This window comes from Cryptomeria japonica, chromosome 5 (assembly GCF_030272615.1).
Source record: "Cryptomeria japonica chromosome 5, Sugi_1.0, whole genome shotgun sequence".
Lineage (NCBI taxonomy): Eukaryota > Viridiplantae > Streptophyta > Pinopsida > Cupressales > Cupressaceae > Cryptomeria > Cryptomeria japonica.
This window is the reverse complement of record NC_081409.1, coordinates 647,306,145-647,450,323: the sequence shown is the minus strand read 5'-3', so window position 1 is coordinate 647,450,323 and position 144,179 is coordinate 647,306,145.

Sequence of the window (144,179 nt, the reverse complement as noted above, 5' to 3'; positions counted from 1 at the left end):
AACCTCGGATGATACACGTGGAGCTCGTATCAATCACATCTACAACAATACCATCAACCACATATCAGCTGACGATCATCACGTCAATGTCATCACCATTCGAGATCGGCATGATCATGAATCTATCAATGTAACAACCCGAACTCAGAAATATGTCTTGAAGGGACATACTGCACCTACAACTACCACACCAAAAATATAATATGACTTGGTTAGCCAACTATGCAAGACTCCAGCTCAGATATCTATACTAGAATTGTTGAAACTATCACCAAAGCACAAAGACATATTGGAACAAGCACTATTGGAAACAGATGTACCTCAAAATCTGGATACAGACAGATTTCAAGCCATGGTCGCCCATATGACAAGACCTCATAACCTCACCATCTCAGAGTATGATAATACTTCCTTGAGTCATCTACATAATACTCCTCTCCATATTGAAGTCATTGTTTGCAAACACCGAGTAAAAAGAGTCTTAATAGATGGAGGAGCTGGACTTAATATATGTACCTTAAAGCTTATCCGTGCATTAGGCTTCTCAGAAGAATCTATTGATCCCTGTAAGAAGATTACCATAAAAGCATATGATGATGAGGAAAGGTCCTCTAAAGGCACAGTGATATTACCTATTCAAGTTGGACTAGTACAAAAGGATACTATATGTCAAGTCTTAGACATAGATCTAACCTACAATATTTTGTTAGGACAACCCTGGATACATGAAATGCAAGCAGTACCTTCTACGTATCACCAATGTGTCAAGTTTCCTTATGATGGATGAAAAATCTTCATATCAGCTGATCATAATCCATTTCAACATTGCAACGCAATGGGGGCAGCCCAAGATAGTTTGGTTCCTCATAATAGAGAAAAACAACGATCCTTGACATCAAATCTACAAACAGCAAAGCCCAACTCCTTATTTGGAGACTTCAAGCAGAAGATGCAAATCAAAGACTAGGGCATGGGAGAATACTCTTTGAAGCCTTTATGTTTGGCCAAATTGCCAACATCACCTAGATCGCATGGTTTGCCTACTACATCAACACATCTGGTCACTCAGCCCATCACTAAATTTGATGGTGTCTTCATCCAATTGGGTACTCTAGCACATGAATCAAAAGACAAGGACGTTCTTAGATGGTTATACAAAGATGAGGAAGAAGATCATAGAGCAGCAGCTCTAGACATTGTTCTACCGACACACCTATATGGAAAAGGATACTTAATCATGAAGCAAATGGGATATGATAGTAAAGGATCTATTGGGAAATGCAAAGAAGGAGTCACTGAACCTATAGATCTTCTTTCACAACCTAGTAGAAACAAAGCAGGATTGGGTTCTAAACTCATGTTCCTATTGAAAAAGCTGCCCAACACAACTACAAAACCTCAATGGAAGGTAAAGAAGAAGTACAAAGAAGAATCCTTGCAGGAAGCACTCTTTGAATCAGCAGAAACAATCCGCAAGGCATGGGAACGTCAAGATCAAAAGTTACATCAAGAAAAGCTTCTAAGTCATAAGAAGGCCATATTTGCAGTGGTAGCTCATATTCAAACACCAATGTCTCAAGAACAAATCATATCATCTCCAGATACCATTCTTCCTCCCCAAGGAACCATAGTCTATGAACAACTCCAGAAAGTAAAAGACGGATCTAGCACAGAATTAACAAAAACTATCAAAATGGTATCCATCATCAAAGATTTGTTTTCACCATACAACCTACTTGTTTACAACACTGATAAAATCTGGGATGATGCCTCTGAGACAGATTCCAATGAATATGAATGGGGTACCTGCTCCAATGATACCACAGATATCCCTAATGATGGTGATTCTATATCCCTTTCTCAAGAAGAACATAACGCAGAAGATAGACCTCTTGAATTTGGACCACAAAATATCTATGATGCCAAGGAAAGCGAACAGAAACATTATGCACAAGTCTATGTAGAAGATAATACCATCGAAAACCTTGACAAAATCCTGGACTTCTTTAAAACCATGACCAATCATGATGAAAACTCTGTCCTAACACTTACAGTAGCAGAGCTTGATCCACCCAATGATTCCTTACCACTTGTCTTTCCTGACCTCATTAACTGGGATGAACCTGAAACCCATGATATTCCAATTTTCCCAGATGATGAATCTATTATCCATTACCTATGTACCATAAATCCAGACACAAGCTCTACTAGTGAACAAAATAATGATGTCTGTCAATCAGGGAGTGCCAAGTTTCTCAGCCACAAAAATAAACCAAATAAAGGATCTGATGCTGAAAACCAGTCAATGGTAGCTCTAGATAACAAAAAAGTAAAAATAAAGGACGCATTTGAAGGTGAAAACCTTTTTAAGGCACCTAATGATGGGAGACTTGACACTCTTCCTAAGCACTTTCATGAGCGATCACCCATATTGATTGAGCTGACTCAATCAATCAACATTGCTACCACAGAAGTAGCCAAAAACATACACCTTGCAAAATCTCTAACAGAGGAAGAAAGATCGACATTCATCATCTTCTTTAAAGAAAAACAAATCAATTTTGCTTGGTCATATGCTGATATGCTCAGAGTAGATCCACACTTAATCATACATCACTTGTCCATTTCTTCAGGAGTTAAGCCAGTCAAGCAAAAGCTACGAAAGATGAATCCACAGGTGGCACTCATGGTCAAAACTGAATTGAAGAAACTATTAGATGTCGGATTCATCCAACCCATTGACTATGCAGAATGGATTTCCAACATCATTCTAGTATCAAAACCAGATTGTAGTATCAGAATATGCACTGACTTCAGGGACATCAACAAAGCTTGTCCAAAAGATGACTTTCCTTTACCCAGTATCGACATAATTGTAGATCTCATAGCAGGCCATGCAATGCTCTCACTAATGGACGGTTTCTCAAGCTATAATCAAATCAAAATAGCTCCTGAAGATCAAGATAAAACAATGTTTACCTGTCCTTGGGGAACGTACTGTTGGAATGTTATGCCTTTTCGCTTAAAGAATGTAGGGGCCACTTATCAAAGAGCAATGACAACAATATTCCATGACATGATGCACACATTTATGGAAGACAATGTGGATGATTTACTAGCTAAATCCTTCACCAGAGTAGAACATCTTGACATCCTAACAAAGATTTTTGATCGATTGAAGAAATTCCAAGTCAGGCTCAACCCTAAGAAGTGTGTCTTTGGGGTTACATCAGGAAAGTTACTAGGCTACATAGTCTCAGCTAAAGGTATTGAAGTTGATCCAGCAAAGGTACAAGCCATTATGGACATGCCACCACCACAGAATATCAGTCAACTCAGATCTCTACAGGGATGACTTCAATCAATCAAGTGATTCATCACTCAACTAGCAGATAAAATTCTACCATTTAACCATTTGCTACACAAAAATGTACCATTCAGGTGGGAGACCAAATGTACGGAATCTTTTAACTAAATCAAACAGTATCTAGTGAATCCACCAGTTCTGGTACCACCAGTCGTAGGAAAGCCTCTTATACCATATATCTCAACAACAGATATATCGCTGGGGGGCACTATTGGCACAAGAAGATCAACAAGGAAAAGAATGGGCCATATATTACATCAGTAGGACATTGAATGGCTATGAACTCAACTATACATTCATTGAAAAGGCTTGCCTAATAGTGGTTTTTGCATCTCAGAAGTTCTGATATTATATGCTAGTACACACCATTAATCTAGTTGCAAAAATTGATCCTCTTAAATATCTACTCAGCAAGGTAGCTCTTACAGGCCGATTGGCTAAATGGGTCATGATTCTCAGTGAATTCGACATCCAATACATAGAAAGATGAGCCATCAAAGGACAAGCAGTTGCAGATTAGCTGGCTGAGGCACTGCTACCAGGAAAACAAACCATGGAGATTGAATTTCCAGACAGGGGTGTTCTTGCTCTTTCTCCCAAACAATGGACCCTATACTTTGATGGATCCTATACACAACATGGTTCAGGGGCCGTCATTCTATTCATCACTCTTGAAGGACACACTATGCCAAGATCATATAAGCTTATGTTCCCATGCACAAATAATGTGGCTGAATATGAGGCATTGGTTATAGGCATCAAAATGGCCGTAGAATAGAAGATCACAGAGTTAAAAGTCTATGGAGACTCAAAACTAGTCGTCAATCAAATCAAGAACAACTATCAAACAAAGGATGCCAAGCTACTACCCTACAAGCGAATGGTGGATGACTTCAAACAGTATTTTGTGCACATCACCTTTGAACAAATACCAAGATTGAACAACAAAGCAGTCGATGCAATGGCTACTATCACTTCACTACTACAAATTCCAGAGCAACACGTTACGAGTTCCTGGTAGAGCAACTGTTCTCCCCCGCCTATGACCACTCTGAATCCTAGGTTATCTATGCCTTGACTGGTTCAGATTCTCTATTATATGGACCAATATACGACTACCTCAAACACAATATCTTACCAATTGACCAATCTTGTAACCAAAAACGTAACTTTATCTGACAAGCTGCTTGTTACACCCTTATTGCTAATACTTTGTATCGTCGAGGTCTAGATGGTACTCTTTTTTGTTGCCTTGATCGTAATGATTCTGATTCTGCTTTACACGAGCTTCATGAAGGTATTTGTGGCACACATTCAAGTGGTACTACTCTTGCTAAAAAGCTTCTATGAATAGGATACTACTGGCCTACAATGGAAAAAGACTCATATCACTTCGCCAAGAAATGTCCTAAATGCCAGATCCATGGCAATCTGATACATGCACCAGCACAGGAACTGCAGTCATTTACAACATCCTGGCCCTTTTGTCAGTGGGGACTAGACTTAGTGGGAAAAATTCATCCTTCATCTTCACATGGACACAAGTTCATTATAACTGCAACAAAATACTTTACCAAATGGATCGAAGCAGTTCCCATGACCACAATGACTGGGAAACAAATTGCCTCTTTTATCCTAAATTATCTGATCTGCAGATATGGTATTTCAAGTTCAATCGTCATAGATAATGGACGGCCTTTCAAAAACCAAGATGTACAAGAACTATGTGAAAAGTTCAAAATCCAACATCGGTTTTCTACACCATATTACCCACAGGGAAATGGTCAAGCAGAAGCATCTAACAAGACCATCTTGAAAATCTTAAAGAAAATAGTGAATGATGCAGGCAAAGATTAGCACGTACAACTCAATCCAGCACTTTGGGCATACAGAACCAGCATCCGCACACCTACAGAAGCAACACCATACTCACTGCTATATGGATCAGAGGCCATTTTACCCCTAGAAGAAGAAATTCTATCTCTCAGAGTCTTTTTGAAAGGTTTAATCCCAGATGAAGAGTATCGAGTTAACCGACTGCAAGAACTTGAACTATTAGATGAAAGATGCCAACATGCTTACACTCATCTCAAAGCATATCAGCAATGCATGTGCAGGAGCTACAATCACAAGGTCATTCTCAAGAACTTCAAAGTTGGTGACCTAGTTCTCAAAGAAAATCCAAGAAATCAGTAAGATCGAGAAAAGAAAGGGAAATTTGAACCTAACTGGTTGGGTCCCTATGTCATCATATCAGTCTATGGATCAGGTGCCTATCAGCTTACAACTTCAGAAGGAGACATACTCGACGAACCAACTAACAACATCCATCTGAAGAAGTACTATACTTAGATAGCCTAGTGCACGGAAAAAGCCAAAAATAATAAAAAAAATCAAAAAATCCAGAAAAAGCAAAAACAAAGTACAATAAAAACAAATGGTGAAAACCTGGTAAACAGGCGCTCTTGTGAAAGAACGGCTCCTCTATCTATCTCCATGCTATTTTATTCATACAAACATTATCGGCCATCGCCCGACACTTAGCTTATATCCATTCAGAACATACTTAGCACAGTCACTATCCTGGGTTCTCTGTATATATCCTCTTACCACATTCCACCATGGCTTGGAAATCACTGTACATGATCATATCAAGAGACACACTCAGCTAGGGGCATTAACTTGTTCAAAAACTTGCAAATATTCAAGACATCAACACTATTGCACAAACTCAGAAGCATGACATCCAACAACCAAAACTACGCTTCATCGCAAAAACAAAACAAAACAATTCACAGAAATACCAAGGATGGATGATTTTTTGAAGTACTAAATGTTGCATTATCGCATAAAAATCTTGACTATTTTGCATTTTGCACTTTTTAAATTATTGAAATCTTTTCCTTTTCTCACTAAAATGCTTCAAAGCTAGAGATCATGGGGAACTTGCAATATTTTCTTAGTCTTCTGTCTGGGAGGCGATTACTTGTACTGTGTGAATCCTTGCCTCGAGATGTGATACGTCAAATATCACTGAAGGCCTGATTCCACTTCACACATACAAATGATTTAATCTTGTCTGTTTACGCAATACACACTCAGGTCGTCCTGGTTCAATTATACCTTGACGCTTGTGCTATCTTGCAAAATCAAATATCATGTAAATTTTTCTCAGGTCATCATGGTTCAATTATACCATTATGCTTGTATAAATTTTCAACATATCCTAAACAAATCAATGCTCAATGATGAAACCTACAAAGAAAGCAAATAACATATGGTTGTATCGGGATGGCAAAATGCAAAATGAGGATGCTCCAAAAACATTAGTTGCATATCATTTTCATATATCTCATTTTCAAGATACATCTCACAGCATATCAAATCATACATCTCATTTTTAAGATAAATCTAAAGCATACATCCTGCATCATACATTATACATTTAAGCATTGCATCATCATAAAGTAACGAAATAACCCACATAACATGCATCCATATAAACACATCACATGATCAAAGTAAATGGTGTTGTATATATATATATATATATATATATATATATCTCAAAATGATCCTAAATTATAAAATGTGTCAAACATTGTGTCCAGTACAAAGAATACAATGCTCAAAAATACAACAGAGACCATGTCTCTCAAGTATGACTATCCCCTGACAGAGATTGTCTCGCTCCAGATGTCCCTGCTCCTGGATCTCTAGGAGGGCCCTGTCTCGGTGGCCCTCTGACACCTCGGTTCTCAGATCGCGACCCAGTATCTCGAGATCAACTAGATCTCGACTGTGCAAAGCTTTGTACTCAATGATCCCTGGGTACTGCAGCGTCATAATGTTGCCGATAGTACTCTGCCTCCTGAGCTCTCAATGCCAGCTCTCTCAGGGTGTCTCTCATCGGACCACCCGCCGCTGCTCTCTGCATACGCGATACCAGATCCTCTGCTCCTCCTCTCTGCTCTATCTCAGTATCTCGCTCAGTGGTCAACTATGCAATCTGTCGCTGATATGTCAACACCTGTGCCTGTAGCTGCTGTACAGTAACCTGTAGGGTCCAAATTTGAGCATCCTCAATGTGACCTGGGACCCAAACTCGTAGTGGTACCTATGCACGGGGAACCCATCCCACTCGACCTGTCCTCGGTACTAGAGGTGGGAGTGCATTCATCCTCCTCCTCTGCACTGGTCGCCTAGCCTCCTCTGTACCACCCACTGTAGCTAACACCTCCCCCACTCTCCCCTCTCTACCGGGTCCAATAGCCAATCCACCTCTCCCCCTGTCTATCATCCCCTATCTCACCACTCTCTCCACACCTCTATCTCCTCTCCTCCCTCTATCTCCCCACCTCCCTCTGGCTCCTCTCCCTCGTCCTCCTCCTCCATCATCTCCATTGTCTCCCTCATCTCCCTCCTCCTCATCATCATTGAATGCTAGCCTCATCTCCTCAGAATCAGATATCTTAGCCACTGCCCAAGCAGCAAATAATCTGGCAAACTCATCCGTCATGCCCACATCCTGAATCTCTGGGGCATAATCCCATATCTGCCTTGCTAACCCCACAAAGTCCTCCACCACCACAACACTATCAATGGTCGGCCCCCAATCAGCTACATCTTGCCTTCACCATGCATATAGGCAAACTCCTTGTGGTATACCCTGCTGGCGCCCAAATTGCCTCAAAACTCGGGTCGCCACAAACCTCTCTATGACAAAAAGGGTCCTCCCAATCAGGTATCTAGTCATAAATACAAAGGGCATCTCCAGCCCATCCTCAGCCCACACCTCGCATCCTGTATACGGTCACCATGTGACCGTATCAATATCATCAAGTACCCTCCTCCAATGCTCTAGTTTGCCCAGCTTGCGCTGGACAACTAGACCCCCATATCCATAGGCATATGCCGCTCCTATGGGCCTGTCCCTATCTGCTAGTGGCCTCGCCACTGGAATGTGCTCCCAGCACCATACTTGTAATAATGTCACGCCAGCTGACAAACTACCCTAACTGAGGTATACCACCTCATCCAGGCCCTTGTATAGATGGGCCAGCATAGCTGACCCCCATGAAAACCTCCAGCACTGTGTGACCATCTCCTCCAACACCAGTCTTCATCCCACAGAAAATCCCTTTGACCTGCGATTAGGATAAATAAATCCACCAATGAACCCTGCTAGTATGGATGGCAGTGGTGCATAATCTAGATCTAGAAACTCCTGCCACAAGATCTCATAGTCACAAACTGTATCATCATGAAAAATATGGTGCAGTGCCTCTGTCCTGCCCTCCTCCGACTGCTCATATGGTAGTAGTGCCGCTACTACAGGAATGCGCAGGATCCTGTAACAGTCCTCTGGTGTGACTATCATCTCTTCAGTAGCAAAATGGAAGGTGTTCGTGTTGCTATGCCACCTCTCTGCAAGTGCTGTCAGTAGCCCCCGGTTCATAGTGAACCGAGGCATATCCAAGAGGGAAGTCAACCCACATCTCTCGATGATATCGAGATCGGCCTGCGACAACCGCGGTATCAATGTCCACGGTCTCAGAAATCTCTCCCGCGACTGGACCACACCCAATCCCTCCTGTCAAAAAAGAAAAACAAATCCAATATCAGTTTCCACATCAAAACAACGATCTCAAAATCAAACTCATATCAACAACATGAAACAATTTGCTCATCTACATCAAGTTCAAATCCTATCATTTCATATCAACTTGTAATACAACTCAAGTTCTCAAAAACCATATCAAAACTTGTAAAACAACTCAAGTCTCCAAAATCACATAAACTTGTAAAACAACTCAAGTTTCTCACCCATATCAGCTTGTAACACAACTCAAGTTTCCAACCCATATCAGCTTGTAATACAAATCAGGCTTCACACATTGAACTTGAAATAGAGCATGCAAATAAATCATATTTTGATCAACACAACACATTGATATCTATACATAACTTGAAATATCACAAATCAAAACAAGTTATATCAACACTCATATTGGACCAATCCATAAAATCATGACAGCACGACACAAAAATTTTACAAATCCACTCATCTTGCAAAATTTTTCTAGATGCGCTAAAACAAACTCCCAATGCGCTAAAAACCCCCCACGCACTAGGTTGTCTTTCCTACGCGCTACTCTATTTACCCTATGCGCTAGATTGACTCTACGTGCTAATCTTTCTCCCCATGCGCCACCTAACCTACTCTATGTGCTAAACTTCTCCCACGTGCTAATCTATACCCCCTAGGCACTACCTGTTTGACCCTATGCGCTAGGTTAACCCTATGTGCTAAACCCCCTTACCCATGCGAACCCCTGTGACCCCTATGCGCTAGGTCTACCCTACGCGCTAACCTGTTGACCTGACGCGCTACCCGCCTATCGCCATGCGCTATTCTACGTCTATGCACTAACCTATATTTCCTATGTGCTACCCTATTTGTTTCGGATGCGACCTTATAAATTGACTGGATGCGCTACTTAAAACTTTGTATGCGCTAATCTATGCCCTAGACGCGCTAAACCGCTAAAACTAACCTTTAAAAATCCAAAAATGACTAAAAACGATCAAATGAAAAGTCAAAAGAGGGTAAAAAATGTTGACTTACTGGTGGTCCATACATTGCCGGTCTTCGGTACCTCCGAATGCACTCGAAACGGTGTCTATGATACGGAATAGCCATTTTCTCTGTAGACCAAATTCTCTTTTTCCAAAGTCAACAAAACACAAATGAATCTAATTCAAGCCCTTTTCCCCTTTTATAGGAGAAAAATGAAATTAGGGTTAGCCAAATGGACCCATAATATGGTCGCGGTCTCCCCTATATTGTAACATTTGTAAATTATCGGGAGATGAATCAATTTACACACATTTCACATAAACGAAATCATATACATTATGCGCAACTCATCAAATTAAATCAAAAATTTTCAAAATATGGATTCATCTCCCGAGGGGGCATCATCATCAAATATCGAATCTGGGGCATTACACATCAAATATCAAATCTAGGACACAACTTGCAAATCATAAGAGCAACACAAAAATTGCATTTGATCATAAAATCACAAAAACACATCATTTTCTTCGAAATAACATGTGCACACACGTCACTTCAAAGAGGGGCAAAATGTAGACGTATAAAAATGACCATATTCCTAAATGAATATTTTATGTTCAATTCTCTATTTAATTAAATCCAATTTAATTAAATTATCCACATTCTTCTATTTTATTAAGTAAATTACTCAATTTATTTAAATAAAATTCACTATACCCATTTAATGAATAAATCATTTTATTCAATTAAAACCCCCCTATCCACTTTTAATTAAATTCAAATTTAATTAAATAGTTATCCTAAATTAAATAAATCTAATTTATTTAATTACAACCAAATTGAATTAAATTACTTTATTTCAATTAAATCCTATTATCCCTCCATCCACTTGCAAAATCCTACATCTCCCACTTGCCTTCCTAAACCTCTTTCTAATCCCTTCTAGAATCTTCTAATCGCTTCTAATTAGCCTAACCCATCATTCTAAACTTTGTCACATCCCTAAGCAAAGGGAAGTCACTTCTTAATTCCTCAAAGTCTTTGATAACCATTAAAGGGTTCAAGCCTTCAACCACTTAATTCCTCAAAGTCTTTGATAACCATTAAAGGCTTCAAACCTTGAACCACTTGATTCCCCAAAGTCTTCAATAACCATTAATGGTTAACTCAAACCCTCTTACATGGTTAAAGAATTTGTTTTAACTCAACCTTCACCCAACCCAAGGGTCTCATCAAGCCTTTAATGCTTTGACCATGATTATCTCTTAATCATTTGCACAAAGGTTTATTCTTGGATTAACTCTTAATCCATTGGGTATGCCTAACTTAAGCTTAACCCTTATCTCTAAGATAATTCTCAAGCATTTAATGCCTCCAACCCCTTCTCTCAACCCAACCCTATGTTGACACTTGTCACCATTTCATTGGTGCCAATTACAAACATGGATCTCCAACTTTCAAACTCAACCCTTGATTAAACCATTCAATCCTGACCATCCATTGCCCTATTTTTTCTATAAATAGAGCTCTCATTCCTCCATTTTGATCATCCTCCAAATTTGTAGTATCACACTTATGCTCAAATACATTCAAACTCTCATATATCATTTTTATGCTCATCATTTAGCCTCTCTTTGGAATAGAAATTAATCTAAATGTGCATGTTTAGAATACTTTCTTTATCATTTAGCTTAATCATAGACTACATATATCATGTTAGGATAGTATTCATACTAACCTTGTCATCTTATCATCTAGTTTATTGCATTTCTAGAATCATGCATAGCTTAGAATACATTTCATTTTAGAATTTATCAAAACATCCCTCGTTCTTGCATTTGCCATCCCTAAACCATTTTGCTCAGTGATCTGAGAGCAAAAACATTGGTTTGAGGGACATTGTGAGATAGAGAACCATGGGACCCACCTTGGGAAGCTGAGTAATACTTCGTTACTCCATAACTTGCACCAAGAAGTCCTGTGTGTGTGTGGACAAGTCTTTTAGCAATATTTTCACATATTGAGTTTTATCGACCCACTTTTCCCACATACAATAACAAAATACATTAAATGATTACATGCATTATTTAACGAAGGAAGCTATTGAGTTGGATATGATTAAATGATTGGTATGCCGTGAATGAAGTTTGTTAAAGAATCTATGGCAAAGGAAAATCGGCAGAAAGATCTACAACTCAGATTGAACTGCAATACCCTAGCACAAGTTCCAATAAATGTATACAAGTTCTAAGGCGGGGTAAAATATTTTTTTATCAAAGGATACATTGAACTTGGTCTAAGTTTGAAGATCTAATGGCTATGATTGATCATGGGAAATGTGATCAAGGAGATTAAGCGGTTGGTGAATTGTTTATAAATAGGGAACTCTTGATAAACAATGTATGTGGGCAAGTGTATGCACAGGGATGCTACATAGTGATTACCGAGCACAGAAGCTTGAAGACATGTTTTGAATAATAGAGTATCGAGCCCAACAGATGGACAAGATTAGTTCTATGTCTAAATTGTATTGAGCAAATAAGAATCTACTTTAGCATTTTAGATGTGAAGTTGCAGATAGATTTTTATTACTGTTATTTCGTGAAGTGACAGAAAATCTCTTAACCGAGTGGACTTAACAATCTTATTTGTAAAACCCTCTAGCAAGGTGACGTTCTGATTGAGTGTTTGAAATCCTTTAACAAGGTCACTTCTAACAAGGTGAAGATCCTAACAGATCTGAGGGAAATCCCTTAACCGGGTCACATCTAGCAATGTGTTTGTAATCTTTAACAGGATTTTCTTTTAACCGAGCATACTCTAGAAGAGTATATTTCTTAGTGGGTCCAAAATCCCACAGTGGTTTTTCCCTATTTGGGTTTCCATGTTAAATCTGGTGTTATGAGTATTATGATGTTTATAAGCTTTTGAGTTTGCATGTTTAGCAGTTTTGGTTATATTACTGGAATATATGTTACCAAGGTTGAATTTGATGTTTTTATGGAAGATTAAGTTTGTATGATTCACCCCCCCTTTCATCTTATTAGCTTGGCATTTGTACTTATCTTTAAGTATCAGAACTATCAATAACTCACACCAAGAGTCTCATTGGTGTGTGGGCCTTTTGAGTCAGACTTTTACGCAGTTACCCTCATTTCCCGTACACAGTTGTCATCAATTCACCTTGTAAAAGCTTTGTGCTCCTTCTTAATTCAAAAGTATTGTGCATTAGATATCTAATAGAAAGTTTATTAAGCACATGATTTTGTTCATGAAGCAAACTCATAGGCCCTAGAGTTATAAATCAGGCTCTGATAAGCAGCCCATGCTGGTTTAGTTTCATTTGTCATGTTACAAAGTTCAAAATACTTCTGCATCTCAATTACCTAAGATTCAACACCATCACCAATGGTCTTACCATCAAACTTAGGTGGGACTGTCCTTTCTAAATCTTTAGCTGGCTCCCCTTGAATCCTAACTCAATGATCAAGTTGTTCCTCAGCTCTAGGAAATTCATTACTAGGTTGTTCTTGCTGTGTGAGGTTGTTAGAACCTCACCAAATCTTCGAGCTTCTTGTTCAAATCCTTCCCTCCTAGCATTCTACTAATTCAAAAGATCAAGAATTTGGTCAAGTCTTTGATTCCTGTTACTTGATCCAACTCTAGTAGTTCTAGAACCTATTGCAATTTAACAATTCTTGTATCAAGGAATGTTTCTTTAGCATAATGGTCATAGGCCCTAGTGTTTCAAACCTAGTTCCTTGATACCAAAATGTGAAGACATAAATCGTTCTAATTTCAATAATAAAATGAAATACTCTTTATTCTTAAATAAACTCATAATTCCTTAATAAGCCTATTTCATTTCACTTTTCCTTCCATAGCTTCATTTGATCATTCCATTTATATCATAATAAACACAAAATTTCTATAAAAGATAAAGATTCTTCATTCAATAAATTGATATAAGTAGTATCTCAATCATACAATACTTAGGCTTTTAAAAATGCCTTAAGTTCGATAACAAAATATTATAAAGCAAAGGATGAGATGCATCCTTTGATTTGCAATCCAAGCTATCTTCAATGCAATCTTTAGAATGAAGACGAGAATAAGATTTAGATGCTTTTTCCAGCCAACTTTGAAGCTTACCCTTCCTCAAAATTCCAAGTCAATCAAGAATACCCGACCCTGCATGAATTGCTTAGCAAAAAGAATTTGATAGATAAGATGGAATCTAGTGCATGCCTAGAATGATACATGCATTTTCAATTTTCTAATTCCATTAAGAAACAAACAAGATTAGTCAAGGATGTGGTGGAGTGGATAAATAAATAAATCCATCTATATCAATGGTAAATTGGTTACTCGACCAAGTATAATGCCATGCATAGCAATAAAATGTAGTTTGGAAAAAGAAAACTCTTTCTCTATAACCCACATTCGGCACCCGTCCTGGAAGGTAACTTTCCCTACAACACAAACATATCTAGCTTTCCTAATGTTCATCATAATTAATACATAAAAGACAATCTTTCGTTAAATAGATATAGAAGAAAACAATATTTCATTTGCAAATAATTATATCTGTCAAGAAAACAATCTCTTGTGGACAAAAAATAAATCTGAAAAGAAAATAATCTTTTGCTTCTATCTTTCAAGTAAATCAAAGACAAGAATTAAATATAAGAAGGTGTAACAAATGTATGTATCTTTACATAAAAATTGAATAAAAAATGAGCACACATTCTTTAATTCAATTATTAAAACATTTAAATAGAGTAATCATTAACTTGCATTCTATTTCTTATGGTTTCGAATTTCCATGTTTATATCACCCAAATTCTCTATCATTCCATATGTTTTGGTTTGTCTACCTCTTTTCTAGAATAACATATTTAGTTTGATACTAATATGTGGTTTTTCATGATTTATGAATTCAACTAACTAATTTTACTAATTTTCCATAACAACATTTAACATGATGAAAATTCATAATGCACATACCTATATGGATTTTCAAATGAGATACCCAATAATCATCTTAACTTCTAATGCACGGATCAAATTTGAGAGTGTAACTCTTTTCTTCACGAAATTAAAATAAGCTTCAATATCTAATAATTTATTATCCTAATATTCGATCTTCTTTGTGGTTCAAATTCAAAGTTTATAAAGCACAAACTCTCTCTATTCCCTTGCACTGTTTCTAGAGGATTTTGTGATCTAATTTCTATGAGTTACACTATGTTTATCAACAAACCTTACGAAAAAATTCATTATTTTATCTTTATTTACATGAATGTATTTTAAAGTAATTTAAAATGGTTTTATATCAGGAAATTGAATATCATGATTCTAATTCCTTCTTTTAATTATTGTATAAATTTGAACAAAATAGAACATCCTTTTATCTTTTAGATCTCTACAACAAAACTTGCTAGAATAGAGCCTACCTCTAAAATATGATCCAAGTCTATTATGACCACTGATAACTTCTCCCAAAACTGTCTACAATACGTCTAGATTCCAATGCTTTTCCCCTCTACGCTATTCTATCTTATGAGCTCTCTCTTTACTTACTACTCTTTATTCTTTGAAATTCAACACTAAATATGAGATGATCATCACAAATCTTTTACGACTGGTCGTAATACTCCTAAATCTCCAATGCTTTTCTCTTCTACATTCCATTCTCTAATTCTTTGATGTATGTGTGTGTCCTCTTCCAATTCGATGGTCTATATATAGTGTTTTCATCTACCTCCTTTCCTATTTTCGGGCCCATCTCTCTTAGTGGTGACTTATTTATCTTGACACCACTGCTAGTTTGGTGTCTTACATACTCTATAACAATAGTTTCCCATGCCACCACTCAACACTTCTAACAAATATTTGGCCACGTAGGGCTGGTTCCAACGGTAATATCCACGTAATTATTCAAACACATCATGGTATTCTTTGCAAAATTCATGCTCCTCTCAAACACTTCATCGTGGTTAACATTCCTTGCATAATTCATGTTCATTTCAAACACTACAAGTTTATGTGATGCATGATAGATTTATTGTAGACTCCTTGCAAATCGGTACCAAGTTATAGTGGGACTTAAGTCTTATGCGAAGTTGACTTTACTAGTAACGACTTTCATATAACATGCAAAGTTTACTAAATTAACTTCTTATGTGACACCACATTGCACATGTCATTCAAAGATATTAATATCAGTGGGTTTATGTGGGCTGGTAACCCACAACTTTCACCATGTATTGCATTGTCCATAGCTTGGTCGACGTGGTCAAAGGAAACTAAATCTACAATGTGGTTGATAAGAAAAGTAAAAAAGGGAGGAGGAGTGGTCGGTGGTAATACCGACCCCTCCCTATAAATATGGGGAGTGGTCGATATTACTATCAACCTCCCTCATTTAACATTTAATTTTCATTAATAAACCACCACCTTGCCTATAACATAATACTTAAGATTGGCCACCATTCGGTTAATATGCCATTTAATTAAATCATTAGTTATTATTTTATATAACCAAATGAAATTTCACAAAGAAAAAATAATCAAATTTCATAAATAATCAAATATGTTTTTATATATCATAATTACATACATATATACATATATATGATCGAATCATTATTCAAACTCATAGACATACATAAACATATAATTCATATATATATATATATATATATATATATATATATATATATATACTAGTAAACTAATTAATAAATTGTTTCACCCATTCACACATATCTACATAAAAAGAACATATAAACATAGGGTCAATATTCATTTTTAAATCATTAACAAGTTACATCTCTTTAAACAATAAAGAATAATATTTCACAATCACTAATGTAATTCAAGTCTAATTCTATCACAAAATCCAATTATATATCAAATGCACACATAAGTATTCTAAACTGATGTGTGAGAGTCCATTTATTCTAGCAAAGTTCATGAGTTAAGACAACTCTACCTGAACCCTGTTCTCGCCTTCATCTGTGTTCACCTATTCCTACATTCACTTGCACTCAATTGCTCATTAGCAATGACAACCCCAAATAATAAAACTAATACCGATCATTCAATTGCACTTATAGAACATAATATAAATCATTCCTTTGCATTTGAATTTCTTTCATATTATCATCTAATTCCTCTAAAATTTTCCATTTCCATTTCAATTTCATTTCATTTGTGAAAAATAAACATTATTTTCTTAATTAAATAATTATGGATAAATAGGGTTTGTGACAATCTCTCTCTCTCTCTCTCTCTCTCTCTCTCTCTCTCTCTCTCTCTCAATACTAATACTTGTATATTTATAGTCAACTTATAAGCAAATGACTAGTTATCCATGTAATGATGGATAATTTATATGCACTTCTATGCTTATTTATTATATACTTTAACTAAAAATATATTCTAAATTTTCTTAATGTATTAACACAACTATGACATTTTTTTTATATTCAAACAATGTAGAGAAATAGTATACATAAGAGAGTGATTTTATATGAATGTAAAATCCTATTTCTTATCACTCTATGTCTTTGTAATTTGATGGACATTTGAATTGAATGTGATACATATGCCTCTCTATGACAACTCTCTCCTAAAATGAAGGCCCTTTCCCAAGTAAGCAGCTCCATTCAATAATTGTTTCAGGGGGATGTGAACAAAGATGTCTTCTTGGATGAAAGGCTTCTAAACATGTATGGTAAGTGCACGTTTTCTTTTTGGATGCATGCTCTGTGTTTAATAGTGTGTCAAATCAAAACATTTTTCTTGTGGAATCACTATCAATGGGTAAGAGTCAGTTCTGACAGTTCAAAACAACGTCATTGTGAAGACACCAAACAAACAGTAAGACGTCAAATTATAGACATGAAGACATTTGCATTTTTTTACTTTCACACTATCTCTGGCAACGAAGACCAAAAAAATTGTAAAAAAGAACGTGAATGGATATAAACTGGCAATTTGCGAAAAACGACAAAAAGAAACCGGTAGATGAAAAAGTGTGAATGGATTGATATATGAAAAATGACAAACAAAAACTGGTGAAATTATGAGCAGATTGGATTGTTTTGATCGTCTTGCTACCCTTCTCCAACATTAAATGTCGTTGGATTAAAATAATAGCTTGCCCATTTCAAATAAGATATGCCTTTGGCCTAAATTTTGGTTGTGAAATCTGATTGAACTAGTAGAGAAACCTTTGATTGATGCGCATGTTGGGATGTAAAATCAGGTCATAGATAAATTTATTTAGGCTAATTTTGAATAGGTATGAAATGGAAAGATTTTCAACAAGTTTTAGTGTTTAATTATTGGTCCATTTGTGTTGGATATAAGTTATATTTTATATATAAATGTATTTTTTTAATAACAACAAATAGTTTTTTGTGTTCAACTATTGATCCATTAATGGTCGATTTACAAGTTAGATATAACAAAGATTCATGGTTACTAATACATATTTGGTCCATCTACATTGCATATAAGTTATATTTTAAATAAAAATATGAAATTTACTAACAACAAATGTTATTTTTTTGTTCAATTATTGGGCATTTTTATATTAAATTTTAATTGAATCTTTAAAAAATTATTTTTAGGAGCACTAAGCATGTTAAATTGATGATTTTCATGATGAGTCACACCTCCAAACCTTAATTGAAGCCAGACAAGTGTTCATTTTACATTTTAAAAATAAAATGGAACTCTTACCATATTCCATGTAACGGTTACAGGCTGACGAAGTTAGCCCTCACTACTACTGGTCCCTCTTCCTTAGTCCTACTTTGCACGTGAAGAAAAGAATCCAACAACTTACAAGGTTTTGTGTTGTTTTCTACTGTTTGATAGTGCATTGTTGAGTGAAATAAGAATCTAGATATAGAAATAAGGATGCTTTGAGTTCTTTTTTGCAGTTCAAAGAGAACTATCATGATTTTCTTGTGATCAATCAATGAAAAAATCCTTCAGAGAGATTAGACCCTCATGCTCAACTTAGAACCAACTCTCACTAACTTCAGTTTGAGACCGAGCGGTGGAAAAGGCCAAAAGAGACTTGGGAAGAAAGAGTTTGCCCATTTTGCAACACCAGGAGGGTGGAAACTAAAAAACATTTTATTTTTGAGTGTGAAGCACTTAAAGACAATAGAGCTAAGGTTGTCAATATCTTAACTGATAGCACATCATATAATTTATTTAGCGAGGAGCATATTGAGAAGCTGGGAGTACTCATCATCAACTTGCATAGGCAAATATCTAATCCTCATAAGTTGGTTCAGATTGGACAAGTTATCCCATAGACTATTCATGACCTCGTAAATGTTAAAATGTGTTTCTTTCTTTCTTTCTTTCTTTCTTTATCATTTCACACTTCTTATCTTTATATTGTTATTACATTTATTACAGACTCTAATTTTCTTTCATAAGGATGGTGTATATTTGTTGTTTGTAAATTTCGTGCATGCAGGCAAAACTATACTATTTTCTCTTTTTGTTGTTGCAGACAACCCACTTGTTAAATTTAGAATACATGGAACATGATCTATGTATAGTGTACGAGAATCTATTTTGCAGTGTTGTGTTTCATGTTAAGTGTACAAAAGCTACTAAAACAAGAGCACACCAAGAGGCCGTGATTAGATTTAATGGGCATATTCTAGTATTCTCCGATTTCTGCTGTAACACAATAAGAACTCTATTTTGCAAAAAGAGGAAACGATAAAGGCCAAAAAAAGATTGTGCTATTTTTTAATCTGGGTGCATGGAGTTTTAAACTCAGAATAAAAGGTACATTATTTTATGTATTGTGTACGCAAATCTATTTTGTAGACTTGTGTTCCATATTAGGTATACAAAAGCTGTAATTAGACATATCGGGCGTATTTTGGTATTTGCCTATTTTTATTGTAAAACAATCAGAGCTTATGGAAGGCCATACCATTTTATACAGAAAGAGGGAGCATGAGAGTTGAGAACTTAAGTTTATGTACTATATACACAAATCTATTTTACAGACTTGCGTTCCATATTAGGTATACAAAAGCTGTGATTAGACATAATGACTGTATTTTGTTATTTGCCTATTTTTATTGTAAAACAATCAGAGCCCATGGAAGGCCGTACCATGTTGTACAGAAAGATGAAGGTTGAGAGTTGAATGAATGAATGAATGGGTTTTAGTGATGTCCATGAGACCCACAGGTTCAACTTATCCCAATTTCAGATTCTTTTCCATGCTGGATCTTCTCTTGTGAATCTTGATTAAGAGGTTTGTTGTTTTGTGAAGTCTTGACTCTTCAAAAAGCTCATTCAAACTATTTACTTTTAATTCATTCACAAACTGGCTACGAATGTCTTCATACACTGTACACTCCATAATGAAATGCCATTCTATTTCTACTATCCTTTTGTTGCAAAATAGGCACGCTCTTTCCTCCCACTCTTCTTTAGGCACCTTCTATCTACCAGTTTCACATCTCAAATGGTGAGATCTAGTCCTTAATTGTGCAAATAGAATTTTGGCCTTACCGTTGATCACAGATCTCAAATATTCTTTTTCCTCATGTGCCCAAGTAGGGTTGAATTCTTTAATATAGTACGCTTTTTTGCTGCCTAGCTGGTTTAACCACATGCCATTCCTAAATTTCTCTAAGACCCACTTTTCTTTATCTCTTATTTGTTGTTGGGGCAGTCATGCAAATTTATGTCCCACTTATTCATCCATTTGTTATTTTGTTTTTTCAAAGTCTTTTTCCTATGACTTAAGTTTTCATCAACAATCAAGATGGGCCAATGGTGCTTATCCATACTTTCCACCTTTTTTAAGTAGCATAACAACCGAATGACTGTTGAAGCCTCAATTGGGTACATACCCGCTTCAGCCAAAAGGATCTTATATGGTATTGTTGATTTGACTTTGAGGCTACTGGTGATAAGATGCTTTTGTATTCTCTCTATTTGTCTCCATTTGAGGTTCGACATGCTATTCCCCCAAACTTCACACCCATAAAGGATAACCAGAACCACTAGCAAACCGAAAAGTGTTTTCTTAGTCTTCCAATCCCACAACTCCGCTTTCCTACATCTATTTTGAAGAAGGTATAAATCTCTCCAACCCCCTTGTATCCTTTTTGATCTACATGTTTCCCAGCTGAGCTTATTGTGGAATTCAATTCCTAAGTATTTATATTCAACTACTACCTCCAAGGGGCTAGCCTCAAATATTAAATCTACCCGTTGTTGTCTCTTCTTCAAAGAAAATACCATGACCTTGGTCTTGCTGGTATTCACTTGCATCCCAACTTCCTGACAAAATAACTCAAGAGCCTTCAAGTGCTCTCTCAAACCTTGGATAGATTTTGCTACAAGAATAAGATCATCAGCATATAAAAGCAATTTCACCATGTAGCCTGCCAACTGGATACCTTCCCCATTTGTATTGTTTAGCCACTCTTCAAGTTTATCAATATATAAGCCAAACAAAGTGGGAGATAAAGGACACCCTTGTTTGACCCTGATGTCGCTGCTGAAACATTTAGACATTCCATCTTTAGTTTTGATTTTAGCTCTAACCTGCTCATATAGTTTGTGAACATCAGCCCTAAGTTCCTTTGGAATCCCAAGTTCTTCCATTCTACACCAAAGCTTGTCCCTAGGTATAGTATCAAAGTCTTTTTTGAAATCCATGAAGAAACAAAAGGTTGCTTCACCTTGATTATCCCACACTTTTTCAATGAAATGTCTTATGATAATGCAATGATCAATGGTGGAGTGTTTTGAGCAGAAACCAACCTGTCCTCTAGCCCTTTTTCCCTCTTTTTCTGCCCATTTACTGATCCTACATTCTATCATACTCCCAAAAAGTTTTCCAAAGAAGGGGTTGACCATAATAGTATGGTAATTAGAAGGATTAATGACATCTCCACTTTTGTGAAGAGGAATAACAACACTAGTTGTCCATTCAATTGGAAAGTTTTTTCAAATAACTCCATTAAAAATCTGCTTGATATGTGGAGCTAGGATCTCTACTCCCCATTTTAAAAATTTTGCTTGTAGACCATCAATATCATGTGCTTTACCACTTACCAGATTCTTTATACCTTGTTTGATGTCCAAAACTAAAAAAGTTCAGGTAAAGTGAATTGTGGGTGGATTTATTTTCTCATTTGTTCGTTCATACAGGAGCTTTGCATACTCCATCCATTGGGCATCTGTGATAATATTTTTTGTGTGTTTTTTCTTTTCTTGTATTTCCCTCCAAAATCCTTTGGGATTGTGTTTCCCCAAAGCAATTAGTTCCTTCCTTCTTGTGATCACAAAACTTTTTTATTTTATTTTATCAATTGTTTGTATATTAACTTGTGTTCCTTGTTTGATTTTTCCCCTTTAAGAGATTTTTTCATAGCTTTGCACTCTTCGTCATACCAAGGATTAGCTGGGAATGTATTAAAGGAATCAACCTATTGCTACTAACATACTCTTTTTCTCGCTTCTTTCCCTTGTTCTCTATGCTGTTTTTTTTGCAACTGTAAGTATTTTTCAAGAGCTACCTTGAAAGTGTCCTGGTTTTCTTGATTTATAAGGATTTTTGTTAGCCCTATATTTTTTATTGTTCCTAAAGCCTCATGATTAGCTTAAAAATAGCTATTTTTAATGTTTTAATGCTGAAGTTTTTGTGGCCAAACTCCATATCAACTCAGAGATTTTAATTCTTTAATATTCGGGTTACCTATATGTCCAAATAATTAAATCTCAAGTCTTATGTTTCATATGCCAAAATTATTTCTGGGTTATAATCTACTTGGCTCATTTATTCTACAGTTAAAATTTCACAAGAAACAAAGCTCTCATTAAAAAGTCATGCGGATTTTTCTAAGGCATCCCAAAAGAACAATTGTCATTGAACTTGAACCTTGAACCTTTTTGGTTCAAGCGTGTAGGTTCAAAAAGTTCAAAGTTTAAATTTCGGGCTTTTAAATTTTCGGTCATTGAACTTGAACCATTGAACCTTTTTGGTTCAGGTTCAAGGGTCAACGCGCAGGAAAATGGAAAGAAAAAAAAATCAATGCATTATACTATAGGTGCAGTTTGTGTTTTTGAACCATTTGCTTGAACCTTGCAGGTTCAAAGTTCAAGGTTCAAGGTTCAAAAAGTTCAAGGTTCAAGGTTCAAGGTTCAAAAGGTTCAAGTGGTTCAAAAATTTCAAAAGGTTCAAGGTTCGATTTCAGAGGTTCAAATTTAGAGTTTGGAGATTCATCAAATGCAGGTTCAAAGTGTGTGACTTCAAAATTTTAACAAATTCAAAATCCAATAATATTGGCATGTTTAATGTTTATAAATTTCAATGTAATCTGTCATGACGAATTTTTTGAGACAAATAAAATCAGTCTCGGTGCGGGGAGCATAACTATAAATTTAACTGTTGGATCACACTGAAATTTTAACATATTTTAGAAAACCTAGTTTTCTAAATTATCATTGGAGCGATCGGAAAAATATTGTCTCAGTCAAAAGTTATTTATATCTGAGTACAGGTATATAAAAATTCTGAGATAAAAGATTTGAAGATTTTAAAAAAAGTTATCATGAAGAGGATAAAAGATAAAAGAAAAAAAAAGATTAATTAATAATCTTTTCAAGATTCAGTTATGGAAGGAGATGACAATTATTTAATGAAAGTTTCTCCAGAAAAGAGGGGCTTCTTCTTCTTCTTCTTCTTTTTGGAGGAGTGGGGGTGCTATAGAGAAAGGGAGAAATTTTCAAATTTCTGACTGTAAGACGGGAAGTAGTTTTCATGAGTTATTATTTTTGTTTGTTGTAGGGGACTTGGGTCTATGTATTCTAGATTGTATTGAGAAATAAAGAAATGCAAATTTTGCCTATGTGTAAACTTGTGCATTCTTTTGATTATAGATTCTTGGTGCTTTATAATCTTCTTAATACTCGCTCCATTATGGCAAACAGATAAATTTTATTTTCAAATCTGTATGTTTGAATGTGAATAGAAAATCTCTGTTGGGATAAATATTCATTTATGTAGCATTTGGTGCTTCCTCGGTCATTTCACTTTCAGAAGTTTGTGAATTAATTTAATGAGTGGTTCTTTTGTTGATTTTGCATGGATGTTCTGATCCCCCTTGTCCTGTGAGACATGACAGAGACTTGATCAGATCTGTGTATGTGGGAAGATCAAATAGATGGTCTATGTGCTATTTATTTGTTTCTCTCTTTGTTATTTAAATTCTGAATCACATTCATGCCATGTTGATTGATGAGTGTTAACGTGCCTTCGTGTCTATTGGTTAAAGACATATTCAACATTTTAATTCATTGTAAATCTTGTAAAGAGGGAGTTGTACCTCTCAATTCAGAGGAAGATTATCAATTCAATGATAATCTATCCAACTGTTGGTGCTCTTTGTCCTTTATCTCGGGCATTTGGATTTAGTATGTGTATGTATTTGTTGAAGGACAAATCTATTCACTAACAATTTTGCCTTGTGTTCTGACCTTCTTGATAAAGTGTTGGTTCTTCTCTTCTTGTGGTCCTCTAGCATTTATGCCAAGCTTAATACAAATGGGCATATAATCAGAGTTCATCTCTATGTGATACCTTCAATGGTGAATTCAAATAACTTGGAAATATATCTTGGAGAACATATTACGTAGTCAACCACACTTTGCCTATTGTATGGTTTGCAAGTGACACTCTTGGATCTTGGCCAATTTTCCATGCCATTACATATGACGAATCCATATAAGTTGCAAAGGCCTAATAGCTCAGCACCAAAATGTGATACACTCCCATTCCCATGTTGCGAAGTCCTTTTCCAAAGATGATCCTCATTTTCTCCTAACCATAAGGGGTTGATATCCTCCTCAACATTGCTACTCAACTGGATAGATTGATTATTCGTTGTTCTAGTATTAAAGTCACCAATTAGACTGATATCACCTATAGTGTTGAAATCTGAGATATCTTTCTTTAGTGCAACACATGGGTCTTCATTATCCAAATGTCTCTTCTTGTAAAATTTTACTTTTTGGAGCAAAATAGCAAACCGCCATCCAAATCGTATCTTCATTATTTGTTATTTTCAGCCATAAAAATTATTTGTTTGGGCCCTCTTTCTCTAACTGCACCACACCACTCCATATTTCTTTTATTAAAATTGTGATCCCTCCATATCCTTTACCTATCTTAGTCTCTTCATTCCACACGTAAACTTTAATGTATCCATCAAAGTCTGGAATCCTGCACCCATCGTTCTCATGTGTTTCTATAAGGAAAATAATGTCTTTCCCTTCCGCTATGGGCCCCAATCCTAGTCCTCTTCTCCATGGATAACCTCTGCAATTCCAACTTACCACGCTTATATACTCCCATGGGGCCCCGAATCCCTATTTCTTGTGTGTCCATCACTTGGTTATCTAAGCTTTCCCATTTTTCAGCCATGCCCATTTCCCTGCATCTCTTGCTGATTTCACTTTCTCCCATTTTTTTCTTTGTGCTTCCTGTTGATCAAGAGTCAAATCATCATCAAGGAAAATATAAGTACCTCTAATCATCCCTCTATTTTTTAGGATCATAGATTTTTCCTCCATACTTCTAGAAGTAACTCTCACGTGCCTATCCTTTCCTTCTATTTTCTTTCTGATTCTATTTGTTGTTTGAATACAACCTACCCACTTCAACTTGTCTTTGAAAAAATCCTTTGCCAAGATTTTCATTCTTTCCCTCTCTCCAAAGTCCTTCAAACCCTTGATGATGATATTTACCCCCTTATCTTGTTTGTCTTTTTCTTCTTTTATTTTCCTCTTGATTTGTTTTTCTATGATCTCCTTTTGACTCATTGACGGTTCCTTTACCACTTCTGACCAAGATTTGGCTTCTGTTATTTGTTCTTTTAACTTGTTCTATCTTGCTGCCATGTCTTCTACTATTGATTGGAACTCCTCTAATTGTGTCATGATGTCTATTTTTACTAATTTTGCGTTATCTTTCTGTACTTCTTTGGTTTGTTCCATCTATTGCTTAACATTGTTTAACTCTTGCTATCCACTTTCTATGTTGTATTGCAGACTTATTACCTGCTCTTTTAACATCTTGTTCTCCTATTCTAGATTCCAACTAACCTCTGTAATTTCCCTTAATCTCTTTTCTTCTTGCTTTTCTTTTGACTCTAACATTTCAATCATTTTCTTCATGTTCATGAGGTCACTAACGTAAAGTTCAGACGACCACAACAAAGGGGAGGTCGCGGGACTATATAAATCTTTATTGCCTTGACTATCATAATGACCTTCCTCCCTTGTCTCCTTGTCGAATGCATAATTTTTCAGTTTTAGATTGTGCAATCATGTCTTCATTCTTGAAAGAGAGCAACTCCCTTTTTTTTTTATTGTTCCACTCCTGGTATATTTGATTGGCTGCTAGGTCATACATCTTAACAACTACTTTGGAGCTTCTTTTAGTTGACTTTGGTAGAATCATAATAAGTCTTTTTTTCTACAACTGCCTCCTCTTACGTATTTGCCTACATCTTAGAATCCCCAAATATTGCTTTTCATTGACAAAAAATAGATTATCACTTATAATATCCCTGTTAAATTGATGGAAATATGGTAAAATATATTTCCCTAGTCTGACAAAATCTCCCCAATCTGAGCCTAGAACTGGTTTTGGAAACCCCTGTGATGGTTTCAAGGTATTTGGCATCCATTTTACCTCACCTTGGGTTTCTAAGTCCATGTTTCCAACTGAGATATGGTTTTTAAAAGCATATTGAGCCCTTGCAACATTGATATCCTGACACGTAATATCTAAGTTTTCATTCAAATCCTTCTATTTTTTTTTCCATTTGTTCATTGATTATGGTTTTGTCAGTTTTTCAGGAGCTTTGTTTGATTCATTCACGTTTGCAGTGGAAGACAAAAGAAGCTATTAAGAAAATAAAAAGAGATGAAGAAAAGGCGTTGAGGAACATATGCCTTTATGAATTTGGTTGTTGTTTATGGGCCCTTCACGGGAGATAGGTATCTTTGTTGTGTCTTGCTTGCTTATGACGTATTCACTGTGCTTGTCTGCTCTCATCGCTTGCTTGCCTCTGGATGCCTGCTTGAATCAATGGACAAAACTTTGTTAACTACACTTAAGTTTATGTTCAAATATTGTAATGGAATTGATATTTTTGTGTGTGAATGAATTAGGTTAAATGATAGGAAAATGACTACTTTCCACGTTAAGAGTGAGATGCAGAACTAGAAATGAACATAATAGTTTATATTTGGAGGGAGTATGCAAACAAGATCTTGTCATAGCAAATTGATCCTAAAAATTGAGCACTTAAGTTTATGTTCAAATATTGTAATGGAATTGATATTTTTGTGTGTGAATGAATTAGGTTAAATGATAGGAAAATGACTACTTTCCATGTTAAGAGTGAGATGCAGAACTAGAAATGAACATAATAGTTCAGATTTGGAAGGAGTATGCAAACAAGATCTTGTCATAGAAAATTGAGCTTGAAAATGTTAGACATGGTGAGACAAGGAGTAGAGACAAATATTGATTATGCTCTTGATATGAGTACTCCATGACATAAATAACCTATCAAGTGGAACTCTATGAAGCTGGATAGTGACCCTCGTAAAGGTGTAGCTCTAAATTAAATTCCTGAATTCTCCTTTCCTCAAATCCTTGAATCATAGATATTGAATTATTGGATACCAATCCATATTGAGATCTCCACGCGTAGGGCTGCATCAAGTTCTCTCTTGACCCTCGTAAGGGTATAATTATTGATCACAATCTTGTGAACTCTCTATGAAACAATCTATATTGAGTTCAACACCAAACCCCTTATGTATCTTCAAAGATCAAACTTCAAAATGTATGCCTTCTTCAAATTTGTCAACATCCAAAAAGGGAAAAAAAGTAAACCCGAAAATGCTTCTTAGGAAAAGAACCATCTCAAAAAGATAAGCTAACTTGAAATTATGCAAATATCTCCATCCTTTGGAGCCACTAGCCTCCACATGTGAAGGCTCAATCCATAATTAGGACCAAAAGAAGAATCATTAATCAAAGCTTCATTATCTAGTGAATAATCATCCTCATTGTAAATTAAGTTACCTTCGTCTAATTGATCTTTGAGTTTTCCCTTGAGAAGATCATTGACTTGAATTCTACAAGAGAAAACTATGTGACCCTTTCTCTTACTGTAAAAACATCCATTTTCTCATTTATTTATACTTGACATTTTATTATTGATTTGTGAATATAGTAGTTTATAATGTTAAGAATCAACTTCTAAATCTTCTTTTGTTTCACTTTTATTCTTCTAAAAGGTTTTCAATCATATCTTCTAGGGTTTGCAAAGTTATTTGACTGAGTGTACAAATAAAATTATTGCATTTTGAAGGCAAGCTATTTAACAAGATAGCTTTAGCATTGTTATCATTTATTCGAGCCTTAACTTCTACTAGCTGCCTAATAAGAGACCTCAAATTACTTATGTGTTTTGGAATTGTGCTTTTGCTTAGCATTTTGAACCTAAACAATTGAAGTTATAGAAAAATATTTGTGTTAACTACTTTTGTTCCAAACAATTTATTCAAAATATCTCAAATTTTTGTTTATGATTTATCTAAATCTATATGATGTAGTTTAGAGTTAAAAAGATAAACACCAATAATAGTTTTGGCTTTATCAACTCTACCATTGAAATCTAATGCTTTATTTGTATCTATAGGTGATTTTTTCTTTCCACACAATATTCCCCATATATTTTTATTCATTAGTTGCATTTGTATTTTCATTCTCCAACTATGAAGATTCAATCTAAAATGCTTGTGTAATGGAATACCCATTTTAGGAAATAGAAACTAATATCAAACATATTACTAAATGTCTTCTTTTAGATCATGTGAGATTATTAGGAACTACAACTATTTTGTGAAATTCTTTTGGAATGTTTTACATGTTTTGGTAAACTTTGAAACTCTATTTTTTTGAAAATATACCTTAGGGAGAAAATAAAAATACTAATAACTAATACATGGATGGGTGGGTTAGATCTACAAGATCAAATTAGATAGACATGTATAGTTAAATATATCTCTTATAATTTGAAAAAATGAGGAATTTTTTTCAAAAAAATCTCCCCAAAACAAAAAATAAAATAAATGTACACTGGAGAAAGAAGGGAAGGAGGACCCAATATTGGCCCCAAAAGAATTTTTTTATTTAAGTACAATAAATATCACCTCAAAGAAAGAGAGAAGAGGAGAATATGAATCCCTTCATAAAGAAGTAGCTCTTGTGCCAATTGTGGAGTAGAAAAATGGTAAAAACACCAAAGCAATATGATATTAGGTAACCACAAACCTAAATTGCAATAAAAATAGATCCTATCACACTCAATAAAGGAATGGAAATCAAACATCAAAAGAAATTCCAAACCAAAATGAAGATGTTGCCTCCATTGACCTCCATTGTTTCTCTTTTTCCTCAAAATATGTGGGCTTCACCTACAAAATACAAGTGTGAGAAAGAAAGCAAGATTGTAAATGAGTTCGACAACATGATGATATTCAAGAAGTGGTTGAAAATGATTGATAAATGCATCCAATTTATAGAGAAATTGGAGAGAGGATGAAATTAGCATGAAAGATATGAAAGAGGCAATTTGATTCGAAAATGGGAAAATTGGATTGAAAAGAGAAGGCTATGACACCTTCTATGTCATGATTTATGACACATTTCCAATGCAAAGTGAGAGGACTAAATGCCAAGGAAAGTGTTATGACATGTTTCTATGTCAACATTTATGATGAATGAGAGAATCATGCTTCCATCTTATGACAAAGGAAGCACAAAAATAGGGGAAAATAGAGAGGGTTTGATTAGGTGGAAACTAGCTTAGAAAATTAGGAAAATAGGTGGAAAAGAGGAATTTGGAAATTAGGAAATTGGTAAAATAAAAAATGAGGAAATAGAAATTAGGTGAGATAAATTAATAAATATTCATTCATTAATTAATTCACAAAGAGGACATAATTAGCCAATTAAATGAAACATTTAATTGTTGCAAAAGAGACCTAGGATAAATGAATTTATTTAACCTAGAAGGGAAATGTCAAATAGGATTAAATGAATAAATCATAAAACCCTAAAAGAAAAATTAGAAATGCAAGAATGTCAATTAGGTCATGACACAATTGAAGAAAATGACATAAGGTCAATCTTGATTAAATGATAGAGACTTGCTGATTGATAAATCATTGATGTTGATTGACAAAGATCAATGAAAAATTGACCAATAATTGATAAAGGGAATCAAATTGATAGAGGACAATTGATAACGATCAATGATTGATCGATCCAAAATTGATGAGAAATGATGATTGATTAAGATCGATGACAAATCGATCAAATATTGATAAGAGGTCGACTTGATGAAGGTCGAATGAAAAAAGACCAATGACAAACTGATCACAAATTGCTAAGTGATTGTGAAATTGATGATTGACAAGGGATCCAAAATGATTGATAGTTGATCAAATATTATTGTTAATGGTAAAGATTGAGGATAAAAACCCTAATCCGACATCAATTCGGATTGACGATGTCCAATTGACATGGTAAGATTGATCACGACCAAAGCTTGCAAGTCACAGATGATGTTGACAAGACTTAATTGAAAGTAGTAGAAATACAATCGAAGAGGGAAGAAAAGATGAAGAATGACAAGATGTCACTAAATGATAAAGATCAAGTGCACAATGTAGAAGAAATGTTAATAGGATGTGAAAACACTAAAATAAGGTCACACAGACATGTAAAAGTACAACACAAGAAGCATTAACCATTTTTAGATGCCTACAATTTGCCCCTCTTTGAGACAATACAATTATGAGAATTATTTCAAAGAACAATAAAGAAATATGCCCCAGACAACAATTAGGATATATGTATGCCCCCTCAAGGAATTTGCCAAAATAATCTAGACAAGAGGTCAATTGATCGGCAATAACGAGACGAATCTACCAACACAAATAGAACGTAAATCGAGGATTGGATACAAAAGATAGAAGCGTTATAAAAGACATTGCAGAAATATGGTGATCACTCTAGTGGTGGACCACCTCAGGGAATGTGCATGTAGCTATAGATGAATAAACAGTGGAAGAGGATGGGGAAGGGCCTTAAAAACCCATGTTTTAATTTTGGTCAATTGCACACACTTTTATGACATTGCGGGGGGTGTTTCGAAGCAAAAATGTAACATTTGTTCTTGTGTGAGTTGGATCCGCGCTTGTGTGAGGTGGATCTATGCTTGTGTGTTATGCACAAGCGCAGGTTCATGATGCACAAGTGCGGGTTGAGGATACACAAACACAGAAGTGCCTAAAGATAGGTTTTGAGCGAGTCACGTAAGTAGAAAAACTTGTTTATGAATCCAATGGGGGTCCTAGGGAAAAGGGGACCTAAAGTGGATAAAATAAGACATGAATGCACCCAATTTACACATAAAGAAAGTAAATGCAGACAATAGGAAGAAACCCTAAAAAAATGACAAAATGATGCCCCATTGTGAAAATAGGTACACCAGACCATGGACCATGGACCATGGATAAGAGGATCTCCATCCTCAAGACAAGACAAACATGATGAGGACAAAGCAAGCACACAGTGATAGGGACATAGTCGCTCAGTATGATTTAGACATCCTTGGATTTGAACTCAACCTATGGGCCATACCAAACTCAGACAGGCTAGTTTTGTACTCTGACACTTTTGATATATATATGATATAATATACATCTATGCATTTGTGCTTCTTTCTATATGATGCTATGTATGGATGAGTTATGTACATTTCATGAAATATAATAAATGAAATGCACTCTTTTTTTTGTATTTTGATTTTATATGACATGCAAGGAAGAATGATGTTATGCAAAATGCGTTATATATTTGTTGATTTTATAATACAATAAAATGGATAATGATGAGATGCAAATGTACTAACCAATGAAAGAAGAATACAAATATTTTTGGGTGCATCAGAGTATGAGGTCAAACTAACTGCAAGGACTGATGAAAGAAATGTTAGTAAGAAGAAATTAGATGAAGAAAATTTAATGATGAAGAAAAGCTTTCTTTCACAAATGCACAATAGTAGGTGGAAACGTTTATTTTGATTGTGCAAAATGGATGCGGTGCACAATGGCAATAAAGGCCATGACAATAATGCAATCCCTTTGTGTAAAACAAACATATCACAGACAAGGAATGAATCAAAAATAACTTGAGACATTACGTGTGTCAAGGATTGAGGTATGTGTGGCGTTCACAGAGAGAACATACTTATCAAAGACACCCAAGATATACTTTGCCCAGAATGCTAGAAACACTCCACAAACATAAGACAAAAACAAAAAAGGACCATGAGCCATCCCGACCACTCTAAATCACTCAGTGACATCATCGAGCAACATAGGGACTGTTGGCATATGCACACTCCAATGAGACATTATAGGTGATTGAAGGTTTTGTCATTGATGGCAACCTTACAATCCTATGGCTCCAGCAAGGCATTACACTGACAAGATAGTTCACCGGCATCAACAGATCACACTCTACGCTGGCACTCAAACCACTGGCACTGACATAGAGAAAGGAAGCATACTAGCATAGAGGCCGACAGGATTTTTGATATATTATATTTTGTTTATTATTGTAAAAACTTTGTAAGCCGACTTGGCAAGTTGTAAAATGACTCTTATATATAAGAGAGATCATTGTAGACATCTTGTAAGTGAAAAGAAAAAGGATATTAGGCAGACCTATTATGCGAAATATAGGTTAAAGGTTTTATGTAAAGAACAGAGCAGAAACTGATACTGGATTTGGCATTATAGATGCTATTGTAAAGCAGTACAAGATATTGGAATTGTATAATCCACATTGTAAGTTAGTGAGACTTCCCATTGAGCAGTGAGCTCTAGGCAATTGGCCTTCCTGCAAGTGCAGGCCCCTCTTGTAAGTAATATTCTCTTATTGGCTAGTAAGTGAATATTGTGGGTCACAAATCCCATCGAGTTTTTTCTCACACTGGGTTTCCTTGTTAAATCCTTGTGTCATGGTGTGTTTTTCATGTGGATGCTTTTAATTCTGTTTATTTCATTATTTCTTGCATACCAGTACACTGTTATAATATGTTCTACATGTTTTAAGTTAAGAAATTCAATTCACCGGTTAGATACTGATTCACCCCCCCTCTCAATATCTGCGGGAATCCTAACAATTGGTATCAGAGCCTGGTCCTCTATTTTAAGAAGCCTAACAGCTTGAGGAAGATCTTGACACTGATAGATATGGAAAATCTGATGAAGCAACTTGAAGGAGCACTCTCAAACTGTGATACAAAAAAATTGAAAAATATCAAAATAGAAGATGATCTAAAGGCTGCTCAAGATATCATTCAAGCACTTCAAGAGAATCTTACTATTGCAAGAAATAAGAAAAGAGAACTTTGTGAAAAGATGTAAAATGAGAATGATGAAAAGGAATCACTTAATGATATGATAAGCAAGTTGAAACTGGAGAACATGACAACAAAGAATGAGATGCAAGATATGACTATGAGATTTTGTAAAGAAATTGAAGATAGGAAGAACAATGAAGAAGAATTGACCAGAAGACTAAGTGATGCAGCAAATGAATGTTGGCATTTTTGATGTTCATGTTGTGATTGTCATTGATGGACAGACACTTGCATTAAGATCCTCTTTATATGTATGAGTTAGAGCACAACCGGTATTTGTTCCAACTGGTATGTTGTAGGTATGTTGTATTATAGTCTTTAGACTATTGATGTTTTGTAGAATGTGTTTACCGGTCTGAAGCGGCATGTTGACCCCAAACGGTTCGTGGATACCAAGCGGTATGAGGGATTAAAGTGGTATAACACATTTTTACCAGTCTTCATTTTGACAAACCGGCAACCGGTATTTTGTATGAACCGGTAGTACTCTGTGATGAGTTACCAATCGACAATTTTGTGATGAGTTACCATCCACCAATTTTTTGATGGTGCCGACACTATAACAGTGCTTTTTGTGTCGTGGTACCAAGTATGTCTTGGTTTGTTGAACCTAGGAAATTGTAATGTAATCCTATTGAATCGACATGAAATTAGATTCCTTTATAAGGACATCATGTCTAGGGTTTTAGGTTGTTGATGAGGTCACAACAAAGAGTTTATGTTGTTGCTAGGCCTTAAGGTGGTTGAGGAGTTGGAAAGAATATGAATGTGTAGAAGGCTGAAGTAATGCAGGAGTGCATTAAGAACGAGCTATCAAGGATCTAACCGAGTAGTCTGTGCTATTAGATAGATAAAACACTTGTTGATTACTCACATCTTTGACAAGTCTGTAGCCCTTAACTAGGTAGGCCCAAAAGCCTTTTTGTAAATCCTCTAACAAGGTGGTTCACATCTGTGGATCTAAAATCCTCTAGCAAGGTAGTCTTTAATCGGACTTATCTCCTAACAGAGATTGAGATTCCTAACAGGATCTATTCTGGTAAATAACATTGTAAGACCTTAACCAGTCTGACCTTAACCGGTCTGGTTCATATTCTGTAGATAGTGACTTGTGAGTTCCATCTCATTGTGGTTTTTCCCATTTGGGTTTCCACGTCAAATATCTTGTGTTATGGTGTTTGTGCTTTTGTGGGTAAATGCATTATTAGTTGATGCTCTACTAAATGAACAAGGTTAGTCAATGATAAATAACACACAAGACAAGAAACCGTTAGTGTTAGTCAATCAAAAACTAATCTAAATAGGCATATCAAAAGAGACACTAAAATCATGCTAATATATCTAACTAATGAAACAAAGATAATGAGGCATCTCCAAATGCCTCTTAGCATGTTATTAGCTCCTTCTCCCTTGTTCCTCTCCTCTCCAAGTTACAAAATAGTGTAGCTCTCAGCAACTTTTTGCACTATGGATGCTTATGGAGGATTGAGATTGTAGTATTATGCTCCAAATGTAAAATGAAAAGCTAATATTAAGCTATTGATGCTAAAATGATTTATTTTAACCAAAATGACAATACATGAGTTTGCTATGCTAAATGCTCTCTAAAATGCCTATAGGTTAAGTGCATACAAGTTTTTAGGATTTGGATTATGAAGAAATAGGCTCTATTTATAGGAAAAAATAGAGCACTGGATGGTTGAGATTGAGTAATCTCAACAAGGGTCAGGATTGAATGATTTCAAATCTATATGAAGACTTTCAACCCAATCCTAGGATGACAAGTGTCAATGTGAGATAGGTTGAGAGGGGAGGGAATAAACATTAAATGCTTGATATGACCTTGGGAGTTAAAGTCAAGGTTAGTTGAATGAATAAACTCTTTATTCAAAGAATAAAGCTTTTATCCAATGGATAAACTCTTGTGCAAATTTGAAAAGGATGAATATGGTCAAAACAATAAATGTTTGGGGAGACAAGTTTGAAATAACCATAAATGGTTATGTAAGAGCCATAAATGGTCATGTAAGAGCCATTAGTGGTCTTGGAAGACTTTTGCGGGTTAATTTGTTGAACACACAAAACATTAAATGCTTTTCAAATACTTTGGAGTCTTTGAGAAGTGACTCCATTTTGCTTAGGAATGTGACAATAATTAGGGGATGGATTAGGCTAATTAGGAAGGGGTTAGAAGAATCTAGAAGGGGATTAGATTTTGCAAGTGGATTTGGTGGGTGAGGGAAAATAGGATTTTATTAAAATAAAAATTCATTTATTTCAATAAATGTGTGCAAGTTGCATTTGTAGGAAAATGCAAGTGGGGGGGATAGTGATTTAAATAAATATTTTTATTTAATTTATTTAAAAGAGGAATATGGGGATTTAATTAAATAAATAGATTTTATTTATTTAATTGATTGTGAATTTGGTTTAATGAATTAATTAAAATAAATTGAATAATTTATTTAATTAATAGGAGAATGTTTGGAGATGAATTAATTAAATATTTATTTAATTAACTAATGGCTAGTAGATTTTTAATCAAATAAATAGCAAAGATTTATTTAAGTAAGCTAGACAGATTTGTGTGACTACATTTGCCCCTCTTTGAGACGGTGCGGTTTATCGCATCGTTTCAAAGAAAGAAAAATTGATGTGAAGAAAATGCCCCATAAAATGTAAATTTAATGGGTGGTATGCCCCCTCGAGAGATGGGCCGAAAAATTTCAAAAAATAGGGCGATCTCTCGAAAAAGAATGAAAATTGGCAGGGTGTTAAAGAGAAGAAGTTAGGCATACGGGTGAAAAATAGAAGAAAATGGGAGAAAAATGGAGAAATGGGGGGCTCAGGAAGTTCACGGGGACCACGACAGTGAGCGGGGGGAAGTTACGATGATGACGAAGGGTATAAATGGGGTGAAAGGGATGAAAATAGGATCATTTGTGACCGCAACCAGTGTGAAACGAGAGCTCTGATAGTGACCTTTTGGAGGAGCGAGCAATAGTCAGGATGCTGATACCGATTGCAGAGCACAGATTTGAGTGAGTTCGATGGTTCCAGTGCCCAGACGACTACGGACCAGCAGTACGCAAATTTGAAATTTTAATTTTTATGCATTTGTGATATGTTTTTTGCTGAGTCGAAGTTGAGTCGGAGCAATAGCACTGAAACTATGGTTTTGGCACTTTTGTTCAATTAACTAGCGCTTTGATGGCACAATGGCACTATTGCCCCGTTGTTTGAGCACTTTTGCAATGTTTTAGCGCTATTGTATACATATTTAGATGCTATTGATTTATAAGCGCTATTGAGGGCTTGTTTGAGCACATTTGTTAGGGTTGTAGTGCTATTGTTGAGAAACTAGCCTTTTTGTTGGTAAAATAGTGTTTTTTCTTTAGGATAAAGAGATGCCCCAGTTTGGATGAAGAAAATCTCCCGATGCCAATGAGGGATGGAGGGCAATGTGAAGTGGGAGTTGTTTTGAACCATAGTAGCCTGATGAGACTTAGGTCATTTGTTAGGATAAATGCGCGTTAAAGTCTAGGTGGCCATGATTGCTTACCTGTTGAGACCCGAAGATACTTGATCAAAGTATCTGTTGATAGTTTAGGTTTAAACTTAAAAAAGTTTGAAAACAAAACAACTGATGATGATTGATGAATGTCCATGTGTAGGAGGAGCTAGGCGTGTTCTAGTTACTTGAGCGACATCTTGCGACACAGGGGTTGCGGGATGGATTTAAAAAAGGCAGCAAGAGATTGTATTGCCTCTATTGGATTGTATGAGGTGATGCACATGCCCGTGATTTGTACGAATCACGGATTGATCACAGCATTAGCAGAGTGGTGGCACAACGAGACGTGCACCTTCCATCTGGCACAGGGGGAGATGACAGTGACCCTAGAGGATGTATGGCGCATCCTGCGGATTTCGATTCGAGGGGAGCTGGTCACATACGACAGATCATGGGGGACTCTTGTAGTTTAGAGGATTTTTGATGAAGATGTGTTTATTGATGATGGTTCCATTGCTTGGGAGGAGATAGCAGCATTATATGAGCCTCTTCCAGCCATTCTATCAGGTATTGTGGGAGGACTTCTTTGTCCAGACAGGCGATCACATGGTTTGGCCATGGGATGGGGGCAGGTGATCGAGATGATGATGATTGAGGGGACCCAATTTGTGTGGGGGTCGTGCATGTTGGCGCACCTATACCAGGAGCTCCATGAGGTGGTTTATTGGGGGAGGGGTTCTTTAGCAGTGGGCGTGATGTTGTTGCATATTTGGGCCTGGGAGCACCTACCAGTGACTCGACTAGTGAGTCTGAGATTCTGTGCAGTAGATCAGCTGTACATGTTCATGTATAGCGGCATGATGAGTCAGCCCCACCTAGGGAAGTTAGAGTGGTGGCGGCAGGCTTTGGACGATCTGGATGCAGTTATATGGTGACCATACTTGGAGTGTGAGCCATGAGATGATGATGCAGAGGCACTGCCCTACGTTTTTATGACTCGATTCCTCATTGGGAGGACCTCATACCATATGGAGAGACAGGTGCCTGGGAGAGTGCTGATATAGTTTGGATGGTAGCAAGGACTGCCCAGTGGATTAGGAGAGTATGCTCAGGTTATTCGGGAGAGGTACACATGGGGGCCAGTGCTACCATATGATCAGGCACTGGCAAAGTTCCGGACACTGCAGGTGAGACCATGGGACATACGACCGCGGGTCATAGATGTAAGAGTGTTAGATGAGTACATGTAGTACCGGGCAGTGCACCCAATCCTATGGATATTTGATCTAGCAGAGTCGATCCCAGATTTTGAGGATGAGAGGGGATGGAGACGGAGGAGGTGGTGGGTTGGGGATGCAGAGTTAGCGGAGAGGGAGAGGTGGACTGCCTCTACAGATATCACAGGGACCATTAATATAGGGAGGAGTTCGGCTGAGTGGGAGGGGGATGGAGAGGGAGATCCCGATGGACAGAGGGGAGGGAGCTATTGGAGAGGGTGGTATAGGTGAGGCGGCTATGGATACCGGGGAGGGAGCCACTGGAGATCTTCGAGATCATATGATAGTATGTTTGTAGACCCAGATAGAGGATTTGGAGGCGGAGGTGGCGGCTAGGGATGTGCAGCTATTTGCATGGGAGTCAGTGCTAGTGGTGGTGCTATGGGATAGGGATAGTGCAATGGAGAGATTGGCAGAGCTGCAGGAGAGAGTCTGGGTTGGAGTAGGAGCACAGGGGCCTACGGGGGAGGTGATGAGGGAGATGCAATGAGCACAGGCAGAGATCGACTACTGACGGGGTTTATATGAGCAGGTGGTGCCAGTTAGTCAATGAGCTCTTAGCTATTCTCAGATGCGGCAGGCTAGATCAGCGCGATCGCAGAGGGTGCAGAGCAGTGGGGGTGTGATGGGTCCTCTGCGGAGGGAGAGATCAGGGGATTCAGGAGGGAGTGGTGGTTCGATGAGGCCTCCATGGAGAGATGGATTAGGTGGTGCAAGCACCAGTGGGAGAGCAGGTGGCGATGGTGGTGGTGGTACAACATCTAGCCAGAGTGGCATTTGAGAGAGCATTTTTGCATATATGTATTATATCATTGTTTATTTTTTGGACGGTATCTTGGATGGCTCTTGGTAGCTGATTTTGTGTAGACTTCATTGTACTCTGATATATGAGATGATATATATGAGGAGATCCCATATTGTGATGATATGCAGTTGATATGTATGGATGTTTATGCAGGATGATGAGTGATTGCTTAGATAGATATGTGTATATGTATGCATTTGATGAGATGTTTCTTATATGCATGTTTTTATATGATTTATGATGTGGGATACTCACATATGAATACAGGCTTAGATATGTATGATTTGTTTGATTTTTGATATAATGCTTTATGTATGTAATGCCATGATGATGATGTATGTGTATGATGGTTTATGAACAGGATTTTGGTGTTTCCTTTTGCAATATAATGATGAGATAATTTTATGTGATGATGTTAATGTAATGGTTGAATGAGTTTATGTATGGATATGCATCTAGATGTGTTTAGATGAATATAATATGGATAAACAAAATGTAAAGTACAAATGTTTATATGATAATGCCTAAACGAATGCATATGTATAATGGATATATATAATGGTATGAACCAATGTTTGGAAATAAATGGGTTTATGATTCTAAATGCTTAAATATGGTTTAAGAAAAATGATAATGTGATGATACTATAACTTATGGTTTTAATAATTGCACCTTAATGCAATTTAAAAAAGGATAATGAATGTAATGTGAAATGAATCGTAAAATGAGCCTAATAAGATACTTTAATAAATGGATGAATGAATGCACTTTTTCACTAGTGAATGGATGCAATAATAAATGATCAAGGATGATGAAATGATGCTGGATAATTTGACACTAAATGAATGCATAGTAAATGATTTAAAAACACAATCAAAGACAATTTGATCCCATGAATGAATCTAATTTTTGATGCAATGATGCAAATGATTAATGAAAACTAATGTCCAAAATGATGAACTATATGCAATATTAAGGTAAAAATGACATGAATGGACTTAATGCAAGATGCACCTAAATGAGATGATGATATGACCATGAGGAATGAAAGCTTTTTGAGACTTTGCATGATGCTTTGATGATGTATCAGAGTACTCGGTCGTGATTGTATCCAAGACCATCTTTAATGGTCACTTTTGCATATAAGGCCTACATATGAATGAATGAATCGATGGGTGATATGCAATGGAATGCAAGATATAAATAGATGAGATGGAAATGATGATCCATAGTGATCTATTTTTATCATTGAGCTTTTAAAATGTTGGAAGAGAATACAAGCATCTTGACATAATGATTCAAGATGACCTGAGTATTCCTTACATGGATTTTATATAGCGAATAAATACAAATGACTTGATATAAGGGTCAAGTCGACCAGAGTATTGCTTGTGGAACAGACAAGGATTATCTCCTTTCATGCATGACTTGGATCATCCTCCTTGATCTTAGGCTGATCATATCCTGAGACAAGTGCATACCGTACTAAGAAATAAAACCTTTATCCAATTTGGATGAGGAGGAACCAAAGAATGAGCATTTGTACCTACAAACAAACAGTATATACATAAAGAATAAAGAATAAGGATGCTTGGTAATTGTTCATGCTCATATGGTCGAGGTATACGCTATAGTCAGCAAGCCATAATGGTCTATGACTGCATTTTGCATAAGATCACGTAGCCTGGTGAACTTCCCATGTAGACACCATTAGTACATGCCCCAGAACTTCATTGGAAATAATGCGCAAACGATACAAAACAATGCTAAAAGATCTCGATATAGATAAATGAATGATTGTACTCACAAATTAACCAAGTATGTGATAGTTTAACATAATTTTTTTGTCAAAGAAAATGTCATCTTGTCTTTGTTTTGGTAAGGAAGGATGCATCCTTGTTGAAGACAGTTTTGAGTGTTGATGTTGATTTGTTTTGGTCGATTGATAAGTGGTCATTTTGTGGAGTATATCACAATGTTTGTTTGGTATTTGCGTGGATGAGCATGTACAAGGTGTTGCCATGTTTTTGTGTGTTTTTTGATGGTTTTTCGTTGTTTTTGGATTTTGTGAGACCTTTTTGAATGTTTTTGGATTTTGTGAGACCTTTTTCAATGTTTTTGGATTTTGCGAGACCTTTTTGAATGTTTTTGGATTTTGTGAGACCTTTTTGAATGTTTTTGCCAATGAATCACCAGTAATGTAGAATCCACTTCCACCATCTATATTTTTTAAGGGTATTGCCCCCAAGTGTAGACATGACTATGAAAAAGTGGGATGCAAGATGCATGAAGTACTATCTCTGATTACAGATCTAATAACGAGCCATGGTTAGGATGGATGGATGTGTGTGTGTGATCGCAATGAGCCTAAAAGATACTGGAGCCATTGTCTTTATGAGTGGCGCCTATTTGCCAGGTTTTCACCATCGCACTTACCCAAGGTGCCACTGGAGTGGTTGTTCACCATTTCAATGCATGATTTTTCTTTACTTTTTTTTTTTTTTTTTTGAATGTTTTTGTATTTCTTCAGGACATTTTTCTGAATGTTTTTGGTATTTTCTGGTATGCAGGGGAGCCTGATGCTCTATACAACTTAGCTATAAAACCGTTTGAGGTGCATGCTGTTGATTGGATCTGCGAGCGGTTCTCCTTCTGATGTAGGCAACTGATATGCCCCGGACCCGAATACAGTAGTGACAACATATGGGCCCAGCCAGTTTGATTCAAACTTGCCCTGATGTTCTTTGTTTGGTTGGTTGCAAGCATTCTCTCATAGAACAAGATCACCTACCTCAAACGTACGAGATCTAACTCGGTGATTGTAGCTTCTGCTCATGCACTGCTAATAGGCTTTGAGATGGTTGTACGCAGCTTGTTGCTTCTCATCTAATAACTCTAAGTCCTGAAGACGGGATACTCTATAGGCTTCATCATCTATTAGATTATGCAAGGAAACCCGTAATGATGGTATCTCCACCTCAATAGGTAAGATAGCTTCCGTACCATAGACCAATGAATAAGGAGTTGCACCTGTAGGGGTTTGAATGCTAGTTCGATATGCCCATAGCGCTGGATTTAGTTGAACATGCCAATCATGGCCAACATCATTGACTATCTTCTTTAGGATCCTCAATATGTTTTTATTGGATGCTTCGACCTGACCATTGCCTTGTGGGTAATAGGGAGTGGAAAAGCGGTGTTGGATATGAAATTTCTCATAGAGTTCATAGACATCCTGATTTTTGAAAGGAAGACTATTATCTATGATGATGCACATGGGCACACCATACCGACAGATGATGTAGTTGAGAATGAATGAGGTGATCTACTTGCCGGTGACTTGGGTAAGTGGAACAGCTTCGATCCACTTTGTGAAATATTCCGTGGCGGTAATAGTGAATTTATGACCGTTGGATGAAGATGGATGAATCTTACCCACAAGGTCAAGGACCCATTGACAAAAAGGCCATGGTGTTGTGATTGGTTGTAGTTCCTAGGTTGGTTCATGTATCAGGTCGCCATGAAATTGACATTTCTTGCATTTTCTGACAAAGTAGTAGGAATCTTTTTCCATAGATGGCCAATAGTATCCATTGCACAGGAGTTTCTTGGCTAGTGACGGACCGCTTGAGTGAGTCTCGCAAATTCCTTCATGGAATTCTTCCAAAGCCTTTGTTATCTCACCTTGTTCTAGACATCGAAGGAGAGTACCATCAAGACCACGTCGGTATAGGGTTTCGGCAATAATTTTATATCGAGCAGTTTGGTGAATAAAGGTTTTACGTTGGTTATTCGATTGGTTGGGAGGAAGGGTGTGATCACGGAGATAGGTGTAGAACTCACCATACCATGGGGATTCAGAACCGAAAAGTGACATATCATTTCAAATTTGGGGATATCATAAGCAGGAATCCAAAGCTGTTCTACCAAGAACTCATAGCGTGTTAAATTCTGTGGAAGATCTAGGAGAGATGCGATGGCAGCCATAGCGTTAGTAGCTTGATTCTAATCTCTTGATATCTGCTCAAAAGTGATAGTAGTAAATGATGTTTTTAGTGTGTCCACCATTTGCTTATATGGCATGAGTTTATCATCCTTGGTCTGATATTCATCAGTTGCTTGTCGAATGACCAGTTGTGAGTCACCATATACTTGTAGTTCTTGTAATTTCCATTGTACGATGAGCCTAAGTCCTATGATCAAGGCCTCATACTCTGCTATGTTGTTTGTGCATGGAAATGTGAGCCTATAAGACTTCAGTATGCTGTCACCTTGAGGTGTGATAAACAGAATGCTTGCCCCCAAGCCATGCCTAGTGTATGAACCATCAAATTATAATTTCCAGGGTTGTGTTGTTGTAATCATGAATATCTCTTCATCTGGAAAATTTGAAATGAGAGGATGATCGCCTATGAGAGGTGCATCGGCCAACTGATCTGCAATGACCTGCCCTTTGATAGCCTTATGGTCCACATACTTGATGTCAAATTCACTTAGAATCATCACCCATTTGGCCAAGCGACTTGTCAATGCTACTTTGCTGAGTAAATACTTGAGTGGATTGATCTTTGCAATGAGTTGTACCTTGTGTGTTAACAGATAGTGCCTCAGTTTAGTGGCTGCTAAGATTACTGCTAGGCAAGCTCGCTCAATAGGTGTGTAATTGAGTTCATAGCCCACCAGTGTGTGAGAGATGTAGTAAACAACACACTATTTTCTTTCTGTATTATGTTGCACCAGTAGTACACCCAATGTTGTACTTGTTGCTGAGATATAGAGTAACAATGGTCTACTTGGATCTGGTGGCATCAACAATGGTGGATTCATGAGATAGTCTTTAAGCGTCTGAAATGCTTGCTGGCATCTGGTATCCCACTGAAAGCAGATGTTCTTGTGTAGCAGGTGTGTGAATGGGTGACATTTATCTACCAACTGTGCAATGAATCTTCGGATGGATTGAAGCCACCCTTGTAATGTCCTTAGCTAACTGATATTCTTTGGAGGTGGCATGTCCATGATGGCCTTAACTTTTGCTAGGTCGACCTCAATACCTTTGCTTGAGACAATGTATCCTAGAAGCTTCCCGGAGGTTACTCCAAAGACACATTTCTTTGGGTTGAGTCGAACATGGTATTGTTCCAGTCTATCAAAGATTTTATCTAAGATGTGGAGAAGCCCTTCTCTGGTGAGTGATTTTGCTAGTAAGTCATCAACATAATCTTCCATCATAGTATGCATCATGTCATGGAAGATGGTGGTCATTGCTCGTTGATAGGTCGCTCCTGCATTCTTTAGACCAAAAGGCATTACATTCCAACAATATGTGCCCCATGGATAGGTGAAGGCTGTCTTATGTTGATCTTCTGGTGCGATCTTTATCTGATTATATACTGAAAAGCCATCCATGAGTGAAAGCATGGCATGTCTTGCTGTCAGATCCACTATGATGTCTATATTTGGAAGGGGGAAGTCATCCTTAGGACATGCCTTATTTAGATCTCTAAAGTCAGTACAAATGTGGATGCCCCCTTTTGGTTTGCCGATAGGCACAATATTGGAGATCCATTCTGCATAATCAATTGGTCTAATGAAACCAACATCTAGGAGTTTCTTGAGTTCTGTTTTGACTAGTACTGCAATTTGAGGATGCATCTTACGAAACTTCTGCTTGACAGGTTTGGCTCCTTCTACGACGGTGAGGTGATGCATGACTAAATCAGGATCAAGCCCTGACATGTCTGCATATGACCATACAAAGTTGATCTGACACTTCTGGAAGAACTCTATAAATTTAGGTTGTTCTTCTGGAGTGAGAAGAGATGCCAGATGTATGAGATGAAGATTTTCAGGAGTCCCCACATTGTATTCTTTGGTTTCCTTGATGAGAATCATTGATCATTCCTGTTGTGCATTAGCAGGGAGGATGTCAAACCCTTCATCCTTAGGCACCTCAGAGAGGTTTTCATCATTGGATACGCTCTTTCTTTTTACTTTTGTTGAATCAAATAGTGCCGTAGTGTGGTTTTCACTAGAAGATCCATGTTTTATTGTTATATTTTTGTAGCTGAAAGGTTTGGCATCCACCCTAAAGTATGCTGCGCTATTAAGTTCAATGGCAGATCCAGCTTTGTGATCCCCACTTGGTAGGTTATCCCTTAATTCTAAAAAGTCAATGATGGCCTCATCATTTTGGAAGAATTCAAGACATGGGGGATTTGGTTGGTTCGATTCGATGAGTTCAGGGTGAATAATGGGCATTACTTCATCAATTAGGTTAAGTGCATTAGATGTATCAGTGAGGGTTAAGATGTTATGGTGAAGGTCATTAATGGTACTCTCCTTGTCACAATCAGGCGTAGGATGAGACGTAGGGTCTGTGGAAGATGTTTCCAGTTCAAGAACCCAAGTGGTCTTTATCTGTGCTTATCCATAAATAGGGATGTCTTTGCGTGGTGGAGGTAGTGATGCATCTTCCTCATTTGAAGTGTTAAGTTGTACAGAATCAAATTCCCACTCATGTGAGTCAGTCTCTAAGTCACTTTCCAGCATCCGATTACTATACCATACTGGGATGTCCTTTGAGTTAAACACTATAGGTGTGATTGGTTGATGTACCTTTGTAGTGATCAACACTGCAGGAAGGTTTAAGGAATCTGGTATAGGGAGGATTGGTAGTGTTGACTCAGTGGCTTCTACTGGAACTGCTAGTGCCATAGATGCTGTTGTGGGTTTTGATATAGTTGCTGCTGCGAATGGTGCTGCTGATGGGATTACTGGTTCGCTTGGTGGGATGATTGACATTGGTGATAGTTGTGTTGGGGTTTTGAGCCTCGATGGGGCAGTTGTGGTGGTTTTTGAGACTGATTTGATAATAAAAGGTGTCCTTTTTGTAGTAGGCTGACATAATGGTTTGCTGGGTTTTCCTTTGAATTTGAGTTTAGGAAAGATCTCTTTTTCAAAGCCTAGGCTTGTATTACCTTTGGGCTTTAATTCTGGCAGCAGAGGTTAATGTCATCCTTGTTTGCAGCATCCCAAAGCACTCTAACCATCATACCCCATTCTTTGCATAATGAGGAGACCTTTGTCATACTGATCTATAGGCAGCTTAACTTGTGGTATATCAGTGGTGATGGGATCTTTATAGATCTAGTCCACTAAGTCCTCATCTTGGGTTTCTTCTTCTTGACTCTTTCCAAGGATGAAAGGTGTCAAAGCACATGCTGGTGTGATCAATAGTTGCTGGAGTAACTGCTGTGGTTTACCATGTGTTCTAGGAGAAGTGGGCATTTGTCCCACACAAAAGAATTGACTCAAGTTGTATTCCCTAGGACCTTCCTCTGCTATCTTCATCTTAAGCTTTTCTTGCTTTGGTATAGTGGTGTTTGAACTGGCAAGAGAGGTGGGACTTATATATGATATGGAGGAAATGGCTTCTCTATTATTAGGTACAGTAATCTCTGGTTGATGGCTGATATTATGGCAATACGCAAAGGGATTTGCATCGCCCAGGATTGTGATCTCTACACGATTATGTGGGAACTTGATACATTGATGGTAGGTAGATGGAACGACTTGCATGGCATGTATGCAGGGTCTTCCTAATAATAGATTGTATGGCAGAGGAAGGTCCAGAACTTGATAGATGATGTGTTTTACCACGGGGCCTACTCGGATTGGTAGTACCACTACTCCTTTGGAAGAATGTTCAACATCATCATAAGCTTTGATTGTGATCTTCTTACGAGGATCCACTGATTCTACCGCATAGCCCAATGCTATGACCAACTGTAGTTTACAAATGTTCAGGCCTGCTCCATTATCTATCAAGACTCATTTGATCCTATGTTGGTTGATAAAGCCTTCAATGTGTAGCGAAGCGTTATGAGGTTGCTGGAAGGAAGAGTTGTCACTTTCGAAAAAAGTGAGACAAGGTGATGACTTTAGACTTCCAACCATTGCTTGAAATTGGTCTGTATTCAGATTTGTAGGGACTGACGCCTCTTGGAGTGCTTGATCCAAGATAGTTTTATGAGATGGCGATAGATGCAAAAGCTCTAAAATGGATATAAGTGCAGGGGTTTTGTCTAATTGTTCCACAAGATTGTACTACTTTGTGATGGAGGTGGTGCCTTGTGGAGCTGCCTTTATGGTAACTTTTTCGCGACGTGTAACAACATTGAAATTTGAGTTGGGATTTTTGAAGGTTATAGTTGCAACTTGTTCACTGGCATCATACAAATGATTTACAATGTAATTATATGCAGCCTGTGTATAATCAGTGGTATCAGTGCCTCACCTGGAAGTGGAAGGACCCCTTTGATCTTGTGATGGAAGTGGATTTTTGAACATCAGATGATCATTATTGGTTGTTTTTGGATCATGTCCTTCTATTTCAATTTCTCCTCGATCAATAAGATCCTGAATGAGATCTTTCAATCAATGACAATTACTTGTCTTGTGTCTTCTCCCTTGATGGAATTCACAGTGTTCAATATCTCTCCACCATGCTGGTTTGACCTGAGGCTCATAGTTTGATAGTTTAGGTAGAGTGACCAAATTTTGAGAAATGAGTTGTCGCAATACTATTTCAATGGGTTCCCCTAAGGGAGTGTATGTGTGTTTCTATTTTTGCTGACGAGGTCTAGGTTCATCATGAGATGTGATGCTACCTTGATTAGAAGGAACATTTGTGTTGTTCCGAGGTGGAGGATTTTGTCCTACAAATCGAACCATAGGTTGTGCATTGTGTATAGTCCTGGCATCCACAACCCCATCATTGACGATATTCTTGTTTTTGTTCTAGAAGCTTGGTTTATCACTATTGAAGCGTGGGTGAGGACCATCCTTTGGTTCATTATAGATTTTGATGAGTCCTTTCTTGATAAGTGCCTGTTCACATTTCAAACCCTTGGTGATCATATCATTAAAAGAGTCTATGTCTTTGACATCCAGGTGAAATTCCATTTCTTCGTTTAAGTTGGAAATGAATATTTCCACTAGTTCTCATTTAGGTAACTGAAAAGAATGTCTACTAGACATTTGGCGCCATCGTCGCAGGAATACTAAGAATAGTTCACTTGGTTTTTGTTTAGTGTTGCACAGATCAACCATGGTGATGTCGTGTTCAATGTTATGAGAGTAATGAGCGAGGAATTTTGGGATGAGTTCCTCAAATGTTCTAATGCCACCTTGTAGTCGGGAAAACCATGATGTGGTTGTTCCTCCCAAGCTTTGGGGAAAAAGGTGCATTAGGTATGTGTCTTCATATGCCACTTCGAGGCAAGCAGAATGAAATTCTTTGACATGATCACGGGGATCTCCCTTTCCTCTATATTTTTCAAATTTGGGTGTTTCGAATCCTTGTGGAAAGGGTGGCATATAAAGATTCCTATCAAAAGGATAGGGACAGATTTCATTGAGTGAGAATTGGTTAGTCTTGACACCACTATGAAGTTGTTGGGCAAGATTCTCAACTTGTTGCCACAATATCTCCATTTCATTTGGAGGAGGAGGTGGTGGGTTATCGCAAGGAATGTTATATCTGATGGGATCTCTACCTCTTTCCTCTTCATGGTGACTTTGTCTTTTTGATACTTGTCTTAATTGGGCAGGATCAAAGTCAGAGGGGAGTTTTGCTCCTTCTTGAGTGAGTTTTAAGAAGTGAGCATCCGCATTGCTCCTGAGTATTTCGTCAAACAGTCTATTAAAGAGAGGGTTATGCTGAGCCCTTTCTATTGTTGCAGGAGTAGGAGTACTTGGGTTTTCGTCATTCGCATTTCCTCCAAGTGCTTCTTGAAATTCATTGAGATTTTCCTCTTCTTCTTCTTCCATTTCTATTTCTCGTTGCCTTGACCGTGATCGGGTTTGAGCCATTTTGCTTGTAAGCTTTTGTTGAAGTTGATTGAAGATGATGATGAGTTGTTTGATGAAATGAAAGATTGATGGTTGGTGATTTGTGTTGCATGTAGATATTTAGCACTTTTAAGGTAGATGTAATCGAAATTCCTTCTTTGAATTGCTTGCTTGTTTTGATGTGATAAGGTGTAGAGCAATCTGAGATGTGTTACAGATTGAACTACCTAGTAATGAGAGGATTCACTCATGAACTAGTTTTAACCTGTGTAGATGTGTCTCTTAGGATGAGCTTATCCTAGATGTAGAAACAATCTAAAAAGTGATGTGATGTGTTTGATTCAAGCAATATCTAAAAAGAGAACTTGGGACAAGAACCTCTTAATGTTTTGAGAGTTGGGACAGATTGATAATGAAGTGATGATGTTTGAGTAAGATAATGGATGAAATGTTTTCAACTTCAATAAAAACTTTGTGTCACAAATGGGACAAACTCTACCTCTTCCCTTTCGGGTGTTGGTGGTATTTCTCGAGCTGTGTTGTATGTGATACAGACATTTGGGAAGAAGTTGGGATTAATCTTACCTCCTTGGTTTTTGTGATAACTCAGAGCTCTATATTGCATAAAAGCTCTGTGGTTCAAAGTCTATGAATCAAATTTGTTTGTTTTGCCTTGAAGGTAGAGGCACATGTGACGCAGAAAGACTCTATGTGAGACAAAGATTTGTCTGTTCATATAGAAGAATTTCCTCCTTTTGATCAAAGCCTTTGAGCTTAATGGTCTTCTTTTCAAGTTGATATTCTGATGACGCTTCTTCTTTCGCAAGATGTGAAGAATGGTCATAAAGTTTTGATACTCTTGTTGTTTGCACTTTGTTTTTGATGTGTTTGGTTGGATGAATACTTTGTTTTTGGAAGTGATTTTCTGATTTTTTTTTTTTTGACAAGAAAACAAAGCAAGCACACAAACACAAGAATGTAGCCTCAAAGGCACAAATGAGTATGGGTCTAGATCAACCCAATCCTTGGACTCGTATATGACCCTTCTTTTAGATGTATTTTAAGGTGTATTTCCAAAGCTTGAAGTCAGCTCAATTTGCACTTGGTCTTAAAAAATGAACACACTTGAAACACTTTTTATCCCTAAGGTCAAATGGCCAGTTGTGATAAATTTAGCCCACATCTTGATATTTCTTCGACTTTGGTACTACATACCTTATGAATCCCACCGTGGCAGGTAAGGATGTGATATAATAAGTCTTGCACAAGCATAACAAATAGATGATCCCTATGATGGGGGAGTCACCACTTTTATCAAGCCACAAGTGACTTTTCAAAAAGTTATGTTTCTACTCAAGGAAATATGTATGGTGAGTATCTTGGGAGCAAAACCATCTATGCTCTTGCACCAAATTATATCGCAAATATCCTCAATCAATAGAACGGGTGGGCTACTACTTAAAGGTGTTTAGTCATGTTCGATGTTTTTGGACATAAGTTCATTCTGCAGTGACTCACTTAAGAGCCTTGTAACTGGTGGTGGGGCCCATTTGTCCTTTCAGCTAGTTACACTATAGGAATAGCTATACCCAAGGCTACAGCTTTCACTCTCACCTGATTTCTATAGTGGCTCGAAGGATTTACTGCGCGAGGTCATTCCCAAGAGTGATGTGTCTCTTGGCAGGCCTCTTGTAAAAAAAAGATAAAATTTTGAGTGTTACTAACACTTTTCTCTTGCACCTAGGACCACGAAAGCCAAGGGAGAGGATACTGTGTGTTAGAAGTGGGACCACTCGATTGACTTTTGTGCACAAGTGTGCCAAGCACGAAAAACACTTATTCTTTTTAATCCACCATTGCAATGTGATCTAACTATTTGGAGATGTTGCTCCAACAGTCATGGTGTTCGTTTTAACTTTCAATGGCAAAATGTGTTGTAATCTAGAAATGGGAAGTCCTGGTCAACTGAATTGAAAACACATCTTGCCTAAAGTAAAATTGTTTTTGAGCTTGAAGGAAAAATGGCTTGTTCTTTTTAGATTGCCCAAAACAAAGTGTTGATTGTAAATTTCTTTAAGTTGATGCAAGAAAATAAATTATTGATTTTAAGCCCCAAAAGAAGATGAGTCCTAACTTGCAATGAAAGCAAATGTTTGTTTTTGTTCAGTTTTAAAGCACCAAAGGCAAGTGACCCTAACTAGAAAGCATGGAAATTTTCTTTGTTCAAGTTTTAAAGCACCAAAAAGAAAATTTGTGGTTTTTAATGGTGAGTTTTAAACCTGCACAAAGAACAAATGGTTAGTAAAATCTATGTCCAAGGGGGGAATTCAACAAGCCTAAAATTTTCACTTTTTCGGTTACAAGGTGTTTTGTACAACGTTCTGTTACGATAGTGCTAGTCTGCATTTGAACAGAGGCGCTATTTAACACAAACGCACTAAAAGAAAGCGAAAGACAAAGAGGCAAAAAAGATGAAACAGGGTGAATAGCACCAAAACAATGTCAAATGTGCCAAAATAGTTTCAAAAGCACTGAACTTGAAACAATAGCGCTATTGTAAGAACAATAGTGCTATAACAACAAGTATCGATAGCGCTAGAACGAGTTCAATAGCGCCAAAGCACAACCTGTGTGACATTTTCAACATTCAAACATGTTAGTTTTTTAAAAAAATGATATTTTTGGTGTTTGGATTCACGTCGGGTTCACTAAATGATGCTTTGCTAAATGGACAAGGTTAGTCAATGATAAATAACACACAAGATAAGAAACCGTTAGTGTTAGTCAATCAAAAACTAATCTAAACAGGTGTGTAGGGGAAAAAGCGAGACTAGGTTAACATGCCCTAATCCTACCTTTTGACACACATTATGGAATACGAAAGAGCCTAGAGATATCGCACAATTGGCTACTTCTTTTTGTGAAAGAGAGAGCCATGGGATATCTATTAGGATTTCTATTCCTTTGTTGAAATTGGAAGATCAAATGATGCAAGTTCAATCCCTAACCCCAAAGTGCAAGTATGAACTAATAACAAGATTGCAGAATTGAACTTAAACAATGGAAAGCTGTAAATACAAGGATGAAATAAGAATGCAAATGCGTACCCGGAGTTAAAATCTGACTGAAAATGTTCGGGATGGGGGCGCGAGCGCCACTGTCCTGATTCTGCCCCTGAAACTGCTCCGGAAACTGCTGTTTTTGCACTTTGGAAAAAGCTGTCAAAAATGCTGAAAATGCTGTCGGACCAGGGCGCCCAGCGCCCCTGTCCCAAGGACCAAGGTGCCCAGTAGGGACCAGGGCGCCCAGAAGGGACCAGGGCGCCCAGCGCCCCTGTCCTGGTAGGACCAGGGTGCCCCACGCCCTTGTCCTGGTCTTTTTCTCTGAGATTTGGTGGGAAGGTCGGTCTCAGTCTGCTTCTCCCGGATCTGCAACCTACGGCGTCGTCCGAGTCCCGAAACCTGCACTTATATCTGAAAAGGTGTTTGGGCAGCTATATAGGGTTTTGCCTTAGTCAAACCCCCGCTTCAGTGATTTCCACCTCCACGAATAGCCAAGTTGTTTTGTAAAATGTATTGTGTGTGCAGACCTAGTGTGTGTGCAAGGTCCAAAATGCAAGAAAGCAAACTAGAGCAACCTAGAAAGTAAACCCTAATTGCTTGTAAATGATAATGTAAATGCTCTAAATCAAGATGCAATGTGATCTAAAGCATGAATAAATGATGTATCAAAGCTTATGCAAAGACATGAAAACAATACAAGATCATACCCAACCCTCAAGGGAGGAGTACAAGCCAATCTTTAGTCGGTAATCTCCTATTGTTCTTCAATGTCTTCCAAGCCCTAAGTGAATGAATGAATTTGATAGATGCTTGATAGAAAGATGTTGTAAGATGTTGAAGTCCTCAAAGATCTGCTCTTTCGCTGCATATGAAGTTCCTGGAAACAAAAATCCGATCCTTCCAAATGAAGAAAGAGAGCTCTTATGTATGAAACCCTAGGTCGTAAATTCGTATTTTGGCCGACCTAGAGATTGAATATCCTACCAATTTCTTGGGGTTAAGCTTTATTTTATGATTGGATCGTGCTCCCAAAATTTCGGGAAAAATGTCTGGGACCATGTTGCACGGGCGCCATGGTCCCGACAACTTTTCACCAAATTTTCAGGGCCATCAGATATGATGATTTTAGAGAGAATCCCGAAGTTACAGGTGATTTCGAGATGTTTTGACCCCTGAAATCAAGCCCCCAAGTTCAAAATAGGACCTAATTAGGGTTTTTGATTAAATGATGTATTGGAAGAATAAAATGAAAGGGGCACACTTTAATGAAAGGGCCCAACTTTATGATATGGGAGATGATAAAATAGGACCTTAGACCTAATTAATTTAATTAATTAAGTGCTAAAGGGGAAATGCAATGCAAAATGCAAAATGCGCCAAGGCGGGTGCTAAACTAGGTGTGAAATTGTACCACCCTAGCAAGTGCGTAGAATTTACGACGCTACAACAGGCATATCAAAAGAGACACTAAAATCATGCTAATATATCTAACTAATGAAACAAAGATAATGAGGCATCTCCAAATGCCTCTTAGCATGTTCTTAGCTCCTTCTCCCTTGTTCCTCTCCTCTCCAAGTTCCAAAATAGTATAGCTCTCAGTAGCTTTTTGCACTATGGATGCTTATGGAGGATTGAGATTGTAGTATTGTGCTCCAAATGTAAAATGAAAAGCTAATATTAAGCTATTGATGCTAAAATGATTTATTTTAACCAAAATGACAATACATGAGTTTGCTATGCTAAATGCTCTCTAAAATGCCTATAGGTTAAATGCATACAAGTTTTCAGGATCTCGATTATGAAGAAATGGGCTCTATTTATAAGAAAAAATAGAGCAATGGATGGTTGAGATCGAGTAATCTCAACAAGGGTCAGGATTAAATGATTTCAAATCCATGTGAGGACTTTCAACCCAATCCTAGGATGACAAGTGTCAGTGTGAGATAGGTTGAGAGGGGAGGGAATAAGCATTAAATGCTTGATATGACCTTGGGAGTTAAAGTCAAGGTTAGTTGAATGAATAAACTCTTTATTCAAAGAATAAAGCTTTTATCCAATGGATAAACTCTTGTGCAAATGTGAAAAGGATGAATATGGTCAAAACAATAAATGTTTGGGGAGACAAGTTTGAAATAACCATAAATGGTTATGTAAGAGCCATAAATGGTCATGTAAGAGCCATTAGTGGTCTTGGAAGACTTTTGGGGGTTAATTTGTTGAACACACAAAACATTAAATGCTTTTCAAAGACTTTGGAGTCTTTGAGAAGTGACTTCATTTTGCTTAGGAATGTGACAATAATTAGGGGATGGATTAGGCTAATTAGGAAGGGGTTAGAAGAATCTAGAAGGGGATTAGATTTTGCAAGTGGATTTGGTGGGTGAGGGAAAATAGGATTTTATTAAAATAAAAATTCATTTATTTCAATAAATGTGTGCAAGTTGCATTTGTAGGAAAATGCAAGTGGGGGGGATAATGATTTAAATAAATGTTTTTATTTAATTTATTTAAAAGAGGAATAGGGGGATTTAATTAAATAAATAGATTTTATTTATTTAATTGATTGTGAATTTGGTTTAATGAATTAATTAAAATAAATTGAATAATTTATTTAATTAATAGGAGAATGTTTGGAGATGAATTAATTAAATATTTATTTAATTAACTAATGGCTAGTGGATTTTAAATCAAATAAATAGCGAATATTTATTTCATTAAGCTGGACAGATTTGTGTGACTACATTAGTTATTTGGTTTGCATGTTTGTTAACTGGTTCATCTGTTAAACTGTTTTACCGATTTACTGCTAGTCTTGTAAAGTGTTTTAGTGCGAATATTTTTGTCATACTAATTCACCCCCCCCTCTTAGTATTCATCAATTGAAAGGAGAGAACATGCAAAAAATCTGATGGAGTTGTCTGAAAATAGTTCTACAGATGAAGCAGAAATGGAAGCCCTAATTGCTGAAGTAAATAAGCTGAATGAATCAAGCTCCAACCTGAGAAAGGAGTTGGAAGGACTGACTATTCAGATGTGTCAAGAGCTTGAGAACCGGAGAAAAGCTGAAGACCTAGTGAAAGAAAGAGATTTTGAGATCTCCAAGTTGAAAAAAGAGATGAGTGCCCTAAATGCTCAACTCCATGCAAGCAAGGTGGAAAAGGAAGACATGCAAGGAGAACTGAACACTGCCATCTCTGAGAATGAAAACTTGTTGGAAACAAATGCTGCTATTTCCAAAGAACTCTTTGAGTCAAAGGAAATACTTGCTAAGTTCAGCAAGAGTACTGTCAAGCTAGAGCAAAAGCTTGAATCTGCTAAACTAGTCAAGAATACCAATGGACTTGGTTATTCTGGTCATGAGGAAGGAGAGACCTCTGGTACAAATGCGAGAGCATCAAAGAAAAAACTGGCATCAAAGGATAAAGGTAAGCAAAAGTTTAAACCTATTTGTTTCAACTGTCTTAAAGAAGGACATACTACTAATATGTGTAGGAGTAAGGCTTACAACAATTTTTCTTATTTCCTAAATGATAAGCCTAGACCCTATAGATTTGATGGTAACTATTATGCATGCAACAAGTATGGGCATAGAGCATTTGAGTGCAGGTCTGTTATGAGTAACACTGGAAGATATCCTCAAAGGACCCAAGAGTTGGTCCTGAAGCTTTTGTGAACTAGAATTACAACCAGTTTAATACCTTCAATTATCAACCAAGAAGCGGTGGTTATCAAGCAGAAACCAGATGGAGAGAAAATTGTATGATCTGTCATGGTCATGGTCATACTGCTGCAACATGCAGAAGGAAGAATGGAAACATGAACAATGGACCTTGGAGAGCACTTGGATTGGTCTGCTATCACTACAACAAATTGGGTCACATTGCTAGATTCTGTAGATCAAGAAAGAGCATATTTGATGATATACCGGTCACTCTAGAAGGAAAAATTGATGTTGACACTGTTCAAGTGGATATGAACAAAATCTGGAAGGAGAAACCAATAGTGTTACAAGAGGAACCGGTTTCTGCAGCTAGTGTGGAAATCATGGAACCGACAAACTAAGCTTCAAAAAAGCTTAGGGGGAGCAAATGGCAAAATGTTTCGAACCCCCAGTTTTCACTGGTAAAAGACCTTAACCGGTATGTTATACCCGTCATTTGACAGAAGACTGGAAATGGTAAAAAGGCAAAATTAGGGTTTATGCCCTAATGGAGGAGCATTAATGACGGTAGGTGAGGACTATGTTTAAAATAATTTTTGAAATCATTTCTCACTATCAGTTTTCGAGTGAAGAAATTTTTTTCAAAGAGCAGAGCGACGAAAAGGAGATTTGAGTAGAGATTTGGAGAAATTGAGAAACCACGAAGGAGATTCAAATTCAAACTGGAAACGGTCAAGTGGGGAACACAAAGCGGTGATTCAACAACCGATGGAGTGTGAAGTAAAGGAGAATCTACAAGCCCTAATTTCATGTGTTTCAAAAGGGATTTCTAGAGGTCTTAAGGTTTCTATCATGGCTTTCACATCTCATACCAATTCTAGTGCATCTGTTGAGTCTACAAATTTTATTCAATGGAAGTCCAAGTATAATGTCCTATCACAAGTTTTGGTTGGTGTGATAGTAGAAAAGGGAATCTCTGACTACATAGACTGCAAAATAGAAGACCTAGGGTCTCTAGCTATCCACTCCTAGTTAGATTTGTTTTGTGGCAAGGATAAGAAAATCAAACCGAAGTATAATATCTTGGAGAAGAAGAAACTCCACAATGCTATCTACTTCCTAGAAGATTTTACAGAAGATCACATAAGGATCATTTTGAGTAGAGTCCACGGTGACAAGATGTACTTGGAGAGGATGCATGATATCATGCCACAGGAAATTCATGCAGTCACTAGTTTCTGCAATATAGGGGATGTGCCAGCCCTAAGGATGGTTAGCAAAACTGAAATGTCAAAGCTCACCAGTTTAGTGAGTGACTCTTGTGGCATGATAGTCAATTCAATCAAGGATGATTTGGTGAAGTATGCATGTATGGTGATTGGTTACTGGATGTTCTCAGCCAGCAGAATTAACTCTGTATCTACTGCAGCGGTAAATGTCGCTTACTGGATGATAAAGAAGGATGCATCATTTGACCTATGCAATGGTATGCAGACGCAACTCCTATCAAACCTAAAATCAATCAAACAAGATAATGCACTGAGGTTCAAGTTTGGACAACTATTGGTTGGGTTGTTTTTTTACTTTCAAGGATACTTCCCAAGAGTGGGAGACATTCAGTGGTCTGTGGACCAACCGGTTACCAAACAGATAAAGGAAAGTTTGCAAGCAGTGGGAACCGGTTATCCTGAAGTTCTAAACAAGTATTTTGATGAGTTCAGATGAAAAATGAGCCAAAGGATGAGGATCTTAGGTGATATTGTCAAGAAATATGAAGATGACATTTGTTTCACCATCAAGGTGGATCAATGCATAATGGAGGCTGTTGAGCCCAGACAGGAAGAAGTTGAGCCAATGGGCTATGAGGTGATGTATGACATGCTGGAAGGGTATGCCTCTACCCTTATTGCCTCACCTCTTGATCCTAAGGCAAAGAGGACTGGAACCTATTTGGAAAGAGTTACACCGATCGAGGAACCCTTTGCGAAGAAAGGAAAAGAACCTGCAGTAAAGAAGGCAAAGACAGTGCTTGCAACATCAACACCGGTTACTACTGCAACTCCAAAAGTGACCAAGCGGTCACCAGCCAAAAAGAAACTGGAAGCAGCACTGGCTAAAGTCTTCGAGAGGAAAAGGAAGACAAAAAGAAACTCTTGAGACTCAAAAGAAACTTTGTCTGAGGAGCAGCCCAAGAAGGTGAGATAGACAAGAAAGAAGACAAAGAATGAACCGACATCATCTGCACCAGTAAATATTGATATCTCCTCCTAAAAACCTTTGACACATTGTCAAAGAACTACCAAAAACATTAGGAGAAAAGTATTGAATGATTTAATTGATTATTTTGATGACTTTAATGATGATGAAAAGGAGGCAGTGGAAAAAGAAATAATTCAATATTTATGTTTTAATGACCGGTCCCCTTCAGAAATTAGATCTGAAACACCGGATTATTTGTATAAGTCCTTAGACAATAAATGGCGCATTGCCATAGAGCAGGAACAGGAAATAAGAGCAAAGTTTTTTCTGAACATTTTCCTGATGTATCAAATTTAGAACTGTTCGATGTAATGAACAAATACAGAGGTCTTTTCTTCATGAGAAGAAGAAGACTCCTGTTACTAGAAGGAAAAGGTAAGGAAGTGCTCAAGGATACACACACTCATGCTCTAGATGCTCTAAAGATGCATCGAGTGGCTGAAGCCAACCAGCAAGATAAGAAAGAACCGGTTATATCCAAACTGGGTGAAGAACTTGATGATGAAGGAAATCCGGTGGATGAACCGGTTGACACTATTGATGTTGATGCCCTGGATGAAGAAGATGTTACTCAGGAAATACCATCTGAGGCAACAAGACAAGAGAAATAGGCTGAACATGAGAAGAAATCCGAGGATAGATAGGAAGTGACAAAAGAAGAGGTAGAGCAAAGGAAAAAGGATGAAGAAGAGAAGCAGAAGAAGAAGGAAGAAGAGAAAAAGAAGAAAGATGAAGAGGAAAAGAAGAAGAAAGATGAAGAAGAGAAAAAGAAGAAAGATGAAGAGGAGAAAAATAAAAAAGATGAAGAGGAGAAAAAGAAGAAGGAAGAGGAGGAGAAGAAGAAAAATGAAGAGGAGAAGTAGAAGAAGGATGAAGAGGAGAAAAAGAAGCAAGAAGATGAAAAGAAAAAGAAAGAAGAGGAGGACAAGGAATAGGAGAAAAAGAAGGAAGCAGAGATGAAGAAGAAGGAAAAAGAAGATAAGGAACAGGAGAAGAAGAAGGAAGCAAAAAAGAAAAAGGCTGAGGAAGACAAGGAAGCAGAGAAGAGGAGAGAAGCGGAGAAGAAGAAAGCGAAAGAGGACAAGGCAGGAGAAGCGGTGAAGAGCATCTAGATGGAGACTTCGAAGGCAACTAGGAGTCAAGCCAAACTGGCTGACCTCTCCAGTCCTATAGATCTCCAGTTTGCAAGTGAAATAGAGATAATGCAGAGTATCAACGTAGCTCAAGAGCACCTTGAAATCATTCGATGGAAGAAGGAGCAGGATGTAATCCAAGCAGCTGTGGATACGCTTACCGGTTTGATACCTGGTACAAATCTTCCAAACACTGATTCATCATTAGCTAGACTAAAGCTCCTATGCATAGTAGTAGATGATCCGGTGCAGAGCCTTGAAGAAGCAGCAGAGGCTAATGTTAAGAAGGAGCATCAAAAGGCTCTTAATATAGCTCTGGTGAAAAAGTTGAATGAGCTCCGGACTGAACTAAAGAAAGAACAAAAGGATATAAGGGATGCTCTAGATGAGGGGAATATGCTACTCAGCAAAATCTATCAACCCCATCTGTTATATGATGATGTGCTAGCTTAGAAGCAACAACTTGAATAGGACTTGCAGTCCTACTTGAGCACATTGAAGCCGCCTTATGATTCCTTCACAACTTATGGGCAAACCGTTCACCGATTTCATATCCAGTCAGCCAAAATGGAGCAAGAGATCAACACATGGTCTAGAGATTTGCAGGAGCTGCAACTGGTTCTACTCCCACATGTGCAAATTCTTCAGAAGTGTTATCTAAACCTGGATGCTTTGACAGTTACACAGGAGATGAGCACAGTTGATGCCATGGAAGAATAGGTCTCCTAGATGCAAACAGAGAAAGAAGTAGCCACCTCCCTACTTGAATCCTAGCCTCTATTGATGAAATAATTCTTGCAGGACTATAAATCTATTTTTGACAAGTATTATTCCTTGTTGTCATAAACTTTTATTATTTTAATATCAAATGGAAATAGGGTTGTTTAGTGATACTTTGTCATTGTTGGCAAAGGGGGAGAAGTACTCTATCTATTTTGAAGAAGTATAGGGGAGAAGTATCTGGATTAAAAATTTTGCTATATGCTTTGATATATGCTCTGATATCTCAATGTTTATGCTCTATATACAAAAATGCTATACATTGTATTGTTAAAGGGATCATGTATATGCTTAGGGGGAACAATTTTGCTAATGGCATATTTTTGTTGTAAAACACTTAGATGTCAAAATTTTATTTTCCTAAGTATTGCTATCAATGCCAAAGGGAGAGATTGTTGGCATTTTTGATGTTCATGTTGTGATTGTGATTGATGGACACACACTTGCATTAAGATCCTCTTTATATATATGAGTTAGAGCACAACTAGTATTTGTTCCAACTGGTATGTTGTAGGTATGTTGTATTATAGTCTTTAGACTATTGATGTTTTGCAGAATGTGTTTACCAGTCTGAAGTGGCATGTTGACCCCAAGCGGTTTGTGGATACCAAGCGGTACGAGGGATTAAAGCGGCATAACACATTTTTACTAGTCTTCATTTTGACAAACTAGCAACTAGTATTTTGTATGAACCGGTAATACTTTGTGATGAGTTACCAACCGACATTTTGTGATGAGTTACCATCCACTGATTGTTTGATGGTGCCGACACTATAACGGTGCTTTTTGTGTTGTGGTACCAAGTATGTCTAGGTTTGTTGAACCTAGGAAGTTGTAATGTAATCCTATTGGACTGACATGAAATCAGATTCCTTTATAATGACATCATGTCTAGGGTTTTAGGTTGTTGATGAGATCACAACAAAGAGTTTATGTTGTTGCTAGGGCTTGAGGTGGTTGAGGAGTTGGAAAGAATATGAATGTGTAGAAGACTGAAGTAATGTAGGAGTGCATTAAGAACGAGCTATCAAAGATCTAACCGAGTAGTCTGTGCTATTAGATAGATCAAATACTTGTTGTTTACTCACATCTTTGACAAGTCTGTAGCCCTTAATGGGGTAGGCCCAAAAGCCTTTTTGTAAATCCTCTAACAAGGTGGTTCACATCTGTGGATCTAAAATCCTCTAGCAAGGTAGTCTTTAATTAGACTTATCTCCTAACAGAGATTGAGATTCCTAACAGGATCTGTTCTGGTAAAGAACATTGTAAGACCTTAACCGATCTGGTTCCTATTCTGCAGATAGTGACTTGTGAGTTCCATCCCACCGTGGTTTTTCCCATTTGGGTTTCCACATCAAATATCTTGTGTTATGGTGTTTGTGCTTCTGTGGGTAAATGCATTATTAGCTATTTGGTTTGCATGTTTGCTAACTGGTTTGTCTATTAAACTGTTTTACTGGTTTACTGCTAGTCTTGTAAAGTGTTTTAGTGTGAAGATTTTTGGCATACTAATTCAGCCCCCCTCTTAGTATTCATCAATGAAAATAGAAGACTTAGCTATGAAAATGATTTATTGAAGACAGATCTGATGCACGCTTAGAATGACTCCAATGAACTGATGAGGCAGAAAGAAGTCTTAGAAAGAGAACTAGAAACTAAAAATCAACATAAAGAAAAATTCAAGAAAAGCTCAGAGGAACTTATTAACTTGCTGAAGAATAAAAAGCCTAAAGGTGACACTTCTGGAATTGGCTTTGAAGTTGGTGAAAGCTCTGGTACTGCAAACACACAGGATCACAACAAACTAGTAAGACAACCTAATGCTTATAAATTCAATGGAAAATGCTTTAATTGTAAAAAGTATGGTCATAGAGCAAATGAATGTAGATCTAGAAATTATCAGAATATCAACACACCCACCAGTCAATGTTCAAAATGCAACAAAGTTGGTCACAACTCTGAAAATTGCAGAATGAATGTGAGATGTTATGTTTGTGGAAGATTGGTACATTTATCTAATCAATGCAGAACACAAACCGGCATAGGTTATGGGAAAGCTATTCAAAAGAATAATGTGACTTGTTATGCATGTAACAAGATTGGGCATATTGCAAAATTCTATAGAAGTAAAGGATCACCGATAGACAACAAAAGTTCTAGCTTGAAAGGTAAAGAAAAAGTTGAAGAGGTTAAGAAATAATTCTCAAAACAATGGATTAGAAAAGTTGATCTAAATGTTGGGAATAATCCTCCACCGATAGAACCAATCAATGCTTCACCGACATGACAAAGTGATGCTTCATCGACAGGACATAGTAGTGCTCCACCGACAGGATGTTCTTCATGAAATTGAAGAAAGTTTCCTTGAGGGTTTGGCAATCTAATCGTTACCCCCATATTTTTGCTCATTCCTAAAGTCTCATAATCAGCTAAAATCAGTTATTGTTAATATTTTAATGCTAAAGTTTTTGTGGCCAAAGTCCATGTCAGCTGAGAGATTTTAATTGTTTTATTTTTAGCTTACCCATATGCCCATACAATTAAATCTCACTTTTTATGTGTCATATGCAAAAATGATTTCTAGGTTATGGTCTACTAGGCCCATTTATTCTACTATTAAAATTTCATAACAAACAGAGCTCTCAGTAAAAAGTTATGCAGGTTTTTCTATGGTAGCCCAAAGGAACAATTGTCATTGAACTTGAACCTTGAACCTTACTAGGTTCAAAAGGTTCAAGGTTCAACGTGCAGCCAAATATGAAAACAAAGTGATAAAGAAAATATAATATGAGTGCAGTTTGTGTTTTTGAACCTTCTGATTGAACCCCGTAGGTTCAAGGTTCAAGCGGTTCAAAAAGTTCAAAAAGTTCAAAGTTCAAATTTTGGGTTCATTGTAATTTTTGGTCTTTGAACTTGAACTTTGAACCTTCTTTGGTTCAAGTCCACAGGTTCAAGCGCACAGGTTCAAGGTTCAAGGTTCGATTTCAAAAGTTCAAATTCAGAATTCAAAGATTCATCAGATGCAGGTTCAAAGTGTGTGAGTTCTAGATTTTAAAAAAAAAAAGTTCAAAAATCCAATAACATTGGCATGGCTAATGTTTGTAATTTTCAAAGTAATTTGGAACCACAAATTTTCTGAGATGGAAAAATGGAGGCTCGGTGCGGGGGGCATAACTTTCAATTGAACCGTTGGATCGCACTAAAATTTTAATATGTTTTAGAAAACCTAGTTTTCTAAATTGTCACTGGAGAGATTTGAAAAATATGACTGGGTTAAAAAGATATTAATCTCTGAGTACGGGTCTATCAAAAATTTTGAGATAAAAGATTTGAAGAAAAATAAAAAAAAGTTGTCGGAAGAAGAGGATAAAGGAAAAGATTAATCAATAATTTTTTCTAGAATCAGTTATTGATAACTAATATTCTTAGCTATATATATGTAATGAAAGAAAAGAGAGGGGGTTCTGAAAACTGTGATTTTGGGAGCAACAGATAATATTTTGGTTATCATATGAATTGTTTGGATTATAGAATGACTGGTTATTTATGAAATGTTGTGTTATCTTTGAATCTATGCGTTCTTAGATTTGCAATTTTTCTTAAGTTGATTATGGGCATAATATAATTTAATGATCAGCTACCTCTTTAATCCTTTTCAATTCATGTTTATTATTGGATGTTGGATGAATCACATTGTATTGATTTTCTTGATCCCCCTTGGTCTATGAAGCATGAGAGAGTATCGATCGAGCCATTAGTATTCGCTGAGTCTCTATTTTGCTTTGAATTTATACAACAAGAATATTATGAGTCAAATTCTATGAACTCTCTTTCGAATATTCTTTTTTAGAAATTTCCTATGTGTGTAGCTTTGAAGGCATTTATTTGTGTTGATGGATAAATGTTGAAGCCTTTTGATGCTTTCTGGTTAGAAGTGTTAGCTTATCAACTGTATAATAAATTCATTGTAAATCTTCTAAGAGGGAGCTGTACCTCTCAATTCAGAGGAAGATTATCAATTCAATGATAATCTATCCAACTATTGGTGCTCTTTGTCCTTTATCTTGGGCATTTGGAGTTAGTATGTGTATGTATTTTTTGAAAGACAAATCTGTTCACTAACACTAATGACACATGTGCTATTATTCCCTCGGTTAGAGATGAGAAGTTGGAAATTACTTCATTACCAACAGACAATGTTAAGTGAATACTTAACCGACATGCATTAAATGTGGTAGATGGCAAATAAACATTATAAATTTGTGGTTTTGGCTCCATTTCATTTCACCGTGATTTCAAACATTCATAGAGCGCCAAATTTGTAGAGCTAAGGGATTTCAAGCAAAGAGGTGAAGCATTTCAAGCAATCAATCCATCCAAAGATAGAAAAAGGTATTTATCATCATGGCATCCACCTTTGCACTTGAATATATAGAAAACCCTACTATACTTGAGGTTATAAAATTCCCTAGGCCCGTATTTCAACTAGTTCCCGAGGTAGCAAAGAAAGATGACAATGTAGGTGCTTTCTCTCAAATACCAAAAGGAGTTGTTTATGCTGAAGACCCCAGAATTTACTTTCACTGTAATATAAAGGAATTGGGAGATGAAGAGATCAAAAGAATGTATAAATCTGTCATATGTGATAATTTCAGAAATGTAAAACCGGAACATAAAATCATTGAAACCCTATGATTTACTGAAATCCTCGGCATTCCTGAATTTCCCATGGATGTGATTAGGATAGTCTTAAGCAGGGTACATGGTGAATTTTTCTGGTTAGATGCAATTCACAAAATTACCAAGCCGTGAAAGCTGTCACAGGGTTACCGTCTACCGATAAAAGACCAGACAAGACTAAGGTCTCAAATGACCTAGTAACTAAACTAACTAGTGCAACATCTGACAGAAGGTCCTTGAGGGTAAATGATGTAACAGATACAAATGTGAGATTTGTTAGCATGATTTTAGGGTATAAAGCTACTCATGCAAATAGACTTAACTCATTTTCAAGTTTATGCATTAAGAGTGGTTATGATATGGTTACAGACAATGTGAATGGTTAAAAGATGAGTTAATTGACAACTTAGGAAAGATAAAGAAAGATAAGAAAGGGATTTTTAGATTTGGTAATTTGCTTGTATGCTTGATGCTACACATAACCAAACAGGTTCTCGGTATAGGCTATAAAGTACTTGGATTTGATATACCGGTAGGAAAACAGTTGACAAAAATATTAAACAACATGGGTGAAGACAAGGAAAAGAATATCCATGAATACTTTCAAGCACTTAAGGCCAAAATGAAGAAGAGAATCAGATTATCACAGAAGATTGGTGACAAGTACAAGGATGATATATGTTTTGTAATAAAAAAGGATGAGATCTAGATGGAAGTAGTAATCCCAAGAACAATCTAGGTAACAGAGATCGGCTATGAGACAGATGATCATATAATTGAGACTTATGCTAAAGCACTTCTAGAAGCACCAAACGAACTAAAGGAAGAAGTATTTGGTAGTGCTGAGACCATAGAAAAAAAAATTCAATCTAAGAAGAGAGTGAAAAAGGTTGAGGCAGTTGTGAGAAGAGGTTCTAGATAGGCAAAGGATATTAAAGAAGATGTATTAAAGCAAACTTGTATCATTGAGGATGAGTTAGGAACTCTATAGCCTAAGACTCACCAATCACCGGTAGGCACTTCTTCGGAGAGTGACATGCCTGCAGCTTTCAAAAGAGTTGTAAGGAAAAGAGATCCTTCACTAGCAACCACACCCTCACCTAGGAGAACTAGACAGAAACAACAAGCGGTAAGATCTCCGGTTAAAAAGACTACACCAAAGAAGAAATTGACACACAAGAAGAAGAAGAGAACAAAACAAAACTTGGCCCCTCTTGACATATTGCTAAATGAAATTACAGAGGAAGGGAAACTCAAAAACATAGGAAAGGTCTATGACACTTTGACAGCAGATAAAAAAGAACAAGTGGAAAACAATGTTATTTTCCGCATGGACGTGTATAAGAAGTTTTTGATGGAAGTGATAAATGAAGTACCAGATGAACTGTTCAAAAGACAAGTTGTTATAGAGCTTGATAAGAAAATCAAAATTGAAAAGTTACTAGCTGTTTATCTAGTAAACTCACCTAAAGAAATAGATGATTTAATTGCAAAAGCCAACTAGTCAGTATTCTCTACTGCACACTGGTATATTGCTTTAATGGTTGGAAGAGTTAATGAGGTAACTAAAGAAACAGAAAATGCATGGGACATATTTCTTGTTGAGAAAGAAAAACAAGAAGAATACAGGAATCCCAAACAAATAAAGGTATATAGACTCTGAATTGGCAACAACAAAAATTGTGACAAATGAACCTACACTAAATCCATTGGTACAGAATGAAGATCCAGTTACCCCGGTACCATCTGAGGATTCCACAATAATTGAAAAACAACAAGAAACAAAGACACCCCGGTATGTAAGACTGAATCATTCTGAAGATTAGATAATTGGAAACAAGTTTAAAGGAGTTATGACAAGAGGAAGATTGGAAAATGAAGATGTATGTCTTATTTCTCAAATTGAACCATCATCTATTAAAGAAGCATGTGAAGATAAATTTTGGATTAAAGCTATGGATAAAGAATTAGAACAAATTGAGAAAAATAACACTTGGACATTAGTTCCCTAGCCTAAAGATAAAAATGTAATTGGAACCAAATGGGTATTCAGAAACAAACTTAATGAAGATGGTAAGGTTGTCAGAAATAAAGCAAGATTAGTGTGTAAGGGATATTCTCAGAAGGAAGGAGTTGATTACAATGAAACCTTTGCACCAGTAGCTAGAATTGAGGCAATCAGATTATTCTTGGCTTTTGCAGCACACAAGAACTACAAAGTTTATCAAATGGATATTAAATGTGCATTTTTGAATGAAGATCTTGAAGAGGAAGTATACATTGAACAACTTGATGGATTTTCTTTGACATATGACAATGATATGGCTTGTAGATTAAGAAAAGATTTGTATAGATTCAAACAAGCTCCAAGAGCTTGGTATACAAGATTGGATAAGTATCTTTTAAAGATTGGTTTTACTAAAGGAAATGCAGACAACAATTTATATTGCAAAATAACTAATGATGACATCTTGATTATAGAAGTATTTGTTGATGATATAATCTTTGGAGGAGAAGATGATTTATGTAAGTAATTTTCTATTAAAATGTAGCAAGAATTTGAAATGTCTATGATTGGAGAAATAAATTTCTTTTTAGGATTGCAGATTTCACAGACTGATAAAGGTATATTCTTGAGTCAATCCAAATACTTGAAAGAGTTACTAAAGAAATTTGGGATGGAGAACTCTAAACCGGTAAGCACACCTATGACTACAAATGACAGATTATCTCAAAGGGATGAATCTACACCTGTTAATCCATCTAGATACAAATCTATGATAGGAGGTTTACTATGCTTGACACAAACCAGACCTGATATTATGAATGCAGTATGTATTGTTTCAATATTTCAAAGTAATTCTAGAGAAAATCATGAATCAGCAGTAAAAAGGATTTTTTGGTACTTACAAGGCACTAGAAATCTTGGATTATGGTATCCTAGAGATAAAAACTTTGAATTATGTGCATACACAGATGCAAATTGGGCAGGAGATATGGATGATAGAAAAAGAACCACCACTAGAGCATTCTTTCTTGGAAATAGACTAGTTTCTTGGTTGAGTAAGAAACAAAGTTGTACATATTTAGCAACAACAGAATCAGAATATGTTGCAGCAGCAACTAACTGTACACAGGTACTATGGCTTAAGCAAATGTTGAAAGACATAAAGGTAAAATGCAAGGAACCTATTACTATATATTGTGATAACACTGTAGTAATTGATATATCTAAGAATCCAGTACTACATTCTAAAACAAAAGATGTTTCTATCAAACTGAATTTTCTAAGGGAAAAAGTTGAAGAAAAGGAGATAAAACTGGTTTATGTGAATACTAAAGAACAACTTGCAGATATCTTTACAAAACCTTTGCCCAAGGAGACTTTTGAATATCTCAGAGATCAGCTTGGAGTCATACCACCACCGGTAGAGACTTAGACAGTTGATGATTGTCATCAACTGACAGAATTAACAGACAAATCTTTTACTCTGGTCTTTGATGAGGAAGCTACTTCCCAGAGGGAGTAGTTGGTATATTGAATTGATTGGTATTTTGTATATGAACTTAGTTTTGTTGTAACTTTGGCATTTGATGTCAAAGGGGGAGAGATATCTATGGAAAAACATATTATCTTTTGAGGAGAGATTGGTATTAAAAAACTTTGGATAACACATGTTGCTCCTAGGGGGAGAGATTGTTGTTTGGGAGAGACTATTACTCTTTGTATGTATTTTAATTTCTGGTTATGATATTTTTGGAGATTGTTGGTTTTTAGTATTTGGCATTTCTATTTTGGCACTTTCATGGTTTTTCCATCTTGTGTTGCCATCAATGACAAAGGGGGAGATTTTTGGCATATGCACACTCCAATGAGACATTGTAGGTGATTGAAGGTTTTGTCATTGATGGCAACTTTACAATCCTATGGCACTAACAAGGCATTACACCAGAAAGATAGTTCACCGACATCAACAGATCACACTTTACACCAACACTCAGACCACCGGCACCAGCATAGAGAAAGGAAGCATACCGGCACAAAGGCCGACAGGGATTTTGACATATTATATTTTGTTTATTATTGTAAAAATTTTGTAAGCCGACTTGGCAAGTTGTAAAATGACTCTTATATATAAGAGAGATCATTGTAGACATCTTGTAAGTGAAAAGAAAAAGGATATTAGGAAAACCTATCATGCGAAATATAGGTTAAAGGTTTTATGTAAAGAACATAGCAGAAACCGATACTGGATCTGGCATTATAGATGCTATTGTAAAGTAGTAAAAGATATTGGATTTGTATAATCCACATTGTAAGTCAGAGAGACTTCCAATTGAGCAGTGAGCTCTAGGCAATTGACCTTCCTGCATGTGCAGGCCCCTCTTGTAAGTAATATTCTCTTATTGGCCAGTAAGTGAATATTGTGGATCACAAATCCCACCGACGTTTTTCCCATACTGGGTTTCCTCGTTAAATCCTTGTGTCATGGTGCGTTTTTCATGTGGATGCTTTTAATTCTGTTTATTGTATTATTTCTTGCATACCGATACACTGTTATAATATGTTCTACATGTTTTAAGTTAACAAATTCAATTCACCTATTAGATACTGATTCACCCCCCCCTCTCAGTATTTGTGGGAATCCTAACAGGGACATGGTCGAAGATAAATAAATGAAAGATAAGACTCACAAATTCAAACAAGTCAAACAAAAATTATGTTCTTCATTGTCAAAAGTTGATAGCATTGTGATAAATGGACAATCATGTTGTCTGGTTTCAGGGAATGTAGTACCCCGTCTAAGATAAGACATAGTCTGGTTTCGAGTATACCACACCTTGTATAAGACCCATGATAATGGTTGACAAAGGACTGATAATGTTGATGTTATTCATTTGATAGGAAAACTTTGATCAGTTAGAATGCTTGGTTTGTTGAACAATTCATCTGTTAATGCATGATTTAGTTAAGCGCAATGTTTGATGTGTTTCCATTTGATGCCTGCTAAAATGTTTGTCTATGTACAAAAGGGACACTTTATTAGCAAAATGAAATGAAAACGATTATTTACAGATTTTCTATGTTTTCAAATTTTTAGGGCTTTTGAAGTTTTTTATTTTTTTGTGCTTTTTTAAGGACATTTTACAATTTATTTTTTATAATTTCAAGACATTTTATGATTTTTAAGGTATTTTTTTTAGGACATTTTTCAATTTTTTTAGGGACTTTTAAGACTTTAAAGGTTATGTACATGTCATAGCTTTCGAGTTGTTCACAATGATAACTTTTTCAATTGATCATGACAATGGATTTATGCCCAATTAAGGTCCAAAATATGTACAATGACCAGGACATAAAATATATGTACAAGGATTGGTAATTGAGAGGAAGCAAACATGGATGTTGACCAATCACAGGCTTGAACAAGTACCACTGGGTCTAATCAGATTGGACAGGCATGATATAACTATTACTATATACAAGTAGAATCAAGATAGACGGTAGAGCGATGACCTTGCTACACATGGCGCTTGTTTGCCAGGTTTTCACCACGATACTTGCCCAAAGCACCTGTTTGCTAGGTTTTCACTAGAGGGTGAATGATTTTTCTTTTTGTTCTTGTTTTTTTATTTTTTTTAATATATTTTTTCACTTTTTTTGCTTTCACAAAAGGTGCCTATTTATCAGGTTTTCACCAAGGTGATATTTTTCCTTTTTCAAATTTTCTTTATTTTTGGATTTTTACAAATTTTTTTTGTGTTTTTTATTTTTTTCAATTTTTATTTTTATTTTTTCAGGATCATATTGGAGAGCTATTGTATAATACTTCTGGAGGTGCATGCTATTCACAGGATTTGATAATGGTTTACCCTGTTGGCTTGATGATGATTGTAATGAATAACTTCATCATATATTGTCATTGATGAAACACATACACACACATATGTTCATATTGTCTACCGGTGTGAATTCTAATTTGTTTATATTACAAATAGTATACTAGAGGTTTATATTACTAGTGGTTATACATAACTCGACATCAACCTGAAGATCTAGCAGAGATTATCAAAGGAGCATCAAAGGATAAACGGTTTATATGTTTAACTCCAACCGGTATTGCTTGTTCCAACTGATATTCATTGATAATGTGATGGGTTATCACTAGTCATGATGAGTTATCCTTACCGACAATTTTTGGCAATATTTTTGTGATGAGTTATGATTGTTTGACCAGATACACTGGACCTAGGAAATTGTGATATGATTTCTAGAGGCCGACATGAAATCTAAATGTCTATATATTGACATCACAATGAATTATTTTGTATGAGAAAAGGAGATATGTTATGTGATGATTTGATTCGAAGGCAAAAGTATTAATTTGTAGAGTATGTTGGTAATGAAGTGTTGAGTGCACAAAAGAGGATCTATACAAGCAAGTTGTGCTACTACTAGATCACACCACCTGTTATTTTCTAATCACTGTAACAATCAAATCCCCCAACCGAGTAAGCTCTAACAAGCTTCATTGTACAAATCCTCTAACCAGGTGATCCATTAGTTTGGATTCATAAATCCTCTACTAAGGTTACTCCTTACTGGGTATAGCTTTTAGTTAAGCTTTGGGATCTTTAATAGGATTTGCTCCTAGCAAAGCAACTTTTTGTAGACCTTAACTAGTTAGTTATCTATTACTGTAGATAGTTAACTTGTGAGTCCCATCTCACCATGGTTTTTCCCATTTGGGTTTTCCATGTATAAACACTTGTGTTATGGTGGATGTTTTACTTGTTGTGGATGTTGTTATATCATTTTGGATTGCATACATATTGTTTAACAAACTTGTTAATTATATCTATCGGTGAGTGTTTAAAGTAGTATTGTTTTTGGTGTCACTGATTCACCCCCCCCTCTCAGTGCTTTACAAGTCCATCAATTGGTATTAGAGCCTAACTTTTTTAAAGTCTAATCACTTAGAAGGAAACCCTAAAGCTACCATGGGGGATATGAGCTACTTTGAGATGGATAGAGAGATTGAGGCTAGTAGAAATGAGCTTGAAACCCTAAAGGGTCAAACTAAAAGCTTCTCAAGTCAAAAGGAGAGAGCTAATTGAACAACTATTAGAAATATTTGATAATAGTTCTTCAGATGAGGCTAATATTGATGCTTTAGCTGAGGAAGTTGAAAAAATAAACAGTGAAAAGATAAATTTGAGTAGAGAGCTAGAAGGTCTTACTATCTGCATGAGTCAGGAACTCGAAGCCAAGAGAACTACTGAAGATCTCATCAAAGAAAGAGATCATGAGATTGCCAAGATCAAGTGAGAGAATTCTACTTTACATGAGAATTGGAATGTAGAGAGAGAATAAAAAGAGAACTTATAGCTAGATCTTGAATTAGCATCATCTCTAAGAGAGAACTGCTACAAGTGTGGTTGTCATTGCACCAAAAGATTGACCTGTCAATGCCTGATACAACCACTAGACTTATAGAGTCCATAGGAGGTGGTTAAGTCATGTCACAAACCTGAGTGCTGTGCTATACAACACAAGGAGACCAAGGGCACACACCTTTCAACAACCCCCCCTAGTGCAAGCGAGGGGTTTGAACCTATGACCAAGCTTAGATACCACTTGCTACAAGTGTGGTTGTCCTTGCACCAAAAGATCGACTTGTCAATGCCCAATACAACCACTAGACTTATAGAATCCATAGGAGGTAGTTAAGTCATGTCACAAACTTGAGTGTTGTGCTGCACAACACATGGAGACCAAGGGAACACACCTTGCAATAATCCCCCCTAGCGCAAGCGAGGGGTTTTAACCTACGACTAAGCTCTGGTACCACTTGCTACAAGTGTGGTTGTCGTTGCACCAAAAGATTGACCTATCAATGCCTAATACAACCACTAGAATTATAGAATCCATACGAGGTGGTTAAGTCATGTCACAAACCTGAGTGTTGCATTGCACAACACAAGGAGACCAAGGGCACACACCTTGCAACATGGTTATTGTTTTTTTGGTCTTAAGCCGACATGACATATCATTGTAATATAGATTTATGTAATGATTTTATTATAATATCTTTTAGGTGGCCAACCTAATTGGTTTAGGCCTTTGGGTTGGTATAAAATGATGTAATATCTCATTATAGTTCATGGGAATGTAGATTATGTGTTGTGGTCTTGGAATGAAATATCATATGGGAAGGAGATTTGGTCGATCATAGGTGATCAAATTAGGATTAAGGAAGAGGTCAAAGGCCTCTGGTATTGAGATTAACTGGGACTGTAATCAGGAATGGTAGATGTTATCTTTGGCAATTCATTATTCTAGATTGTTGTCCATTTATCTTGAGGTGGCTTTAACCTCTCTGTAGTTAGTGAGACTATTTTGTAATGAGAAATATGCTCCAGGAAGTGTTCCTTCCTGCATGTGCAGGCCCCTCATTGTATCACATACTTTCTATAGAAGTATCATCTGACTATGGGTAGGCTTCCCACCGTGGTTTTTCCCTTTCCGGGTTTTCCACGTACAAATCATGGTGTTATGTGGTATGGTTGCATTGTGTTGATTATCTACTTTATTGTTAAGTTTTATTGCTTACCGATATTTGTTTCTACTTTATTGGTACTTAATCTAGTTTAAGGTTATTAAGTGGATTAAATGATATAATCTGTTAACAACTGATTCACCCCCCCTCTCAGTTGTTCACTGGTTATACTAACAAATGCACCCATGGTCTCTCTTACACAACAAATCCAAATGCTGCAAAGACAAATGCAGGAGATGCAATAGGGGACTACAGTACGATACTCCTTGGATGATATTTGTCCTTATCCTTTCGATAGGAGATTAAACATGGTAATTTTTCCCCCAAATTCAGAATTACCAAAGTATGACAAGTACAATGGTAAAAGTGATGCCTGTGATCACGTTCAGGAATTTTGTACCATAAGCCTAGAGTTTTCCCATGATGACACTTACTTAATGAGATTATTCCCTAGAATTTTGGGAGGGAAAACAATGGAGTGGTTGTATAAACTTACACCTCCCATTAGATCATTTGATGAGTTGGTAAACAAATTCATAACACAATACTCCTATAACATTCAACATGCGATCACCATGCTGGATATGAGTAACACAAAAAAAAAGAGAAATGAAACATTCATGGTGTTTCTTTAGTGGTGGAAATGCATGGTTTCAAGATATCCTCGAGACGTACCTGAAAAGGAAAAGATGGAGATTTTTATCGATAATATAAATAGTGAGATGAGTTATCAACTCAAACTCCAATGCATACCATCTTTTGCCAAATTGATAGAAAATGAAATTCAAGTGGAGGAATCTTGCATCAAGAAAGGAACATTGAAGTTATTTAAGGAAGGTGTTAATTCATCAAGTACTAGCCCCTTTAACAATCAAAACAATAACAACACTTTAGATAAATCCAAATTTTGGACAAGGAACAAAAACATTGTTAATGATGGGGTAGTTGATGCCAACAATGTGAAGTCTAAACAACCGGTGTTAGCTTTATTAGGTAACCCACCATCCAACAAAGATAAAAAAAGTGTTAATCAAGGCACTAACACTTATCCACAAAATACCAGTCAAGGAAATTCAACATCAAACACCAACAACAATAACCAAGGCCACAACACTAACCAAGGCAACAACATTAACTGAGGGAATAATACAAACCAAAGAGGCAACACCAACACTTCCTCGTATCGATGTATCTACACACCATTAGGACAAACCTTAGAATCAATGTTTTAGGAACTCTTGGTGAATAAGATCATCACATTTCCAGCCATGAACAACTTTGAACCCTAGGTCAAACCACCTTGGTGGAATGACTTGCATTTATGTGATTTTCATTGAAAAAAAGGACATCACACAAATGATTGCATGAGGCTGAAGAACATTGTTTAGGACATGATCGATAGAGGCAATTTAATAGTTGATGGTCACAAAACAAATGGTGACCATGAAGCCTTTAAAAATCCTCTTCCAAATTACAACAAGGGAGGAGATTCAACGTCAAACAATACCAAAGGAGATCGTATAAATCACCTATACAAGAACACCATCAATTACATATTGACATATGACAATCAAGTAAATGTCATAAAAATCAAGGACAAACAAGAACATGCGTTGATCAATGTGACAACCAGAGAACACAAATACATCTTGAAAGGGAATGCATCAACATCTACAATTCTCGAAGAATAAATATAACTTGGTCGATCAACTATGGAGAACTCCCGCTCAGATATCCATACTTGAGTTTCTCAAACTCTCGCCAAACACAAAGATATCTTGGAGCAAGCACTTGCCAAAAAAAACATTCCAAATAATCTGGACATTGATCGATTCCAAGCCATGGTGGCTCATATGACAGGGCCACACAACCTTACCTTTCCTGAACACGATGATATCTCCTTGAATCATCCACATAACACCTCACTCCATATCGAATTCTTAGTCTATAAACATTGAGTAAAAAGAGTGTTAATAGATGGAGGAGTTGGTCTCAATATTTGTACTTTAGAGCTTATCCATGAATTGGGCTTCTTTGAGCCATCTATTGATCCAAACAAGAAGATCACCATCAAGGCCTATGATGATGAAGAAAGGTCATCCAAAGGAACAGTAATAACACCTATTCATGTAGGACCAATACAAAATGACACCATGTTCCAAGTCTTAGACATACACTTGACATACAATATTATATTGGGTCATCCATGGATCCGTGAAATGCAAGCAATGCCTTCAACATACAATCAATGAATCAAGTTCCCATACAATGGACAAGAAATTTCCATATCTGCAGATAATAACCCTTTTCAACATTGCAATTCTATGGGGGCAGCTCAAGACAACCTGGTTCCAAACAACAGGGAGGCCCAATCTCCCTCAGTACCCAATCTGATGGTATGATGAAAGAATAAGGATCCGGTCAACTATTGAGAGGGGGGGGTGAATTAGTAGATAGAAAACTGACATAAACTTTCACCAAACAAAAACAACCTCTCAAAGGAAAACTCTAAACTGACTGGTTTAAACATTAAACTTCAAATGCAATATTACTGACAAGTTAAACCGGTTGACTGTCATAATAGACTAATGGTAAAACAACACTAAAACTCTCAAAACATTTTAAATGAATCATTCAGATACTTTACTAGACATAAGTAAAAACCTATTTCAAATTTTTGTCGATTAACATAACATATCAAAGCGGATTTAGCAGTTAAGCGATTCAACCATAGTAAACATAACCACAAAAGCATTCACCACTTGAAACAATATTTTTGACGTGGAAACCCAAATGCGAAAAACCATGGTGGGGATGAATACCCACAAGTATTCTAAACTCTTCTGAAGTTTTCCCTTTTAGGAGCCAAGCCTGTTAAAGCTTTACAATAAGTCCTGTTAAGAACAAATTCTGTTAGGGACCACCCAGTTAAGGGATTGACTATAATGCCCTATTAGAAGCAATACCCTGTAAGGAGTAACCTCAGTAGAGGATTTGAAATCCAAGCTAATGGACCACCTGGTAAGAGGATTTGAATAACACTAAGCTTGTTAGAGCTTACCTGGTTAGGGGATTTGACTATTGTAATTGTTAGAAAACAACAGGGGTTTGCTAATATATTTGAATAGCACTACACTTGCTTGTTCAGATCCTTTTCATGCTCCTATTTGCCTTTACACAAACTGTAGATACATCATCTGGTTCAGCAACCACACTCTCTTACTCTCAACTACAAATTACCAAAACTTAAAAAAAACAACTCATCGACCTTATAAACAAAACAATAGGTTGGTAACACATCACAAACCTAATTCTCTCATAGGGATTACAAACAAATCGATTCAAGTATGACCGTTGGATTACATAATAATCACTACACAATATTCAAGATAATCTTGATTGCTCCTTGATCACCACTTCATCAAACTCTATAACTCATGATGCAGTTTATATTAGATGCAATGAACTTGCTCATTCCCAAGACAAAAAATATTATCTCTATATGCCAAAAATCATTTGAAACTCTTCTCATACAACATGCATACATGTCATAATTATTAGCACTCACCATTTGATCATAAACCAATACAACTAATTCACCAAACTTCATCGGTTAGGGTTATCATATCAATAGGTAGGGTTTACTGGTTCACCTCTCCATTTCATAGAAATACTGGTTTTCTCCACAAAATCACCTACCGGTTGCAATTCCCTTCACTAGCTCTTCCTATCGGTTAGAAAACAACATTATAACAATATTATTACCGATTAATTGACGTCAATGACAACATAACATTTTATTAATTCAATCTTCATGCAAATGTTAACAATCTACCCCTTTGGCATTGATGGCAATACAAGTATCAATACCCTTGATTGCTATGATTATGAATAGGAATCCTGGTTTACATTTTACCATGTACTCTCCTTGTCTTCAGTTGGTAAGTGGCTATAGATTTTCTAGCTAGTAACTGGCTATAGATCTTCTCTTTGTCAATCATACAAGTCTTCTCATATAGTTCTTCTCCCCATAATCACAGAGTTATTCTCCCCCTTTGACAACAATGCCAAAGTGAAAGTAAAAAATGCAATGTCAAACTTCACTGTTCAACATCAACAACCTGCAACTTGATGCTTCCCCTGTGGAATAACTCCAATCTAAACCAATCCTGCTGTAAAATTTTGCAAGTAGCTCTGGGGTTGATGTAATCTACATCATGCTCAATTGACCTCATGGAGGGGTACAACCCCTAGCTAACTTCTAAGATACTCAAAATTAGTCTTAGGTAGAGGTTTAGTAAAGATATTTGCAAGTTGCTCCTTGGTAGAAACATGCTCCAATATCACATCTTTACTCTACACTTTTTCTCTCAAGAAATAATATTTCAATTCAATATGCTTGGTTCATGCATGCAAAATAGGGTTCTTGGAAATATTTATAGCATTGGTATTGTCACATAAGATCTTTTATTGGTTCTGAAAACTTCATCTTGAATCCTTCCAGAATGTGTCTTATCCAAATAGCCTAGGTACAATTCATATAAGTTGCCACATACTCAGCTTCAGCAATGGACTGTGATATACAACTCTGCTTCTTGCTACTCCATGAAACAAGTATTCCTCCAAGAAAGAATGCTCCACCGGTTGTGATTTTCCTATCATCAACATTACCTACCTAGTCTGCATCTGTAAACACCTTCAAATAAAAGTTACTTGCATATGGATACCATAATCCATAGTCAATAGTACCTTTCAAATATATGAATATCCTCTTGGTTTCTATCAAGTGTATTTCCTTTTGATTCTTTTGAAATATGGCAACTAGACCAACTCCATGAGCTCAGACCGTTTTGTTGTGAACAACATAGTGAAATTTCACAATCATTGACTTGTAATCCTTTTCATCAACAGGCATGGCTTCATCCTCTTTAGACAATTTACAACCTATAACCATTGGTGTCCCAACTAGTTTACAGTCACTCATTCCAAATATCTTCAGCACCTCTTTCACATATTTAGACTGTATGATGAAAATACCACTCTTCATTTGCTGAATTTGCAAACATATGAAATTTTTTATCTCTCCCACTAGAGACATTTCAAACTCACTTTTCATTTCATTTGCAAAGTCATTGCTCATATCATCATTGCCTCCAAATATGATATCATCTACAAACAATTCACTAACCAGTATCTTATTTCCTTTAGATTTGAGAAATATGTTGTTGGCTTCATTGGTTCTGTGAAGACCTATCTTCATCAGGTGTGAATGTAGCCTCTCATACCATGCTCTCGATGGTTCCTTTAAACCATATAGTGCCTTGTGCAATTTTCATACCATTTCTTTTTCATTAGTCAAAGCATAACCATATGGCTGCTCAATGTATACTTCTTTTTCCAGTATTCCATTCAAAAATGCTGACTTCACATCCATCTGATATACTTTGAATCCTTTATATGCTGCAAATGAAAGTAAAGTCCTGACACCTTCCAGTCTAGCAACTGGTGCAAAATTCTCACCATAGTATTCTCCTTCTTCTTGTGCATAACCTTTACAAACAAATCTAGCTTTGTTTCAGACTACTACTCCATCTTCATTCAGTTTATTCATGAATACCCACTTAGTACCTATCCCATTTTTATTCACTGGTCTGGGTACTAGGGTCCATGTGTTGTTCTTCTCAGTTTGATCAAGCTCCTCCTCCAAACCTATAATCCAGTGATCATCTCCAAATAATTCCTTAGCAGTTCTAGGCTCAATAGTGGAGATCATGAAAGAATTCTCTCTTAATCTTCTTCTGGTTAACACTCCAACATCTTTATCTCCAATAATCTGGCCAGATTGTGATTGAGTCTCACATACCTTGGAATAATATGATCATTATCTTTAGGTTCTTCTTCTTCATTATCACCATCTTTTTCTGAGTCTACCTATTTCGGTTGAACTGGTAAAAGAACACTCTCTTTACCAGTTTTAGGCTTCACCGGTTCTGGTTCCAAAATTAGAATGCAAGGATCTTCATCCTTTTCCTTCACACCAGTTTCCACTAAGACTTTAGGATACTCATACACTCGAACATCAACACTTTCAATGATTCTCTATGTCCAGTGATTGTAACATTTGTAGGCCTTACTCTTGGTGGAGTAACCAAGAAATATGCCTTCATCACTTTTAGCCTCAAACTTACTAACATAGTCACCTCTCTTAATAAAACATTTACTGCCAAATATCTTAAAATAACTGACATTAGGTGATCTACCATACCAATATTAATAAGGAGTCTTATCCTTACCTCTCTTTACCAATATCTGGTTCATAGTGTAGACAACTATGCTGACAGCTTCTCTCCAGAAAGTTTTTGCTACACCTCCTTGTATCAACATCGTTCTAGTAGCTTCAACAATTGACGAGTTGTTCCTCTCTACAATACCATTATGTTGTGGTGTCCTCAGTTCAAAAAGCTGCCATTTGATACCATTTTCTTCACAATATCTAGTGAATTCACCACCTTAATCAGTCCTCAAACACTTTATCTTCTTACCACTTTCCTTTTCAGCTAAGGCCCTAAATTCCTTGAATTTACTAAATTCTTTTGTTTTATCCTTCAAGAATGTGACCCACATCATTCTTGAGCAATCATCAGTGAAGACCATAAAATATCTATTACCTTGAATACTTTTGGTCCTTATTGGTCCACAGAGATCTGTATGAACCAAATCTAACATATGTTCCATTGAAAGATATTTGCTCTTAAAAGTTGAGGATGTCATCTTTCCCAACTAACATTCCTTACATCGAGCATTGACTGGTTTGTCCAACTAAGGCAAACCTCTCACTATCTTGGACTTGCTCACTTTAACATTGTTATCAAAATTTATATGACAAAATCTCCTATGCCAAAGCCAACTATCATCTATTTCAACAATTGAATAGTTGTTGACTTTAGGATTTAGGTGAAACAAGATACCTTTAGTTTGCTTGCCGGTTGGAATCAGTTCACCTTTTCTCCCATAGATTTTGCACATTCCATTCTTAAACTCTAATGGATATCCTCTGTCATTGACTTGTGCAACACTCAAAAGATTGTGCTTTAATGCTTCAACCCAGTAGACATCATCTGCACTTCTCTTTCCATTAAGATAAATAGTTACCTTACCTTTTACCATGCAGGGTGAGTCATTACCAAATCTCACAACTCCGCCATCAAATTCCTTCAAGGTAAGAAATTTTCTCTGGTCACTAGTCATGTGGTGTGAACAACCACTATCAATAATCCAATCATCAGAATTGTCCATACGAGAAACTAATGCTTTCTGATCAGATGTCTCTTCTTTAATGCCTATAAAAACAATGTCTTCATTAGCATCTCACTTAGATTCCTCATTAGTGATACCACCATCAACTACAATGAAACAATCTCTTTTTCCTTTTCCCTTGTACTTCTTTAACTTCTTATGCTTATTCTCATTATCACCATTAGGACAGTTAGCTGTAATGTGTCCAATCTTGTTGCATGCAAAAAATTTCAAAGGTAATTTACCTTTGTACTTACCGGTACCTCTAGGAAACTGCTTGGCCAACAATGCTTCAAACTCAACCAAACTATCTTCATCATCAACTTCTCTGCTGGATCTAGATTCATAGTTGTGACTGACATCTCTACTTTTCCTCATAGATGGGTTAGAAACTGAAGCTCTAAATGTAGATTCAAATTTCTGAACACTACCATCATAACCATTTAATTCAAAAGCAGTAAGCTTACCAATGATAGAGTCAAGGGTTACCTTAGTTTTGTCAATAGATTTTAGCTCCTGAATGGCTGCAACTTGGATAGCATAGACTGGTAGAAGGGTTCTCAACACCTTACTAACCACTGTGGCATCTTCCACTTTACCACTAGCACTCTTGATCTCACTAGATATCTCTTTGATCCTCTGACCATACTATTGTATATTCTCACCTTCAGCCATCCGCATGCCATCAATTTTTTCTCTTAGACTCTATTCTTTGGCAATCTTCACATGCTCATCACTGCTATAGATCTCTTCAAGTTTCTTCCACACCTCATATGTAGTCTCCAGACCATGGACATCTACATACTCTGCATCAGACAAAGAACTGATAATGGCCTCCAGTGCTTGATTTTTTTCTTGTTGCTCTTTCTTCCGATAATCAATCATAATCCCACTAGGTGCCACATATTGAGTACCAACATGTTCCCAGTATTGAATTCCTAGAATTTTGATATAAATTTTCATTCTATCACTCCATATCTTGTATTTATCTCTATTAAAATTTGGACCTTCCTTCTTCATCATGTTCTACAAGATATTTACCTCAAGTTGTTAGGCTTAGACCATAGAGGACCTGAAACACTCTGATACCAATTGATGGTATGATGAAAGAATAAGGATCTGGTCAACTACTGAGAGGAGGGGTGTGAATCAGTAGATAGAAAACTGATATGAACTTTCACCAAACAAAAACAACCTCTCAAAGAAAAACTCTAAACTCATTGGTTTAAACACTGAAATTCAAATGCAATATTACTGACAAGTTAAACCGGTTGACTCTCATAATAGACTAACAGTAAAACAACTCTAAAACTCTCAAAACCTTTTAACTGAATCATTCAAATACTTTACTGACATAAGTAAAAACATATTTCAGATTGTTGTCAGTTAACATAACATATCAAAGTGGATTTAGCAGTTAAGCAATTCAACCATAGTAAACATAACCACAAAAGGATTCACCACTTGACACAATATTTTTGACATGGAAACCCAAATGGGAAAAACCATGGTGGGGATGAATACCCACAAGTATTTTGAAATCTTCTGAAGTTCACCCTGTTAGGAGCCAAGCTTTACAATAAGTCTTGTTAAGAACAGATCCTGTAAGGGACCACCCGGTTAAGGGATTGGCTTGAATTCCCTATTAGAAGCAATACCCTATAAGGAGTAACCTTGGTAGAGGATTTGAAATCCAAGCTAATGGACCACCTAGTTAGAGGATTTGAATAACACTAAGCTTGTTAGAGCTTACCCGGTTAGGGGATTTGACTATTGTAATTGTTAGAAAACAATAGGGGTTTGATGATCTGTTTGAATAGCACTACACTTGCTTGTTTAGATCCTTTTCATGCTCGTATCTGCCTTTACATAAACTATAGATACATCCTCTGGTTCGGCAACCATAATCTCTTACTCTCAACTACAAATTGCCAACACTTTCATAAAAAAACTCATTGACCTTGTAAACAAAACAATAGGTCGGTAACATACCACAAACCTAATTCTCTCATAGAGATCACAAACAAATCGGTTCAAGTATGACCATTGGATTATATAATAATCACTACACAATATTCAAGATAATCTTGACCGCTCCTTGATCACCGCTTCATCGAACTTTGTAACTCATCACATGGTTTACATTACATGCAATGAACTTGCTCATTTCCAAGACAAAACCGTTATCTCTACGCACCAAAAACCATTTGAAACTCTTCTCATACAGCATGCGTACGTGTCATAATCATTGCCACTCATCATTTGATCATAAACCAATACAATCGATTCACCAAACTTCATCGCTTAGGTTTTTATCATATCAATAGGTAGGTTTTACTAGTTCACCTCTCTATTTCATATCAACATCAGTTTCCTCCACAAATTTACCTACCGGTTGCAGTTCCCTTCACTAGCTCTTCCCACTGGTTAGAAAACAACATTATTACCGATTAATTGACATCAATGACAACATAAAATTTCATTAATGCAATCTTCATGCAAATGCCAACACAATCATCGTCAAGAAGAAATCAAGTCTCTATCCATAGACTTCAAACAAAAGATGAAAATAAAGGATCAAGGCATGGGGGAGTACTCTTTTGAACCCCTATGTCTATCAACATTGCCAACACCCCCAAAATCTTATGGACAACCTTCTGCGTCAACACATCAAGCAACACAACCCATCACCAAGTTTGATGGTAAATTTATCCAATTGGGCATACTGGCCAATGAATTAGAAGATAAACACATCCTTAGTTGGCTATACAAGGATGAAGAAGAAGTCAGAGTTGCTGCCATAGAAGTGGCCATACCAACACAACAATATGGAAAAGGGTTTCAGATCATGCAACAGATGGGATACAATGACAAAGGACCTATTGGTGAGTGCCAAGAAGGCATTATAGAACCCCTGCAACTTCCTTCACAATTTGCAAGAGACATTACAGGACTGGGGTATGGACAACATGTACCACCTCGGCAAAAGCAAAATCACCAACAAAAACCTCAGTGGAGAGAAAAGAAAAAATATAATGAAAACTCATGGCAAGAAGAACTACTCCAAGCAGTCGAAACAACAAGGAAAGAGAAAGAACATCAGGAAGAAGAGAAATGACAAGAAGAACTAGCCAATCAAAGAGAGGAAGCTTCTTATAAGAAAGTGCATCATGTGCAAGAACTTGATCAAACCAAGGTAGAGCCACCACCCGAACAAATTACTACTCACCAAAGAGAAACACTGTATGAACAAATGCAAAGGGTACAAGAAGGCTCTGATTTGGAATCAAAAAAGGCTACAAAACTGGTATCAATTGTCAAAGATCTCTTTTCACCATACAACATCCCTATTAGAACCAGCGAAATAATCTGGGACAGTAATTCTGAAACCGATTCTAATGAATATGAGTGGGGTAGTTGTTCAGATGTTACTAAAGATATTGAGGTAGATACCATCCACTCATACACATCCCTTTCTCAGGAGGGACAAGGCTCAAAATATCTACCACTTGAATTTGGACCAGGACACATCTACGAAGCTATTGAGAATGAGCAATGATAATATGAACAAGGATACATTGAAGGTAATACCATCGAAGACCTGGACAATATCATAGACCTAACCAGTATCCCAAACAACTATAATGATGCCTATATCATGACACTTACCATAGTCGATCTCAACCCACCAAATGAATCCTTACCACTCATATATCCTAACCTCGTAGACTGGGAAGAACCTGAACACCATGATATACCAATATTCCCAGATGATGGATCCATTGTCCAGTATCTATGTTTAGTCAACCCAGAAACGTGCTCTACCAGTGAACAAAATAATGATTTCTACAATCAGGGGAGTGCCAAGTCTCTTAGTCACAAAAATGAAAGAAACACATGATCTAATGGTGAAAACTAGTCAATGGCAGTATTAGATCACAAAAAAGTAAAAATAAAGGATGAATCTATAGGTAAAAACCTTTTTGAGGCACCTAAAGATGGGAGACTCGACACTCTTCCTAAACATTATCAAGAAAGGTCACCCATATTGATTGAGCCAACTCAATCAATAAACATTAGTACTGAAGCAACAGTCAAAACCATACACCTAGCAGAATCACTCACAGAAGAGGAACAACCAAATTTTATCAAATTCTTCAAAGAAAAGAAAATCAATTTTGCTTGGTCTCATGCTGATATACCCGGAATAGATCCAAACTTGATCATGCATCATTTATCCATTGCTCCCGGAGCTAAGCCAGTCAAGAAGAGATTAAGAAAGATGAATCTGCATGTGGAATTATTGGTCAAAGCAAAACTAAAAAAGTTATTAGACATCGAATTCATCTGACCTATAGACTATGCTAAATGGATCTCAAACATTGTAGCAGTTTCAAAATGTGACGGAAGCATCAGAATATGCATAGATTTTAGAGATGTCAACAAAGCATGTCCAAAGGATGACTTTTCTTTACCAAGCATTGACATAATTGTGGATCTAATAGCAAGCCACACAATGTTATCATTAATGGACGGTTTCTCTGGCTATAATCAAATCAAGATAGCCCCAGAGAATCAAGATAAAACTACGTTAACTTGCCCATGGGGAACGTATTGTTGGAACATCATGCCTTTCGGCTTGAAAAATGTTGGGGCAACTTATCAAATAGCCATGACGTCAATCTTCCACGATATGATGCATACCTTTTGTTGGCTCTTTTTTGTGCTGAACAACTAAATCAACAACTAGTATAATCTACAACCAAATTTTGAAAGGTAGCCAACCTCAACTATGATTTCAAAGGACAAATTGGACCAACTTAACAAGGATATTTAATCCTTCTTCTCTTCAGGCTCTGCAAGGCCTAGGTGGGTTTACCTATGATGCACTTCAAATACAGTCTAAACTCACACACAACGTCACCATTAAAGCAACTATCTCAAACATAGCTCAACAATAAGGAAAGTAATGCAAACTAGCTACACTCACATTGACTCTCAACTACATTGGAGCTTGAGATAGGTGGGAAATTACCACAAAATAGAAAGAAAAGACATTAAATTCTAATTTGTTTTTTAAAATGATGCAAGTGACCTCTAGTTGTAATGGACCAGTGCCTTAACTTGGGAATGGAGTCAAATAAATAACATTATAAGAGAACCTAGCTGCAAATATGACTTACCAAAATATCCATGCATTAATGCCTGACATTAATACATTCTATATTCATTCATAGAACCATACATATCCAAACAATGATTTAGTTCCACAATTTCTACTCCAAGAATTTAAATCCTTTCTGTAAAAGATTCCTAAGAAAAAGAATTTCAATCCCCCTTGGAGAGGATAAACTCAAAATCCCTTGAAAATTGAATTATATTGAGACTGACAACAAATGCTTGAAGACAATTCTATGGCACTTTACACCTGCCTTGCACATGTATGACCTGCAACTAAACCAATTACAATCTTATGCAAAATACCCACATATAGAACTAAAACTCTGAAAACATTATTGAACTGGAAAATTCATTGCAAATTTGGAACCTGCAATTTCAGATTTCTCCCTTGGAGAAAATCTCTAAAAAACTGGAACCAAATTATTGAGAAGAATTGGGAAAAGAAGAGGAGGGAAAAAGATCAGATCTGCATAACACACTGTCAAGTGTCCCCTTTCTCCAACTGAATATTTTCCTTTCTCCTTCCCATGGAAACTTCTCTCAAAATATCCCATATTTGTTTAAAAAAAACTTCAAGACTAGATTCCTCATTCCGAGAGCTTTCCGATGATATATAATACTTGCTATTTTGGGCAAAAATAACCTCTAAGACAAATTAAACTTAGATACCCACCTGTCATTTAAATTTTTGAATTTTTTATATAGTTTCAACTATATATTTAACTTTGATTTTTCACCCCTTTAACTCTTGACTCCCTGCCACATGGTGGCTTATTATTTGCTGATGGAGTCCATTGGGTGCCACTTGGGATGATACATCATCTTTCTGCCACTTGTCTGTCTCGTCACTGCCACTGGAGTACCACTAGACTGCTTGCTCATCACCACGTCATCGCCACTGGATGGGACCCACGAGCTGGACCTCCACCTGGACCTTCCACGTCACCTTTCACCATTTCATGAAGGGTAACAGGCATGCATCTTTGGCTCATGAAACCACACTGGCCAGTGGATAAGGTTTTTCGAACATGCTTTTCACCATTTCGCGAAGCTTAACTCCTGATCATCTTCCCTTTGCAAATCAACACGCGTCATCGGATCTCCTGCAATTTTCTCACCATTTAAGTCGCCCTTTCTTTGCAAAACTTGCCTCGGGAACTGTTCCTACATGGGTGGGGTCACCTGGTTGCCACTTGGCCTCCTTGGTTGTCTCAGGAAGCGCGTATGCGCGTGTGGGGTCCACCTGGTCGCCCAGCCAACACCATCCATCAAAAGCCTTTAAGCTTTGACATTATACTTGTGTGGAGAGTTAGTTTTAAATACTAAAATATCCCTTCACCCAGTGAATGTGGGATAAATGCATTTTCCTAAGATTGTGCATTTTGAAGCTTTTCCTGAGTTTTCATGGCATTTTGTGTCATTTGCATTGCTTGGAAGCTTCGGTGGGTTTCATACCAGCCATGCACAAAGGGAGGTCTTTGGCAATACATTTGGTAATTGCATTTACTTGAGTTTCAACTCTCCAAACTCCATGCAGAAGACTTCTAAATGGCCACTCCACACATTACGCAGGCTATGCACCTGCCATATTGCATTTTCTTGAATTTTAAAACCTTTTCACCCATACCACAGCAGGAGGAGGTTGAGATTGGCTTTCACATCTGTCAATTTGTGTTTGTCTAGAGCTTCAATGCCTTCCTCACCTTTCATATTGTTGCTGACTGCATTTGTTTTAAAAGTTCTAAACCTTTTACCATGCCACGCAGAGGGGAATTCTACCAAGGATGCTCCACACCACACTCCATACACCCACCACGCAGAGGGAAAAACTAGTAATTGCATTTGCTTTGGAAGTTTTTATTTGCTGAATTTTAATGCTTCAATCTGCACTTGATTTTTAAACTTCTTTGCTTCTCCTTCCAAACACCACTCCAATTCAATGTGCTGTGCTGAATGCTCATGAATTACATTTGTTTGAAGAACTTAACAACCTCTTCAACGTCACAGGGGAGAATTTACATTTGTTTTAAACTTTTAATGGTCTGCTGTTCAACCATAGCACGTGAGGAAAGAGGATCTGCACCTTCTGTTTGCATTTTCCATTGGAGTTTCATATAACTTCTTCAATGCAATTTTCTTCTTTCTAGTTTATTTGCCACATGAGGAATAATGGTTTGTAGTTGCTAACACATTTTCATTGACTTTTAATTGCCTTCACTACGTTTGCTTCTCTAATTTTATCCGCAAATGGTGGAAAGAAAGTTCCAAATGCATCGCTGCTACTATGCTCCAACCTGGTGTTCCTCATCAAATTTATTTAATAGCTCTAGCCTCAAGACCATTCTCATTCTTGCATTAGTCTCTCCTGGAAAACTTGCAAGTACTCTACTCCAACTATGGATGTCAATATCATTCTGGAATTGCTCAAAGGGCCAAGTCGCCAGTAAAATTAATGCATAGGCATTTATCTAGGTCGAGCCCCAAAGTGGGTCCGACTAAAAAAAATTTCATTTTCATGCGACTGACCTTTGAAATGCCTCATGAACCTTAAGCATACCTCTGGAATCGATCGACACCATATTCGGATCATCAAACTGAGTTTTGCAACTTTCAGGCACTTGCGCTAAATTTTCGCATTTAATCGCGAAGACATAATTTTCAACCTGGTCAAAACACCTTTCTGGACCTTGCAAACTGACAAACGTGCACTCTGATATACAAAAATCAACTCTACCAAGTGGTTTTTCAAGATGAATCCTGAGTGAAGAGATATTAATGGTCAAAGATGACCAACTGGCTTTGTCGGCACTACAGACTTGATAAAGTCAATGTGCAGGAAACTCATGATGCCTTTTTTTAAAATATCAAATGATCTCCGTAGACCCTCAAATATGAGGCATAGGTACCTTGAAGTACATATCAAATCTTAGAATACTCAGTTTGACTGGGAAGCTAACTAGGTGCAAATAATGCACTCATGAAAATAGCAACTTTAACTGATACGACAATGAAAGTACGGAACACTCAAAAAGATGACTCAAGAAACCCTTTTGAAAATTGATCAAACGGATTGGTAGGAGCTTGAAACTAGAAACATAGCTTGTCATTTATACCAAAAATAGCCTAGAACAAACATTCTGATATGACACTCACTGAGGCAACTTTTACACTTATGCAAAACAGGGCTCCAACTAGGTCCTAAAACAGGGACTTGTCAAACCATACAAACTGCAAATAGATTGAACTTGCCAAATTGAGAAAATGGATTCATGAAGACTTGAAATTTTGCACGGAGGCACACTTTTATGCATAGAATTAATTCCACTTTGAATTTAAACATGAAAATCAATAGGACAAAAGATATAAGCACTCAAAGTAGGCTACTTGGTAAAATCTGCATTTGCACCTAAAATGCACTTTCAGCTCACCCCTTGAAATGGGTACCTGATAAACTAATCCAAACTGAAATCTGAAAGTTGCAGAATACTTCATTAGCTAAATGAAAGGTGTACAACAAGTTTCCAAAGCCTTACCCCTTGAAAATCAACTGGCTCCATTTTACCCTCTCTCTAACTAGGCCATTCAAATTGACTCATTTTATGATCATTTGGAAATGCAGAGCAAAATTTTGAAATGGGCCTCTCAAATTACTCAAATTTAATGAGTTCCAACACCTTCATGGAAAAATATGTGGATTATTTGTTGGCTAAATCATTCACCCGAGTAGAACATCTAGGCAGTGTAGATAAAATCTTTCAAAGATTGGAGCAATTCAAGGTTAGACTAAACCCTAAGAAGTGTGTCTTCGAGGTCACATCAGGCAAATTGTTAGGCTACAATATGTCAGAAAAGGGCATTGTGTGATATTTTGCCAAGATCAAGAGCTCAATGAAAAGTACAATAGAGAGACAAAATATAGGATAAGAATAAACTGTATTCTCATCAATAGATAAATGATCAATTGTTCCATTTTCATACAATGTAGATGAGCCTGCTTATATAGGCAAGGCTTATGGATATGTGAGCACACAAACATGACATGTGGCTCAATAAGAAACAAGGGTAGATAGGAAATAGGTGTGGGTAGGTAGGAGAAACAATATAATAGTCCACATGAGGTGGATAACCCACTGAATGTGGAGTGTAACAACAAGATCAACACCATAAAAGGTGGAAATTATCCTACACTCACTATCCCAATGTGGCACAAACACCCAAGTGTCTCATACCCAAACTACTATGAAATGCATTTCCTAAGTAAACTTAAGTAAGTGTAATAATATCCAAGATGAATAATTATTTACACCAACACCCCCCCTTAAGTACAACTTAGGGGAATGCACTTAAGTCTACAATGCAACTAAGCAATGCAAGATGGGTCCCAGCTACTAGGCCATGTTAGGTACCCCTGTACAAATGCAAATGCATGCAAACCAATGCAATGAAATCTCTCACAAAGTGGGAAAAGAGAGAAAAACCCAATGGGAAAAAACCCTCCCCCAAAAGAGAGATGAAAGCTATACAAGAGAACTCTCATAGAAGAATGTGAAGGACAAAACCCCATGTGAGGAAAAAGTTCCCCCCATATGAGAGAAGAAGAGAAGCTAGGAAGCCCCCCCTCAATGTGGATTCTGCACCAATGATAGAAGCTTGATGTATGAAGAAATTGATCCAAGAATGACAAACAACATTCCTCCCCTTAGAAAGAAACGAAACAAAAGGTGTATCCATGAAGTCTTCTCAATCATGAAGGGAAGATGTATGAAAAAAACTCATGATGAAAGGAATCTCTCAAAATTACTCAAGTGTCCCCATGTCGATGCTGAAAGATACCCCCTCCAAAGGTGGTAAACTGTGCCACACTGCTGAAAAAGCCACTCCAAGATCTAGTGGAGATGGATGTAGAACATGTCCTAAAGACTCACATGTCTCCTCAAAAAATAAAGAGACCTCCTCCAACTGTTGTACATAAGTATCCACAATCATGTCAACCTCAAAAGAATGATCATGAAGAGAATGAACAAGAGGGTTAGAGTGTGCCCTCGCAACAATCAAAGAAGGATCACCTTCATCAAAGAGAAGATGAATGTCATCAATGATGTCTCCCAAATTTGCAATGTAGGATTCCATAAATAAACCTGCAATGTCTGTCAAGTAATCATCCCATAAATCTGAAGCTGGAAGACAATAAATATCTTGCTGCACTAAATCACATGAAGGCAAAACTGTCACACTATCCGCATCATCAGGTGCAATAGGTGATGTTATATCAATATGAGAAGATGAAATACAAGACTCAAGAATGGGTTCACATGTGAGAATCCCCATGTTCAAGTGCCCAAAGTTATCCTCAAAATCTGAACCATCACAAGAAGTGTGATCATCATGTGTAGAATCATCAAATGTGAAATCATCATCATCAACAAAATCTGAAAAGGAGTATAACCGAGATGCATGATCAACCACCCTAGTTGCAATGATAGCTCTAGTCTCCAAATCTCTAATGAAAACTGACTCAGGTGTGAACTCTACAACTCTCTTAGTTGCGCCATGTGTGATTCGATAGATAGAAAGGAGATTTCTTGTCAAGTGGGGTACACATAACACATCATTGAAGGAATTATCCCTAATGTCAATAGATCATTTCCCAATCAAATCCATGTATGTATGATTGCCCATCAAAATCCGTGGCATGGTGCAAGGCTCAAATGTAGTGAACATAGACTGCAAAGATGCCATATGATGAGAAGCCCCTGAATCTAGAAGCCATCTCTCTGACTCATGACTGATAGTAGCACATAGAGCTTTTCCTTTTCTTGTCCCAAAAGAGTGAGTCTTCCCACTTGTAGAAGCCATGAATGCTTGCCCTTTTCCTTTTGAATGTGAGGGAGTGGAAGTTGATGAATCATCCTTCTTGTAGACATTAGGCAAATCAATGTTATGCTTTTTGATGATATGTGTGAGCTCATCAATCTTCTTAGAATGGCAATGATGCTCTTCATGACCAAAATTTTTACAATAGGCACAAGTAGGTCTCTCCCTCTTTGGTGAGTTATCCATCTTGGAAGAGGATGAATCTCCTTGTTGTGGAGAGGATGATGATTTGTCCTTAGGCTTTGATTGCCATTTCTTCTTGTTTGAGTTATCCTTTCCTTGATTTCCTTTGTTCCCTTGATTTGCCACTAATGCTTGAGACTTAGAAGCCTTAAGAATGCCCATGCTTATCAACTTAGTTTGTTCCATCATCAACATTTCATTGAAAGCATCAAATGTAGGCATTGTGTAGCTTGAACCCATTGTCATCCTATGGGTTTGGAAACTAGAAACAAATTTTGCATATTCTTGTGGAAGCTTGCCTATCAAGTTGAATATCAATTGAGTATCCTTCTTATCAATGCCACAATCTTTGAGTTGTGCCCTCAACTCATTTGCCTTAGTGACATAATCTTGTATAGTATCAAACTTCTTAGGATCTAACATGGTGAGATCACTATCAATTTGATATCCCCTAGTCTCATCAACTTGACCATACAAGTCTTCAAACTTTTGCCAAGCATCCTTGATTAGAGTACACTTCTCAATATGAAAAATGAGATCCTTTGATACATACTTTCTTAAGGTACCAATTTCCATGATATTTTTAGTGAGCCAATCCAAGTCACCAACTGGATCAACCTTAGGATCAACGGGAGCAACAATAGTTCCATCAATCTAATGGGTTAGTCCTTTTTCCATAAGTTTACTCCATGCATCAATTTTCCAAGTAGCATAATTATGAGGAGTTAAGAGAGGAAACTTAGAAGAACCCATAGCAGCAAAAAGGAAGGAACACAAGAGCACAAAAGCACAAGAGAAACCCCCCCAAATTCACTCAATCAAAGTACCCCCCCCCCCAAAATGATGATTTTGGCACTTTATATGTAGTGCATGTACAACAGGCCACTTGCAAAGAATGGCAAGGTGGAATTCTAATTTTATTTTACAACTGCCCCAATAGGCTAAGAAATTCAAAGCAAAAGACCATAAAGATAGATCTATGCAATACAAATGCCAAATTGGCCAAATAAGACCATATGATGAAAGTATAATTTCTACCCATAATTGCTGCAAACTAATAGCATATTCTGAGAGTAGACAAAAAATAATGCACTTTAAAAAAAAAAGGCACCTAAAAAGGAGTTTGTATGAGCCCGAACGGAGACCTCGAAGTTGCAGAAACGAGGATTGGATAGGTACAGTCACCAAAAACTGAGAATTCTAAAAAATCTATCCATCAAAATCAGAAAATAATTCCACCACGTGAAAGTACACGAAATTCTAGCCCATTTTGAAAAAAATTACACCAAAAATTAGCAAAAATGAGCAAGATATGGCCATTTGAAGTTGAACTGCAAAATCAAAAAGCTCAATGAGAGGGGCCTGCAAAATTTTTGAAAAAATGATGACGTTAGCGGACTATGGGGTTAAATTTGACAGCCGTATGACTATCGCCCAAACTTCACGGCTGACTGGGCTCTGTTTGTGTGAGTGATTTGGCAGGTGATGTGGCAACCAACTAGGTTGTTGACGTGGCGCTGACTATGTGCTACTGATTGGGTAGAAGGTACGGATCCCAAAAAATAATTTCCAAAATTTTTTTTAATTTTTTTTTCAAAAAAAAATTTCAAACTAGAAAATAATTTTTCAGAATTTTTTTTTTTTTTTTGTTTTGAAAAAAAATCCGAAAATTTTGTACCGTACTGCCCAAATTGGGCAGAAAATTTCCTCCACACCCAAAAATCGATTTTCACCAAAATAGGTCAAATTTAAACTCGATTTTTATGGAAATGGCCTCCCGGACGCAATGGTGAGGTCAAAAATTCTCTAAGATGCCTCCAAAAAATGCAGTCTCTCAGATCCGAAAATAGAAGCCTTCCACAATGTCTCCAAAAACCAATTAATGAAGCCCCAATGGCTCTGATACCATGTGAGATTTTGCCAATATCAAGAGCTCAATAAACAGTACAATAGAGAGAAAAAATATAGGATAAGAATAAACTGTATTCTCATCAATAAATAAATGATCAATTGTTCCATTTTCATACAATGTAGATGAGCCTGCTTATATAGGCAAGGCTTATGGATATGTGAGCACACAAACATGACATGTGGCTCAATAAGAAACAAGGGTAGGTAGGAAATAGGTGTGGGTAGGTAGGAGAAACAATATAATAGTCCACATGAAGTGGATCACCCATTGAATGTGGAGTGTAACAACAAGATCAACACCATAAAAGGTGGAAATTCTCCTACACTCACTATCCCAATGTGGCACAAACACCCAAGTGTCTCATACCCAAACTACTATGAAATGCATTTCCTAAGTAAACTTAAGTAAGTGTAATAATATCCAAGATGAATAATTATTTACACCAACACATTGAAGTAGATCCAACGAAGGTACAGGTCAGCATGGAAATGCCACCTCCCAAGAACATTAGCCAACTCAGATCTTTGTAGGGATAGCTACAATCCATCAAGCGGTTCATAGCTCAACTAGCAGATAAATGTCTACCATTCAATCATGTGCTTCATACGAATATACCTTTCAAATGGGAAGACAAGTGTGCGAAATCATTTCACCAGCTCAAACAATATCTGATGAACCTGCCAGTTTTGGTACCATCGATAGCAGGTGAGCCGCTCATTCTCTACATGTCAACAACAAAAGTATCATTGGGGGCACTGCTAGCACAAGAAGATTTGGAAGGCAAGGAACAAGCTATTTATTATATCATCAGAACTTAAAATAGATATGAGCTAGATTATACATTCATTGAGAAGGCTTGCTTAGTAGTGGTGTTTGCCTCTCAAAAGTTCTACCATTATATGCTAGCTCATACTATCAAGCTGGTAGGAAAAATCAATCCTCTCAAGTATTTACTCAACAAATCAGCTCATACAAGACGATTGGCTAAGTGGGTCATGATTCTCAGTGAGTTTGATATCAAGTACACAGAACATTGGGCTATCAAAGGACAAGTAATTGCAGATCAATTGGCCGAGGCACCACTACTAGATCAACAACCACTATAGGTGGAATTTCCAGACATGGATGTACTCACTATCACACCTAAGAAATGGACCATGTACTTTAATGGGTTTTATACACAACATGGATCAAGTGTCGACATCCTTGTCATCACTCCAGAAGGACACACAATTCCACGATCTTATAGACTGATGTTTCCACATACCAACAACATTGCTGATTATGAAGCTCTGGTAATAGGAATCAAAATAACCGTGGAATGGAGAATCACAGAATTGAGAGTATATGGGGATTCTCAATTAGCTATCAATCAGATCAACGATGAATATCAAACAAAGGATGATAAGCTAGTGCCCTATAAGAGAATGGTGCATGGTTTCAAATAGTACTTTGTACACATCACCTTTGAGCAAATACCAAGATTGGACAACAGAATTGTCATTGCAATGGCCACTATTGCTTCACTACTGCAAATTCCAGACAAACAAAATCGTTACGAATTCCTGGTAGAGCAATTGTTTTCCCTAGCCTATGATGATTCTGCATCCCAAGTCATCTATGCCCTAATCAGTTTAGACTCACTTCTATATGGGACAATCTATGCTTATCTTAAGAACAATACTCTCCCACCTGACTTATCTCGCAACCAAAAACACAGCTTCATTCGACAAGCCGCCCGCTATACCTTAACTATTGACACACTTTACCGTTGAGGTCTAGATGGTACTCTTCTTTGATGCCTTGATTGTAATGAATCTAACTCTGCCTTGCATGAGCTTCATGACGGTATCTGTGGTACGCATTCAAGTGGTCCTACTCTCACCAAGAAACTTCTGAGAATGGGATATTACTGGTCGACAATGGAGCAAGAGTCCTATCAATATGCAAAGAGATGTCCTAAATGCCAAATTCATGGCAATCTTATCCATGCACCAGCACAGGAGCTATAGTCGTTCATCACATCTTGGCCTTTCTGTCAATGGGGACTTGATTTAGTAGGAAAAATTCTTCCTTCTTCTTCAAATGGACATAAGTTCATTATCACGCAATAGAGTATTTCACAAAGTGGATTGAAGCAGTCCCGATGACCACTGTAACTGGAAAACAGATCGCCTCATTTATTCTCAATTATCTCATTTGTAGATATGACATTCCCAGTTCCATCATCACAGACAATGGGCATCCTTTCAAAAATCCAGATATGCGAGAGCTATGTGAACGATTCAAAATCCAACATCGCTTCTCCATGCCTAACTACCCACAGGGGAATGGTCAAGTGTAAGCATCAAATAAAACAATTCTAAAAATCCTCAAGAAAACAATAAATGATGCGGGCAAGGATTGGCATGTACAACTCAATCCGACACTTTGGGCATACAGGACTAGTATCCAGACACCTACATGGGCTACACCATATTTATTGGTATATGGATCAGAAGCAATTCTACCTCTCGAGATATAAAATCCATCTCTCTGAGTATCTTTGAAGGGCCTCATACCAGATGAGGAATATCGAGTAAATAGGTTGCATGAACTAGAGCTTCTTGATGAAAAATGACAACATGCCTATGACCATCTCAAGGCATACTGGTAGCGAATGTGTAGAAGCTATAATCACAAACTCATCCCAAGGGCTTTCAAATTTGATGATCTCGTGCTAAAGGAAAATCTGAGAAATCAACAAGATCGAGAAAAGAAGGGGAAGTTTGAACCTAATTGGTTGGGTCCTTCTGTCATCATATCAGCCTACAAATCATGCACATATGAGTTAATAACTTTAGAAGGAGATGTGCTCAACAAACCAACCAATAGTATCCATCTGAAGAAGTTCTACACTTGAGTCATCCAATGCATGGAAAAAGAAAAAAAAAAAGAAAAAAAAAAAAAAAAAAGGAGCAAAAAATCAAAAAATCAAAAACAAAAGAAAAGCAAAAAAATCAAAAAATTGGAAAAATACAAAAAAAAAAGGGCAATAAAACCAAGTAGTGAAAACCTAGCAACATGCGCTATTTGAGAGAATGGCTCCTCTATCTATCAATACTTATATATTTTGATCCATCTAGTCTCAGCTAAAGGCCATCGCCAGAACACTTATTGACACAACATTATATTGGACATACTTAGCGTAGTCATTGTCCTTGATTAAAAAAAAACAATTCTCCATATCATATCCCACAATAGCTTGATAATCAACGTGTATATCCACATCGATACATATCTGTGACTAGGGGCAACATTCCTCTCACTTTTAGCATTCCATCAGCAAATGACAACGATCGTAGTAGACTAAGAGAACTAAATGTCAACAATTGCTCATTAGGCTACAAAACAAGACCATTATCAAATTGCAACTTTAACACACACATGATGGATGATTTTCTGAATTATGATTTGTTTACATATGGCATGAAGTTTTGACTATTTTTTATCTTAATTTTTGAATCATTAGATCTTCTGAGCTACTCAAGGATGCATTGAGCTAGAAAAACAACGAAGGAATCTAATATTTTTTGGTTTTTTGTCTATGAGGCAATCATTCGTACAGTGCAAATATTGTCTTGAGACATGATTGGAAACATATCACTGAAGACATTTTCCACTTTGCACATGGAAATAGTTAACTCTTGTTTTTTTTACGCAAGTACCACTCAGGTCATCTTGGTTCAATTATATCTCGATGCTTGTGCTGCCTTGCAATATCAAAATCCATGTAAGTTATACTCAAGTCGTTATCGTTCAATTATACCATGATGCTTGTATCAACTTCCAACTTTTTAAAAGCTCAATGATGACAAAAATAGAGCACAAACAAGTGACTACATAGGAATGACAACAACAAAATCAAATCATACATTTAGTTGCATATCATACATCCATACATCTAAGTAATCAATGCAATATATCATCACATTCTCACTCATCTCATCATTAATCATACATTCACATCATCATCAAAATCAAGAGAATTATAATCTAAGCATCAATCTCATATCAAAACATAATGCATATCATCAATCATCATCAATAACACATCATACGTGGATAAAAAAAAATCAATGCCATATATATACATATCTAAAAAATGGTCGAAATGTACAAGGGATACCATGTCTGTCAAAATACAAAAAAATGATCAAAATACAATAGAGACAGGTCTCTCAGGTATGACTATCTCTTGAGGTTAACGGTCAGGCACTAGATGTCCCAGCTTCTGGATATCCACCAGGTGGATCACATTGGGCAGGCCCTGTAAGACCTCTGTTCTCTATCCTTGTATGACTATAGCCAGATCGACTGGATACCACTATAGCATAGCTAGGAGCTCTATGACCTCGAGGGACCACCTCCTCATATAGACATCTGTAATACTTAGCCTCCTTGGTCGAGTACTGTATCTCTCTCAGTGTGTCCCAAACTGGGGCACCAGTTGTTGCTCTCTCCAACCTATCAACAAGATCCTCTGCCCGAACCCAGTGCTCTCTCTCTGTATCCCTCTCTACGATGATCTATGTAATCTGGCACTACTGCGCTAATACATGTGCCTGCAGCTCCTGCATCGTGACATATAGCGCTCTAATCTGTGAATCCTATCGATGGGTGGGTAACCTAATCTAAATGGGTACCTGTGTCGTGGTCCCACCCACACCTGTCCTTGTCTGAGGTACTAGTGGAGGTAGAACATTAGATCTCCTCCTCTGGGCAGGTCGCCTAACATCCTCTATACCACCCACCACAACAAGAAAAGCACCTACCCTACCAACCCCACCAACACCGTGAACAAGACCACCTCCTCTATCTCCTCATCCCCTCTATCTAATCCACCACCTCCTCTATCTCCTCTCCCTCTATCAAAATCACCTCTCCCACCTCCTCCACCACCTCCTCCATCATCTCCGCCTCCCTCTCCTACCTCCTCTCCCTCCTCATCTCTCTGTCTGATTCCCCCTTGCCTCTATGGCTCCTCATGCTCCTCATCATCAAAAGCAGGAAACATATCTATCGGATTAGATATACGTGCCACTACATGTGCCACGAAGTACGCTAAAAAATCCTCTATCATCCCAGCATCCACAACCCTAGCCCCATAATCCTAGATTTGTCTTACCAGTGTCATATACTCCTCAACTGCTGCTATGCTATCTAGAGTGGGTCCCCACTCCAAAACATCCTATCATTGGTGAGCATATAAACAAGGTCTTGATGGCATTTGGCATTATAATAGACAATAAGAGATTGTTGGCATTTCAATAAGGATATTGAGAAGGTTGTTGATGATTATGGATATAACTGATCAAGGATGTTTACTGTCTTAATATTATTATTTTGTCATTGATGTCAAGAAATTGATTTTCTAATTTAGTATGATGTTGCCATATCTTGAGAAGTATGATTTGATGAGTATAAAGATGTTGGTAAAAGACACAGAAAGAATATGATGAATAAGGGGAGGAATAAGTTATTCAATGGGCAGCTATTACTCAGTTAGACAATGATGAGATCATGATGTTTAGATTGTTTTGATATCATACATATGTTATTGATTGTAAGGTTAATACTATACTATGTTATCAAGCAAAGAACCTAGTCAGTAAACCCTAAGGTTATCACTATCAGTTAATGAAGGCAGAATGTCTACCGAGTGAAGTTTAGTATTTACTGAGTTGTAACTGAGTAATAACAGAATGCATTAAATGATTACATGCATTATTTAATGAAGGAAGCTGTTGAGCTGGATATGATTAAATGATTGGTATGTCGTGAATGAAGTTTGTTAAAGAATCTATGGCAAAGGAAAATCAGTAGGAAGATCTACAACTCAGATTGAACCCCAATACCCTAGCACAAGTTCCAAGAAATGCATGCAAGTTCCAAGGTGGGGTAAAACATTTTCAGATCAAAGGATACATTGAACCTGGTCTAAGTTTGAAGATCTGATGGCTATGATTGATCATGGGAAATGTGATCAAGGAGATTAAGCGGTTGGAGAATTGTTTATAAATAGGGAACTGTTGATAAACAATGTATGCGGGAAAGTGTATGCATAGGGATTCTACATAGTGATTACCAAGCACAGAAGCTTGAAGACCTATTTTGAATAATAGAGTATAGAGCCTAGCAGATGGACAAGATTAGTTCTATGTCTAAATTGTATTGAGCAAATAAGAATCTGCTTTAGCATTTTAGATGTGAAGTTGTAGATAGATCTTTATTACTGTTATTTTGTGAAGTGACAGAAAATCTCTTAACCGAGTGAAATTAACAGTCTTATTTGTAAAACCCTCTAGCAAGGTGACATTTTGATTGAGTGTTTGAAATCCTTTAACAAGGTCACTTCTAACAAGGTGAAGATCCTAACAGATCTGAGGGAAATCCCTTAACCGGGTCACATCTAGCAATGTGTTTGTAATCTTTAACAGGATTTGCTATTAACTGAGCATACTCTAGAAGAGTATATTTCTTAGTAGGTCCGAAATCCCATAGTGGTTTTTCCCTATTTGGTTTTCCACGTTAAATCTGGTGTTATGAGTATTATGATGTTTATAAGCTTTTGAGTTTGCATGTTTAGCAGTTTTGGTTATATTACTGAAATATATGTTACCAAGGTTGAATCTGATGTTTTTATGGAAGATTAAGTTTGTATGATTCACCCCCCCTCTCATCTTATTAGCTTGGCATCTGTACTTATCTTTAAGTATCAGAACTATTAGCTCCCTGTGGCATTCCCTGTTGCCTACTATACTACCACTGAACATGACTGTGTAAGAATCGCTCAATAATAAAGGGTGTCTTCCTAATCAGGTACCTTGACATATATACATAGGGAATCTCTAGCTCATCCTTTGCCCACACCTCACAATCCATATATGGTCTCCAAATGACCGTATCGATATCATCCAGTGTCCTCTGCCAATGCTCCAGTTTACCCAGCTTACGTTGGACAACTACACCTGTGTACCCATAAACATAAGCTCACCCAACTGGCCTATCCCTGTCTGCAAGTGGTATCGACACAAGAATATTCTCCCAAGCCCACACTTGTAACAATGTCAGCCCATCTAATAAACTGCTATATCCTAGATATACCACCTGATGAAGCTCTCTGTATAGATGGGCTAACATACAAGACCCCCATGCAAACCTGTGTCCCTGCATCACCATGTCATCCAGCACCAATCCCCATCCCATGGTTAGTCCTTTCGACCTATGGTCAGGACACAAGAACCCACCAATGAAACCTGCTAATACAGATGGCAATGGAGCGTAACCAAAATCCAAAAACTCCTGCCATGGGATCTCATACCCACTAATCTGATCATCCTAGAAGATGTGATAGAGAGCCTTTGTCCCATCCTCCTCAGTCTTCTCATAAGGTAATAGAGCCCCAACTATAGGAATTCGTAGAATCCAATAACAGTTCTCTAGTGTAACTATCATCTTGCCCGTAACCAAGTGAAAGGTGCTCGTATCACTATGCCACCTCTCTGCCAACGTTGTCAATAAACCCCGGTTAATGATATACCTAGGTAAATCTAATAAAGAGGACAACCCACATATCTCAATGACATCTCTGTTAGCCTGTGACAAATGGGGAATCAATGTCCATGGTCTTGAAAATCGCTCTCAAGATTGGAGCATGTAAGCTCTGCTTGCAAAACATCAAGTATCCATCATCAGTTCCCAAATCCATCTAATATATCATTTCAAAGAAAATTCAACTTGAAATAGTGAAGCATCTCAAGAACACATCATAAACACATTCACATCAATCCATGAATCAATCAAAGACCCATATCGAGAAATCAATCAAAGACCCATATCGAGAAATCAATCAAGACCCATATCGAGAAATCAATCAAAGACCCATATTGAGAAATCAAGCAACATCAAATCCATATTACAAGCATCAAATCAGGACTCATATCATAAATAAAATCAAGAGCCATATCAAGAAATCAATCAAAGACCCATATCGAGAAATCAAGCAACATCAAATCCATATTGCAAGCATCAAATCAAGACTCATATCAAAAATCAAATCAGGACTCATATCAGATATCGAATCAAACTCATATCCAAAATCAACTTCATATCAAAAAAGAACATCAAGATCCATATTGAACTCAAAATCAGGATCCACATCAAAAATCAATCAGCTTGGCACTCCATATTGAAAGCAACACATATTGACAGCAGTAGACTCAGATTATCCTACACCAGCATATTGGAATTAGACATTATCACAAAGCGGAACTCACATTGGATTAGGAACCATAACAGAACAATCAATAGACACATATCGACATCTATGACATCTATCTAATCTATTCAACTCACGATGCATTCTTCACAATCCTTTTTCCATCAACTTTAGGCCCTACACACTAAAACAGGGCTCCTAAGCACTAGGCTGCCACCTATGCGCTAGCCTTTTTCATCAATGCATTAGAAATACAACCCTGTGTGCTAATTCTATATCACGCGCTAACTGGAACCTCCTAAGCACTACCTTGTTAACCCTATGTACTAAACTATCCTATGTGCTACCCAACCTACCCATTGTGCTTTTATGTAGACTTAATGCGCTAAAACAACCTATGTGCTAGCCTATTCCCTGTCCACGCTACCATATGCTACCCAGATGCTAACATACCTAGGTTTTTGCTAAGTGCTAACACTCCTATCGTATGCACTAAGAAAATTCACCTACATGCTAACATGGCAAAATCCGACCCAAATTTGTAAAACATGATCAAAATGAATAAAATCAATAAAAAATGCAAAGAGATTTCGACCACTTACTGGTGGGCTATAGGCGGCGGGCCTCCAGATTTGCCTGATGCACTCAAATCGGTGCAAGGAGTATGGAATCGACATCGTCATCAGAGCTCCAAATGTTACAATCGCAAAGAGACAAGTGTGCAAATGATTTTTCCAAATCACTTTTAACCTTTTTCTTGGGTAAAATCCAAAAAGGTTAATAAGTGGGGCATGTATTTTCCTCACTTTTCATTTTTTAACCTTATCAACATCATTTTAGGGAGATGAATCAATACAAATACATTCAACACAGTCAATGTTCTCAAATTGCAATTAATCTAAAAATGCTCATCAACTTGACAATTTTTCACTAAATCCTTGATTCATCTCCCGAGGGGGCATCATCAATATCATTCATCAAATCTGGGGCATCATATCGACATTTCGACACACAACATCATATCGACAATTTTGACATATCTGACAAATTTTCTTTCAATCAACATGTGCACACACATCACTTCAAAGAGGGGCAAAATGTAGACGTATAAATTTGACCACTTTCCTAAATGAATATTTAATATTTATTTTAACCCCATTCTCCTATTAATTAAATTCTATTTTAATTATTTTCTTCACATTCATCTATTTGATTAAATGAATTACTCAATTTATTTATCACCTAAGCCTTTTCTAGCCTTTGATTAAATAAGTCACTTTATTTAGTTAATTTCCCTTTCTCCAATTTTAATTAAATTTACATTTGATTAAATTGATCCTTGCAAATAAATAAATCTAATTTATCTATTTAAATCCCCCACTTGTATTTATGCAAGTTGCATCTATTTGATTGAAATAAAGTAATTTTATTTTAATTAAAATCCTTTTCCCTCCACTTGCATTTTCCTACATCTCCCACTTGCCTTCTAAATCCCTTTCTAGATTCATCTAAATCATTCTAATTATCCTAATTCATCTCCTAATTATTGTCACAATCCATTTAAGGCTCTTACATAACCATTAATGGTTAACTCAACCTTCTTGCATGATTAGAGACTTTCTCTCTAACTCAACCCTCATCTAACCCAAGGGTCTCATCAAGCATTCATGGCTTGAACATTGGTTATTCCTTTAACCCTTGCACAAGAGTTTACCCCTTGGGTAAAATCTTTATCCATTAGATAACCCTAACCTAACCTTAACCCTTACCTCGTAAGGTAACCTCCATGTCTTCTCAAGCATTTAATGCTTCCTTCATCTCCTCTCAAGCAACCTCTTGTTGACAATTGTCACCATTTCATTGGTGAGAATTGTGAACATGGATTGATTAAATTTCAATCCTGGCCCTTGTTAAGATTCTCCAATCTTGACCACCCATTGCCCTATTTTCCCTATAAATAGAGCTCTCATTCTCTCATTTTGAGATATCCAAGTCTCTGTGCATCAAACTTATAGTCATTTTACTAAGCATTTTGGCCTCTCTTTATTAAATCATCCTAATAGCATTTAAGAAGCATTTTAATATCATAGAATATCCATGTTAGACTAGTATATCATTGCTAGGATGATTTGCTAATCCTTAAATCTTATCATCATATTTATGCTAGCTTAATCATCATAGTTTAAATATCATACATGTTTAGGAATGCATTCATGAATATAAATCAAAAATCACTCATTCTTGGAGTTGTCATTCCTAAGCCACTTTGCTCAGTGATCTGAGAGAAAAAGTGGGACCTTAGGAATCCTATGAGATAGAGAACAATGGGACACCCCTTGGGAGGTTGAGCTATTTCAATATAGTTCCTATAACTTGCACCAAGAGTCTCATTGGTGTGTGGGTCTTTTGAATCCGACTTTTATGCTTTTGTCGCCCTCATTCCCCACATATAGAACTAAATGGGTATTCCAGAATAAGTTGAATGAACAAGGTGAAGTTGTTCGAAATAAAGGTAGAATTGTTTGTAAGGGTTATTCATAGATGGAAGAAATTGATTATGAGGATACTTTTTTTTTTTATAGCTAGAATTGAATCTATTAGATTATTTCTTGCCTATGTTGCTCACAAAGATTTCAAGGTTTATCAGATGGATTTCAAATCAACCTTTCTTAATGGTGAATTGGAAGAAGAAAACTACATTGAACAACCAGATGGATTTCAGCTGATAGATGAAAAGGACATGGTTTTCTAGTTGAAGAAAGAATTGTATGGATTGAAGCAAGGCCCTAGAGCCTAGTATTCCAAATTGCATAAGTATTTGATGAAGTTTGGATTCAATAAAGGTATTGCTGATAGTAATTTTTTATTTCAACATTGATCAGAATAAAATTTTGATTGTTGAAGTTTTTGTTGCTAACATTATCTTTGGAGGAAATGATTGCCTACGTCAGAAATTTGCTGAAGAGATGCAAAATGAATTTGAGATGTCTATGATTGGTGAAATTAAATTCTTTCTGGGACTGCAAATTACTCGATTGGATAAAGGTATTTTCATATCTTAGTCTAAGTATGTGAAGGAATTGTTGAATAAATTTGGTCTTGAAGATTCTAAATCTATTGGTACACCTATGGTGACTGGATGTAAGCTGACAAAAGATGACGAATCTCTGAAAGCTAATCAAACCAGATATAGATATATGATTGGTGGTTTGTTGTATTTGACTCGGACTAGACCTTATATAATGATTTTTGTATGTCATGTTTCTATATTTCAAGTTGATCATAAGGAATCTCATGTTGCTTCTATAAAAAGGATATTCAAATATTTGAAAATGACAGTTGGTTTTGATTTGTGGTATTCTAAGGATGATGACTCTACCTTGAGTGCTTTTATAGATGCCGATTGGGTAGGTGATGTTGATGAACAAAAAAGTAGTACAAGTGGTGCATTCTTTTTGGGTAAGAAGTTGGTCTCTTGGACAAATAAGAAGAAGAAGAATGCTATTTCTTTATCTAATACCAAAATTGAATACATTGCTATTGCTAGAAATTGTACTTAGGTAATTTGGATGAAGTAGATATTGAAGGATATAGGAATTATTTATGATGAGCCTATTGCTATATACTATGACAATTCAAGTGCTATAAATATTTCAAACAATCTGATGTTGCATTCTAAGACAAAGCATATATCAATCAAGTTACATTTCTTGAGAGAGAATGTGAATGAAAAAGAAGTCAGATTGGAGTATGTATCTACAAAGGAATAAGTTGAAAATATCTTTACGAAGCTTTTGCCTAAGGATACTTTCAAGTATCTCAGAGAGAAGTTAGGGGTGATTGCCCCTCCTAATGAGAACTAAGATGCATTTTTTTACATCAATCTAGTCAACTTCACAAAGATATTTTATGCTCCAGATTGATGAGTGAGGCTGCTACTCAAGGGGAGTAGTCAATGTCAGTGTTGGTGGTTCAGATATTCAAATTTGTGAAGCTAATTAAGGGGAAGAAAATTGTGATTCCCAAGCCTTTGTCATTGATGTCAAAGGGGGAGAGAAGCATGTGAAAAACTCTGTGAGAGAGTAGAGAATTTTAAGATTTGAGTTGCTTATCTAAGGGAAGGTGATCCTTGTGGTTTTGAGGGAAATTAATGTGAGTTGATTTCTTTCTTTGCATTGATTGTTTTTCAAATTCATATATTTCCATCAATGCCAAAGGGGGATATTGTTGGACATTGACTAATATGTTGTCATTGATGTCAACATATGGGGATATTGTTGATGGGGAGATTGTTGGATGTTGGTAAGAATATTGCTAGAATGATGTGTTGTCATGGATGTCAACATATTCTTTTGTGCATTCTAGTGTTGCAGTTTGATGGAATGAGTTGGTTTAGCATGTGTGTTGCAGATGAGTTGATGAGGTTTAAAGGGTTTTAGGTATGTTGTCTATAGATGGTTCATTCCTATTTGCAGAGGTCTACATGATGCTCTGATCGAGTTATGAGATCTGGTACTGAGGATTTTATTCAATTGTTCATGTTATTCGCTCTACGAGTTTGTGCTCTGTATTGCTCACAAATTTCTATATATTTAGTTACATATATGTGGGACGTGTTTTGGACGTTGATGTGTGTCTTCAGTTTGATTGGTTCATGATTTGGAAATCCACAAGCAAATCTTTCAGGTTGATAGTCAGTTATGATGGTGATCTTGAGCTCTAGTAGAGATGATGATAATCCGAGTTGTTGCGGTTATTGGGGTGCAATTCATGTTGCTTTTGAATAACTTTAGATCATGTTCTATGGGTATTGGTGGTATGCATTGATTATTGTGCACATTATTGAAGATTTTCTTTGTTCGATGATGTTCTTCATGTTATGCAACATTCTTGGTGGTTGTAGCATGTTGCAGATGATCAAGGCGTAATTATTGGAGGTGTTGCATGTTTGTGGTATTGATTTGGGTCCAGACTATGTCTTAGTCGACATCATTTTTCTCTGCATGAATTGTTGTAGCATGTCAAATTTATTTTTTTAAATTTGTATTAAGGGTTTGCTTGACCTTGAAATAGAGGTTGAGGGTTTGTATAAATAAATGTAATAATCATGTAAGTGTTTGCATTATTATCATTGATGTCAAGGGATGTCAAATGGTTGTAGAGAAGCATGTAGATGTCAAGGGGTGTCCAAAGGTTGCATGTCACTGAGAAGCAAATAGTAATGGTGCATAACATGCAGGTTATGTTGTACAAGGGTTTCAATCAGATTCATCATCATGGTTTCGATCAGATTCATTGTCTTCACATGTTAGTCATGTCAAAAAAAGTCACCAAGTCACTTGTTGTGGTTGGTATGCTGTGATCTCCATATGGCAGAAACTATTTGGTTCACATGCATCCAAGGGTTCCATCTTGTGTTCATGAGCAGGGAAGAGACCCTGTGGGATAACATTGTTGATAAATAAATCAGGCTATCCTCTTATCCTGCAGAGTTCCTAAAGAGATTGTGTTGACCTCACGAGATAACACTTGTGAGGTACAAATGTTGTTTCTTCTTATCCTGCAACATGTTGGTTGAGTGTTAAATGCTTCGCGAGATAACACTTAAGTGAAGAGAGCGGTGTTATACCTTATCCCACGTTGTAAAAATGTGACTTGTTGAACAAAGTGGTCCCTATTATTCCATGTTGTCAAAAGTAATCAAAGATGGTTGTCCAGGATAAGATATTTAAAGGAGGTTAAAGCGGGGAGATGTTCCCTATTATCCCGCATTATCAAAAGCAACCAACAGAAGTTGCACGGGACAAGAAACTAAAGGGAAGATTATGGATTCCCTTATCCCACACAAAGTAAGAGGCTACAAAAGGTGTGTGCGGGATAACAAAAGTAAAGTGAATGATACTAAGTAAGTCCTTATCTTGCAAGGGTTTACAATAGTAAGAAAATTATTGCAGAATAAGAGTATAAAGGAAAAAGAAAGGTTTCCTTATCCCACGCATCCCCACGGTGATAAGGAGAGGGTTGCGGGATAAGAAATTGATAAGGAAAAAGATGAAGGCTTATCCTACGTAGGTTAAGAAGCTACCCATATGTGATGCGGGCTAATAAGGAAAAGTGAAGGCTTCTTGAGAGTAACATAAGGTTATCCCATGTGGGTAGAACATGTATGAAGTTAAATGGATCTAAGTAGCCTGATAGTCCACATGGGCATTGACTAAGTTTGACCTGGTGACATGGCATGTGCAAAGTAAATTAGAGGACACTTGTCGAAAAGATGAAAGGGTATTTTTGTCGACGGAATTGAAGATTGTGACCGACTTTGCAGCCATGTCTGCAAGCCGATAGACTTAGAGGTCCACATGGACGATTGACTAGGATTGATCAAGTAACTTGGATGCTCAATAAGAATATGTATGCATGCCAATAGGCAAAATGATCTACATGGTGGTCGACCAATATTAAACATCTGATCTAGATGAAGAATATGTAGACATGAGGCTCCTTGATGAACATTAAAAAAAATACAGATATGTTGAAGTCAGTGACGGTTGATTTCAGTGTGGTAGGTGTCAAACTTTTTAGAGAGGATGAAAGACGCATTAACGGTGACCGAGTTGAAGGCAGGTTGTGTGCCTCGAGGAAGGATTGTAGATCATTTTGGGTAGAGGAAGATTACTAAAATAAGTAATCCAAGTATAGAGAATGATCTGAAGACATACATGATGCATTTAATTCAGGCAACTAATCTGAGATCTTATTCAGGACAAAGAATAAAATCTCTTGAGCTACAAACCTCCAAGACAACCGAATTGAATAAAATATTCAAGTCTATAGTAGAAGAAAAATCTAATATGTATAGATTTTTAGGATTCCCAAAGATACTGAGAGGGGGGGTGAATCAGTATCTAACTGGTTATAACATTTTCTTAACTTAAAACATGTAAAGCATATCAATACTGTATACTGGTAAACAAGAAATAATACAATAAATAGAGATAACAATAGCCACATGAAAAACACACCATAACATAGTAGTTTAACGAGGAAACCTGGTGTGGGAAAAACCTCAATGGGATTTGTGACCCACAATATTCACTTACTAGACAATAAGAGAATATTACTACTACAAGAGGGGCCTGCACATGCAGGAAGGCCAAGTACCTAGAGCTCACTACTCAATTACAAAATGGGAAGTCTCACTCACTTACAAAATGGATTATATAAATCCAATGTCTTGTACTGCTTCAAAATAGCATCTACTATGCCAGATCTAGTACTGGTTTATAGCTCTGCTTCATACATAAACCCTTAACCTATAATTCGCATAATAGGTTTTCCTTATTTCGCCTATTAACTTCCTTTTCATCCATCCTAAAATGTTCTACAATGATCTCTTATGTATATGAGTGATTTTACAACATGCCAAGTCAACCTACAATGATTTTACAATAATTTACAAAATATATTATAAATTAAATTCCTGTCAGCTTCCGTGTCGGTATACTTCCTTTCACTGCTGGTGGTTTGTGTGCCAGTGTAGAGTCTAATCTTGTCGGTGCCAGTAAATTGTCTTGCCAGTGTCATAGGATTGTAAGGTTTCCATCAATGACAAAACCTTCAATCACCTACAATATCTCATTGGAGTGTGCATTTACCAACAATCTCCCCCTTTGGCATTGATGGTGACACTCATGAGAAAAATCCAAAAATTGTTATCCAAAAAGAATCTGCCAGAATAGTCTTGCCAAAAATTGTGTACCAAAAGAATATGTGCTCCCCCTGAGATGATGAGTCATTTGCTGGTTATTTTTATCATTCCACTACTCCCCCTTTGGCATCAATGACAAACATTGTCAAAGTGTCAATTGAGTGTGGTTTCCTATTTCATCCTTGTAACTGGTTGGTTACAATCTGAAAAAGATCTGCTAGTACCAGATTCAGGCTCTTAATGAACTGTTTGCTATCTTTTAATGCGGCCTCAGTCCTCTGAATTGTATCAGTGAGGTGTTGCATTTGCTCTACTGGTGTTTTCTATCCTTGAATTAAAGCATCAGATATTTCTTTTCTTAAGGAGGTGAGGTAATCCAATTTTGGACTAAGTCTCCATTTTAGATCTTTGGGCCTTTCCTTTTATTCTCTCCTTTTCTCTTTCCAACTTTAGAAGTTCCTCCTTGAAACCTGTTATTTTCTACTCAAAAACTGATAATGGGTCAGATGAATTAATGAAATTATTAGCTAGTTGATTTATTTCTTCTTGTATCTTGCTGATCTTCTGATCTATATATACTGTCAAAAAGTTAGTTTTACATGTATCTCTGTACAAGGTTTTAAATTCCTTCAATGTACTACATAGTTCTGATAAAAGAGTGTCAAATTGTCTTGTACACTTATTTATTTCTTCTTCAAATAATTTATGTTTTTCCTTCTCTAGTCTCTCCTTGAATGCTTCCTCTTTTATTTGTTCAACTGTCACAGTGTTGTCAATAATATACTCAGACAATGTGTCAAGTTGATTCAAAGAATCTTTATTATCTATATTGCACTTAGGTGCTATCATTTTCAAAATTGGAATTGTGTCATCAATTGCTTTGTATGCTTGTGAACTACACTTTGTTATCTTCTTGATAGAATCCAAAAGAACTTCTGTCATATTTGTCAGTTTGAATTTTGCATTTGAAGAGTCAACAATCTGTATTCTGCCGGTGGGAGCAATTTATTTGCTTGTGGTGACCTCTAGTAGGTCAATTTGTGTTTACATCTCTTTAAACAAAGGTTTGGATTGCTCAGCTGTTCCCAGTGGCACTATCTCTGCATGAACCTATTGTTGTGAGGGAGCTTGCTACTCTGCCTGTTTCTCAGTGTTGTCACCTGCTAGTTTACTTTCTGTGCTAGCTGTTATCGATGGCTCATTTGCCATATCTGTTTTCCCTGTTGAATCCTTATCTACCACAAGATTGACTTTTTGAGTGTCAATGTTCATTGTATATAACACCTCAAAATCTAGATTTGTGTCCTCATGTGATACATCCATACTCTCACTAGTCGATTGATTGTTAGTGGTAACTACTGGTGGAGTATCTAGAGGTGGTGGGGATAAGTTATCTATTATTTTTATGCTGGATGGACCACCAACCTTACCTTTTCCCTTATCTTATCTTTTTGGTTCCTGCTTTTCCTTCTCTACAAGGAATATGTCCCATGCATTAGTTGTTTCCTCTGCAACCTCATTCACTCTACCAACCATAAGTGCTACATGCCAGTATGCAGTTGAAAATACTGACCGGTTAGCCTCAAAGATCAATTTATCTATCTCATTTGGTGAGTTGACTGGATATACAACAAGTAGTTTTTCAATTTTTTTTTTCTTATCAAGTTCTACAATAGCTTGTCTTCTAGCTTCAAGTCTTTTGAATAGTTCTACTGATAATTCATCCACAACTTGCATCAAAAATTTCTTGTAAATATCCAAGTGTAGGATTACACTATTTTCAACTTTTTCCTTGTCATCAGTTGATAATGACTCATATAACTTGTTGATGTTTTTCATCTTTCTATCCTCTGTTATTTCATTGAGAAGTTTTTCAATTGGAGCAATGGTTTGTTGAGTCTTTTTCTTGGGGGTTAACTTCTTCTTTGGAGTTAATTTCCTAGTTGTGGGCCCTACTGCCTATTATTTCTATCTGGTTCTTCTAGGAGAAGGTGTAGATACCGGTGAAGGTTTCCTTTTTCTCACAACTCTTTTGAATGCAACTTGTATATCACTTTCTGAAGAATTTCCAACTGGTGAAAGGTGAGTTTCCAGTTGAAGTGCTTCTAACTCATCTTCAGTAATACCAGCTTGTTTGAGTACATCATCCTTAATAGATTTTGCTTGCCTGGATCCTCTTCTAACTTTTGATTCAACCTTCTTAACCCTTTTCTTTGATTGAATTTGGTTTTCAATAGTCTCATCACTGCCAAATACCTCTTCTTTAGGTTCCTTAGGAGCTTCCAGGAGGGGTTTTGCATATGTTTCTATTATGTGCTCATCAGTTTCATACTCCATTTCAGTAACCCAAATGGTTCTTGGGATAACTGCCTCCATATAAATTTCATCCTTCTTTATAACAAAACAAATTTCATCCTTATACTTGTTTACAATTTTTTGTGACAATCTAACTCTGGTCTTTATCTGAGCCTTCAATGCCTAAAAATACTCATCTATGTTCTTTTCTCTGTTCTCTCCCATGTTGTTTAGTAAATCTGACAACTGTTTGCCTATTAGTAATGTCAAAACCAAGATTTCTGTTACCAATACCGAGTACTTGTTTGGTTATGTGTAGCATTAGACAGATAAGTAGATTTCCAAATCTGAATGTCCCCTTTTTGTCTTTCTTAATCTTTCCCAAATTGTCAACTAGCTCATCTTTAAGCCATTCACACACATCTATTTTTGCATTATCATTAATCATGTCATAGGCACTCTTTATGCATAGGCTAGAGACTGAGTTTAACCTATTTGTATGTGTGATTTTGTAGCCTAAGATCATACTGATGAATCTGACATTGATATATGTTACATCATTTACCCTTAAGGATCTTTTATCAGATGTTGCACTAGTTAGGTTAATCACTAGGTCATTTGAGACCTTCTTTGTTTTATCAAGTCTGTTACCGGTGGAGGGTAACCCTGTGATAGCTTTTACTGCTTCTTTAGTGATTTTGTGAACTGAGTCCAACCAGAAGAATGCACCATGTAACCTACTTAGTACTATCCTTATAACATCCTTAGGAAAATCCGAAATACTCAGAATTTCAGTGAAACCTAGGGTTTCTACTATCTTGTGTTCAGGTTTAACATTACCGGACTCATCACAAATTACAGACTTATACATATTCTTGATTTCCTCATCACCTGATTCTTCTATGTGACAATGAATGTACATTCTAGGGTCTTCAGCATAAACTACTCCTTTAGGGATTTGAGAAAAAGCACCAATATTATCATCTTTCTTGGAAATTTCAAGAACTAACTAAAATACAGGTCTAGGGTGTTTAATCACTTTGACAATAGTAGGGTTTTCTATGAATTTAGGAATAGATGAAGAAGCCATGATTATAAATACTTTTATCTACCTTAGGAATGATTTCTTGATGAGTTGCTTCACTTCTTTGCTCGGAATGCCTTTGCTCTGGAATTTTCATGCTCTCGAAGGTTTGAATGCTCAGTGAAATGAAAATGGAACCAAAACACTATTTTATAATGTTAATTTTGCCAACCACCACATTTAATACTTGTTGGTTAAGTAATGACTTAACTTATCTACTGGTATAGAAGTAATTTCAACTTCTCACCATCAACCGAGGGAATAATAGCATGTTTCACATTTGATTGCCAAACCCTCAAAGGAATTTTCTTTAGTTGGATGAAGAGTCTCCTACTGGTGGAGTGTTACTTTGTTCTTCCGGTGGAGGAGTATTCCTATCACTATTTAGTTATAATTTCCTAATCCATTGTTTTGAGAATTCCTTCTTTACCTCTTCAACTTTTTCTTTACCTTTCAAACTAGGACCTTTGTTATTTACCGGTGAGGACTTGCTTCTACAAAATTTAGCAATATGTCCAATCTTGTTACATGCATAATAAGTCACATTATTTTTCTGAATAGCTTTTCCATATCCTATGCCGGTTTGTGTTCTGCATTGATAAGATAAGTGTCCAAATCTTCCACAAACATAACATCTTACATTCATTCTATAATTTTCTGAATTGTGACCAACTTTGTTGCATTTTGAACATTGACTGGTGGGTGTATTGGTATTCTGATAATTTCTAGATCTACATTGTTTTTCTCTATGACCATACTTGTTACAATTAAAGCATTTGCCAGTAAATTTATAAGCAGTAGGTTGTCTTACCGGTTTGCCTTGATCCTGTGTGTTTGCAGTATCAGAGCTTTCACTGGCTTCAAAGGCAAGGCCATTAGTGTCACCATTAGGTTTCTGATTCTTCAACAAGTCACCAAGTTCTTCTGAGCTTTTCTTGAATTTTTCTTTGTGCTGATTTGTAGTATCTAGTTCTCTTTCCAAGATACCTTTCTATCTCATGAGTTCATTTGACTTATTTTGTGCATGCATTAGATCTATTTTCAACATACCATTTTCATAACTAAGTCTTGTGTTTTCATTTGCAACATCAATCAGTCTTCTAGCCAGATCTTCTTCATTCTTCTTCCTATCTTCAATTTCCTTACAAAATCTCATAGTCATATCCTGCATCTCATTCTTTGTTGTCATGTTTTCTTGTTTCATCTTATTCATAAGATCACTAAGAGTTTCCTTTTCATCATTCTCATTTTGCATTTTTTCACAAAGTTCTCTTCTCTTGTTCCTTGCAATGGTAAGATTTTCTTGAAGTGCTTGAATAATATCCTATGCAGCCTTTAGATCATCTTCAAGTTTGATATTTTTTAAATTTTCTACATCATAGTCTGAGAGAGCTACTTCTAATTGCTTCATCAAGCTTTCCATCTCTACCAGTGTCAAGATCTTCCTCAAGCTATTAGGCTTCTAAAAATAGAGGACCAAGATCTAATACCAATTGTTAGGATTCCCAAAGATACTGAAAGGGGGGGCTGAATCAGTATCTAACTGGTTATAACATTTTCTTAACTTAAAACATGTAAAGCATATCAATACTGTATACCAGTAAACAAGAAATAATGCAATAAATAGAGATAACAAAAACCACATGAAAAACATACCATAACACAGTAGTTTAATGAGGAAACCCGGTGTGGGAAAAACCTTAGTGGGATTTGTGACCCACAATATTCAGTTACTGGCCAATAAGAGAATATTACTACTACAAGAGGGGCCTGCACATCCAGGAAGGCCAAGTGCCTAGAGCTCATTGCTGAATTACAAAATGGGAAGTCTCACTGACTTACAAAATGGATTATATAAATCCAATGTCTTGTACTACTTCAAAATAGCATCTACTATGCCAGATCCAGTACTAGTTTATAGCTTTGCTTCATACATAAACCCTTAACCTATAATTCACATAATAGGTCTGCCTTATTTCGCCTATTAACTTCCTTTTCATCCATCCTATAATGTTCTACAATGATCTCTTATATATATGAGTCATTTTACAACTTTCCAAGTCGACTTACAATAATTTTACAATAATTTACAAAATATATTATAAACAAAATTCCTGTCGGCTTCTGTGTTGGTATACTTCCTTTCATTGCTGGTGGTTTGTGTGCCGGTGTAGAGTCTGATCTTGCCGGTGCTGGTAAATTGTCTTGCTGGTGTCATAGGATTGTAAGGTTTCCATCAATGACAAAACCTTCAATCACCTACAATATTGTTGGTATTTTGGTATGGTTTTGTCATTGATGTCAACACCTACTAAAACACTAGCACTTTGGAGATCCAACAACATTCACCAGCAAACAAGTAACTATTGCACAGTTACTGGTATATGGTTCACTGACAAGATATAATGATCACTGGCACCTGGAATGGCATGGAAGACACATGGTTATGTTGAAGACATCATCTAGACATGCATTACGCTGACATGTTCAATGGGTTATTGCATCGGATAATATATTGTTTGTAAAATGCTTTTATTGTAATATCTTGTAGAGCCGACCTACTAAAATTGGTCTTAGGTTATGGTATAAATGTAAGATCTTATTTGTAAGATCAGACGTGGAATGCGAAAAAGGATTGTTTGAAGGTATATGCAAGTTTAAGCAGAGCTATACACGAAGACATCATTTGAAGGTGAAGCTAGGTTTTTGTGGAAGCATATCAGCATTACACCGGTACTGAATCTAGCATATGAAGATGCTATTTTTCGCAGTACATTATTATTGGATTTAACCATCCAACTGTAGTCAATGTGACTCCCATTTTGTGATTGAGCAGTGAGCTCTAGGCTGTTGGCCTTTCTGCATGTGCAAACCCCATTTCTGTACACTTACTATCTGCAATAGTATCATCTGATTGTGGGTAAGGTTTCCCACCATGGTTTTTCCCCTTACAGGGTTTCCACGTACAAATATTGGTGTTATGTGTTGTGGATGACTTTGTGTTTATGTTTCATGCATTAATATTTACCCGTATAGCAATTAACTATTAAAACTATCTACCAACATACTTAACTGGTTTACTGGTATTAAGAATTAAGTTGGTTAAGTTGTTTTTGGTTTGAATTTATTTGACAACTAATTCACCCCCCCCCCCCCCCGCCCTCTTAGTTGTCTCTGGGACCTAACAATTGGTATCAGAGCTTAGTCCTCTTTTGTAGAAGTTTAACAGCTTGAGGAGATCCAATGTCTACTAACTATTTTAGAAACGACAGTCCTAAACTTGATGGAACCAACTATGGCATATGGAAGATCAGAATGGAGACACATCTAAATTACATTGGAAAGGACATCTGGGAAGTTACAAAGAATGGTTATACTGCTGCTATACCTAGTCAGCCCAGTCCAGCTAACTTGACAAAAGATGAGGAAAATGATTGCAAAGCAAGAGAAGCACTTTTGAGTGCATTATCAGATCAACAAATCATGGGACTATCAGATAGGTCTACTACTAAAGCTATTTGGGATCATTTGGAAACACTGAATGAAGGAGATTCCATAGTCAAAATTGCAAAATTTGAAAGCTTCTGAGTCAGGTATGAACATCTGAAAATGGAAGAAGATGAAAGGATTTTTGCTTTTATGGAAAGAGTAAATGAAATTGTTTTGGGTATTAAATGTTGTGGAGGAACCTTAAGTGAGGATGAAATTGTTTCAAAATTTTTTAGAGGATTGCCACCGGCATACAAAATGAAAGTCACTGCTATAAATGAGTTCAAAACAATGCCTAATACATCAGTAACTAGGGAAACATTGATTGGGAAACTTTCAGCTTTTAAAATTGAAGAATTTGGTCATGTTGCTACTATAAAGACAGATTTGGCCTTTAAAGAATCAAAATCATCTGCTCCATCTTTTGACAAATCTGATTGGAAAGTATTTTATGCAAGAGAACTTGAAGAAAGTAGGAAAGAAAATGAAGAACTTAAAGAACTTGAAGCACTATTTGCAAGGAAAATGCCTAAAGGTCCAGTGGGAAGTAAGTATGAAGGTAAAGCACCCTTTAAATGTTTTAACTGCAATAAGATTGGTCATACAGCTTCGAGATGCCCTGATGGACATGCTAGACTAAGAGAAGAAGCTAGAAGAACATACAAGCCTAACCCTGAATATCAGAGATACAGATTTAAGAAGAATAAAGACAAATCTTCTTATATTGCCGATGAAGGTGTGACTGATTATTCTAATGAGGATCTGACAGACAATGGATGGGTTTTTGTTGCTATAACAGAAGATCAACCGACACCTACTGCTCAACCGGTAGTACAAGCCCTGGCAACTAAAGTTGAAGTAAGGGATGAATGGATCATTGATTCAGGATGCTCACATCATATGACAGGAGACAAAGGTAAATTCTTGAAGTTTCAAGAATACAATGGAGGTTTAGTGAGATTTGGAGATGACAAAGCTTGTTGAATCAAATGTAAGGGTTTAATATCTCTTGATGGTAAGCATAACACTGACAATGTCTACTATGTTGAAGGATTAAAGCATAATCCCTTGAGTGTTGGTCAATTAGTTGAGAAAGGATTTCAGTTACAATTTAAAAATGGAAAATGCAAAATCATGAATAAAACTGGTTTGGAAATTGCAACCAGTAATAAGACTAGAGGTAATATCTTTCATTTGAATAACAGTGAAAAAACATGCTTAATTTCACATATAGATGAAAGTTGGTTATGGCATAAGAGACTCTATCATGTAAAGTTTGATTGTATAGTAGAAATTAGTACTAATAAGGCAGTTAGAGATTTACCTAAAATTGTCAAACTTCAGTATACAGTATGTAAGGAATGGCAATTTGGAAAACAAGTTAGAGCTAGTTTCAAAAGTATTCCAGAAAAATCAAATAATGCTCTTGATTTGATTCACACTGATTTATATGGTCCAGCTAGAACTAAAAGCTTACAAGGTGATAGATATTTCATTCTAATTATTGATGACTATTCTAGAATGTGTTGGGTTACTTTTCTCAGAGAAAAATCAGAAGCACTTAGAAAGTTCAAACTATTCAAAGCAATGGTTGAAAATGAAACCAGTAAGAAAATCAAATGTTTAAGATCAGATCAAGGAGGTGAATTTACATCTAGAGACTTTAATACATTCTATGAAGTGAATGGAATCAGAAGATAGCTATCAGCACCTCGGACACCACAGTAGAATGGAGTTGTTGAAAGGAAAAACATAACTATCTTGGATGCAGCAAGAAGTATGTTATCAAAAGAAAATTTACCACATGTGTATTGGAGAGAAGCAGTTAGCACAACGGTCTATACATTCAACAAAGTTCTCACATCAAAGGTAAACTGGTAAGACCCCTCATGAACTATGGTTTGGTAATACTCCTACTCTTAAGTATTTTAGAATTTTTTGAAGTAAATGTTATATCAGAAGAGATGAGTATATTGGCAAATTTGATCCTAGAAGTGATGAAGGAATATTTCTTGGTTATTCATCTAAGAGAAAAGCATATAGATGTTTTAACAAAAGACTGTAGAAAATTGTTGAGAGTACAAATGTAAAGATTGATGAACAATTCAGAGGAACTTCAAGGTATATAGACTCTAAACCGGTAACAAAATTTTTGACAAATGAACCTACTCTAAATCCATCGGTACAAAATGAAGATCCAGTTACCCCGGTACCATCTGAGGATTCCACAGTAATTGAGGAACAATAGAAAACTAAGACACCCTAGTATGTAAGACTGAATCATTCTGAAGATCAGATAATTGGAAACAAGTTTAAAGGAGTTATGACAAGAGGAAGATTGGAAAATGAAGAGGTATGTCTTATTTCTCAAATTGAACCATCATCTAATAATGAGGCATGTGAAGATAAATTTTGGATTAAAGCTATGGAAGAAGAATTAGAACAGATTGAGAAAAACAACACTTGGACATTAGTTCCCTGGCCTAAAGATAAAAATGTAATTGAACCAAATGGGTATTTAGAAACAAACTTAATGAAGATGGTAAGGTTGTCAGAAATAAAGCAAGACTAGTGTGTAAGGGATATTCTCAGAAAGCAAGAGTTGATTACAATGAAACCTTTGCACTGGTAGCTAGAATTGAGGCAGTCAAATTATTTTTGGCTTTTGCAGCACACAAGAACTACAAAGTTTATCAAATGGATATTAAATGTGCATTTTTGAATGGAGATGTTGAAGAGGAAGTATACATTGAACAACCTGATGGATTTTCTTTGACAGATGACAATGATATGGTATGCAGGTTAAGGAAAGCTCTGTATGGACTAAAACAAGCTCCAAGAGCTTGGTATGCAAGATTGGATAAGTATCTTTTAAAGATTGTTTTTACTAAAGGAAATGCAGACAATAATTTATATTACAAAATAACTAATTATGACATCTTGATTATAGAAGTATTTGTTGATGATATAATCTTTGGAGGAGAAGATGGTTTATCTAAAGAATTCTCTATTAAAATGCAACAAGAATTTGAAATGTCTATGATTGGAGAAATAAATTTCTTTTTAGGATTGTAGATTTCACAGACTAATAAAGGTATATTCTTGAGTCAATCCAAATACTTAAAAGAGTTACTAAAGAAATTTGGGATGGAGAACTCTAAACTGGTAAGCACACCTATGACAATAAATGACAAATTATCACAAAGGGATGAATCTACACCTGTTAATCCAACTAGATACAAATCTATGATAGGAGGTTTACTATAATTGACACAAACCAGACCTGATATTATGAATGCAATATGTATTATTTCAAGATTTCAAAGTAATCCTAGAGAAAATCATGAATCAACAGTGAAAAGGATTTTCCGGTACTTACAAGGCACTATAAATCTTGGATTATGGTATCCTAGAGATGAAAACTTTGAATTATGTGCATACAGAGATGCAAATTGGGTAGGAGATGTGGATGATAGGAAAAGCACCACCGACGGAGCATTCGTTCTTGGAAACAGACTAGTTTCTTGGTTGAGTAAGAAACAAAGTTGTACATCTTTATCAACAACAGAATCAGAATATGTTGCAGCAGCAACTAACTGTACACATGTACTATGGCTTAAGAAAATGTTGAAAGACATAAAGGTAAAATGTGAGGAACCTATTACTATCTATTATGATAACATTGCAGCAATTGATATATCTAAGAATCTAGTATTACATTCTAAAACCAAACATGTTTCTATCAAACTGAATTTTCCAAGGGAAAAAGTTGAAGCAAAGGAGATAAAACTGGTTTATGTGAATACTAAAGAGCAGATTATAGATATTTTCACTAAACCTTTGCCTAAGGAGACTTTTAAATATCTCAGAGATCAGCTTGGAGTCATACCACCACCGATAGAAACTTAGACAGTTGGTGTTTGTCACCAACTGGCAGAATTAACAGAGAAATCTTTTATTTCGGTCTTTGATGAGGAAGCTACTTCTTAGGGGGAGTAGTTGGTATATTGAATTGATTGGTATTTTGTATATGAACTTGGTTTTATTATAACTTTGGCATTTGATGTCAAAGGGGGAGAGATATATATGGAAAAACACATGTTCTTTTGAGGAGAGATTGGTATGAAAAGCTTTGGAAAACACATGTTGCTCCCAGGGGGAGAGATTGTTACTTAGGAGAGATTATTACTTTCTGGTTATGATCTTTTTGGAGATTGTTGGTTTTTGATACTTGGCATTTCTTTTTTCGCACTTTGATGGTTTTTCCATCTTGTGTTGCCATCAATGCCAAAGGGGGAGATTGTTGGTATTTTGATATGGTTTTGTCATTGATGTCAACACCTACTAAAACACTAGCACTTTGGAGATCCAGTAACATTCACCGGCAAACAAGAAACTATTGCACAGTTACTGGTATATGGTTCACCGATAAGATATAATGATCACCAGCACTTGGAATGGCATGGAAGACACATGGTTATGTTGAAGACATCATCTGGACATCTTGTCCTGTAGTTTTGTTCATTGGTATATTCACAGTTGCATATTTGCTATTACCAACAAATAGGTCTAGGGTTACACCGACAGGTTTATCTTTTCTAGATCAGCATGGCATGCTATGGAGATGATTAATTATTGTTGTAAATGCATTAAGCTAACATGTTCAATCAGTTATTGCATCAGATATTATATTGTTTGTAAAATTCTTTTATTGTAATATCTTGTAGAGCCGACCTACTAGAATTGGTCTTAGGTTATGGTATAAATGTATGATCTTAATTGTAAGATCAGACGTGGAATGTGGAAAAGGATTGTGTGAAGGTATATGCGAGTTTAAGAAGAGCTATACATGAAGACATCATTTGAAGGTGAAGCTAGCTTTTTGTGGAAGCATATCAGCATTACACTGGTACTGAATCGAGCATATGAAGATGCTATTTTGTGCAGTACATTATTATTGGATTTAACCATCCAATTGTAGTCAGTGTGACTCCCATTTTGTGATTGAGCAGTGAGCTCTAGGTTGTTGGCCTTTCTACATGTGCAGACCCCATTTATGTACACTTACAATCTGCAATAGTATCATCTGATTGTGGGTAAGGTTTCCCATTGTGGTTTTTTCCCTTACAGGGTTTCCACGTACAAATATTGGTGTTATGTGTTGTGGATGAATTTTTGTTTATGTTTCATGCATTAATCTTTACCGATATAGAAATTAACTGTTAAAAATATCTACCGACATACTTAACTGGTTTACCGGTATTAAGCATTAAGTTGGTTAAGTTGTTTTTGGTTTGAATTTATTTGACAACTGATTCACCCCCCCCCTCTCAGTTGTTTTTGGGACCTAACAAATATCTCATTGGAGTGTGCATTTGCCAACACAGAGTTGATCTAATCCAACAGTAGATGTAATATGATTAGACATTGGTTGGTAGAAAATAATGATATCTCAACAAGTTGACTTATAGTGTGGGTAGTGAGGATATACAATGTGCTATAGCGGTGAAGTATAGAGAGTGTTGTTGTTAAGAGAGAGAATAGAATGTGTTGCTACCACGAGAAAATAGATCAAGAATAGAGAAATCTAGAGAGTAATGTTTTAGTAGAGAGAAGAATATAACCAAACAAAGGAAGGAGGAGAAACAAAGGAAAAAATTCAGCGGACAAGAAATTTATTCTCATGATATGAGAAAATTATAAGTGTTACAAGACTCTTTTGTAACAAGGCTGTATCATTGCATTACAAACTTGAACAATCATTGTAAATCTTTGACTAGGTGTTCAGAGCAGGGGTAGGTGCTCCTTTGAGTAGGTGCTCATAAAATCAAGGGTTGGTTCTCCTTGGGTTGGTCCCCTAAAGTTCCAAGGGTCGGTGCTCCTTGGGTTGGTTCCCTAAACTTTGTAATCTAGTGTTATTCATTGTGAGGTTGGATTGGAGCAATAGAATCTATCAGCTATTGTCACCGAGGGTTTTCCCACATTGGGTTTTCCTCACAAATCTGGTGTTATGTGATGTTCTCTTGTGTGTGTATGCATGTTTTTGTTTGCATTACATCCGTAAAATCTGCACACTAAACTTAAAGTTTTGAAATACACTGATTCACCCCCTTCTCATTGTCCATTTGTGTTATTCAATAAGATGTATGTATGTGATCCTTGAGAGTGTTTGTGATCGATTTGTATGTCCAAACAAGTGATTTGATCTTCCGGAAGTGTGAAGGAGAAGAAAAGTGTTGCAGAGTAGATTGTGTGCTTAATTAGAATTATACTCAATCATATGGAGATGTTATTTTACAGTTCATGTAAACGGAATTATTGTCTGAATGTTTTTATAAGTTAGTGAGACTTCTTGTAAGGCAGTGAGCCTTCCCTAAAGGTTGTAGCCTTTTTGGGTTCTTTTCTTTGAGCAGTTAGCTCTAGGCAGTGTACCTGAATGCATGTACATTCCTTTCTGTAAAATTTCATTTACTCCTAACAGGGTATTATCTCATTGTGGGTAGGTTCCCACCATGGTTTTTCCCTTAACCGAATTTTCCACGTAAAAAATCTTGGTATTATGTGTGTTATTGATGTGGTGTTGTTTCGTGCTTTAACAATTAATATTAGATATGTTTTGTGGTAAAAGTTGCAGTAAGTTTTTGTGCAAACTGATTAACCCCCCACCCTCTTAGTTTGTTGCATTTTTGCCAACATGGTACGTACTTAAGACCATACAAGGCCTTATTTAATTTGTAAACATAATGTTCTTTAAAAGCTATTTCAAAACCTTTAGGTTGTGAAAACATACACTTCCTCATCAATGTATCCAATCAATAAACCACTCTTTATATCCATTTTATAAATTGTCCAACTCTGCTGAGTTGGCCAAGACAAAACCAATTCGATAGTATCCATTTGTGCTACTCGTGCCAATGTTTTAGTGTAATCAATACATTTTTGCTTACATTACTCTTTGGCTACTAATTTAGCCTTATGCTCATCAATTCTCCCATATAATTAATCCTTAGTTTTATACACCTGCCTTGTATCAATAATTTCCTTACTTGGAGGTAACTAAACCAAATCCCATCTATTGTTCCTTTCAATTGTTTCAATTTTATTATTGATTATTTCAATCCACTCTTCTTTTTATTAATCTTTTTCAAATGTTTGTGTCTCATCATTTTCTATGACTTAGTCATTAATGCACAATTCACTTTTTCTTATGACCTTTTTTACATTCGATCAAAATTTGTATCCAACATAAGTGTTGATGGATGGTTCTTTTATGTCCTTTGATATTTTTGATATTTTCTTTCTCCTACACTAGATGATTCAGGTTCATCTTTTTCTTCTTCGCCTTCTTCAATTTCATCAATCACTATCTATTTTCCCTTTGTTTCTTTTTCTTGGTATACTATGTTGCTTCATTAAATACCACATCTCTACTTATTACAAGCATTTTTCCTATTGTATCATACAACCTATATTCTTTATTTTCAGTTCCCTAACTAATAAAAATGCATTTTATGTCTTTATCATCTAATTTAGACCATTTTTATTTGGTATGTGTGCATAAGAAACACACCCAAATACCTGCAAGTGATCAACACTTGCATTTATCCAAGACCATTCTTGTTCAGGAGTCATTCTTTTAACTTCATTTGTAGGACTTCTAATTATAAGATACACTATTGTGCATACCTTTTCTCCCCAGTAGCTTTTATCCAAATTTTTCTCTTTCATCATACATCTTATCATTTTAATAATTTTCCTATTCTTCCTTTTAGCAACTACATTTTGTTGTGGAGTGTACGAAGTAGTGATTTCTCTCTTGATTCCATGATATTTGAAAAAATCTAGGAATTGATTTGATTTGTACTCACGTTTATTATCTGACCTTATCACTTTGATATAGTTACCACTTTATTTTTTAACCATCCTCTTGAACTCTACAAATTTGTCAAACACTCATAATTTTGTAACCAAACAATACGCCTATTTTTTCTTGAGTAACCATCAATAAAAATTAGAAAATACTTATATTTATTCAAAGAGGGTGTTTCCATAGGACCACACAAATTTGTGTGGATTATCTCAAGGTGTTGCTTAGTTGTACTAGTTTTTCCAATAGGAAAGCTTACCCTATGTTGCTTTCCAATAATACATTTTTCACACATCTCTTTTGTATTTTCTATGAAAGGTATACCTTCAACCAATTTTAATCTTTTTTCATAAAATTAAACCATTAAAACTAAGGTGTGTTGGAAACAAGATAGAAAACTGAGAAGGGGGGGGGGGGGGTGAATCAGTTTCTCAAAATCTCTTAACACAAACACAATTTCAGATCTGATAATTAACAGTGAATACATAAATCAATACCACATCAATTACCAATTATTGGAAACAAGGTAAAAAACTGAGAGGGGGTTTGAATCAGTTCTCAAAAACTCTTCTCAACACAAACACAATTTTAGATCTGATAATTAACAGTGAAAGCATAAATCAACACCACATCAATCACAAAAATAACACCAACATTTTCTATGTGGAAAACTCAGTCAAGGGAAAAACTAGGGTGGGAACCTACCCACAATATGATGATACCCTATTAGAAGTATATGAAATATTACAATGGAGAATGCACATGCATTCAGGCACACTGCCTAGAGCTCATTGCTAAGAAACAACAAAGGGCTACAACTAAGGGAAGACTCACTATCCTACAAACATATTCACATTACATCCAAAAGATCATGAACAGATAGAATAGAATCTCCTCATGTCTGGCTACAATTTTGGTTATGCACATAACACGTATTCTTCTCTTTTGCACTTCTTAACACTTATTCACACTACTTCACTACTTCTGAAGGATCAAAGCATTATTCGCACACACAACTACCTCTCTCACATGAGAATTACATTTACTTATACATATCATCAACATATCTTTTAAGGTCGGCTCAACACACATCACAAATTACAAAGATATAACCATGCATGCTACAACATTACATGTGGACCAAAACAATATTGGCTAAGAAATAATATGGACCTAAATCAACACCTCGAACATGAAACTATTAGAAACAATGCAACAAATTGAGAAGGGGGGTGAATCAATTTGCTCACAAACTTAGCACAATTCAAACTTAAATTTAGATCTGATTATTTGTTGTGAAAACATAAACCAACACCACATCAATAACATACATAACACCAATATTTTTGACATGGAAAACCCAGTTAAGGGAAAAACCATGGTGGAAACCTACCAACAATGATATAATACCTTGTTAGGAGTAAATATAAATATTACAATGGGGAATGCACATGCATTCAAGCACACTTCGTAGAGCTCACTGCTCAAAGTACAATAAGGGATACAACCCCAAGGAAGGTTCACTACCTTACAAAATTCAGACAACTATCCGGATTACATGAACTCTGAAAATAACATCTCCCAATGCTTGATTATAGTTTTGGTTAAGCATAGATACTCAAACTCTTCTCTTTCCACTTCTTCACACTCTTTCACACTTCTCCTTGGCTAGTGAAAGATCAATTCAATTTTCACACATGCAGATGTATCTCACAAATGAATATTACATATACTTATACAAATCATCAACTTATTTTTAAAGGTCGGTTAAACCCTCAACACAAATTACAAAATATTAACTTCACACGCTACAACAATACATGCAGACCAAAATAGTGTCGGCTAAGACATAGTTTGGACCCAAATCAATACCACAAATATGCAACACCTCCAACAATTATGCATCGATCATCCACAACATGCTACAATCACCAACAATGTTGCATAACATGAAGAACACCATTAGATCAAGAAAATGATCAATAATGCACACAACGATTAATATAGACCATCAATGCGAATAAAACATGATCTAGAAACATCCATAAACCGTGTGAATAGAAACAATCACAACACCACCACTCACTAGAATCTCCATCACCATTATACCAAACCTTAAGAACACACATTGAACTGACTGATGAACTAAAAGATTCACTTGCAGACTTCCAAATCACAAACCATCTAAATTGAGGACACATATGAACGTCCCAAACACTCTGCCAAATCCACAAACCAAAATAATGCAATTCTAGAGCAATGCAAAGCACAAACTAGAATACTAAATAATACGAATAACTGAATATCAACCACAATACCATAGCTCGTAGCTCGATCAAATCATCATGCAGATCACTGAAACTTCTACTGATTCAACTCAACATGCATATCCAACAAACATAAATGACAACACATCATTCCAACAAACTTCTCAACAATATCCAATAGAAACACCTCCAAGAATTATGCTTCGAACATCCACAATATGCTACAATCATCATGTCAGCCAAGAACATGAAGAACACCACCAAATCAAACAAAATAATCAATAATACACTCATCGATCAATGCGGACCATCAACACAAATAGGACATGATCTAGAAACATCCATAAGAATCATGAATTACCATAGAAACAACCACACCAACATCACTTACTAGATTATTCATCATCATTATACCAAACTTCAAGAACACTAACTGCAATGGCTGTCAAACTGAAAGATTAACTTGCAAACCTACAAATTATGAACCGTCTGAATATAGGATACACCAAAATATTTGAAACACTCTACTAAATCCACAAACCAAGATATTGCAATGTGGAGAAATGAGGAGCAAAATCTAGAACTTCGATCAACCTCGAACAACTAAAACAACCAATCACAATAATGGAACTCATAACTTGATCAAATATCCATGCAAACCACTAAAACTTGAGCTAAATCAACTAGAGATACTTATCTCAAAACCCTTTAATCCGCAATAACTCATTTGCAACACACTGGCCAAACCAACTCACTTAATCTGACTGCAACACTGCAACACACATAGGAATATGTTGACATCAATGACAACATGTCACTCAGTCAATCCAAACACATATTTTCACATTATCCCAACAATTTCCCCAATGCCAACAAGGTGACCATATCATTTTTTCCAAATTTTAGTTTCATTCATTTCACTAGACCATAGTGCTTGGTTTCTATGTGTGAAATAAAGAGGAAACATCCTATCACCTATCATTTTTTCTTTGCAACAACTTCATCCTTCCTAACTTATATCTAATTATGCACTCATTCTCATAAAAACTAACTTGGTAATTTTTCTCTAACATTTGTCCAATAGACAATAGATTCTTTTTTAGTGATGGAACTAATAATTTTTTAGTGATATGTTTTACTTCACCATATTATATTGTAACTACAATAGTATCATTATATTTTCTTCCATGAGAATTATTATTAGCTCTTAGTACTACTGTACTCTGATGCTTTTGATCAAAATTGACAAATAGATGCTCATTAAATGTAATATGTGATGAACATTCAAAGTCTATATACCACACATTATTTTCACTAACATTTGTTTATCTTTAGTAGTACTATGAGCACTTCTCTTTTCTATTTCACTTTGTTTAAACCAACATTTTGAAGTATAGCATCCAAACTTATTGAAATAAAAGAATTAGACATTCAATTTTTCATTGTATCTAACATAATTTTTAATTCTTCCTCTTGCTGCTTCTTTAAAGTTTCTATATCTACCTTTGAAATAATTTCATCTTCCTCTAAAATTGCTAGATTCATCTTTGTATTCATTTTTTAATCCTATCGTTACTCTTAATATAATTTTTGTAGAATATTTTTCTTTACCCTCTTATATTTTCTTTAAAGGAAAATGATTGTTCTAGGCTCTCTTCATTTTCATTCTTTCTTTAGCAGTTAGCAAAATCCACTTAATTCATCTATTTTCATACTTGAGAGATCCTTTTAAATCTCAATTATAGAGACTACACCTTCAAAATTTAGGAATCAAACTTCTCAATATCTTTCATTGACATGCTTTTCATGTAATGTTTCACCTAGCACTTTCATCTAACTCACTAGAACTTCTACCTTTGTTGGAAACTCATTGACATATTCACTAGTAGTCGTCTTTACATTTTAATTTTTTTTCCTCATTGTCTACAATTTGGCAATTGGTGCACCTTGATACACATTCCTAAGTATTTCCCATTCTTTCTTAGAGTGAACAACACCATTTAGCCTAGGAAAAATGGATTGACTAATTGCACCCTGAATTTAAAACAAATCTTCATTGTCTTCTTTATATTTGCTTTACATTTTCTTTATATTATCTCTTCTATTGGTCATTCAATGTATTTACACCTTCTACCTCTTCATATCCTTTTCGAACAATATCCCACAAATCCTTAGATTTACATAGGGTTTGCATTCTACTACACCAATATATAATTAAAATGTTAGACATTAACATTTTCTGCCACATTTGCCATAAAAATATGCTCAATGATCCAAATACTAAGCACAAAATCTGGGAGAGATCTTTGCAAATGAATACTCCCCCTATCCCTTCAATGGGACAAACACAAAAATAGATTTTTTTATTATTTTTTGAAAATAAGTCTCAATTGTAACTGATGATGTTCTTAATTTCAAAGAATTCATATATTAATTACAACAAAAAATTGATAAACCTTCTTAAAAAATCCAATTCCTCAATATAACAGTTATATAACCACATTTGTATGATCTAGAGTTAGATCTCATAAGAAATAAAAAATAATTTTAAGGCTTTAAATTATTTCAAAACATAAAGTTATAAGAAATGAGAGTCATGGGTACTTTAACACTTGAAGTAAATAATTAATTTTTTTGTAGTGAAAAATTAAATAAAATGAATGCAATATTCAAGATTTCTCTTGTACTAGAACCATCATGAAAAAATTTCATATTTTTCATCTCTCCCTCCCCCCATCTCTCTCAGGAAGGATAACTGAGAGGGGGGGGGGGAGGGGGGGTGAATCAGTTGTGAACCAGTTGGCAATAAATTGTAATCCAAACGCAAATTATTCCAACTTAAAATTAATGTCGATAAACCAATCGTAAGTGTTAGTAAAATAGATTAACAATTATAGTAGTACCGGTTTAACTTAATGCATAAAACATAAAGAGAAACAACATCCACAACACATAACACAAAGATTTTGACGTGGAAACCCGGTAATGTAAAAACCATGGTGGGAAACCTTACCCTGAATTAGATGATACTACTGTAGATAGTATGTGTATACAAATGGGGTTTGCACATGTAGAAAGGCCAACTGCCTAGAGTTCACTGCTCAATCACAAAATAGGAGTCACACTGACTACACAATTGGATAGTTAAATCCAATGATAATGTGCTGCTCAAAATAGCATCTCCAATGCTGGATTTAGTACTGGTTAAGCTCTAAACATGAGTATCAAAACACCTTCATAACCTTCCTTCAACCTTCAAATAATGTCTGTGTGATTCGCACAAGGATCTACTTATTTTCGCTCTTCAATATTTGAATACACTCATACCATAACCATATCCCGATCTTCAATAAGATCTTACAATCATTTATACAAAACCTAAGACCAAATGTATAGGTCAGATCACTAAAGATATTACAATTACAAATAAGTCTTTATGATATACAACATGTCGGCTCAATACATTTACCACAATATCCAATCAATAAACAATCTCCATAATGTGTCGTGTTGATCTGGAGTACCAGTCCATAACCTAGACATATATGTCGGTTAAGGCAAATCTATCAACCCAATTAGACCAATAAGAAAAACACAAAATCTAAACTTCCAATCCATGTCTTCGACATAACCAAATGATCTCCAAGTTATCATCGCTGCCAGTAAACAATATAACTTGTTGGTGAGCACATACCAGTGACTGTGCATAAGCCACTAACCATATCGGTGAATATAATGTAAAGCTCCAAGAAGATAAGTGTTGACATCACTGACAAAACCAATGCAACACATGACAAAGTCATCAATAATACCAACAATCTCCCCCTTTGGCAATGATGGAAACACTAGATGGAAAAACATCTTAAGTGCCAAAAATAGAATGCCAAAAACCAATAGACCAACAATCTCCCAAAGGTAGATCGATACAAAGTTTTGTAATAGAAATAGAAACCAAAATACATCTCTCCAAGTAGAATGATAATCTATCCCCAATTTTTTTCCATATATCTCTCCCCCTTTGACATCAAATGCCAAAGCAGTTAAGAAACAAAACATTCTACCAACTACCCCCCCTAAGAAGTAGCTCTCCTTCATCAAAGCCGGAAAAAGATTTTTTTGTTAGTCCCTATCAGTTTGATGTCAATCTTCAACATCTAAGTCTCTACCGGTGGGGAAATTATCCCAAGCTGCTCTCTGAGATATTCAAATGTTTCCTTAAGAAAAGGCTTTGTAAAGATATCTGCAATTTTCTCTTTAGTATTCACATAAACCAATCTCACTTCATTTGCTTCAACATTCTCTTTTATTAAATTATACTTAATAGAAACATGCTTTGTCTTAGAGTGAAATACTGGATTCTTTGATATATCAATTGCTGCTGAATTATCACAATAAATGATTATTGGTTCTTTGCATTTTACCTTTATATCCTTCAACATTTGCTTGATCCATAATACTTGAGTACAATTAGTTGTTGCTGCAACATATTCTGATTCTGCTGTTGATAAAGATTTACAAGTTTGCTACTTGTTGATCCATGAAATCAATCTACTACCAAGAAAGAATGCACTGCTAGTGGTACTCTTTCTGTCATCTACATCTCATGCCCAATTTGCATCAATGTATGCACATAAATCAAAAAATTTATCTTTAGGATACCATAAACCAAGATTTGTTGTGCCTTGTAGGTACCAAAAAATCTTTTTAACTGTTGATTCATGATTTTCTTTAGGATTGCTTTGAAATCTTGAAACAATACATATTACATTCATTATATCAGGTCTTGTTTGTGTCAAATACAATAATCCTCCAATCATAGATTTGTACCTTGTCAGATTAATAGGAGTTGAATCATCCTTCAATGTCAATTTGGTCTGTTGTAGTCATAGGAGTACTTGCTGGTTTGGATGTTTCTATACCAAATTTCTTCAAAAGTTCCTTCAAGTACTTTGTTTGACATATGAATATACCTTTATCTGTTTGTGAAATCGACAAACCTAGAAATTTTTTTATCTCTCCAATCATAGACATTTCATTTTTTTTTGCATTTGATTAGCAAAGTCCTTACATAATCCATCTTCACCTCCAAAAATGATATCATCTACAAAGACTTTAATAACCAAAATATCATTATGGGTAACTTTGTAATAAAAATTGTTGTCAGCATTACCTTTTGTGTAACCAAGCTTCAAAAGATATTTATCCAATCTAGCATACTTCTAGGAGCTTGCTTTAATCCATATAAAGCTTTCCTTAACCTGCAAACCATATCCTTATTACATGTCAAAGAAAATCCATCAGGTTGTTCAATGTAAACTTCCTCCTCAAGATCTCCATTCAAAAAATGCACATTTGACATCCATCTGATAAACTTTATAGTTCTTATAGGCTGCAAATGCAAGAAATAGTCTAATTGCCTCAATTCTGGCTACCAATACAAAGGTTTCATTATAATCAATTCCTTCTTTCTATGAATAACCTTTACAAACTAATCTTGCTTTGTTCATGATTAATTATCTATCTTCATTAAGTTTATTTCTATATACCCATTTGGTTCCAATTACATTTTTGTCTTTAGGTTGGGGAATTAATGTCAAAGTGTTGTCCTTTTCAATTTGTTCTAATTCATCTTCCATTGCTTTTATCCAATGTTCATCCTTACATGCTTCAATAATAGATGTTGGTTCAACTTGAGAAATTAAGCATACCTCTTCATTTTCCAGTCTTCCTCTAGTCATAAACCTTGATTCTTGTTTCCAATTATTTGATTCTCTGAATGATTCATTCTTACATGCCTAGGTTTATTTTGATTAACATTCATAGGCTGCTACTCTTCAGTCATAGTTGAGTTTTCTGATGATGCCAGTGTGACTGGATCTTCATTATGTACCGGCCCAATTTGTGTCGGTTCATTTATAATCATTTCAACTAGCGGTTCTACAGATCTTGAATCTCCTCTAAAGTGTTCATCTATCTTCACATTAGTACTCTCAATGATTTTCTGCAACGTTTTATTATAACATCTATATGCCTTACTTCTAGAAGAATAACCAAGAAATATTCCTTCATCACTTCTAGGATCAAATTTGCCAATATGCTCATCTCTTCTGATGTAACATTTGCTTCCAAATATTCTGAAGTACTTAAGAGTAGGAATATGACCAAATCATAGTTCATAAGGGGTCTTACTGGTTTCAATTTTGATGTAAACTCTGTTAAAAGTATAAACCGTTGTATTCACTTCTTCTCTCTAGTACACATGAGGTAGATTTGCTTCCATTAACATTGTTCTTGCTGCATATAGAATAGTTTTGTTCTTCCTTTCCACAACTCCATTCTGTTGGGGTGTCCGGGGTGCTAATAGTTGTCTTTTGATTCTATTCACTTCACAAAATGCATTAAATTCTCTAGATGTAAATTCTCCTCCTTGATGTGATCTTAAACATTTGATTTTCTTGCCAGTTTCATTCTCTACCATTTCCTTGAATATCTTGAATCTTCCAAAAGCTTTTGATTTCTCCCCGAGAAAAGTAACCCAACACATTCTATAATAATCATCAATTATTAGCATAAAGTATCTATCTCGTTGTAGACTTCTTGTTCCTATTGGACCACATAAATAAGTATGAATTAAATCAAGAATACTAATGGACTTCTTAGTAATGCTCTTAAATGTTGTTCTAACTTGCTTTCCCATTTGACATTCCTTACATAACCGATTTTGAGGTTTCACAATCTTAGGTAAATCCCTTACTGCCTTAGTTGAACTAATCTTTACAATGCAATCAAAATTCACATGACAGAGTCTTTTATGCCATAACCAACTTTCATCAGTGTGTGCAATTAAACATGTTTTATCATTGGTATTCAAGTGAAAGATATTACCTTTATTTTGATTACCGGTTGCAATCTCTAATCCAGTTCTGTTTATGATTTTGCATTTGCCATTCTTGAATTGTAACTGAAATCATTTTTCAACTAACTGACCAACACTTAAAAGATTGTGCTTTAATCCTTCTACATAATAGACATTGTCAGTATTATGCTTACCATCCAAAGATATAGTGCCTTTTCCTTTGATTAAACAAGCTTTATCATCTCCAAACCTTACTAGACCTCCATGAATTTCTTGAAAAGATAAGAATTTTCTTTTATCACCAGTCATATGATGCAGGCATCCACTATCTATAATCCATTCATACTTTTCTTCAATGTTCACTTCCAGTGCCTGCTTTACCAGTTTGATAATAGGTGTTGATTGATCTTCTTTTATTGCAACAAAAGCCCATCTGCTATCTATTGGATCTTCATCTGAATCATCTGTAACACCTTCATCTGCATAGTAACATGACTTATCTCTGTTTTTCTTAAATATATATCTTTGATATTCAGGGTTAGGTTTATATGATGTTTTTGCTTCCTCCCTTAGTCTTGCATGTCTATCAGGACATCTAGAAGCCATATGACCAACTTTATTGCAGTTAAAACATTTGAAAGGTGTTTTACCTTCATACTTACTTCCTACTAGACCTTTAGGCATCTTCCTTGCAAATAGTGCTTCAAGTTCTTCAAGTTCTTCATTTTCTCTCCTCGTATCTTCAAGTTCTTTTGTATAAAGTGCTTTCCAATCAGTTTTGTCAGATGATGATGATGATGATGATGATGATCCTTTGAAAGTTAAATTATTCTTTACAGTAGCAACAAGACCAAATTCCTCAAGCTCAAATGCTGAAAGTTTTCCAACCAAAGTATCTCTAGAAACTGAAGTATTAGGCATTGTTCTCATTTCATTGATAGCAGTCACTTTCATTTTGTAAGATGGTGGAAATAATCTTAAAACTTTAGACACAATTTCATCTTCACTTAAGGATCCTCCACAACATTGTATTCCTAAAATAATTTCATTAACTCTTTCCATAAATGCACAAATTCTTTCATCTTCTTCCATTTTTAAGTTTTATACTTGACCCGATAACATTCTAATTTTTCAATTTTGATAGTGGTATCTCCTTCATTTAGTGTTTCCACTTTATCCCAAATAGCTCTAACACTAGATCGGTCTTATAATCCCATGATTTGCTGATGTGATAATGCACTCAGAAGTGATTCTCTTGCTTTGCAATCATTGTCCATGTCCTTAGCCAATGTTGGTGGATGAGGTTAATTCAGAATAGGAGCAACATAGCCATTCTTTTTCATATCCCATATATCTCTTCCAATGTAGTTCAGATGTGTTTTCATTCTAATCTTCCATATGGCATAGTTAGTTCCATCAAGCTTCGGACTATCCTTCCTGAAAATATTTGTTGCTATAGGATCTACTCAAGTTGTTAGGCTTCTGCAAAAAGAGGACTTGGCTCTGATACCAATTGTTAGGTCTCGGGAAGGATAACTAAGAAGGGGGGGGTGAATCAGTTGTGAACTAGTTGGCAATAAATTGTAATCCAAATGCAAATTATTCCAACTTAAACTTAATGTCGGTAAACCAAGCTTAAGTGTCGCTAAAATAGATTGATAGTTATAACAGTACTAGTTTAACTTAATGCATAAAACATAAAGAGAAACAACATCCACAACACATAACACAAAGATTTTGATGTGGAAACCCGGTAAGGGAAAAACCATGGTGGGAAACCTTACCCACAATTAGATGATACTACTATAGATAATATGTGTATACAAATGGGGTCTACACATGCAAAAAGGCCAACTGCCTAGAGCTCATTGCTCAATCACAAAATAGGAGTCACATTGACTACACAATTGGATGGTTAAATCCAATGATAATGTACTGCTCAAAATAGCATCTCCAATGCTGGATTCAGTATCGGTTAAGCTATGAACATGAGTGTCAAAACACCTTCATAATCTTCCTTCAACCTTCAAATAATGTTTGTGTGATTCGCACAAGGATCTGCTTATTTTCACTCTTAAATATTTGAATACACTCATACCATAACCATATCCCGATCTTCAATAACATCTTACAATCATTTATACAAAACCTAAGACCAAATGTATAGGTCAGCTCACTAAAGATATTACAATTAAATTAATTACAAATAAGTCTTGATGTGATACAACATGTCAGCTCAATACAATTACCACAATATCCAATCAATAAACAATCTCCATAACATGTTGTGCTGATTTGGAGTATCGGTCCATAACCTAGACCTATCTGCCGGTTAAGGCAAATTGGTCAACCCGATTAGACCAATAAGCAAAAAACAAAATCCAAACTTCCAACCCATGTCTTTGACATAACCAAATGATCTCCAAGTTATCATCGTTGCTGGTAAACAATATAACCTGCTTGTGAGCACATACTGATGACTGTGCATAAGCGACTAATCATACCAGTGAACATAATGTAAACCTCCAAGAAGATAAGTGTTGACATCAAGGACAAAACCAATGCAACACATGACGAAGTCATCCATAATACCAACATCAACAACTCCTACTCTTATAAATAATTTTTTTTTGAAATGTAAAATTCCCCTTTTAAAGATCTATAAGTGAATTTTCCAAAATATATATCTTTTAATATTTTAATTAGTTTTTATATTTTATATTTTTTTTTATTGAAAGTAGGTCATCAACACTAAAATATAAGGTTGATTATCTTGTCAAAAAAATTACTAAAATTTATTTAAAAATTTTGAAAAAAAAAAGATGCAGTAGAGAAAGGAATCTATGTCAAGATGTTATAATTCTTTTCTAATTTGGATAAATAATTAAGAAAAAAGTTGGTGGGAATTGGAATTGGAAAGAGTTATACTTCAATTTCAACATTTTATCAACAACTAAATTATAGTGTTTACTTTATAAAAAATACATTCAAATAATTTTTAAAATTTTTGTTAAAATTACAAACATAAAATAGACAAGAGAATATAAATTTTATTAGTTTACATCATTTCAAAATTCAAAACATATATTTCATTTTCTATTGATTTACTTTAAAAATTTGAATTAACATTGACCGTTTTCTTTATAAAAGTGTGACACAACTTTGTACTTTTACCCATATATATATATAAGCATAATAATTTCTTATACTTTAGGTTATATTGTATGTATACATTGGCAAGATGTTTGAGAGTTGTTTGAAATATCTAGAAGCTATAATGTAGATTCTAGGTTTTAAAATATCATATAAATGCCATACTTTGTTAGAATTTAGTAGTCAACATTCTCTTTTTCTCTCTATATCATTGTCGTTAACTCCTCAAAACTCTAGACCTTTCTCTCTCCCTCTCTTCTCTCTCACTTCTCTCTCCTCTCTATATATATCCCACCCTCTCTACCTCATCTTCCCTCCTTCCACATCTCTATCTTTGCCCCCCTACTCTCTTTTTCTCTCTCACTCTCTTGTAATTTCTCTCCCCTCTCTTGATTCTCTTGATCACTATCTCTCCCACCCTCTCTCTCCCCATCTCTAGGTATCTCCCCCCATCCCTTTTTAACACACTACCTCTCCTCCAATGTCATTACCCACATCTCTCTCCCCTTCTATATTTAACCCTAGGTCTCTTTCTCCTCTCTCTGTAGGCTATAGGTATCTCAGCTCTATATATTTCCCCTCTCCACATCTTTCCACCCCTTTGTACCTCTCTCTTTGCCTCCTTACCTATCTTTCTCTCTTTGTGAACTTGACTCTCTACTTATCCCGTCTCTAGGTCTCTTAATAAATCCTTGTCAACATCTCCATCCCTTCATGTTGGCAATAATAATGAAGGAAAACTCAGAGGGGGGCTAAATCAATTTTTACCGGATTAAACAATTTAAGCACAATCTTAGATCTAATAAACTGTGACAATAATAAAAATAAATACAATAATAACAACATAGATAGCACTAATATTTTGACCTGGAAAACCCAGTTAAGGAAAAAACCATGATGGGAACCTACCCATAATAAGATAATACTCTACAATACTATGTGTAAATATTACAATGGGGAATGCACATGCATTCAGACACACTGCCTAGAGCTCACTACTTAAAATATAATGATCTAGAAGGATCCAACCCTCAGGCAAGGTTCACTATCTTACAATAATATATGGACTACAATCCAATTAAGATGAAATAAAAGAATAGCATCTCCTAATGTTTGATGATAGTTTTAGTTAAGATAATTTGTCTGCCCTGCAACAATCTCTGCTAAATACACCACATTTAAAGATTAATTCTCTTATTGGCACATATACCACTCTTTGATAATGCAAACACAACCACCATCACCGAATTACATGAATCTAACACCTATTTATACAATTCATCAACCTTGACTACAAGGTCAACCAAAACCCTCAACAACTAATTACAAAATTACATCACATGACACATAAATAAACCACCAGACCAATACAATGTCATGGATGACATAGCATGGACCCAAATCAAATCCTCGAATATGTGTCACCACTAGCAATATCACCAAGATCAACCACAAAACACTACACCACTGAAAATACCGCACAACATGAAGAATATCACCGGACTCAAAAGATCTTCAAGAAAGAACACAATGATCAATTTGGACAACAAAAAAAAGGATAGGATCAAGAAACACCAACAAGCACATTACAACCATCTGCAATAGTTGCACCGACACCACTTAATCAAATATTCATCGATCAACACACTAACACTCAAGAACACTCAACAACAACAATTCAGACTAGAAAGATAACTTGTAGAGCACTAAATCATGAACCATCTAAAATAAAGATACACATGAATATCCAAAACACTCTCCCAAATCCACAGCTTAAGATATGATCATACTAGAGCACAACAAATCAAATACCAGAACACTAAAAACTAATATTCATACTGGAATCTGCAACTTGATCAAATTACCACATAGCATCATGGAATCAATAAATAATGAAGTATCTCTAGTTGATTCAGCATCCCAAATAGATAAACCAACCAGATCAGTTCTCTACAATCACTGGATCACCAAAACACAAGAAAATGTTGACATTAATGACAATGACATATCCTAGTAGCAATAATATCCAACAATCTCCCCCTTTGGCATTCATGGAAACATATGAATGTGAAAAAAAATCAATTCAAAGGAATAGATAAACACCAACAATTACCAACAAACTCCCCCTAAGATCATGCACACAAAGATTCAAAGATAAAGCAGTTTTTCACATGCTTCTCTCCCCCTTTGACAATAATGCCAAAGACAGAATACAAATCATGATTCTCTCAATAAGAAGGACAATCTCTCCCCCTTAGGATAAACTCACAAATCTAATCATATGAATCACCCACTGACTACTCTAGATGAGTAGTAGTACCCACTCATCAATCCAAATAAGAAGATAAGACCATGCAGTCCTCCAGATTGATGCACCTCAATGCATCTAGTTTTCATTAGGAGGGGCAAAGACCCCTAACTTGTCTCTCAAGTAGAGAAATGTATCTTCTAGCAAAGGCTTAGTGAAAATATCTGCAATCTAATCCTTTGTAGATACATACTCCAATCTGACTTCTTCATCACTGACTTTCTCCCTCGAGAAATGATACTTAATTGATATATGTTTTGTTTTAGAATACAGTATTAGATTCTTGGAAATATTTATAGCACTTGAATTATCACAGTGTATAACAATAGGCTCATCATAAACAAATCTAGTATCCTTCAACATATGCTTCATCCAAACTACTCGAGTACAATTGCTAGTAGCAACAATGTATTCAACTTATGTAGTAGATAGAGATATAGCATCTTGTTTCTTATTGGAGCATGAAACCAACTTCTTTCCTAAAAATAAATCTCCACTGGAGGTTCTCTTTCAGTCATCAACATCACCTGCCCAATCAACATTAGTATAAGCACATAACATGAAATCATCATTATTCGGATACCATAAACCATAGTCAACTATCCCCTCCAAGTATTTGAAAATCCTGTTCATAGTAGTAGCACGAGTCTCTTTAGGATCAACTTGAAATCTAGCGCAAAGATAAACAATATACATAATATCTAGTCTAGTTTGAGTCAAATATAACAATCTACCAACCATAGATCTATACAATTTCTTATTAACTTTATGAGATTCATCATGTTTAGACAACTTGCATCCAGTTACCATATGAGTTCCAACCGGTTTAGAATCATCTAACCCAAACTTCTTCAACAATTCTTTTACATACTTAGTTTGAGAAACAAAAATGCCTTTGTCAATCTGTGTAATCTACAATCCTAAGAAAAATTTCATTTCACCTATCATAGAAATCTCAAACTCTTTTTGCATATCATCAACAAACTTCATACTCAAATCATCATCTCCTCCAAAAATAATGTCATCAACAAATACTTCAATCAAAAAGTTGTCATTATCAACCTTAAAGTACAAATTACTATCAGTAGTACCTTTATAGAATCCCAACTTCATCAAATACCTATCTAATATAGCATACCAGGCTCTAGGGGCTTTCTTAAGTCCATAGATTGATTTCTTCAATTTGCATACCATGTTTCCTTGATCTGATAATGAAAATCCATCTGGTTGATCAATGTAGACTTCCTCTTCCAAATCACCATTCAAAAAGGCTGACTTAACATCCATCTGATATACCCTAAAATTGTCATAAGTAGTATATGCAAGCAACAATCTAACAACTTCAATTCTAGCTACAGGAGAAAAATTATCCTCATAATCAATTCCTTCCATCTATGAGCACCCTTTACATACTAGTCTTGCTTTGTTTCTAACCAATTCACCATCTTCATTAAGTTTATTCCAGAACAGCCATTTAGTGTGAAATGCATTCTTGTTTTTAGGTCTTGGAACAAGCTCCCATGTATTAATCTTCTCAATCTGATTCAGCTCTTCTTCCATAGATTTTATCCAATTCTCATATTTACATGCTTCAACAACAATCCTTCTTCTAGTCATCACACCTTTATTCTTATCATCAATAATCTGATTTTTTGAATGATTCAGTCTTACATACCTCAGAGTCTCCTGATTGTTTTGATTCTCGGGCTCTAGAACTTCTTCACCGACAATAGCAATATCCGGATTAACTATCTCTACTAGAGCATTTTACTTTAAGATCTCAGTTTGCATAGGATTTGAAATAACATCTTGATCATCAAACTAATATCTGCATACTTTGTTGTCCATTCCATGGCATTCATCAACTTGCACATTTGCACTTTCCACTATCTTCTTCAGTCTCTTGTTGTAACACTAGTAGGCCTCGCTCTTAGTAGAATATCACAAGAATATTCCTTCATCACATCTTGCATCAAAATTTCCTATATCTTCATCTCTCTTGATATAACATTTGCTTCCAAAAAATTTGAAATATCTAATTGAAGGAACATGACCAAACCATAGCTCATAAGGAGTCTTACCGGAATCACCTTCTATATGCAATTGATTGAATGTGCCTATTGGCATTTGGCATTATAACAGACAAGGAGAGATTGTTGGCATTTCAATAAGGATATTGAGAAGGTTGTTGATGATTATAGATATAACTGATTAAGGATATTTACTGTCTTAATATTATTATTTTGTCATTGATGTCAAGAAATTGATTTTCTAATTCAGTATGATGTTGCCATATCTTAAGAAGTATGTTTTGATGAGTATAAAGAAGTCGGTAAAAGACACGGAAAGAATATGATGAATAAGGGGAGAAATAAGTTATTCAATGGGCAACTATTACTAAGTTAGACAATGATGATATCATGATGTTTAGATTGTTTTGATATCATACATATGTTATTGATTGTAAGGTTAATACTACACTATGTTACCGAGCAAAGAACCTAGTCGATAAACCCTAAGGAACCTAGTCGATAAACCCTAAGGTTATCACTATCGGTTAATGAAGGCAGAATGTCTACCGAGTGAAGTTTAGTATTTACCGAGTTGCAACTGAGTAATAACAAAATACATTAAATGATTACATGCATTATTTAATGAAGGAAGCTAGTGAGCTGGCTATGATTAAATGATTGGTATGCCGTGAATGAAGATTGTTAAAGAATCTATGGAAAAGGAAAATCAATAGGAAGATCTATAGCTCAGATTGAACTGCAATACCCTAGCACAAGTTCCAAGAAATATATGCAAGTTCCTAGGCAGGGTAAAACATTTTCAGATTGAAGGATACATTGAACTAGGTCAAAGTTTAAAGATCTAATGGCTATGATTGACCATGGGAAATGTGATCAAGGAGATTAAGCAGTTGGTGAATTGTTTATAAATAAGGAACTGATTGATAAACAATGTATGCGGGCAAGTGTATGCATAGGGATGCTACATAGTGATTACCAAGCACAGAAGCTTGAAGACTATTTGAATAACAGAGTATAGAGCCTAGTAGAAGGACAAGATTAGTTCTATGTCTATATTATATTGAGCAAATAAGAATCTTCTTTAGCATTTTTAGATGTGAAGTTGTAGATAGATTTTTATTACTGTTATTTTGTAAAGTGACAGAAAATCTCTTAACTGAGTGGACTTAATAGTCTTATTTGTAAAACCCTCTAGCAAGGTGGCATTCTGATTGAGTGTTTGAAATCCTTTAACAAGGTCACTTCTAACAAGGTGAAGATCCTAATAGATTAGAGGGAAATCCCTTAATCGGGTCACATCTAACAATGTGTTTGTAATCTTTAACAAGATTTTCTTTTAACCGAGCATACTCTAGAAGAGTATATTTCTTAGTGGGTTTGAAATCCCACAGTGGTTTTTCCCTATTAGGGTTTCCACGTTAAATTTGGTGTTATGAGTTTTATGATGTTTATATGCTTTTGAGTTTGCATGTTTAGTAGTTTTGGTTATATTACTGAAGTACAGGTTACTAAGGTTGAATCTGATGTTTTTATGGAAGATTAAGTTTGTATGATTCACCCCCCCCTCTCATCTTATTAGTTTGGCATCTGTACTTAACATTAAGTATCAGAACTATCAGTGCCAACATCAGTGCTAACAAATTCTCTCTAAAAGGTTTGTGCGACATTTCCTTCAATCAACATAGTCCTAGCAACATCCAAAATAGTTTTGTTTTTCCTTTCAATAACTCCATTCTGCTGAGGGGTTCTAGGAGTAGATAACTATCTTCTAATTCCATTCCTCTCACAAAATGAATCAAAATCACTAGATGTAAATTCTCCTCCTCTATCATTCCTTAGGCGCTTCAGCTTAAATCATGTTTTAGTCTCCACCTTAGCTTTGAATATCTTGAATTTCTCCAATGCTTCTGATCTCTCCCTTATAAAGGTAACCTGCATCATCCTAGAATAATCATCAATGAACAACATGAAATATCTGTCAACTTGCACACTTCTCACTCTTCAAGGTCCACACAAATCAGTATGCACAAGATCTAACAATCCATTAGATGAATACAGTCTACTCTAGAATGTAGTTCATGTTATCTTTCCCAACTGACATTCTTTACATACCAGATTAGATTGCTTCACAATTTTAGGCAAATCTTTAAGAGCTTGAATAGAGCTTATCCTTATGATGCAGTCAAAATTAACATGACACATCCATCTATGCCACAACCAACTTTCATCAATCTGAGCAATCAAACAACTTTTCTGACCAACATTCAAGTGAAAGATACTACCTTTAGTCTTAGTCCTTGATGCAATTTCTCTACTAGAGGCATTGAGAATCTTACATTTACCATTCTTTAATTACAAATCACATCCCTTTTCAATCATCTATCCAACACTTAAAAGATTATGCTTCAAACCTTCAACATACAAGATCATCAGTATTATGCTTACCATCAAAAGAAATTGAGCCTCTACCATACATCACACAAGCTTTATCATCTCCAAATCTCACTATACCACCATCATCACTTTCAATATTCACAAATTTGCTTTATCACTTGTCATATGATGTGAACAACCATTGTCAATTACCCATTCATCTTTCTCTACAATCTTAGCAACCAAAGTTTTTGTAGAACATAAGATATCACTGAGAGGGGGGTGAATCAGTGATTTTAAATAATTTTAAACAATGTGTGCAACTGGTAGGATAATGAAAACACTAACAAGAAACCACACACAAGAGCACATCACATAACATTAGATATACGAGGAAAACCCAATGTGGGGAAAACCTCGGTGAGGAATGTTGCTAGAGATTTACTGCTCCAATCCATCCTCACAATGAAATAACAAGTTTACAAAGTTTAGGGAGCCAACCCAAGGAGAACCAACCCCTAGAAATTTATGGACACCTATCCAAAGGAGCACCAAATCAAGGAGCACCAACCATTGCACCGAGTACCCACTCAGTGAAATGCAATGAGATATAAAACAATACAATGATAAAAACTTGTTACAAATGAGTTTTGTAACCTCTGCAAACAATTCTTTCTGTTGTTTAAACTCTTTTATGTCACACTGCTTGTCTTCTCTACCAGTCCTCTATTATTTTTGTTTGAATCCTTTATAAGTTAGTTTTTGCCTTACCGGATCTCCTCTCACACTTTGTCTTCTCTCCTTCACTCTCTGCTGCTATCTTACTAGTGTTAGCCATTTGGAGGAATTGATTATGTGTTGCATAGATTTTTTGTCATTGATGTCAACACTACCTATTTTAGATGATTTATCGAC